Source organism: Anser cygnoides, chromosome 29 (assembly GCF_040182565.1).
Source record: "Anser cygnoides isolate HZ-2024a breed goose chromosome 29, Taihu_goose_T2T_genome, whole genome shotgun sequence".
NCBI lineage: Eukaryota > Metazoa > Chordata > Aves > Anseriformes > Anatidae > Anser > Anser cygnoides.
Genome location: NC_089901.1, coordinates 3,340,628 through 3,468,037, shown reverse-complemented (window position 1 = coordinate 3,468,037; position 127,410 = coordinate 3,340,628). Strand labels below are relative to the sequence as shown.

General features: G+C 57.8%; 8 protein-coding genes and 1 long non-coding RNA gene across 21 annotated transcripts; 6 read left to right on the top strand and 3 right to left on the bottom strand.

Annotated features, from left to right (window-relative positions):
- The first annotated feature begins 5,835 nt into the window (after window positions 1-5,835).
- On the top strand, window positions 5,836-15,670 carry DPF1 (double PHD fingers 1). Its single transcript, XM_066984716.1, is given in 13 exon segments — window positions 5,836-6,041; window positions 7,757-7,849; window positions 7,941-7,965; window positions 7,967-8,066; window positions 8,899-8,988; window positions 9,868-9,946; window positions 10,038-10,130; window positions 10,133-10,168; window positions 11,707-11,757; window positions 12,869-12,988; window positions 14,170-14,282; window positions 15,405-15,484; window positions 15,583-15,670. Coding segments are annotated over 13 exon segments (1,038 nt in total). The 5' UTR covers window positions 5,836-5,956; the 3' UTR covers window positions 15,656-15,670.
- Window positions 15,671-18,699: 3,029 nt separating this feature from the next.
- Window positions 18,700-41,817, bottom strand: SIPA1L3 (signal induced proliferation associated 1 like 3). Of its 4 annotated transcripts, none has more exons than XM_066984691.1 (23): window positions 41,692-41,817; window positions 39,073-39,147; window positions 34,187-35,709; window positions 33,790-33,920; window positions 32,356-32,544; window positions 31,883-32,057; window positions 31,699-31,802; window positions 31,432-31,589; window positions 30,681-31,257; window positions 30,290-30,564; window positions 29,610-29,825; window positions 29,379-29,531; window positions 29,128-29,255; window positions 28,814-28,911; window positions 27,527-27,873; window positions 27,159-27,350; window positions 26,238-26,400; window positions 25,023-25,212; window positions 24,789-24,920; window positions 23,048-23,127; window positions 20,738-20,819; window positions 20,385-20,631; window positions 18,700-20,237 (listed from the first exon to the last, which is right to left on the bottom strand). In XM_066984691.1, the coding sequence occupies exons 3-23, from the start codon at window positions 35,541-35,543 to the stop codon at window positions 20,132-20,134; spliced, it is 5,100 nt and encodes a 1,699-aa protein (XP_066840792.1). In that variant the 5' UTR covers window positions 35,544-35,709; window positions 39,073-39,147; window positions 41,692-41,817; the 3' UTR covers window positions 18,700-20,131. The 4 variants fall into 4 exon arrangements, with proteins under 4 accessions (XP_066840792.1, XP_066840791.1, XP_066840793.1 ...); XM_066984690.1 differs by lacking the exon at window positions 41,692-41,817 and adding an exon at window positions 39,259-40,329; XM_066984692.1 differs by lacking the exon at window positions 41,692-41,817 and adding an exon at window positions 39,259-40,328 and having other exon boundaries at window positions 25,023-25,209.
- Window positions 41,818-44,537: 2,720 nt separating this feature from the next.
- On the bottom strand, window positions 44,538-54,780 carry AKT2 (AKT serine/threonine kinase 2). 4 transcript variants are annotated; one of them, XM_066984705.1, is made up of 14 exons: window positions 54,551-54,780; window positions 51,522-51,629; window positions 49,981-50,109; window positions 48,796-48,907; window positions 47,709-47,862; window positions 47,387-47,518; window positions 47,036-47,101; window positions 46,567-46,635; window positions 46,108-46,230; window positions 45,648-45,776; window positions 45,334-45,548; window positions 45,134-45,221; window positions 44,946-45,048; window positions 44,538-44,817 (listed from the first exon to the last, which is right to left on the bottom strand). In XM_066984705.1, exons 2-14 carry the CDS (start codon window positions 51,565-51,567, stop codon window positions 44,738-44,740), a joined length of 1,446 nt encoding a protein of 481 aa, XP_066840806.1. In that variant the 5' UTR covers window positions 51,568-51,629; window positions 54,551-54,780; the 3' UTR covers window positions 44,538-44,737. The 4 variants fall into 4 exon arrangements, with proteins under 4 accessions (XP_066840806.1, XP_066840809.1, XP_066840807.1 ...); XM_066984708.1 differs by lacking the exon at window positions 54,551-54,780 and adding an exon at window positions 53,475-53,596; XM_066984706.1 differs by lacking the exon at window positions 54,551-54,780 and adding an exon at window positions 52,231-52,418.
- On the top strand, window positions 54,332-59,418 carry LOC136787473 (uncharacterized). The gene is made up of 2 exons (XR_010826913.1): window positions 54,332-54,452; window positions 57,454-59,418. It is a non-coding gene; the product is annotated as an uncharacterized lncRNA (long non-coding RNA).
- On the bottom strand, window positions 55,085-61,060 carry C29H19orf47 (chromosome 29 C19orf47 homolog). 2 transcript variants are annotated; one of them, XM_066984714.1, is made up of 10 exons: window positions 60,930-61,060; window positions 60,026-60,105; window positions 59,761-59,848; window positions 58,983-59,097; window positions 58,759-58,834; window positions 58,537-58,659; window positions 58,138-58,287; window positions 57,701-57,771; window positions 56,958-57,263; window positions 55,085-55,872 (listed from the first exon to the last, which is right to left on the bottom strand). In XM_066984714.1, the coding sequence occupies exons 2-10, from the start codon at window positions 60,042-60,044 to the stop codon at window positions 55,855-55,857; spliced, it is 966 nt and encodes a 321-aa protein (XP_066840815.1). In that variant the 5' UTR covers window positions 60,045-60,105; window positions 60,930-61,060; the 3' UTR covers window positions 55,085-55,854. The 2 variants fall into 2 exon arrangements, with proteins under 2 accessions (XP_066840815.1, XP_066840814.1); XM_066984713.1 differs by having other exon boundaries at window positions 55,085-57,263.
- A 16-nt stretch (window positions 61,061-61,076) lies between these two features.
- Window positions 61,077-66,650, top strand: PLD3 (phospholipase D family member 3). 2 transcript variants are annotated; one of them, XM_048055571.2, is made up of 12 exons: window positions 61,077-61,165; window positions 62,569-62,620; window positions 63,499-63,555; window positions 63,654-63,790; window positions 63,886-64,063; window positions 64,786-64,906; window positions 65,001-65,128; window positions 65,363-65,563; window positions 65,654-65,793; window positions 65,884-66,049; window positions 66,143-66,242; window positions 66,349-66,650. In XM_048055571.2, the coding sequence occupies exons 2-12, from the start codon at window positions 62,594-62,596 to the stop codon at window positions 66,540-66,542; spliced, it is 1,449 nt and encodes a 482-aa protein (XP_047911528.2). In that variant the 5' UTR covers window positions 61,077-61,165; window positions 62,569-62,593; the 3' UTR covers window positions 66,543-66,650. The 2 variants fall into 2 exon arrangements, with proteins under 2 accessions (XP_047911528.2, XP_047911529.2); XM_048055572.2 differs by lacking the exon at window positions 61,077-61,165 and having other exon boundaries at window positions 62,468-62,620.
- Window positions 66,651-71,071: 4,421 nt separating this feature from the next.
- Window positions 71,072-77,580, top strand: LOC106049633 (C5a anaphylatoxin chemotactic receptor 1-like). 3 transcript variants are annotated; one of them, XM_066984702.1, is made up of 6 exons: window positions 71,072-71,171; window positions 71,305-71,383; window positions 72,260-72,447; window positions 72,541-72,648; window positions 73,034-73,098; window positions 76,033-77,580. In XM_066984702.1, the coding sequence occupies exons 2-6, from the start codon at window positions 71,364-71,366 to the stop codon at window positions 77,104-77,106; spliced, it is 1,455 nt and encodes a 484-aa protein (XP_066840803.1). In that variant the 5' UTR covers window positions 71,072-71,171; window positions 71,305-71,363; the 3' UTR covers window positions 77,107-77,580. The 3 variants fall into 3 exon arrangements, with proteins under 3 accessions (XP_066840803.1, XP_066840804.1, XP_066840805.1); XM_066984703.1 differs by lacking the exon at window positions 72,541-72,648; XM_066984704.1 differs by lacking the exons at window positions 71,072-71,171; window positions 71,305-71,383; window positions 72,260-72,447; window positions 72,541-72,648 and adding an exon at window positions 72,865-72,914.
- A 147-nt stretch (window positions 77,581-77,727) lies between these two features.
- Window positions 77,728-79,498, top strand: LOC125181249 (C5a anaphylatoxin chemotactic receptor 2-like). The gene has a single exon (XM_048055570.2). It carries the CDS (start codon window positions 78,498-78,500, stop codon window positions 79,473-79,475), a length of 978 nt encoding a protein of 325 aa, XP_047911527.2. The 5' UTR covers window positions 77,728-78,497; the 3' UTR covers window positions 79,476-79,498.
- A 1,017-nt stretch (window positions 79,499-80,515) lies between these two features.
- DHX34 (DExH-box helicase 34) lies at window positions 80,516-94,156 on the top strand. Of its 3 annotated transcripts, none has more exons than XM_066984695.1 (18): window positions 80,516-81,753; window positions 82,996-83,307; window positions 85,560-85,826; window positions 85,928-86,030; window positions 86,105-86,322; window positions 86,447-86,621; window positions 86,707-86,900; window positions 86,988-87,089; window positions 87,217-87,456; window positions 87,539-87,706; window positions 87,812-87,923; window positions 88,062-88,162; window positions 88,249-88,494; window positions 89,923-90,099; window positions 90,180-90,303; window positions 90,524-90,829; window positions 91,060-92,730; window positions 93,995-94,156. In XM_066984695.1, exons 1-16 carry the CDS (start codon window positions 81,103-81,105, stop codon window positions 90,655-90,657), a joined length of 3,324 nt encoding a protein of 1,107 aa, XP_066840796.1. In that variant the 5' UTR covers window positions 80,516-81,102; the 3' UTR covers window positions 90,658-90,829; window positions 91,060-92,730; window positions 93,995-94,156. The 3 variants fall into 3 exon arrangements, with proteins under 3 accessions (XP_066840796.1, XP_066840795.1, XP_066840797.1); XM_066984694.1 differs by having other exon boundaries at window positions 91,060-93,675; XM_066984696.1 differs by lacking the exon at window positions 91,060-92,730.
- Window positions 94,157-127,410: the final 33,254 nt, after the last annotated feature.

Genomic DNA, 127,410 nt, shown 5'->3' with positions numbered 1-127,410 from the left:
CCGTTTCTCGTCTGCTTCATGGGGTTTTGGGGGGGGGGGTTATAGGGGGATGTGGGGGGGTTATAGGGGATGGGGGGATATGGGGGGTCTATGGGGGGGTTATAGGGGACGGGGGGGGTTATGGGGGGGGTCTATGGGGGGATATGGGGGGGTTTATGGGGGGGGTTATAGGGGACGGGGGGGTTATGGGGGGGTCTATGGGGGTATAGGGGGGCTCTATGGGGGGTTATAAGGGACGGGGAGTTATGGGGGGGCTGGGAGAGGTTATAGGGGATGGGGGGCTATGGGGGGGTTATAGTGGGGTCTATGGGGGGTTATGGGGGGCCTATGGGGGATATAGGGGAGGTCTATGGGGGGGGGGGTTATAGGGGATGGGGGGGTTATGGGGGGGCTGGGAGGGGTTGTAAGGGGGGATATAGGGGGTTATAGGGGTGGGGGGTCATAGGAGGGTGTATGGGGGGGTTCTAGAGGGATCTATGGGATTTGGGGGAGTCTATGGGGTCTGGGGGGATTTATGGGGTCGGGGGTGATTTATGGGGTCTGGGGGGGTCTGGGGGGTCTGGAAGGAGTCTATGGTGTCGGGGGGGATTTATGGGGTCGGGGAGGAGATTTATGGGGTCAGGGGAAAATTTATGGGGTCGGGGGGGGGTCTATGGGGTCGGGGGGGGGTCTGTGGGGTCTGGAAGGGGGTCTATGGGGTCGGGGGGGGATTTATGGAGTCGGGGGGGGATTTATGGGGTCGGGGGAGAGATTTATGGGGTCAGGGGAAAATTTATGGGGTCGGGGGGGGGGTCGGGGGGGTCTGGAAGGGGGTCTATGGGGTCGGGGGGGATTTATGGAGTCGGGGGGGTCTATGGGGTCGGGGGGATTTATGGGGTTGGGGGGATCTATGGGGTCTGGAAGGGGTCTATGGGGTCGGGGGGATTTATGGGGTCGGGGGGGGGGGGAAATCCCGCCCGGGAGGGGTCCCACGGGGGGGGGGGAGCTCCGTGGGCTTCCCACGCGTGGCCGCGGGGGGCCGGGACTACATTTCCCAGGATCCGGGGCGTGGGGAGGGCTGAGCCGCCCGCCCCGGCCCCGGCCCCGGCCCCGGCCCCGGCCCCGGTCCCGGCTCCGGTCCCGGCCCCGGCCCCGGCGGAGCCCCGGAGGATGAGCGAGGCACCGGGGGCATGGCCGCGGCCGTGCACAACCCGCTGAAGGCGTGAGTGGGGGCGGCACCGGCACCGGCACCGGGAACCGGCACCGGGAACCGGGGAATGGGACCGGGAATGGGAACGGGAACGGCACCGGGACCGGGAACCGGGGACCGGGGAATGGGACCGGGAATGGGAACGGCACCGGGAGAGGCACCGGCACCGGGACCGGGAACCGGAGAATGGGAACGGCACCGGGAGCGGGACCGGGACCGGGAACCGGGGACCGGGGAATGGGACCGGGAATGGGAACGGAACCGGGAGTGGCACCGGGAGAGGCACCGGGAACCGGGAACCGGGGAAAGGGGAACGGAACCGGGAACGGCAGCGGGAGAGGCACCGGGATCGGGAACCGGGGAATGGGAACCGGGGAATGGTGAACGGGAACAGAACCGGGAACGGCACCAGGAGAGGCACCGGGAACCGGGGAATGGGGAACGGGAACTGGCACCGGGAACGGCACCGGCACCGAGAATGGCACCGGGCACCGGGACCAGGCACCGGGCACAGCGCCGGGACCGGGAACCGGGAACAGGGAACCGGGGAATGGGAACCGGAGAATGGGGAACGGGAACTGGCACCGGGAATGGGAACGGCACCGGGCACCGGTACCGGGGAATGGGGAATGGCAGCGGGGAACGGGAATAGAAGGGTACCGGGCACCGGGAGTGGCACCGGGACCGGGCACCGGGAGTGGCAGTGGGGAACCGGGACCAGGCACCGGGCACCGGGACCGGGCACCGCGGATGGCACTGGGGAACCGGGAGCAGCACCGGGGACCGGGAGCGGTACCGGGGGATGGCACCGGGACCGGGCACCGGGACCGGGACCAGGCACCGGGATTGGCACCGGGGAACCGGTACCGGGCACCGGGACCAGGACCGGGGACCGGGAATGGCACCGGGGGATGGCACCGGGAGTGGGACCGGTTACTGGGAGTGGCACCGGGAACTGGGAGTGGTCCTGGGGACCGGGACCGGGCACCGGGAGCGGGACCGGGGACCGGGAATGGAACCGGGACCGGCACCGGGGGTCCCCAAGGAATTGGGGAGCCGGGAGGGGGTCCGGGGAGGGGGGGGGGGCGTGAGCTGGGGGTGCCCCCGGTGTCTGGGGTGCCCGGGGGGGGGTCCCCAAGGAATTGGGGTGCTGGGGGGCCGGGGGGACACGGCGGTGTCACCGTCTGGTGCTGTGTCCCCGGGGGGTGGGGGGGGGGGGCCGGGGGTGTCACCGCCTGGTCCCCAAGTGTCCCCACGTCTGGGTGCTGGTGGCCCGGGGGGGTTGGGGGGGTCACTGCCCTGTCCCCAAGTGTCCCCATGTCCAGGTCCTGGTGGCCTGGGGGTGTCACCACTGGTGTCCCCAAATGTCCCCAAGTCCAGGTCCTGGCGGCCCGGGGGTGTCACCGCTGTGGTCCCCCCATCTGGGTGCTGGTGGCCTGGGGGGGGGGGGGGGGTGTCACCGTCCGGCCCCCCGTGTCCAGGTCCAGGTGGCCCTGGGGGTGTCACCACCTGGTCACCAAGTGTCCCCACGTCCGGGTGTTGGTGTCCCGGGGGTGTCACCGCTGGTGTCCCCAAGTGTCCCCACGTCTGGGTGCTGGTGGCCCGGGGGGGGTCACCACCCAGTCCCTGTGTCCCCAAGTGTCCAGGTCCTGGTGGCCCTGGGGGGGGGGTCACCACCTGGTCCCCACGTGTCCCCACGCCCGGGTGGCAGCACCCACCGATGCCCCCCCCCCATTGTCACCCATCACCGGGGGGGGGTCCCCACGTCCCCACCCTTGGTGTGTGTGGGGGAGCCCCCTTAACGCCCCCCCCCCCAGCTTATCGCCGGGGGGGGGGGCAGGCAGCAGAGCCCCCCTCCCCTCTTTGACTGACACCCCCGCCACCCAATCAGAGCGGAGGGGGCGGGCCTTAGCCCGGGGCATGCTGGGAAATGTAGTCCTCCAGCATCCCCCCCTCCCCTTTGCCCTCCCCTCCCGGTACCGGTGAGGAGCGGGGGGGGGGGGCGGGGGGGGGGGACAAGGTGGGGGGGGCACCGGGATCGGGGGGGGTGGGGGGCGAGGGGGGAGGGGGCTCCCCAGGACCCTCCCCGGGGGGGGGGGGGGAGGGAAAAAAAAAGGGGGGGGACCCAGGGCCTTGGGGGTGGGGGGGTGGGGGGGAGCGGGGAGGTGCGGGGGGGGAGCGGGGCTGAACCCCGCCGCCCCCTCCCCGTGCCGGAGCGGCCCCGGCGGCGCAAAATGGCCACGGCGCTGCACAAACCCCTCAAATGGTGAGTGCGGGCTCGGGGCGGGACCCCCCCCTCCCCGGGACCCCCCCCCACCTCGATAATATCCCCCCCCACACCCTCCCCCTCCATCCCGGTAAGGGCGGCTCCCCCCCCCCCCCCCCGCCTCCCCCGGTACCGGCGGCAGGGTCCCGGTGGCAGCGATGGGGATGGAGGCTCCGGTATGGGGTGATGGAGGGGGGGGGGGCACCGGTATCCGCCCCCCCACAACCCCCCACCCCCTCCCTCCGGTCCCCCACCCCCCTCTCCGGTGTCCCCCCTCCCTCCGGTCCCCCCCCACCCCCGCCGGTTCCACCCCCCCCACCCCCGGTCCCCCACCCCCTCCCTCCGGTGCCCCCCCCCCCTCCCCCCAAACGGTTCCCGGCGCCCCCCGCCGGCACCGGGATCCCCCCCCCCGCCGGGGACAGTGGGGACCATTTGGGGACCGTGCCCCCCCCCCCCCCCCGATACTGCAGGGTTTTTTTTTGGGGGGGGGGGGGGGACACACAATGGGGGCGGTGGGGACCTTGTGGGGAGGGGGGGGGGATTTGGGGGGGCTGGGGGGTTGGGGGGGGGCGGGGAGAGGAGATGGGGGGGCTGAGATGGGGGGGGGGCGTGGGGGGGTTGGGGACAGGAGGGTGGGGACCCCGGGTTGGGGACCACCTCCCCATCCCCATTATGGGGACGTGGGGGGGGGGGAATAGGGGGGGGGTCTGGGGGCTTTTGGGGTGCGAGGTTGGGGACAGTGACAATGGGGACCCTGTCCCCATCCCCATTATGGGGAAATAGGGGGGGGGGTCTGGGGGTTTTTGGGGTGCGAGGTTGGGGACAGGAGCGTGGGGACCACCTCCCCATCCCCATTATGGGGACATGAGATGGGACATGGGGGGGGGGTCTGGGGGCTTTTGGGGTGCAAGGTTGGGGACAGTGACGTGGGGACCAGCTTAAGGACCACCCCCCAACCCCATTATGGGGACATTGTGGGTGTCTGGGGGCTTTTGGGGTGCAAGGTTGCGGACAGTGACAATGGGGACCACCTCCCCATCCCCACTATAGGGACATGGGGGGTCTGGGGGCTTTTAGGGCACAAGGTTGGGGACAGGGACATGGGGACCCCAGGTTGGGGACCATGGGGACCGCCTCCCCTTCCCTCTATGGGGACATGGGGGGATCATGGGGGGGGTGTCTGGAGGCTTTTGGGGTGCAAGGTTGGGGCTAGGGACAATGGGGACCACCTCCCCATCCCCACTATGGGGACACGGGGGGGGGGGGTCATGAGGGGGGTCTGGGGGCTTTTGGGGTGCACGTTTGGGGACAGGGACATGCGGACCAGCTTAGGGAACACCTCCCCATCCCCACTATGGGGACATGGGGGGGACATTGGGGGGTCTGGGGGCTTTTGGGGTGCGAGGTTGGGGACAGGAGCGTGGGGACCATGGGGACCATTTCCCCATCCCCATTATGGGGACATGGGGGGGATCTGGGGGGGTCTGGGGGCTTTTGGGGCGCAAGGTTGGGGACAGTGACAATGGGGACCCCCTCCCCATCCCCATTATGGGGACATGGGGGATCTGGGGGTCTGGGGGCTTTTGGGGTGTGAGGTTGGGGACAGGAGCATGGGGACCATGGGGACCATTTCCCCATCCCCACTATGGGGACATGGGGGGGACCTGGGGGGGGGCTGGGGGCTTTTGGGGTGCAAGGTTGGGGACAGGGACATGGGGACCAGCTTGGGGACCACCTCCCCATCCCCATTATGGGGACATAGGGGGATCTTGGGGGGGGTCTGGGGGCTTTTGGGGTGCGAGGTTGGGGACAGGACCATGGGGACCACCTCCCCATCCCCATTATGGGGACATGGGAGGGGTCTGGGGGCTTTTGGGGCGCAAGGCTGGGGACAGTGACAATGGGGACCCTCTCCCCATCCCCACTATGGGGACATGGGGGGATCTGGGGGGGGGGGTCTGGGGGCTTTTGGGGTGCAAGGTTGGGGACAGGACCATGGGGACCACCTCCCCATCCCCACTATGGGGACATGGGGGGGACCTGGGGGGGTCTGGGGGCTTTTGGGGTGTGAGGTTGGGGACAGGACCATGGGGACCACCTCCCCATCCCCACTATGGGGACTTGGGAAGGGGATGTGGGGGTCTGGGGGCTTTTGGGGTTGCAAGGTTGGGGACAGTGACAATGGGGACCACCTCCCATTATGGGGACATGGGGGGGGGGGGGTCTGGGGGCTTTTGGGGCACAACTTTTGGGCCAACACCCATTCGGGGCGCACACCCTGGTGCCCTCCTCCAACCCCGCTACGGGGTGTGTGGGGGGGTCCGGTGGCTCCTGCTCTGTTCGGGCTGGGATTTGGGGTGGGGTGGGTGGGGGTGGGGGTCCCCACCCACCCCACACCCCCGGCCCTGACACCCGGCCGCCGGCAGCCTGGGGAGGAATTTTACCGCGAGGCCATCGAGCACTGCCGCAGCTACAATGCCCGGCTGTGCGCCGAGCGCAGCATGCGCCTGCCCTTCCTCGACTCGCAGACCGGCGTGGCGCAGAACAACTGCTACATCTGGATGGAGAAGACCCACCGGGGGCCCGGTGAGCCCCCCCCCCCCCCCCGGGATGGTCCCTGTCACCTCCCCACCCCCCCCGGGTCACCTCTAGGGACCCCCAGCCAGCCGGGGGAATCCCGTCCCGGGTGTCCCGCTGTGGTCCCGTGCGCCCATGGGTGGCCCACGGTGACCGCGAGCACGCCGTGGCCACCGCTGTGGGCACCCCACCGCGTCCCCAAGCACCCCATGGTGTCCCCAGGCACCCCATGGCCACCACCATGGGCACCTTATGGTGTCCCCAGGCACCCCACGGTGTCCCCAGGCACCCCACCGTGTCCCCAGGCACCCCGTTGCCACCACCATGGGCACCCTATGGTGTCCCCAGGCACCCCACCATGTCCCCAGGCACCGCATGGTGTCCCCAGGCACCCCATGGCCACCACCATGGGCACCCTATGGTGTCCCCAGGCACCCCACCATGTCCCCAGGCACCGCATGGTGTCCCCAGGCACCCCATGGCCACCACCATGGGCGCCCTATGGTGTCCCCAGGCACCCCACCATGTCCCCAGGCACCTCACCGTGTCCCCAGGCACCCCATGGCCACCACCGTGGGCACCCTGACGTGTCCCCAGGCACCCCGCCATGTCCCCAGGCACCCCGTGGTGTCCCCAGGCACCCCATGGCCACCACCATGGGCACCCCATGGTGTCCCCAGGCACCCCACCATGTCCCCAGGCACCCCATGGCCACCACCATGGGCACCCCACGGTGTCCCCAGGCACCCTATGGCCACCACCATGGATGTCCCAACATGTCCCCGGGTGTCCCAACACGTCCCCAGGCACCTTGCCCTATCCTCAGGCACCCCATGACCACCACCATGGGTGGCCCACGGTGTCCCCAGGCTCACCATGGGTGTCCCAACATGTCCCCAAGCACCCCACGGTGTCCCCAGGCACCCCGCCATGTCCCCAGGCACCCCATGGCTACCCCCACAGGTGTCCCAACATGTCCCCAAGCACCCCACCATGTCCCCTGGCATCCCATGGTGTCCCCAGACACCCCATGGCTACCACCATGGGTGTCCCAACACATCCCCAGGCACCCCACCATGTCCCTAAGTACCCCACCATGTCCCCCGGCACCCCACGGCCACCCCACCGAGACCCCAAGCACCCCGGGGGATGCTCCATGAGGCTGGGTCCAGGGTTGCGGGGCTGGCTTTGGGGTTGGGGCTGGTGTCGGGGCTGGGGGCAGGGTCCGGGTTTAGGGGCAAGGTCCGGGTTTGGGGTCGGGGGCCAGGTTTGGGGGCAGGGTATTGGATTTAGGGTCAAGACTTTGGGTTTAGGGGGGTCAAGACTTTGGGTTTGGGGGTCAAGACTGGGTTTAGGGTCAAGACTTTGGGTTTGGGGTCACGACTTTGGGATTAGGGTCAAGACTTTGGGTTTAGGGTCAAGACTTTGGGTTTAGGGGTCAAGACTTTGGGTTTGGGGTCAAGACTTTGGGTTTGGGGGTCAAGACTTTGGGTTTAGCATCAAGACTTCGGGCTTGGGGTCAAGACTTTGGGCTTGGGGTCAAGACTTTGGGTTTGGGGTCAAGGCTCTTGGACGGGCTCAAGGCCCCCCAGTTGCCTCCCATCGCCTGGGGCTCAGTGTGGGTGGGCAGTGGGGGTCCAGGGCAATATCAGGGTGGGGGTCCGGGTCTCGGGGGGGGGGGGTCTGGGCCCAGTGGGGGCCGTGGCGAGCGCGGGGCTCCCCAGGCCTGGCCCCGGGGCAGATCTACACCTACCCCGCGCGCTGCTGGCGCAAGAAGCGGCGGCTCAACATCCTGGAGGACCCGCGGCTGCGACCCTGTGAGTTCGGGGTCTTGAGGAGGGGGTCCTGGGGGTTGGGGGTCCCTTCCCCCTTTCCCATCCCGTTCACCCCTCCCCGTGTCCCCCCCAGACTGCGAGGCGCCCCTGAAGAAGGAGGGGGCTCCCCGAGGGGCCGGTGCTGGAGGCGCTGCTCTGCGCCGAGCCCGGCGACAAGAAGACGGAGCTCAAGGAGGAGGAGGCGGCGCTCGACTGCCAGGTCCGTCCGTCTGTCCGTCCGTCCGTCTGTCCGTCCATCCCCCTGCCCGCTTCCCCAGCCGTCCTTCCGTCCGTCCATCCCGTCCGTCCCTCTGCCTGCCCATCCGCTTGGCCTAACCCCGCCCACCCGTCCGTCCGTCTGTCCGTCCATACGACCGTTCGTCCGTCTGTCCATCTGTCTGTCCCTCTGTCCGTCCATCCGCCCGTACCCCCTGCCCGCTTCCCCAGCCGTCCGTCCGTCTGTCCCATCTGTCCCTCTGCCTGCCCATCCTCTTGGCCTAACCCTGTCCATCTGTCCGTCTGTCTGTCCGCCCATCCATATGACCATCCGTCCGTCTGTCCGTCCATCCATCCGTCCCCCTGCCCGCTTCCCCAGTCGTCCGTCCTTCCGTCCGTCTGTCCCGTCCATCCCTTTGCCTGCCCACCCGCTCGGCCTAACCCCGTCCGTCTGTCCGTCCATCCATCCATACGACCCTCCGTCCGTCTGCCCATCCGTCCGTCCGTCCATCCAGCCGGGCTACCCCGGCCGTCCCCTTTGTCCGTCCGTCCGTCTGTCCGCCCCGTCCTTTTCTCCGGTCTGGACGTCTGTCCATCCACGTGTCCGTCCGTCCCTGGGTCCATCTGTCCGTCCGTCCGTCCGTCCGGGCTCCCATGGCCGTCCTCTCGTCCGTCTGTCCGTCTTCTGCCCGTCCTTCTCTCCGGTCTGGATGCCCGCCCGTCCGCGCGTCCATCCGTCCCATCTGTCTGTCCGTCCCCGTGTCCGTGTGTCCGTCCCCGTGTCCGTGTGTCCGTCCCCGTGTCCGTCCGTCCGTCCGTGACCCGGCTCCTTGCAGAAGCCGCCGGCCGGGGACTTCCCCCACGAGCTGGAGGGGGACGAGCTGGAGGACGACACCCCCCGGCGGAAGAACAAGGCCAAGGGCAAGGTGGGGGCTGGGGGGGGGGGGGGGGACGACCCCATAGGGACAAGGGGACCCCTGGGGACAAGGGGGACCCCACGGGGACGGGGGGAGGCCGTGGGGATGGGGGGAGGACCCCGTAGGGACAAGGGGGGAATGGGGATGGGGGGGACACCTATGGGGATGGGGGTGGGCATGGGGACGGGGGGGCATGGGGGGGACCCCATAGGGACAAAGGAGGGGGGACCCTATAGGGACAATGGGGGGCCCTACAGGGACAAGGGGGACCCCAGAGGGAAAAGGGGGGGCATAGGGACAAGGGGGGACCCTATAGGGACAAGGGGGGGCCCATAGGGATGGGGAGGGGGGGCAAGGGGACAAGGCGGGGCCCTATAGGAACAAGGGGACCCCATAGGGATGGGAGGGGCCCTACAGGTGCAGGGGGGGACCCCATGGGGACAAGGGGGGCCCCATAGGGACAAAGGGACCCCATAGGGACAAGGGGGGCCCCAAGGGGACGGGGGGGGGTCCATAGGGTCAAGGGGGAGCCCTATAGGGACAAAGGGACCCCATAGGGACAAAGGGACCCCATAGGGACAAGGGGTGGGGCCCATAGGGACAAGGGGGGCCCTACAGGGACAAGGGGGGGCCCATAGGGACAAGGGGAGACACTAAAGGGACAAGGGGGGCCTTATAGGGCCAAGAGGACCCCATAGAGACAAGGGGACCCCATAGGAACGGGGTAGGCCCTACAGGTGCAGGGGGACCCCATAGAGACAAGGCCGGGGGCCCATAGGGATGGGGGGGACCCTGTAGGGACAAGGGGAGGCCCCATAGGGACAAGGGGAGGCCCCAGAGGGACAAGGGGACCCCATGGGGGGGTCTCATCCCTTATTGCCCCCCCAGGCTTACGGCATCGGGGCCATGCGCAAGCGGCAGGATGCGGCCACGCTGGAGGACCGGGACAAGCCTTACGTGTGTGACAGTGAGTGGGACGGCGGGGGGGGGGGGGTCAGGGAGGTGGGGGGGCACCCCTGAGGACCCCCCTCATATTTTTGTGCAAACCCCACCCCCAGTCTGCGGGAAGCGCTACAAGAACCGCCCGGGGCTGAGCTACCACTACACCCACACCCACCTGGCCGAGGAGGAGGGGGAGGACGGCGCCGAGCGGCCCCCCTGCCCTTCCACCGCAAGAACAACCACAAGCGTGAGCGCCCCGGGGGGGGGGGCACCCCCATCCTGGGGGTCTTGGGGGGGGGGGGTCCTGAGTCAGCTCGGGGTGTCCAGGCCCTGTCCTGGGGGTCCTGATCCCATCCTGGGGGGTCCTGACCCAGCCCGGGGGTCCCTGCCCCATTTCTGGGGGTCCTGGGGGGCCCTGACCCAGCCCAGGGGGTCCTGACCCTGTCCTGGGGGTCCTGGGGGGCCCTGACCCAGCCCAGAGGGTCCTGGGGGGTCCTGAGCCAGCCCGGGGGGTCCGGGCCCTGTCTTGGGGGGCCCTGACCCTGTCCTGGGGGTCCTGGGGGGGCCTGACCCAGCCCAGGGGGTCCTGGCCCCATCCTGGGGGGTCCTGGGGGGTCCTGAGCCAGCCCAGGGGGGTCCCTGTCCCATTTCTGGGTGTCCTGGGGGGCCCTGACCCAGCCCAGGGGTCCTGACCCTGTCCTGGGGGTCCTGATCCCATCCGGGGGGGTCCTGACCCAGCCCGGGGGTCCCTGCCCCATTTCTGGGGGTCCTGGGGGGCCCTGACCGAGCCCAGGGGGTCCTGGGGGGTCCTGAGTCAGTCCTGGGGGTCCTGACCCCCTCCTGGGGGGTCCTGAGTCAGCCCAGGGAGTCCAGGCCCTGTCCTTGGGGGGCCCTGACCCTGTCCTGGGGGTTCTTGGGGGGTCCTGAGCCAGCCCAGGGGGTCCTGGCCCCATCTTGGGGGGTTCTTGGGGGGCACTGAACCCGTTCTAGGGGTCCGGGGGGGCCTGGGGGTCCCCGTCCCATTCCTGGGGGCCCTGACCCAGCCCAGGGGGTCCTGGCCCCATCGTGGGGGGCCTGGGGGGTCCTGAGCCAGCCCAGGGGGTTCTGGGGGGTCCTGACCCAGCCCAGGGGTCCTGGCCTCATCTTGGGGGGTTCTTGGGGGGCACTGAACCCGTTCTAGGGGTCTGGGGGGGCCTGGGGGTCCCCGTCCCATTCCTGGGGGCCCTGACCCAGCCCAGGGGGTCCTGGCCCCATCGTGGGGGTCCTGGGGGGCCCTGACCCAGCCCAGGGGGTCCTGGCCCCATCGTGGGGGGCCTGGGGGTCCTGACCCAGCCCAGGGGGTCCTGGGGGGGGCCCTGACCCAGCCCAGGGGTTCCCTCCCCCATTCCTGGGGGGGGGGGGTCATTTTTAAGGGGAGGGGCTCAATTTTAAGGAGGGGGCTCAATTTTAGGTGGGGGGCTCAATTTTAAGGTGGGGGCTCAACACCCAGCCCCCCCCCCATCCCCCAATCTCCCCATCACCAGCCAGTTTTGGGGGGGGGCTCGATTTTAAGGAGGAGGGGCTCAATTTCGGGGGGGAACGGGGGGGGGGGCTCGTTCCCAGCCCCCCCCCCCATCTCCCCATCACCAGCCGGTTTCCATGGCAACCTGTGCGAGAGGCACACAAAGAGATGGGTGCGCCGAGGGGGGGGGGGGGGGGCTCCCCACCCCCACCCAGGCAGTGGGGGGGGGGACAACGAGGGGGGGGGGCTTAATTTTATTTTTTTTCTTCCCCCCCCCCCCCCAGAGTTTTACAAAGAATTGAATTGGGTCCCCGAAAACCAGCGCCGGCACACAGGTACCCCCCCCGTTTTTTTTTTTTTTTTTGGGGGGGGGGGTGTTAATAAAGAGGTGGGGGGCTCATTAGGGTTGGGGGGTCATTAGTGTGGGGGGGTAATTAGTAACGGGGGTGGGGGCTCGTTAATAAGGGGGCGTTAGCTAGGGGGGTCACAGCGAGGGGGGGCTCGTTAGCGATGGGGGGTCATTAGCGATTGGGGGGCTGTTGAACAAGGGGGGCTAATTAGCAATAGGGGGGCATTAATAATTAGGGGTCATTAATAATTAGGGGTCATTAATAATTAGGAGTTATTAGCACTGGGGGGGCTTGTTAGCAGGAGGGATTTATTGGGGGTGTCGTTAGAAAAGGGGGGCTCATTAGCGAGGGGGGGCTCATTAGCGAGGGGGGCTCATTAGGAAGGGGGGCTCATTAAATAGGAAAGGGGGGCTCATTAAATAGGAGGCTCATTAGAAAGGGGGGACTCCTTAGCAAGGGGGGGCTAATTAGCAAGGGGGGGCTCATTAGAAAAGGGGGAGGTCATTAGAAAAGGGGGAGGTCATTAGAAAAGGGGGGGCCTCATTAAATGGGGGGATCATTAAATGGGGGGGCTCATTAAATAGGAGGTTCATTAGAAAGGGGGGGCTCATTAGGAAGGGGGGCTCATTATAAAAGAGGGGGGCTCCTTAGCAAGGTGGGGGGCTAATTATAAAGGGGGGGGTCATTATAAAAAGGGGGGCTCATTAGATGGGGGGCTCATTAAATAGGAGGCTTATTAGAAAGGGGGGGCTCATTATAAAAGAGGGGGCTCCTTATCAAGGTGGGGGGGCTAATTATAAAAGGGGGGGCTAATTATAAAAGGGGGGGCTCATTAGGAAAGGGGGGCTAATTATAAAAGGGGGGGCTCATTAGGAAGGGGGGCTAATTATAAAAGGGGGGGGGCTCATTAAATAGGACGCCCGTTAAACAGCAAGCTCGCTAGCAGCAGGATTTGCACGGGGGGTCCCCACTTGCTGCTGGGGGGGGGAGGGCGCTGCATGGGGGGGGTTAATTTTTTTCGGGGGGGGGTGGGGGTGTCTCGGTGCCCCCCCCCAAAAAAAAGCGCTGACCCCGGCCTCTCTCTGCTGCCTTCCAGCCCGGAAAGCGCCGGACGGCTCGGTGATACCGACCGGGTATTGTGATTTCTGTCTAGGCGGCGCCAAGAAAACCGGCTGCCCCGAGGACCTCATCTCCTGCGCCGACTGCGGACGCTCCGGTGAGGCCTCTTGCACGCCCGCCTCTTGCACACTCACCTCTTGCACACTCGCTTTTGCACACCCGCCTCTTCCACACCCCTTGCTCACACCCCTCCCCTCCTCGCATCCCCTCCTCGCATCCCCTCCTCCCATCCCCTCCTTCCAACCCCTCCTTGCACACAATTACCCCCCCGTGCACACTCCTTGCACGCGCGCCTTGCTCACGCGCGTGCCCTCGGGCGCCGCCGTGCTTGCGCGCGCCCGCGCGGGCTTTTCCGTGCATGTCCCGCGGCGCTTGCACGCGCACGCGCGGTTCTGCAGCTTTCTCCGTGGTTAGTGTGAGTGTGCACGCGTGCGCACGCTCCTGAGCGCGTGCACACGTCTGAGTGTGCCTTTCCAGGCGTGCTTGTGCACACCTACATATCCTGCAGTGCTTGCACGGGGCTTGTGCACGCTCACGTACGGTCGTGCACACTCACATATGATGGTGCACGCTCCTGGGGGCTTGTGCACGCTCACAAGCGCTCTTGCACACTCCTGTGGGCTTGTGCACACTCACATGTGATCGTGCATGCTCCTGTGGGCTTGTGCACACTCACATATGATCACACGTGCTCCTGGGGGCTTGTGCACACTCGTATATGCTCTTGCACGCTCCTTTGGTCTCGTGCACGCTCACATATGATTGTGCACACTCTTGTGGGCTTGTGCACACTCACATGTGCTCTTGCACACTCCTGTGGGCTTGTGCACACTCACATACGATCGTGCATGCTCCTGTGGTCTCATGCACACTCACATATGCTCACATGTGCTTCTGGGGGCTTGTGCATGCTCGTATATGCTCTTGCACGCTCCTGTGGTCTCGTGCACGCTCACATATGAGTGTGCACAGTCACATATGATTGTGCATGCTCTCGTGGGCTTGTGCACACTCACATATGATCACACGTGCTCCTGGGGGCTTGTGCACGCTCGTATATGCTCTTGCACGCTCCTATGGTCTCGTGCACACTCACATATGATCGTGCACACTCACATAAGATCGTGCACGCTCCTATATGCTCGTGCACGCTCTCGTGGGCTTGTGCACACTCACATACGCTCGTGCGTGCTCCTATGCGCTCTCGCACGCTCCCGCGGGCTTTTGCACACTCATACGTGACCGCTGACCCCCCCCCCCCCGCCCCCCCCCCCCCAGGCCACCCCTCGTGCCTGCAGTTCACGGTGAACATGACGGCGGCCGTGCGCACCTACCGGTGGCAGTGCATCGAGTGCAAGTCCTGCAGCCTCTGCGGCACCTCCGAGAACGACGTGGGTAACCCCCCCCCCCCCCCAAAAAAAAAACACCCCAGACCCCCCCCCCAAAAAAAAACCACCCAGACCCCCCCCCCAAAAAAAACCCCAGACCCCCTCCCCCCAAAAAACCCCAGACCCCCTCCCCCCCCCCAAAAAAAACAGACCCCCCCCCAAAGAAACTCCAGACCCCCCCAAAAAAAAACAGACCCCCTGCCCCCAAAAAAAAGCCCCAGACCCACCCCCCCCAAAAAAACCCAGAACCCCACCCCCCCAAAAAAACCCAGACCCCCCCCCCAAAAAACCCCAGACCCCCTCCCCCCCAAAAAAAAACCAGACCCCCCCAAAAAAACTCCAGACCCCCCCAAAAAAACCCAACCGCCCCCCCAAAAAAATCCCAGACCCCCCCAAAAAAACCCCAGACCCCCCCAAAAAAAACCTTCAGAGCCCCCCCAAAAAAAAACCCAGACCCCCCCGCCCCAAAAAAAAAACCCAGACCCCCCCAAAAAAAACCCAGACCCCCCGCCCCCAAAACAAAACCCAGACCCCCCGCCCCCCAAAAAAAAACCAGACCCCCTGCCGCAAAAAAACCGCCCCCCCCCCAAAAAAAAAAAAACCCAGACCCCCCTCCCCAAAAAAGACCCAGACCCCCTCCCCCAAAAAAATCCCAGACCCCCCTCCCCCAAAACAAAACCCAGACCCCCCCCAAAAAAAACCCCAGACCCCCCCCCAAAAAAAACCCAGACCCCCCCCAAAAAGCCCAGACCCCCCCCCCAAAAAAATCCAGACCCCCCCCCAAAAAAAAAACAGACCCCCCCAAAAAAAACCCAGACCCCCCGCCCCAAAAAAAACCCCAGACCCCCCCAAAAAAACTCAGAACCCCCCCCCAAAAAAAACCCAGACCCCCCCCCAAAAAAAAAACAGACCCCCTCCCCCCCCCAAAAAAGCCCCCCAGACCCCCCCAAAAAACCCCAGACCCCCCCCCAAAAAACCCCAGACCCCCCCCCCCCCAAAAAAACCCAGACCCCCTGCCCCAAAAAATAAAAAATCAGACCCCCCGCCCCCAAAAAAACCCCAACCCCCCCCCCAAAAAACCAGACCCCCCCCTTAAAAAAAACCCCTCCCCGCCCCCCCCCCCAGGACCAGCTGCTCTTCTGCGACGACTGCGACCGGGGGTACCACATGTACTGCCTGAGCCCCCCCATGGCAGAGCCCCCGAAGGTGAGCGGGGTTTTTTTCTTTGGGGGGGGGGTCCCCAAAGGTTGGGGGGGGGTCCCTGTTTAATTCCCCCCCCCCCCCAAAAAAACCGTGTCCCCGCAGGCAGCTGGAGCTGTCACCTCTGCCTGCGGCAGCTGAAGGAGAAGGCGTCAGCCTACATCACCCTCACCTAGGGGGGTCCCGGGGAGGGGGGGGTCCCGGGGGGGGGGGCAGCGGCTGACCCCCCTCCCCCCCCCCCCCCCCCACCAGGCCCGGCCCCCCCCCCCCCCCCAAAAAAAAAAAAAAAAAAAACCCTGCCGAAAGCCATAAAGGAGCCCCCGGGGGGGGGGGGAATGGGAAGGGGGGGGGGAATGGGGGGCGTTGCATGATGTGAAATTGGGGGGGGCACCCCTGCTGCGCCCCCCCCGTGGTGGTGGTGGTGGTGGGGTATTTATTTTAATATGGGGGGGGTGTGGGGATGCCCCCCCGAAATTGAGCTGCTCCATGTGGTGGGTTTCTGTTGTTCCTGGTGCAAAGGGGGGGGGGGGGGGGGGGGTGGAAGGGGGTGGGGGGGGGGGGCAGCTGCCCCCCCCCCCCCCCCCCCAAAAAAAATCTGTGCCCCCCCCCCCCCCCCCCCCCCCCCGTCGTGTTGTTGTGGCGCCGTGTGCTTTGAGTGTCTGTGCATTAAACCATGGGCAGAGCCCCCCGCCTCCGCCTGCTTTCCGGGACCCCCCCCCCCCCAAAAAATTTTCAGACCCCCCCCACCCCCAATTTCCCACCCCCCCCCCAAAAAATTTTATTTTTTTTTTCCGTTTCTGACGCACCCCCGAGCCTCCGACCCCCCCCCCCCCAAATTTCCCAGCTCCCCCAAATTTCCAAGCCCCCCATAATCTAAGACCCCCCCAATCTCCCAGCGCTCCCCATCATCTAAGACCCCCCCCCCAATTTCTCAGCCCCCCCCAAATCCCTCAACCCCCCCAAATCTCCACGCCCCCCCCAGTTCTCCAAATTCCCCCAAAATCCCCCCAAAATCCCCAATCCCCCCCCCCCCAAATCTCCAACCCCCCTCCCCAAATTTCTCAGCTCCCCCCCCCAAAAAGTACTGGGGGGGGTCCTGCCCCCCCTCCAAAATCCCCAAGCCCCCCAAATTTCTCAACCCCCCAAAATCCCCCCCAAATTCCCCAAATTCCCCCAAAATCCCCAATCCCCCCCAAATCTCCAACCCCCACCCCCCCAAATTTCTCAGCCCCCCCAAATCCCTCGCCCCCCCCCAAATTTCTCAGCCCCCCCAAATCCCTCGACCCCCCCAAATTCCCAAAACTCCCCCAAAATCTCCACGCCCCCCATTTCTCCAAATCCCCCCAAATCCCCCCCCCAATTCCCCAAAATCCCCAACCCCCCCTCCCCAAATTTCTCACCCCCCCCCCAAAATGCCCCTGGGGGGGTCCTGCCCCCACCCCCCAAAATCCCCAACCCCCCCAAATTTCTCAGCCCCCCCCCAAATCCCTCGACCCCCCCAAATTCCCAAAACTCCCCCAAAATCTCCACGCCCCCCCAATTCTCCAAATTCCCCAAATCCCCCCCAAAATCCCCAATCGCGCCCCCCCCAAATCTCCAACCCCCCCCCCCCCCCAAATTTCTCTGCCCCCCCCCCACAAAAGGTACCTGGGGGGGGTCCTGCCCCCCCCCCAAAATCCCCAATGCCACCCAAATTCCCCAAATTCCCCCAAAATCTCCAATCCTCCCCCAACGTCTCCAACCCCCCCCCAAATTTCTCAGCCCCCCCCCAATCCCTCGACCCCCCCAAATTTCTCAGCCCCCCCAAAATCCCCAACCCCCCCCCCAAATTTCTCAGCCCCCCCCCCAAAATCCCCCAAACTCCCCCAAATTCCCCACGCCCCCCCAATTCTCCAAATTCCCCCCAAATCCCCCCAAAATCCCCAATCCCCCCCCCAAATCTCCAACCCCCCCCCCCCCCAAATTTCTCACCCCCTCCCCAAAAATGCCCCTGGGGGGGGTCCTGCCCCCCAAACTCCCCCAAAATCTCCACGCCCCCCCAAATTCTCCAAATTCCCCCAAATCCCCCCAAAATCCCCAACCCCCCTCCCCAAATTTCTCAGCCCCCCCCCCCCCAAAAATGTGCCTGGGGGGGTCCTGCCCCCCCAAATCCCTCAACCCCCCCCAAATTCCCCCAAAGTCTCCAAGCCCCCCCAATTCTCCAAATCCCCCAAATCCCCCCAAATCCCCAATCCCCCCCCCAAATCTCCAACCCCCCTCCCCAAATTTCTCAGCCCCCCCCCCCAAAAATGTGCCTGGGGGGGGGTCCTGCCCCCCCAATCCCTCAACCCCCCCAAATTCCCCAAACTCCCCCAAAATCTCCACGCCCCCCCAATTTTCCAAATCCCCCCCAAATCTCCAACCCCCCCTCCCCAAATTTCTCACCCCCCCCCCCAAAATGCCCCCGGGGGGGGGGTCCTGCCCCCCCCCGCGCCCCCCCCCCAGGACCCAGGAGCCGGGGTTCCTACAAACCTTTTATTTCCTTTCCAGCCTTTTTTTTACACAAAAAAAACCCACACCGGGGGGGGGGGGGGGGGGCACAGCGTTTTGGGTCCGATTAGCAAAAATCGCGGGGTTTTAGGGTGGGTTTTTTTTTGGGGGGGGGGGAAATTAAATAAGATTTTTTTGGGGGGGGGGGCGTATAAAATAAAATGTACAGGTTCCCATATACACAACGAGGTTTTTTGGGGGGGGGATTCGGCACCCCCCTAATGAGGGGGGGGGGGTCAAAATTGGGGGTGGGGGGGTCCCGGTGTGTCCCCCCCCCCCAAAAAAAAATAGGAAATTAAGGGAAAAAACCACAAAAAAAGGATTACAAACGGTCCCATTTATACAAATATAGCGTTTTTTTTTTTCTTTTTTTTTTTTATAAACATTTACATTTAAACAATTGGGGGGGGATTTTGGGGGGGGGGGGGGGATTTTTTTGGGTGGGGGGGATTTTTTGGGGTGGGGGGGCGGTTTTTTTGGGGGGGGGGGGGGGGTTTACGCTTCCTGAGCCGCTCTCAGCGCCGCTTCCTCGCGGAAATAATTTAGCTTTTTGAGGAGGAAAACAGAAAAAGTGCTTGGGAGAATTAATTAATTATTATTATTATTTCGGTTCGCACCCCACAAAAATATTAAAAAAATAATAAAAAAGCCCCAAAACAACCCAAAAAAAAGGGGCCTGGGGGAAAGAGGAGGAGGAGGGAGGGGGCGCGGGGGGGGTGCGAGCCCCTCGCCCCCCTTTTATTGCCTTGGAAGCCCCCGGAGGAAATGGGGCTGGAAGACCTGGGGGGGCGGTCCCGGCCCTATAGGGATGGGGTCGGGCACCCATGGGTGCTCCCGGTCCTATACGGGGGCTCCCGGCCCTATAGGGACGGGGTCGGGCACCCATGGGTGCTCCCGGTCCTATACGGGGGCTCCCAGCCCTATAGGGATGGGCTCGGGCACCCATGGGTGCTCCCGGTCCTATACGGGGGCTCCCGGCCCTATAGGGAGGGGGTCGGGCACCCATGGGTGCTGCCGGTCCTATACGGGGGCTCCCGGCCCTATAGGGAGGGGGTCGGGCACCCATGGGTGCTGCCGGTCCTATACGGGGGCTCCCGGCCCTATAGGTGCCCCTGGGGCTCTACGGATGCTACTGGGCACGTATGGAAGCTCCTGGTCCTATATGGATGCTACTGGCCCTATAGGGATGCTCCCGGCCCTATAGGGACGCTACCAGGCACATACAGGTGCTCCTGGCCCTATACGGAAGGTGCTGGTCCCATACGGCTGCTCGCAGCCCCGTAGGGACGCTGCTAGTCCTATATGGATGTTCCCGGTCCCATACAGCTGCTCCTGGCCCTATAGAGCTGCTCCCAGTCCCATACAGCAGTCCATATAGAAGCTCCTGGTCCCCTACAGAAGCTCCCGGCCCTACAAGGCAGTTCATACAGAGGCTCCTGGTCCCATACAGCTGCTCCCGGTCCCATATGGACACTCCCGGCCCCACGGGGCTGCTCTCGGTCCCATACAGATGCTCCTGGTCCCATATAGAAGCTCCCAGCCCCATAAAAGTGTTCTTGGCTCCAGGGGGGGGTGTGTGCTCCTGGTCCCATACAGCTGCTCCTGGTCCTGTGGGGCTGCTCCAGGCTGTATATAGGACTGGTCCTTATATAGGGCCATACAGCAGCTCCTGGTCCCATATGGACACTCCTGGTCCTATAAAGGTGCTCCTGGCCCTATAAACCCGCTCCTGCCCTATAAGAGCACTCCTGGTCCTGGGGGGCTGCTCTTTGCCCCATAAGGCTGCTCTGGCCCCTATATAGGGCCGGTGCCTATATAGGGCCATACAGCAGCTCCTGGTCCCATATGGACACTCCTGGTCCTATAAAGGTGCTCCTGGCCCTATAAAGCCGCCCCGGCCCTACAAGAGCACTCCTGTCCCTGTACAGCTGCTCCCAGCCCCGTGAGGCTGCTCTGGCCCCTATATAGGACCGGTCCCTATATAGGGCCATACAGCAGCTCCTGATCCCATACAGCAGCTCCTGGCCCTATAAAGCTGCCCTGGCCCTACAAGAGCACTCCTGTCCCCGTACGGCTGCTCCCAGCCCCGCGAGGCTCCTCGGGGCCGTGTATAGGACCGGTCCCTATATAGGACCATACAGCAGCTCCTGATCCCATATGGACACTCCTGGTCCTATAAAGGTTCTCCTGGCCCTATAAACCCGCTCCCGCCCTATAAGAGCACTCCTGGCCCCGTACGGCTGCTCTTTGCCCCGTAAGGCTGCTCTTTGCCCCTATATAGGACCGGTCCCTATATAGGGCCATACAGCAGCTCCTGATCCCATACAGCAGCTCCTGGCCCTATAAAACTGCCCTGGCCCTACAAGAGCACTCCTGTCCCCGTACGGCTGCTCCCAGCCCCGCGAGGCTCCTCGGGGCCGTATATAGGACCGGTCCCTATATAGGACCGTAGGGGGGGGGCGGGACGTCCCCCCCCTCAGAGCTCCTTCTTGTCGACGGCCCCGAAGAAGCGGGCGAAGCGCCGCAGCTGCTCGCTGGCCGTCTGCGACTCCTCCTGCAGCCGCTGGTTGTTCTGCCGCAGCGTGGCCACCTCCGCCTGCAGCACCACCTTGTCCTGCTTCTCCTGGGGGGGGGGGGGGGGGAAGAAATTTGGGGGGGGGGTCGGGGTCATTTTTAAGACCCCCCCCAGTCAGGGGGAGCACCCAAGGGTGCCCCCCCCCCCCATTTACCTTCTGCAGGTCGCTGTGGAGCTGCTTGAGCATCGCCTCCAGCTGGAAAACCTTCCCGGGGAGGTCCAGGGGGGGCTCCTCGCTGCGTTGGAGGGACCCCAAAACGGGGGGGGGGGGGGGATTTAGGGTTTTGGGACACCCCCCCGGGGGTTTTGGGACCCCCCCCTGGGGTTTTGGGACACCCCCTGGGGTTTTGGGACCCCCCCCTGGGGTTTTGGGACACCCCCTGGGGTTTTGGGACCCCCCCTGGGGTTTTGGGACCCCTCCCCCTGTTTTAGGACCTGTTCCTGGGGTCTTGGGACGCCCCCCCCCCCGGGGTTTTGGGGCACCCGCCGCCCCCGCGGTTTTGGGACCCCCCCAGGGGTTTGGGGACCCCCCGCTCAGGATTTTAGGACCCCCTCCGGGGTTTTGGGACCCCTCCCTGGGGGCTTGGGGACCCCCCCCGCTTGGGGTTTGGGGACCCCTCCCTGGGGTTTTGGGACCCCCCGCTCAGGGTTAGGGGACCCCCCCCTGGGGTCTTGGGACCCCCCCCCCCGGGGTTTTGGGACCCCCCGCTCAGGATTTTAGGACCCCCCCCTGGGGTTTGGGGACCCCTCGGGGGTTTTGGGACCCCCTGGGGTTTGGGGACCCCCACGCTCGGGGTTTGGGGACCCCTCCCTGGGGTTTTGGGACCCCCCCGGGGTTTGGGGACCACCCCCCCTGGGGTTTTAGGACCCCTCCCTGGGGTCTTGGGACCCCCCCACTCAGGATTTTGGGACCCCCTCCGGGGTTTTGGGACCCCTCCCTGGGGCTTTGAGACCCCCCCTGGGGTTAGGGGACCCCTCCCGCTCAGGATTTTAGGACCCCCCCCCCGGGGTTTGGGGACCCCTCCCTAGGATTTTGGGACCCCCCGCTCAGGCTTTTAGGACCCCCCCGGGGTTTTGGGACCCCCCCGCTCAGGATTTTAGGACCCCCCCGGGGTTTGGGGACCCCCCACTCAGGGTTTTAAGACCCCCCTGGGGTTTTAGGACCCCCACTTGGGGTTTTGGGACCCCCCACCTGGGGTTCTGGGACACCCCCCCCGGGGTCTTGGGACCCCCCGCTCAGGATTTTGGGACCCCCCTGGGGTTTTAGGACCCCCCCCCGGGGTTTGGGGACCCCCCCGCGGGGTTTGGGGACCCCCCACTCAGGGTTAGAGGACCCCTCCCTGGGGTTTTGGGACACCCCCCGCTCAGGGTTTTAGGACCCCCCCGGGGTTTGGGGACCCCCCCTGGGGTTTTGGGACCCCCCCTGGGGTTAGGGGAACCCTCCCGCTCAGGATTTTAGGACCCCCCTGGGGTTTGGGGACCCCCCCCCGGAGTCTTGGGACCCCCCGCTCAGGCTTTTAGGACCCCCCCGGGGTTTTGGGACCCCCCCGCTCAGGATTTTAGGACCCCCCCCGGGGTTTGGGGACCCCCCACTCAGGGTTTTAAGACCCCCCTGGGGTTTTAGGACCCCCCCCGGGGTTTGGGGACCCCCCACCTGGGGTTCTGGGACCCCCCCCCCGGGGGTCTTGGGACCCCCCGCTCAGGATTTTAGGACCCCCCTGGGGTTTTAGGACCCCCCCCCGGGGTTTGGGGACCCCCCCGCGGGGTTTGGGGACCCCCCACTCAGGGTTAGAGGACCCCTCCCTGGGGTTTTGGGACACCCCCCGCTCAGGATTTTAGGACCCCCCCCGGGGTTTGGGGACCCCCCACCTGGGGTTCTGGGACACCCCCCCGCTCAGGATTTTGGGACCCCCCCGGGGTTTGGGGACCCCCCCTGGGGTTTGGGGACCCCCCGCTCAGGGTTAGGGGACCCACCCCCCCCGGGGGTTTGGGGAACCCCCCCGCTCAGGATTTTAGGACCCCCCCCCCGGGGTTTGGGGACCCCTCCCTGGGGTTTTGGGACCCCCCGATCAGGATTTTAGGACCCCCCCGGGGTTTGGGGACCCCCCCCCCGGGGTTTGGGGACCCCCCCCACTCGGGGTTTTGGGACACCCCCTCCCGGGGATTGGGGACCCCTCCCTGGGGTCTTGGGACCCCCCGCTCAGGGTTAGGGGACCCCTCCCTGGGGTTTGGGGACCCCCCCTCCGGGGTTTTAGGACCCCCCCGGGGTTTGGGGACCCCCCGCTCGGGGTTTTAGGACCCCCTCCGGGGTTTTGGGACTCCACGGGGTTTGGGGACCCCTCCCTGGGGGTTTGGGGACCCCCCCCCCGGGGTCTTGGGACCCCCCCGCTCAGGATTTTAGGACCCCCCTGGGGTTTGGGGACCCCCCCCCGGGGTTTGGGGACCCCCCCCCCGGGGCCGTTACCTGCAGCGCGGTGCCGGGGGGCGCTCCGGGGCGGCGTCTGGGGGCTCGGGGTCGGCGAGGGAGAAGAGGGAGACGGCTCGCTGCACTGCGGAGGGACGGGGAGTGGGGGCGGGACCCCCCCGCGGGTCCCGAAATCTATAGGGGGGGGCTCGGAGGCGGCCATATAGGGGTGGGGGGGGGTCCTTGGGGGCTGGGAGATCCCATATAGGAGTGGGAGCATCGTTATGGGGCTGAGAGATCCCCTATAGGGGCGGGAGAATCCTTGTGGGGCTGGGAGATCCCCTATAGGGGAAGGAGCATTGTTATGGGGCTGAGAGGTTCCCTATAGGAGTAGGAGCAACATTATGGGGCTGGGAGATCCCCTATAGGGGTGGGAGCATCGTTATGGGGCTGAGAGGTCCCCTATAGGGGTGGGAGCAACATTATGGGGCTGGGAGATCCCCTATAGGGGTGGGAGCAACATTATGGGGCTGGGAGATCCCCTATAGGGGTGGGAGCAACATTATGGGGCTGGGAGATCCCCTATAGGGGTGGGAGCAACATTATGGGGCTGGGAGATCCCCTATAGGGGTGGGAGCAACATTATGGAGCTGGAAGATCCCCTATAGGGGCGGGAGAATCCTTGTGGGGCTGGGAGATCCCCTATAGGGGCAGGAGTGTTGTTATGGGGCTGAGAGCTCCCTTATAGGGGTAGGAGCTTCCCTATAGGAGTAGGAGCTCCCTTATAGGGGTGGGAGAGTTGTTATAGGGCTGAGCGCTCCCCTATAGGGTCAGAAGTGCCCCTATGGGGTCAGGAGCATCCTTGTGGAGCTGAGAGCTCCTTATAGGGGTAGCAGCGTCGTTATGGGGCTGGGAGCATGCCTATAGGGGTAGGAGTGTCCCCGTGGGTCTGAGAGCATCATTATGGGGCTGAGAACTCCCATATAGGGTCACCAGCTCCCCTATAGGGTCAGGAGCATCCTTGTGGGGCCGAGAGCTCCTTTTATAGGGTCAGGAGCCTTCCTATAGGGTCAGCAGCCTCCCTATAGGGTCAGGAGCCTCCCTATAGGCTCAGGAGCTCCTTTTATAGGGTCAGGAGCCTCCCTATAGGGTCAGGAGCTCCTTTTATAGGGTCAGGAGCCTCCCTATAGGGTCAGGAGCTCCTTCTATAGGGTCAGGAGCTCCTTTTATAGGGTCAGCAGCCTTCCTATAGGGTCAGCAGCCTCCCTATAGGGTCAGCAGCCTCCCTATAGGGTCAGGAGCTCCTTTTATAGGGTCAGGAGCCTCCCTATAGGGTCGGGAGCTCCTTTTATAGGGTCAGGAGCTCCTTTTATAGGGTCAGGAGCTCCTTTTATAGGGTCAGGAGCTCCTTTTATAGGGTCAGGAGCCTCCCTATAGGGTCAGGAGCTCCTTCTATAGGGTCAGCAGCCTCCCTATAGGGTCAGGAGCTCCTTTTATAGGGTCAGGAGCCTCCCTATAGGGTCAGGAGCCTCCCTATAGGGTCAGGAGCCTCCCTATAGGGTCAGGAGCTCCTTTTATAGGGTCAGGAGCCTCCCCTATAGGGTCAGCAGCCTCCCTATGGGGCTGAGAGCTCCTTTTATAGGGTCAGGAGCCTCCCTATAGGGCCAGGAGCTCCTTCTATAGGGTCAGCAGCCTCCCTATAGGGTCAGCAGCCCGCGGGGGGCCTTTAGGGCTTCCCTACCCGTCCCCGTCCCCCCCCGACCCCAAAACCCGCCCCCCCGACCCCAAAAAGCCCCCGTACCTTCGTAGGCCTTGGCGGCGCTCACCAGGCTGGCCCACTCCAACCCCGCCGCCGCGTCCGGCAGCGGCATCAGCCCCGGCTCCACCCTGCGCAGCGGCGCCGCCAGCGCCAGCTCCGAGGCCGAGATGGCGGCTGCGGGGGGGGGGGGACCGGACCCCGGTCAGGCGGCCCCAAAACCCCCCCCGAAAAACTGGGGGGGGGGGAAATAAAAGGGGGGGAACCCCCAGAGCTCACATTTCTTCTCCGGGAGGCTGCCGGCGCCCGCCGGGTGCTGCCGGCGCCCGGGGAGGGTGCTGGACGGGAAGGTGCCGGCGAAGAGGCCGGCGGCGGCCGAGGGCGGGGTGGGGGCGGCGGCGGCGGCGCGGCGCCCCCCGCAGAGGCTCTCGTCCGACAGCGTCCGCTGCAGCCCCGGCGGGGGCGACTGCTTGGGGCACAAAACAGGGGCTTAGGGTTTTTTTTTTTTATTATATTTTCATTTTTAATAATTTTTAGTTTCATTTTAAAATATTTTTTCAATTTATTTTTTTAATATTTTTAATTTTTTAATTTTTAATTTATTTTTAAAATAATTGTTTTATACATTTTTAAATTTTTATTTTTAATAATTTTTATTTTTAAATATTTTTATTTTTTATTTTTTAATTTATTTTTTAAATAATTGTTTTTAATTTTTTTTAATTTTTTATTTTAATAATTTTTTATTTTTTAAGTTAATTTTTTTATTTTTTAATATCTTTATTTAATTTTTTAAATACTCTTTATTTTTTATTTTCTAACTTAATTTTAAATAATTTTTTATTTTTTAAATTTTATTTTTAAAACATTTTTATTTAATTTTTAAATATTTTTTTAAATTTTTCAATTTAATTCTTAATATTTTTTTATTATTTATTTTTTAAATATTTTTATTTTTAATTTTTAAATATTTTTTTAAAAAATTTCAATTTAATTTTTAATTTTTTAAATTTTATTTTTAAAAATATTTTTATTTTTAACTTTTAAATATATTTAAAAAAAATTTCGATTTAATTTTTAATTTTTTTATTTAAATTTTATTTTTTAAAATATTTTTAAGTATTTTTTAAATTTTCAATTTAATTTTTAATATTTTAAATTTTATTTTTTATTTTTAATTTTATTTTTAATTTTAAATAATTTTTTTAATTTATTTATTAAATATTATTAATTTTAAAATATTTTTTAAATTTTTAATTTTTAATATTTTTTATTTTTTATAGTTTATTTATTTTTAAATTTTTATTTTATTTTTATTTTTAAATTTTTTTTAATTTTTAATTTTTAAAATAATTTTTAATTTTTTATTTATGGTTAAATTTTATTTTTTAATAATTTTTTATTTTTAATTTTAATTTTTTATTTTTATTTTTACTATTTTCATGGGTTTTTTTTAGGGTATTTTTAGGATTTTTAGGTCCCGCCATCACTCACCGCAGCTCGCTCGGGCTCCGGCGCGGCGCTGTCCATGATGATGAGTTTTTTGAGGTCGTCCTCGATGGTGGACTTGTAGGGTTTGCGGGGCGAGCGCAGGTCCCGCAGCGACGCCCGCAGCCGCGGCTGCCCGAAAACGTTCTTGGTGCTCGCGTCCACCTGCCTGCGACGGGGTTTTGGGGGTCGGGGTGTGCTGAGACCCCAAAAACGGCCCCCGGGGGGAATTTATGGGGTGCACAAAGCTCTTGGGAAGACTTATGGGGTAGGATTTTTGGGGTGCACAAAGCTCTTGGGGGGCTTATGGGGTGCACAAAGCTCGGGGGATTTATGGGGTGGGATTTATGGGGTGCACAAAGCTCTTGGGAGACTTATAGGGGAGATTTATGGGGTGCACAAAGCCCTTGGGGGATCTATGGGGGGATTTTTGGGGTGCACAAAGCTCTCGGGAGATTTACAGGGTGGAATTTATGGGGTGCACAAAGCTCTTGGGGGGCTTATGGGGTGAACAAAGCTCTTGGGAGATTTATGGGGTGGGATTTAGGGTGGTGCACAAAGCTCTTGGGAAGCTTACAGGGGATTTACGGGGTGCACAAAGCTCTTGGGGGATTTACGGGGTGGGATTTTTGGGGTGCACAAAGCTCTTGGGAGACTTATAGGAGAGATTTATGGGGTGCACAAAGCCCTTGGGGGATCTATGGGGGGATTTAAGGGGTGCACAAAGCTCTCGGGAGATTTATGGGGTGGAATTTTTGGGGCGCACAAAGCTCTTGGGAGATTTTTGCGGGATTTTTGGGGCGCACAAAGCTCTTTCACCACTTTGAGCCCCAAAACCAAGGCACCAAAGCCCCCGCAACCCCCCCCAACTCCTCCTACGACCCTGTGGGGTCCCAGCTCAGCCCCCCCCCCGCGGGCTCCCCTTACTTTTTGGGGTCCGAGAAGGCGGCAGGGCGCGGGGGGGGCTCCTCGCCTCGCTTCCAGCCCGCGCCGTGCTTGCTCCTGCTCGGCTGCTTGGAGAAAAAGGATTTGGGGACCGAGGCGGAGAGCTGGAAGGAGCCGGGTTGGGCGCCGGGGGGCCGGGGGGGCTCCGCGGCCGCTTTGTAGCCCCCCCGGGAGCTGCAAAAATTTGGGAATTCGGGGCTGAGCGTCGGGGGGAACGTCCCCAACGCCCCCCCAAAAAATTTAAACGTTTATTTTTTGGGGGATGCGGTGCTGTAGGGTGAAGGGGGGGGGGTCGTGGTGCTGTAGGGTGAAGGGGGGGGTTAAGGGGGGGTCGGGGGGGGGCTCGTTACCTGGGTTGTTTGAAGGGGTCGGGGCCAGAGGCGGGGGGCAAACAGCCCTTGGGCCGCTGGTAGCCTTTGGGGACGGTGGGCGACGGCTCCCTCGGCTTCTCCTCGGCGTAAGGTTTCGGGGTTTTGTCCCGCTGCGGGGCCGGCCGCGTGGATTTGGGGCCGGGGGCGTAGAGGGGGGCGTCGATGCCGCTGTCGCTGGAGCCCCCCCCGCCTTTGGAGATCTGGGGGTCCGGGTCGGGTTCGGGGGGGTCGGGGCCGTCGAACCAGCGCTCGTCGCTGTGGCTGCTGCTGGAGGCGTTGCTGGACAGGGTGTTGCTGCTCGAGTGGCTCGAGTACGGCGCGTCGGGCTGCGGGGGGGGGGGACGGGGTGAGGGGGGGGCTTCGAGACCCCCCCCAACCCCTAAAAAAGGGCTCGGGGGGGTCTAGAAGGAAGCTGGGGGTGTCTTAGAGAGCACGGAAAGGGCTTGGGGGGCTCTAAAATGAAGCCAGGGGGGGTCTTAGAGACCTTAGAAAGGGTTTGGGGGGGTCTTAGAGCCCCCCCCAAGGGGTTTGGGGGGTCTAAAATGAAGCTGGGGGGCTTTAAAACCCCCCCAAGGGGCTTGGGGGGCTCTAAAAGGAACCTGGGGGGGTCTTAGAGAGCACGGAAAGGGCTTGGGGGGCTCTGAAATGAAGCTGGGGGGGTCTTAGAGACCTCAGAAAGGGTTTGGGGGGGTCTTAGAGCCCCCCCCAAGGGGTTTGGGGGGTCTAAAATGAAGCTGGGGGGGCTTTAAAACCCCCACAGAGAGCTTGGGGGGTCTAAAATGAAGATGGGGGGTCCCAGAGCCCCCCCCAGGGGGCTGGAGGTGCCCCAAAATGAAGCTGGGGGGTTCCAGAGCCCCCCCAAAGGCCTGAGGGTGCCCCAAAATGAAGCTGTGGGGTCCCAGAGCCCCCCACAAAGGGCTGGGGGTGCCCCAAAATGATGCTGGGGGGTTCCAGAGCCCCCCACAAAGGGCTGGGGGTGCCCCAAAATGAAGCTGTGGGGTCCCAGAACCCCCAAAAAAGGGCTGAGGGTGCCCCAAAATGAAGCTGGGGGGTCCCAGAGCCCCCAACAAAGGGCGGGGGTGCTCCAAAATGAAGCTGTGGGGTCCCAGAGCCCCCCCAAAGGGCTGAGGGTACCCCAAAATGAAGCTTTGGGGTCCCAGAGCCCCCCACAAAGGGCTGGGGGTAACCCAAAATGAAGCTGTGGGGTCCCAGAGCCCCCCCCAAGGGGCTGGGGGTACCCCAGCACCCCACGGCGTCGGCCCTCACCTTCGGGTGCCGGCTGGGCGAGTCCTTGCCCGCCGCCTCCTGCCTGCCGGCCCGCTTGCCCCCGAGCCTGGACGGCGCCGGCACGTGCCACAGCGGCTCTGCAACGAGTCCCAAAACCACCGGGGTCACCGGCGGGGTCCAGGGCCACCCGCCCGGCCCGGGTCCCTCATCCCCGAAGCATTTGGGGTGGGCTCCGGTGCCAGCCCAGCCGGGTTTTGCACCCCCAAGCCGGGTTTTGCCCCCCACAAGCCAGGTTTTGCCCCCCACAAGCCAGGTTTTGCCTGGCTTTGCCCCCCCAAAAAAGGGTTTCTCACCAGGTTTGTGCCTCTCCATGGTGCTCTCGTGGCTGCTGAGCCCACCCGAGGACGAGTCGCCGCTGGAGGCGACGTCGTGGCCGCCATGGGGCTCGAAGGGCAGCAGCGCCCGCTGCGGGGCCGCGTACCTGCCGGGGACGCCGGGCGGCGTTTGGGGTTTTGCTCCTCATTTCGGAGCTGCCCCAAAAGGGACCTGGGTGCTGCCACCCCCAAAAAGGTGGATTTTTTTGGGGGGTGCGGCGCCCACCCACCTTTCCGGAGAGGGTTTATAGCGAGCGTAGGTGGCGGCGGTGGTGGTGCCAGGCGTCGAGAAGCTTCCCGAGGGCTGCCGGTATGGCTGCGGCCGCTCGGCTCCGGCGGGCGCCGGCGCGGCGGGGTGCGGGCTTTCGGGGAAGCTGACGGGTCTGGGGCACCGTGGAGAGACGAAAAACGGGGTCACGGCGGCTCCCGGCCCCCCAAAATCCCCCGTTCCTCGTCCTTACCTCTTGCCGTGCAGGGGCTGCACCTCGCGGTAGGACACCGGCGGCTGCTTGGCGGCCCTGCCGAGCGCTTGCCCGTGGCCACCGGTGGCCGGGGCGGCGTTGTGGGACGCGGGGCCGCTCCACTGCCAGCCGGCACTGCTGCGGTAGGGCGGCCGCCCGCTCTCCGCTTCGCCCTTGGGCTCGGTGCTGCTCAGCTCCACCGATTCGGCCCAGCCCCTGCAGGGACACAACGAGGGGACGGGGATGGGGACACCCCCCGTGACCATCCCGGCTCCCTCGGCTGTTTAATTACACCGCCGGCGTCGCCGCGGCGAGGGGGAGAAGCGAGCGGTGGCGACCCAAAAACAGCCCCCCTCGCCAAAGTTCTGCAGGGATGGGGGACCGAGGAAGGGGGATATCCTCCAAATCCCATCGTTAAACCGCCCTCGTCAGCTCTAATTAGGCTTCGCAAGGCTGCAGGGGATGGGAACGAGGTCCCTGATGGTGATACCGTCTCCGTGTCCACCTCGGAGACCCCGATTTGCTCCGGGAGCCCAGCCCCAAAACGCACACCGGGGAGCCTGGCCCCCAAAACGCGCCCCGGGGGGCCCGGCCCTCAATTTGCTCCAGGAGCAAAGCCCCGAAAAGATGTGATGAGGGGGAGGTGGCAGCCCCCTGAGCCCCCACGCCGTCGGGGTTACCTGCGCGGGGCCCCGTCCTCGTGGGGCGGGATGATGACCACCTTGACGGTGACGGAGGTGCGCAGCAGGTCGATCATCTGGTCGTGGCTGAGCGTCACCACGGCCACCTTGCAGATCTCCACCAGGCGGCTGCCCTGCCGCAGGCCGGCCTGCCAGGCGAAGCCGTAGTCCTCCACCTCGGCCACCGTGCCGTCGTACTTGACGTGGAAGCCCAGCTGGCCCAGCCCGTTGCGCCGTAGGGTCATGTCCACCGTCTCGCAGCCCGCCGTCGTCACCTGGCGAGAGGGCACGGCCACCCTTCTCCGGTGACGCACGCCAAGAGGAACGGCCCGCCGACCCCTATCTCCTCCTCCACATGGAGGAGGACGCTCTATAGGCTCAAGAAGCTCACCTTCAGCCTCTGCACGATCTCCTTGACGTCCTCGGGGCCGCCCTCGGCCGCCCGGATGAAGATGTGGTCGCCGCGGCCGTAGAAGATCTTGAGGGTGGAGGCGTCGGCGGTCCAGCCGATGACGTCCCCGCAGAAGCAGTTGAAGACCACCTCCTTGGCGGCCAGGTCGAGCAGCACCACGAACTCGTTGGAGATGCCCAAGACGCAAGCAATCTCGGCTCCACGGGCGAAGTCTTGAGCGGAGACGCGCCAGGCGATGGCCCCGGCGCTGTGCTGCTCAGCACCCGCCCGGGCTTTCGTCTTCTCCTTCTTCTTGGAGGCCAGGGAGATGAGGTTGAACTTCCCGGCCGAGTCGATGGGCGTGTTGGTGACGCAGTTCTCAGCCAGGTCCTTGAGGTACTCCTGCCGCGTGCGCGTGGCCATGGTGTGGAACTTGTCCGACTTGTGGGCGGCGTTCTCCGCGTTGATCACCTTGGCCAGCAAGAAGTCTCGGAAGACGTCGGACTTGCGGAAGGTGACGCCGGTGGGGATGGGGGGCCCGAAGGGGGGCACGTCTTTGGACCTGGTCACGGCCACGCTTGGGGGGGAAGTGAAGCGGGGAACGGGTTAGGGTGCTCAGAGCACTCTGAGGAAGCAGAAGCGGGGGAGAAATCTCCCCAGGTGGAGAAAACGCCCCAAAATTTGGGCCCAAACTGTGGTGGGCACAATTTGGAGGGCCGGATGGGGACATCCTGGGGGGGGGGGGTCTCACCTATAGCAGACGTTATCGGTGCAAGGGCTGTGGGCTCGGACGATGATGAAGACGTGCTGGAAGTGCGATCGGACGTTCTGGGGGGTGAAGGGCAAGGCTCCGGGCTCTTGGAAGATGATGGTCACGATGTCGTTCCCGATGTGCCTCTTCCTCAGCAGCTGGCGAGGTGGGGGGGAGAAGCAAAAAAAAAAAAAAGGGGGGGCTGTGACGGACGGACGGATGGATGGACGGACAGCCGGACGAGCCGCGGAGGTGGCGCGGCAGTACCTGCTGCCGGTTGTTGGGGGTGTAGGGCAGCATGGTGGAGACGTGGAACATGATCTCGTAGTCCTGGTAGGTGGTGTAGAGCGAGTGGGTGCCCGTCGAGTCGGCTGCGGGGAAGGCGGGCGGTCAAGGAGGCGGGCGCCCCCGGGGGAGTGGGGGGGCCCCCCCCGAAATCCCCATCACTCACTCTTGGTGTCCAGCTGCGCGGCGTACTTGCTGAAGGCCTTGAGGCAAACCTTCTCCCCCAGCAGCGAGAGGAACTCCTCGAAGGCCGGCCCCGCGTCCTCGTTGTTGTACATCTCCTCCTCCGAGCTCTGCCCGGCTTTGCAGTACAGGATGCCCACCTTGTGCCGCCGGCAGAGCTACGGGCGGCGGGGCGGGCGTCAGCACCCCAAAAACGAGCCGTGCAGCCCCCCCTGCCCCAGCCCCACGGCTCTGCACCCCAAGCCAAGAAAATAACGAAGAGGTTTTGAGGCAAAAAGGCATCGCTGGCGCACTCTCAGGGGGTGAAAATTGCAACCGGTCGCTGCAAAAAGAGCCCACCAGCGCGATGCCACCACCCCCAGGGATGTGCGGTGGGACCGGGACCCCCGCTGCCTTCCCGTGGGTGCCACATTTGTCACCGGGACCCCTCGCCCACATCCCCCTGGCCCCGCTCACCCCCTGCTCGTCGAGCTTGAGGAGCTGCTCGGTGACCTTCGGGGTGCTCATGGCCAGGCGCAGGCAGTGGATGTTGAGCTCGGGGACGACGTACTCCAGCGCGTCCTTCAGCGGGAGGCCCCGCACCGTGCCGTGCTTGGTGGCGGTGGGGGTGGCGTCCTCCAGGATGGAGCCGCGCAGCGTGATGAGCTGGGGGGGGCGAGGATGGGGCTGGACGAGCTGGGGGGGGTCTCACGGGGAGGCGAGGGGCACGGGGTGGGGATGGATGCGAGGTGGGGACAAGAGGATGAGAAGGATGGGATGGAGACGGATCCGAGGTGAGGATGAGGATGGGGATGATGGGATGGGGATGGATCCGAGGTGAGGATGATGATGGATCCGAGGTGAGGATGAGGATGGGGACGATGGGATGGGTCTAAGGTGGGGACGGACCCGAGGTGGGGACTATGATGGGGACGGATCCAACGTGAGGACAATGACGGGGACGATGGGATGGGGACAGATCTGAGGTGAAGACGATGATGGGGACGGGTCTGAGGAGAGGATGATGATGGCAATGATAGGATCGGAACGGATCTGAGGTGAGGACAAAAGGATGGGGATGGACCCGAGGTAGGGACAATGATAAGGACGATTGGATGCGGACAGATCCAAGGTGAAGACGATGATGGGGATGGGTCCAAGGGGAGGATGATGATGGGGACAATGGGATGGGGATGGACCCGAGGTGCAGATGATGACGGGGATGATGGGATTGGTACGGATCTGAGGTGGGGACTATAGGATGGGGATGGACCTGAGGTGTGGACAAGGATTAGGACAATGGGATGGGGACGGATCCAAGGTGGGGACAACAGGATGGGGATGGACCAGAGGTGGGGACGATGATGAGGACGATGGGATGGGGACAGATGCAAGGTGGGGACAATGACGAGGATGATGGCAATAGGATGGATCCAAGGTGGGGACAATGGGATGGGTCCGAGGTGGGGACAATGATGAGGATGATGGGATAAGGAAGGGCTCAAGATAGGAACAATGGGGACAGACCCAAGAGGGGAATGACGGGGACGATGATGGCGATGGACCTGAGATGGGGACAACGGTGAACAGGATGGAGACGGACCCAAGATGGGGTCAGTGATGGTGGGATAGGGATGGACCCGGGGTAGGAACAACGGGGACAACGATGGTGATGGTGGGATGGGGAAGGACCTGAGAAGGGGATGATGATGGCGGCGATGAACAGGATGGGGACAGAGCCGGGATGGGACGGCCCCAGGATGGGGATGGTGGGGACAACGATGACGACAGGATGGGGACGGCCCCGCAGACGTTTCCCACTCCCAGCCCCTTTATGAACTGGTTTTAAAACCACACGCAAGCAGGAAGAGCCTGAAGGCACCCAACGGGGCAAAGAGCGCGCCAACGCACCTCGCTGGTCCGGAAGATGATCCTGTACTGGTACTGGGGGCCGTGCTCCTTGTGGTCCTCCAGCTTCTCCCGCTTGATGCTGACGGCCACGGGGCCCAGCTTCTCGTCCACCCCGAAGTAGTTGGAGTGCTCTGCAAGCAAACGGGGATGAAGGAGGTGTAGGGACAGAGGAGCCTGCCCGTCCCCACGAGCTGTGGGACTTTCCACCCCACCCAATCCCACCACCAGGACCTCCCAGTTCCACGTTGTCCCCATTCCCGTTCCCACAAATGGGATGGACTGAGCCTTCCTCTGAAGGGTTTGGGGCGGTCTTTAAGCCCCCCGAGCACCTCCACGTCAACACCCCGCAGCTTCTGGCAATGCCGAGGTGCCCCCACACCCCCCCACACCCCCCCACCTTTGCCGTGGAAATGGTCCCGGTAGTAGCGGGCGCCAAGGTCCACGTGCTCGACGCTGTAGTGCTTGAGCCGGTTGGGGTTCCTCTGCAGCTCCTTGGGCACCTCCAGCACTGAGATGCCAGCGTTGGTGGGCCGGGCGTCGAGGCCGGGCTCCGGGAAGCCGCCGTCGCCCACCGGGCCGCCGCCGGCCGAGCCTCCCGAAGCCCTGGAGAAGCTGACGTTGCGCTCGCCCCCGCCGCCGATCTCGTTGCGGAAATGGGGGCAGCTCAGCAGGAGCTCGTTGCTGGTGTTGTCCCCCACGTCGTGCTCCAGGTTCTCCTTGCCGTTGAGGTCCTCGGTGCTGGCGAAGGCCGGATCCGGCCCGCCGGGCCGCGCGGTGGCGGCCGAAGCCGCCGAAGCTCCCGTGGTGGTGTTCCGGCGCTGGGCCACCACGGCGCGGTTGGCGGCCACGGCGTTGAGGTCGAAGAGCATGCTCTGCACGTCGTAGTGGGCGAAGCTCCGCCGGCACACCCACGCCTTGCCCGGCTCGGCCGCCCTCGCCTCCTCACCGCCGCCTCCTCCTTCCCCTTCGTTTCGGCCGCTCCGCAGCTTCCTGAAGATGGATTCGCCCCCAGCGTCGCCCTTGGGACCCTTCCTGCGCGCCTTCTCCTTGGGCTGCGCCGCCGGCTCGTCCCGCGGCGTCCCCGTCCTGCCGTCCACCACCGCCACCGGGGAGGGTCCCGGGGGGGTCTCCGCGGAGGCCACGGCGCTGGCCGAGGTCTTGCCGCCGCTGCGGAACTCGTTGAGCATGGCGAAGAAGCTCTGCTCCGAGATCCCCTGCACGTCGATGGACGAGGTGCTGCCGTACTCGCGGAAGAGCCCCCCGGCCCCCGCCAGCTTGGCCCCCCGCGCCTCCGCCGCCTCCTCGGGGTCGCACTCGCTCAGCGTCACCTCGCTGCTGCTGCGGTGCCGCAGGGGGACCAGAGCGCGGCCCGGCGAGCGCGGCCACCCCTCCTGGAACTCCACGTCCTTGGAGCGCCGCCGCGCCAGGCGGTGCAGGGCTTTGAGCCCCGAAACGCCGCCGCCACCGCCGCCGACGAGGGGCGGCTGCTGCCCGCCGGGGACGCCCCGCGGGGACGCCGCATCCCGGCCCCCTTCTCGGCTCGGGCTGGCGGCGGCGGGTTCTCTTTTGGGGGGCCAGTCGGCGATGCGGGCGCGCACCCCCATTTTGGGCACCGGCGGCGCGGCGGTGGCCGGCCGGGGGGCGACGACGGCCTCGGCACCGGTGGGGACGCTTCCATTCTGCGCCCAAAACGCCGCGGGGCAGCTGTCGGCGGCGTCGGCGCCGTCGTGCCGCGGCGGGCGGTGGGCGCTCATCGTCCGGCGATGGGTGGCGTGGCCGCGGGGGGGCTCATGGTTGCCACGCCGGGGGCCGGTGACCGGCCGGTGAAGCCCGGCGGTGGCCGTCCCCGGCGCGCCGCTGCCCTGTGGCTCCGCCCGCCGCGCTCACGCCGGCGCGCGCCGGCGCTTCTGCCCGGCCATCCTGCGAAGGAGAGGGAGAAAGCACGTTAGAGGGATTTTTTTTGGGGGGGGTCACCCATTTACCTGCATTTTGGGGCCCCCCAAAGCCACCAAGCGGCCCCACAAAGCCACCAAGCGGCCCCCGCAAAGCCATCCCCCCACCGCACCAGGGCGGTTTTGGCTTCGAGGGGGTTTTGGCTGCCAAAAGTCGCCCCCCACCCAAACAAAATCCCTTTGGCATCGCCAAGTGGGGGCTCTGGGGGCCCCCAAACCCCAAGCAAAGCAGCCCCAGGGGGACGGGGACGGACAGACGGATGGACAGGCGAGCCCTAATCCGTCTGCGCTCGGCATTAGCCCACCCCAGCGGCCGAGCGTCCCCTCCAGGCTGCCCCGTCCGGCGCGCAGCTCGTTAATCCCCGCTAATTACCCCGCGAGCCGGCATCTGGCGAGCAGGGGGACGTTAAATCAATACCTGAGAGCATTAATTAAACGCAGACAGGGGAGGCTAACGAGAGGGCAGGGCGCCCGGCGCGGGCAGAGCCTCTCCGAGGCGCAGCCCCGGGCCAGAGCGAGGGTTTACCAAAAATCCCTCGTCGGCACGGAGAAACGAAGCTGTTGGTGCCGCCCTCTTTTACCAAAACCCACGGATTTGCCCCCAAAAATTAAAAGACGACGTGAAACACCGGTGCCGGGGGGGAGAAAACACCGATTTGGGTACCCGGCTCTTTTGCAACGCCTCGTTTCTTTCTCAGCCTCCTGCGAGCTCTCCCCCAGGCCGAGCGCGTCCTAGAAGATTTTTTAGGTGATGAATTTGGGGAGGAATGACTCAGAATTAGCCAAAAGCACCCCCGGGGCATCACGTGAAGCTCTGCTGACCCCGGGGGAGGACGAAACCCCGGGGATTTCGGCCCCCCCAAGTCGCATCCCTGAACCTCGGTGGCCCATCGCCACGCGGGTGGTGATGGATTCCCAAATACCCTGGATTTTTTTGGGGGGAAAAAATCCCAACGCAGCCACTCCGAGGATGCGTTCGGAGCCTCCTGCCCTTAAATTAGCTATTAATGAAGGGTGCTGAGGGATTAACGAGGCGGTGTCTCGCCTTTCCTGCCGCCCTTCGGAGCTTTAAGGCTCGAATTTCCCAACGCCGGCGTTAATCCGGGGGAGGCGCGGCAGCCGAGCGCGCCCCGGGGGCAAAACCCCAAAATTAGCCCCAAAATCACTCAGATTCCCCCCAAACCGCTCCGCCTCGCAGCTCCCGCGTCATCCCCTTCCAAGCGATCCCCGGCGGGGATTAAACCCCGCGGAGAACGACCGGATTTAGGGATTTCAACCCAAACGGCCCCTTACCTCGGTGGGTTCAGGACCACTTCCCGCCGATTTTCGCAGCCCAAATCCCCGTTCTTCTCCTCAAAACGGGCAGCGGAGGGGCAGGAAAACACCGAGCACCCGCCCCGCTGGGCTGCTCTAATCTCCCTCTCGAAATAATCTGCTCTAATCCCCCGAAGACGAGCAGGGAAGGCACCGCGCTCACGGATAGCTGCTTTAACCAAAACGGCGAGATCCGCACCCAAAATCCCCCCGGCGGGCAACGCCGAATCCCTCAGCTCGCGAGCCGCAAACGCTGAGCTCAGCCCCCAAAAAATAACACGTAAACACAACCAGCGCTGTTATTGTAGGTCCTACTCTATTCTCTCCGTCTCCAGATGGAAAAAACGGGGGAATTAACTCATTCCCGACGCGGCCGGGCGGAAAAATTGATTTTTTTTTTTCCGCTCCGTGCCCTCGGATCCGCCGCGGATTTGGGGCCGGGCGCTCCCCGGGGGCGAAGGGCAGAGGAACGCCCGCGGCCGTCACCGCGCGGGTTCAGGGTCCGGCACCGCGTCGTCCCCGAGGGATTTCCCCGTGTGCCGGCGAGAATTTGATCACCCAGAGCAAAAAAAAAAATAGTAATTTTAACCATTTTAGCCATAATTTTTAATTTTAACCATTTTAGCTGGCTCCCGAAGCCAAAAATATAATATTTTTTTAAAAAATTTTAGCCATAATTTTTCATTTTAGCCGGAACCTCACGGCGCCGAGGAACGGGACGAACCCGATGTCCCGAGTGATTTTTGGGATAAAAACGCCAGGAAAAGGGCTCAAACGCCCCGCTGCGGTCCCGTATTTAGGGTCGCTGCCACGCATGGGTGAAAACTGCCCCAAAATTTTTGGGGGAAGCGGGCGGTTCCCGGCACCACGTCCCCAGGGGATTTCCTCGCGTGCCGGCGAGAATTTGATCACCCAGAACAAAAAAAAAAAAATAATTTTAACCATTTTAGCCATAATTTTTAATTTTAACCATTTTAGCTGGCTCCCGAAGCAAAAAAAAAATAGCATTTTTTAAATTTTAGCCATAATTTTTAATTTTAGCCATTTTAGCCGGCTCTTCCCGGCTCTCCTCGCGGGGAACGGGACGAGCCCGATGCCCCAGGTGATTTTTGGGGGTAAAAACGCCAGGAAAAGGGCTTTGAACGGCCCGCTGTGGTCCCGTATTTAGGGTCGCCGCCACACGGGGGTGCGAAACGCCCCAAAATTTGGGGGGAAATGGGGCGGTTTCTGCCTTATCTGGGAGCCTATTTACCGAGCTGGGTTTTCCCAGCCGCACGCCCCAAAGCGCCCGGGAGCCGCCGCGAGGGGGGGAAGGGCGAGGTTTTTTAATAATTAACCACGGCTTTTGATAAATTGCGCTACAATTTCTGGCGTTCTTCCCCCCCGCGGCCACGGCTTTAACCCTGCCTTAGCCTCGAAGCGGAGGAAAAAGCCGGGCATCGGGGAAAATTTCCCGTCAAAAAATCAAGATTTAAGGCACCGCTCCTGGTTTTGCCGTCCTTCAGGTCACGCACGCTCCCGTCCAGCGCTCATTTTGGGTGAAAACAGCCCAAAAAACGGATCGGGAGCGCCCTCGACGCACCGCAGAGGCCACGCACCCTATTTCACGCTTTTTTCCCCCCCCAAAAAAGCGCCCCAAAATTGGGGAACGCCAGGCAAAACACCTGCTTCAACCGACGGCCAAGTTCTGCGTTTCCTGAAAACTGGCCCTAAATGTGTAAAAGGCAGGAAACGAACCCAAAATGTCCCCGGCCGGCTGCGGGAGGAACCGGGGAGGGGAAATTAGTGGAGCAATTAGCTAAGAGGTTCACAACTTTGTGCCTAATTAGGGGCGGTTAACGCCAAATAATCCCCATTACCGGGCGATGAGAATGTCATTAATTGGTTTTAGTGTAAAAGGAGGGGGAAAAAAGGAAAAAAAGGGGGGAAAAAAGGAAAAAAGAGGGGAAAAATTACAATAGCGGATGGTCACAATTCACAAAATACTGGGATATTCCCCCAAAATCACCATCCTTACCGTGGGGATGTGCTGGGGGGGGTCCGACAGCAGCCCCCGTTCGGGATCAGCAGGGTCCGGGATCGCGGGGCGGCTCTGGATTTGGGGCAAAAAGCAGAGAAATCCATTAAATGTGTATAGAGGGGGGAAGCGGGCTCGGAGCGACGCAATTAACCTGCTTTAGTCAATTAAAAGCGGGGCCTTTACCTCGGCGGCCTTAATTACGGCCTCGGGGCGGTGTTGGGGAGACTTGGGGGGCACTGAAAAAAAAAAAAAACAATCCAAAATCGGATCCAAAATGGGTGAGAATTCAAAGTTTTGAATGATAATGAAGCTGCTAAGGAAGGGAACGCGGCAGGCGGAGCGGGCTGAGCCCGGCAAGCCCCGACCTGCAGAGCGGGCGCTGCCACGGCCCCAGAAAAAAAAAAAAAAAAAAACAACAAAAAACACAAAAACAACCCCCAAAAAATAATAAAAGGGACAAAACGGAGGTTTTTCTCCCCAAAAAAATCAGCGGGAGAAGAAGCAGCAGCCTCGTTATTGGGTAAAATAAAGGGAAATTGGGGTTTTCGCTGGCAAAAACCAAGAGCTCGAGGGGTGCTGCCCCCCTCGAGATCCCGAATTTGAGGGTCCCAAAATCGAGGGTCCCAAAATTGAGGGTTTTCCCCCCAAAAAAAAGCCCCTTCGGTTGCACCGCGGGGGGAGCGGAGCCCGGCAGCGTATCCTAATTAACAGCGGCTCGTTAGCGAACGGCTCTTTGGTGCCTGCACAAATAGGTCAGGACAAGTTTGGCGACGGGATTTAATTAAGAGAAGGAAAAAAAAAATAAAAAATGGGGGGGGGGGAATGAAAATACGCCCTCGACCGAGCCCCCGGGGGGAGCTGGGAAGGGCCGAAAATAAAATCCCATTTTTTTCGCATTAAATGGGGAAAAATAAACAAAAATAAATAAAACCTGGGTGGTTTGGGGGGGTGTAGGAGTCGTGTCCCCCCCCACCCCAAAATCCTGGCTCTAAAAAGGGAACAAATCCCGGGGGGGGGTTCGCTTCCGCACGTACACCCCCCAGCCAGATTTTGGGGGGAGTTTGGTTGTTTTGGGGTCATTTCCGCCCCCCCCCCCCTTTTCCCACTTAATTCTTTAAGGGAAATGTTTCAGCATCGCTCCGGCTGATGGCAAGCTTCTAAAATTGGGAGTTTTTTGGGGAAAAAACAGGTTAAGTTTGGGAAAACGACCCCTCGGGGGGGGCCAAGCCCCCACCCATGCCCCACAAACCCCAAACCCCCAGCCCCATTCATTCACCAGCACCCCAATTTGACCCAATTCCGCCCCAATTCCACCCCAATTCCGGCTGCCGCACCCCAAAAACTGCCTTGGACCCCCCCCCCTTCTAAAATTCGCACAAAAAAGCGGGGCTTTTTACCCCAAAAGACACCAAAACCCCCAAGTCCTGCTTCCTACGGGGTTGTTATTATGGGTTACCTCCCAGCAGGGAGTTCTGGCGCCCCGAAAAATTAAAGAAATGGTTAAAAATGGGGTCGGGGGGGGGGCTCGTTAGGGTAACAAGGGGGGGGGGGGGCAGCTCCGGCTCGGGGCCTCACATCAGCCCTGGGTGGGTTTTTATTCATAAAAAGGGAAAAAGAAGCAAAAAATAAAAAATAAAAAATAAGAGTTGGATGAATGAGCGCTCATCTGCCTGGCCTGAATTTTTGGGGGGGGGGTTAAGGGGGTGCCCCCACCCCCAAAATATCCCAGGGAAGCGGTGGGGGGACCCCATTATAAAGGGGGGATTCCCCTCTTTTATTTATTTTTTTTTGGGGGGGGGTGGAGAACAGGAGCTGTACCCCAAAACTGAGGGGGGGGCAGCCCCCTTCCCCCTTGGTGCCCCCCCCAAAAAATGAGGGGGGGGAGCACAGGGCAGCAAGGCCTCGCTTTGCCCCCCCCCAACAACACAAAAGGAGGGGGGGGGGGGGGGCTGTGGGGCAGGGGGCCCCCCCCAAAAACACTTCAGAGCCCCCCCCCAAACACCTCAGGGCCCCAAAATCACGTCAGGGCCCCCCTAAAATCCCTCAGAGCCCCCCCCCAAAGCACCTCAGGACCCCAAAACCCCTCAGGCCTCCCCCGAAACCCCCCCAGATTCCCCCAAAACCCCTCAGAGCCCCCCCAACCCCCCCCCAGATCCCCCCTAAAACACGCAATTCCCCCCCAAAAACCCACAATTTCCCCCCAAAATCTCCCCCCCCCCCCCCCAAACCACGTCATTCCCCCCGCGGCCCGGGCCCCAACTCCTGCGGGGCACCAGCGCCGCCCCCTCCCCACCCCGCGCGGGGGCCGCTGGGAGTTGTAGTCCTCTCCCCCCTCCCACCCCCGTCCGCCGCTAGGCCCTCGCCGCCGCCCGCGGACTACAAATCCCAGCAGCGCCTCCCGTAGCCCGCCGGGAGGAGGAAGCGGGGAGCCGGAGCTACCGGGGACCCCCCCCGCCGTGCCCTCCAACCCTCCCCGGTCCCCAAAGGCGGCCCGCGGTCGCTGGGGAAGAGCGGCGGAGGCGCGAGCGGCGGCGGCGCCCCGCTCCCCGCCCGTCTCCCCCGAGCCCCTCGGGGGAGACTGAGGCGGCGCGGGGAGGGGCCGGGGGGGTCTCTCACCAGGCGGCGGCGGCGCGAGCGCACGGGCCAATGGGGGGCGGCGGCGCGAGGACGCCGCGGAGCCGGCGCGCGGAGACTGAAGGGAGGGGAGCGCACGCCGAGGGGGCGGGGCTAAGGGGAGGGGCGGGGCTAAAGGGGGCGGGGCCAACGCGGCGCGCCACCAGGGAGCGTGGGGGGGCGGTCTTAAAGGGGCAGGCGCCCCGCGTGGGTCTGTCGCGTGTCGCTGTCCCCACGGGCGCGTCCGCGGTCCCGTGTCCCGGTGTCCCTGTGTCCCCTGCCCGCGTCCCCGTCCTGGGCTCCGCACCCGTGGCGTGTCCCAAAGGCTGTCCCCATCCCACATCCCCTCCACGTCCCTGTCCCTGGTCCCAGCCCTCTGTCCCCATCCCACGTCCCTGTCCCCATCCCACGTCCCCGTCCCCATCTTGTCCCTGTCCCCATCCCACGTCCCGTCCCCATCCCATTGTCCCTGTCCCTTGTCCCAGCCTCCTGTCCCCCCCCCACAACCTCATCCCCATCCCATCCCCATCCCACGTCCCTGTCCCCATCCCTTGACCCTGTCCCCATCCTTTGTCCCCTACCCCACTCTCCGGTCCCCGTCCCACATCCCTGTCCCTTGTCGCCATCCCTTGTCCCCAACCCATGTCCCTGTCCTTATCCTGTCCCTTATCCCAATCTCCGGTCCCCATTCCAGTCCCTTGTCCCAGTCTCCTCTCCCCATCCCACGTCCCTGTCCCCATCCCGTCCCTTGTCCCCATCCCTTGTCCCTGTCCCCATCCCACATCCCTGTCCCTTGTCCCCATCCCACATCCTTGTCCTTATCCTGTCCCTTGTCCCCATCCCTTGTCCCTTATCCCCGTCTCCTGTCCCCATTCCAGTCCCTTGTCCCAGTCTCATCCCCATCCCACGTCCCTGTCCCCACCCCACGTCCCCATCCCTTGTCCCTGTCCCCATCCTTTGTCCCCCATCCCAGTCCCCTATCCCCATTCCACATCCCTGTCCCCATCCTGTCCCTTGTCCCACTCTCCTGTCCCCATCCTGTCCCTTATCCCAGTCCCAGTCTCTTGTCCCCATCCCACATCCCTGTCCTTATCCTGTCCCTTGTCCCCACCCCTTGTCCCACGTCCCCTATCCCCGTCCCATGTCCCTTGTCCCAGTCTCCTGGCCCCATCCCACATCCCTGTCCCCATCCTGTCCCTGTCCCCATCCCACATCCTTGTCCTTATCCTGTCCCTTATCCCCATCTCCTGTTCCCATTCCAGTCCCTTGTCCCAGTCTCATCCCCATCCCACGTCCCTGTCCCCATCGCTGTCCCTATTCCTCATCCCCACCCCACGTCCCCATCCCTTGTCCCTGTCCCCATCCCTGTCCCTTGTCCCACTCTCCTGTCCCCATCCTGTCCCTTATCCCAGTCCCAGTCTCGTCCCCATCCCACATCCCTGTCCTTATCCTGTCCCTGTCCCTTGTCCCCATGCCTTGTCCCATGTCCCCTATCCCCATCCCATGTCCCTTGTCCCAGTCTCCTGGCCCCATCCCACCTCCCTGTCCCCATCCCTGTCCCCATTCCTCATGCCCACCCCACGTCCCCATCCCTTGTCCCTGTCCCCGTCCCTTGTCCCAGTCTCCTCTCCCCATCCCATGTCCCTGTCCCCATCCCGTCCCTTGTCCCCATCCCACATCCTTGTCCTTATCCTGTCCCTTGTCCCCATGCCTTGTCCCTTATCCCCGTCTCCTGTCCCCATTCCAGTCCCTTGTCCCAGTCTCATCCCCATCCCTGTCCCTATTCCTCATCCCCATCCCCACGTCCCCATCCCTTGTCCCTGTCCCCATCCTTTGTCCCCCATCCCAGTCCCCTATCCCCATTCCACATCCCCGTCCCCATCACTGTCCCATGTCCCACTCTCCTGTCCCCATCCTGTCCCTTATCCCAGTCCCAGTCTCTTGTCCCCACCCCACATCCCTGTCCCCGTCCCTGTCCCCATTCCTCATCCCCCCCCCCCCCACGTCCCCATCCCCGTCCCTGTCCCCATCCCTGTCCCTTGTCCCAGTCTCCCGGCCCTGTCCCTTGTCCCCACCCCAGCCCCCCCCGCCCCACGTCCCAACACCGCACCAGACCCCGTGGGGGGGCGGCCCCAAGGGCGCAGGAAGGACCCAACCCCCCCCCGGAAAAAAACCAACAAAAAAACCAACGTTTTATTGCTTGTACCGTACAAATCCGAGGGCGGGCGAAAGCAGCCGCCGGCCGCCGCGACACCAGGACCCCCCCCCCCCGGCCCCCGTGTCCCCCCCCCGGGGGTCCTGTACCCCCCCCGGGGGGTCCTATGCCCCCCCCGGGGGTCCTGTGCCGCTATTTCTCTTTATTTGCTGCGTTTTAAGTTAATTCGACTCCAAATTTTGGGCAGGAAGAGGGGGGGGGGGACAAAAGGGGGGGGGGACGCGCCCCCACCTCGTCACCGGCCCGGCGGTGACGGTGGCGCGGCCCCGAGGACCCCCCCCCCCCGTGTCCCCCCCCTCCGGGGCGCGCGGTGCCACCGGCTCCATCGCCGGCAACGGAGCCCACCGGGAGGGGGGGGGGGGGACACGGAGGTGACAAGGGCCCCGGCCCCCCCCCGCCCCAGCGGGGTGACAGCATCCCGGCTTTAAGGCATCGAAGAAAAAGGAAAAAAATATATATATATATATTTATATTGCTTTTGGGGCGGAATCCCCCGCCCCGGCCATTTTGGGAGCTGGAGCCCCCGCACCTCCTTACTGGGAACACTGGGGCATACTGGGGGGGGGGAGAAGAGGGGAGAAAGGCCCTGAAGGGCCCTGGGGGGGGTGGGGGCATTTAAAAAAGCTGCGAGCACTTCTAGGAGTTTTAAAAAATATATATATAATAAAACAATAAAATAAAAATAAAAAGCAGTCCTACGCTCGGGGGAGGGGGGAGCAGCTCGGTGGTGGCTGCCGCCCTCCCCGCGGCCCCCCCAAACGTGGGGCAGAGCCCCCCAAGCGTGGGGCAGGGCCCCCCCGGGTCCCCTGGTGGGGAGGAATCGCCCGGCGCTCGTCACTCCCGGATGCTGGCGGAGTAGGAGAACTGGGGGAAGTGCGTGCGCTGGTCGCTCTCCAGGGAGCCCATGTTGTCGTCTGCCGAGAAAAAAATAAAGGGGGGGGGGACACAGGGGCTGGGGGGGGCGTAAAGGGGCCCCCCCAGGCCCTCGGGGGATTTTTTGGAGGGGTGGCGGGGAGGGGGAAAGGGAGCGGGGAGCGCTCACAGCGGTCCGGCGGCGTGATGGTGATGGACTGGGCGGTGAACTCGTCGTCGAAGTAGCGCGTGTCGATCTCGGACGTCACTTGGGGCTTGAAGGGGGGCACGAGCTGGAGGAGAAAAAGGTTGGGGGGGGGAACGGGGACCCCGGGGTGCTGCCCCCAAGCCCCCCGGCGTCCCCCGAAGCCCCGTTACCTTCTTCTGGACCACGTCCTGCCAGTTGATGGCGGCGAAGAAGCGATGCTCCATCACCTCCTTGGCGTCGCTGGGGCCTCCCCCGAGCCTGCGGGGGGTGGGGGGGGGGGCGCAGCCGTGTCCCAGGGGGGGCAGGGCGGCGGCGGCGGCGCGGGGGGTGCCGAGCGCCCCCTAAAAACGCGCGGCCCCGCTCTCCTCACCTCTGTTTGGGGTCCTTTTTGAGCAGGCCGGCCAGCAGGGCTTTGGCCTCGGGGCTGAGGGTGCGGGGGAAGCGGATCTCCTCCATCAGGATGAGCTCGAAGAGGCGCTCGTGGTCCTGGTTGTAGAAGGGCAGGCGGCCGCACATCATCTCGTACATCACCACCCCCAGGCCCCACCAGTCCACGGCGCGCCCGTAGTCGTTGTCCTCCAAAACCTGCGCCGAAAATAAAGAAAATAAAGAAAAAAAATAAAAGGTTCGGGCGATTCCGGGCGCGATCCCCACGATTTAGGGGTGGGGGGAAAGAAGAAATACCTCCGGGGCCAGGTACTCCGGCGTGCCGCAGAAGGTTTTCATGGTGGCTCCGTCGCTGATGCCCTCCTTGCAGAGCCCGAAGTCGGTGATTTTGATGTGGCCGTCTTTGTCCAGCATGAGGTTTTCCAGCTGGAGAGCGAGGCAAGAAGGTTGGGGAAGGGTTTGCTCCCCCCCCCTCAAGGCTCGAGGGGTTTGAGGGCGCTCGGTCCGCCCCACGGGGATGGGGACGGGGTGGCTGCGGCTCCCCCCGGCACGTCTGAGCCCTCCCCTCCTGCACCGACGCGCGCGATCGCACCCCCAGCCCGCTTCGGAGGATAAAAATCTCCGTCCTCTGCGATGAACAAGGCAGAAAAAAAGCAGCCCGTGGGAACGGAGCGGGGTTTTCACCACCGAGGACTGGGAGGACGGTGCTGGGAACCCCAAAAGCGGTCCCAGGACGATTAAAGCCGGGCGCCGGTACCTTGATATCCCTGTAGACCACGTCCCTGGAGTGCAGGTACTCCAGGGCAGAGACGATTTCCGCGCCGTAGAAGCGAGCCCGGTCCTCCGTGAAGACGCGCTCCCTCGAGAGGTGGAAAAACAGCTTTGGGGGGAGAAGAAGAGGAAGAAAAAAACAAAACAAAACACAAAGCGGGGGCCCGTCAGCAAAATACGAGAGCTGCAAATCCCGGGCTAATCGCTCCCGGCAGCTCCGCGCAGGCAGCTGACGCGGTCACGCGTGCCCTGAGCTCCTCGGTTCCCACCACCCGAAATATTCCCAGCTCCTCGCCGCCGGGGGAGAGCGAAACGCCCGGCTTTAGACACGAGAGGTGGAGGAATAACCCTGGGAGCGACAGCGGGGCGCGAAGCGGCGCTGGAAGGAGCCGAGAGGACTGATTTGGGGGAGAATTGCCCCAAAAATCCCGGCGCTCGCCCGCACCTCGCCGCCGTTGGCGTACTCCATGACGAAGCAGAGCCGGTCGTTGGTCTGGAAGGCGTACTTCAGCGCCTGCGAGAGGGGAAAAAAGAGTAAAAAAAGGGTCTGAGGAGAAAAAAGGGCTGCGTGGAGGAGGAGGAGGAGGCCAAAGGGAGGCGTCGGCGGCTCTGGATTTGCCCCGAGGATGCGGTTTTGGGCCCGGGACCTGGCTCAAGGAGCTTTGGTTGGATAAATATCCGCATGGCCTCGGTCGCAGCGGCACCACGGCGAAGCCAGCGCGGGATCCGCGCCCCTGCTGCTCCCTCGAGGGCTTTGGGACAGCGGGTTTGGCAGAAAAGAGGGGCTCCCCCCAAAAATTAACGCGTTCTGGGAACGCTTCCTGCGCCCCGGAGGGATCCCAGCCCCAAAAACCGTTCGGGCCGGGAGCCGAGCCGCGGTTAAGGGGTGTGAGGCGGCCGAGGGAGGTACTCACGGTCAGGAAGGGGTGCCTGGTGTTCTGCAGCACCCGGCTCTCCGTTACGGTGTGCGCCACCTCGTCCTGCGTGGGGGGAGAGGGGGAGGAGGAAGGGGAGCGTCGCGCAGCGCCGGGCCGAGCCCTGCGAGCCCCTCAGTTTTGGGAAAAAGGGGGGATTCCGCGCTGCTCAACCCAAAAACCAGCGCTGGGGGGCACCCGAAGAGCTTTGTTTTTCGCCCCGGGGGCTGGAAACGCCACCGCACATATCCGGCAGGCGACGTCCCCGCGGGAGCGTGCCACCCCGCGCCCCGTCTGCATCCCCGAAGCGTTTCCGGGCGCTCCCCGAGGCTGTGGGATCAGCCTCGATACCTTGGCGATGATGACCTCCTTCCGCAGGATCTTCATGGCGTAGTAGCGGCCGGTGGCCTTCTCCCGCACCAGGATGACTTTGCCGAAGGTGCCTTTGCCCAGGAGCTTCAGGTAATCGAAATCGTTCATGGTCTGGGGGGGTTGGAAAGAGAAACACGAGGCGGGGCTGCGGCGAGGGCGAGCGGGATCCGGAACGCGCTCATTAATCCGAGTTTTTCCCCCCCCAGTCCCGTTATCCCTGTAGGGAGCAACGCTCTGGGAGCTGCGGCAGCGGGCTCGGAGCCGCGGCGCGGTGCTGAGCCGCGGTGCTGAGCCGCCTTACCGCCTTGGCACGGGTTTTGCTGACGGCCACCTCCATCTCCTCAGCCCCGGTGCCGTCGTTGGGGGAGCCGCACTTGTAGTCCATGGCGTCCACCTCCGGCTCCTGGTTCTTCAGGCTGTTGGCCACCGTCTGGATGGCTCGCATCCACTCCTCGCTGCGGGGAGGAGGGGATTAGGGATTAGGATCTGGATGGGCCGGGCCGATGGGCTGAGGGCAACTGCGTGAAGTTCAACAAGGCCAAGTGCCGGGGCCTGCATATGGGGCGCAACAACCCCAAGCAGAGCTACAGGCTGGGAGATGGGTGGTTGGAAAGCTGCCTGGCGGAGAAGGACCTGGGAGTATTGGTTGATAGGCGGCTGAATATGAGCCAGCAGTGTGCTCAGGTGGCCAAGAAGGCCAACAGCATCCTGGCTTGCATAAGAAGCAGTGTGGCCAGCAGGGCTAGGGAGGTGATTGTCCCCCTGTACTCGGCTCCGGTGAGGCCGCCCCTCGAGCGCTGCGTTCAGTTTTGGGCCCCTCGCTACAAGAAGGACGTGGAGGTGCTCGAGAGAGCCCAGAGAAGGGCGACGAAGCTGGTGAGGGGTCTGGGGAACGAGGCTTAGGAGGAGCGGCTGAGGGAGCTGGGGGTGTTCAGCCTGGAGAAGAGGAGGCTCAGGGGAGACCTCATCGCTCTCTACAGGTACCTTAAAGGAGGCTGTAGCGAGGCGGGGGTCGGTCTGTTCTCCCCCGTGCCTGGGGACAGGACGAGGGGGAACGGGCGAAAGTTGCGCCGGGGGAGGTTTGGGTTGGATGTTAGGAAGAACTTCTTTACCGAAAGGGTTGTTGGGCACTGGGATGGGCTGCCCAGGGAGGGGGTTGAGTCGCCATCCCTGGAGGGCTTTAAAAGACGTTCAGATGTAGCCCTGAGTGATAGGGTTTAGCGTAGGGCTTGTTAGTGTTAGGGCAGAGGTTGGACTGGGTCATCTTGGAGGTCTCTTCCAACCTAGACGATTCTGTGGATTCGGTGAGGGGGGGGGGGGGTTCGCTTCGCTCGGGGTCGGCGAGGTTTTGGGGTCAGCGAGGTGTCGGGGGGGGGCCCCGCGCCTACCGCTCCTCGGGGGAATCCACGTGGAAGGTCCTCTCGATGACCGTGGTCCACTGCAGGCAGCGGATGACGAAGGTGTTGGGTCGGGGCCGCTCGGTTTTCATCAGCTGGCACTCTGGGGGGAAGGGGGGAGAAAGGGAGGAAAGGGGGGGGGGGGGAAGGGAAGGGGGGAAAGGGGCCAAAAAAAGGAAGGGGGGGGGAAGGGGCCGAAAAGGAAAGGAAGGGGGAGAGGGGCCAAAAAGGAAAGGAAGGGGGAGAGGGGCCAAAAAGGAAAGGAAGGGGGAGAGGGGCCAAAAAGGAAAGGAAGGGGGAGAGGGGCCAAAAAGGAAAGGAAGGGGGAGAGGGGCCAAAAAGGAAAGGAAGGGGGAGAGGGGCCAAAAAGGAAAGGAAGGGGGAGAGGGGCCAAAAAGGAAAGGAAGGGGGAGAGGGGCCAAAAAGGAAAGGAAGGGGGAGAGGGGCCAAAAAGGAAAGGAAGGGGGAGAGGGGCCAAAAAGGAAAGGAAGGGGGAGAGGGGCCAAAAAGGAAAGGAAGGGGGGGGAAAGGGGCCAAAAAGGAAAGGAAGGGGGGGGAAAGGGGCCAAAAAAGGAAGGGAAGGGGGGGGAAAGGGGCCAAAAAAAGGAAGGGAAGGGGGGGGAAAGGGGCCAAAAAGGAAAGGAGAAAGGGGCCAAAAAGGAAAGGAGAAAGGGGCCAAAAAAGGAAATGGGAAAGGGGCCAAAAAAGGAAAGGAAAGGGGAAAGGGGCCAAAAAAGGAAAGGGAAAGGGGCCAAAAAGGAAGGAGGAGAGGGGCCAAAAAGGAAAGGAGGGGGGAAAGGGGCCAAAAAGGAAAGGAGGGGGGAAAGGGGCCAAAAAAGGAAGGGAAGGGGGAAAGGGGCCAAAAAAGGAAGGGAAGGGGGAAAGGGGCCAAAAAAGGAAGGGAAGGGGGAAAGGGGCCAAAAAAGGAAGGGAAGGGGGAAAGGGGCCAAAAAAGGAAGGGAAGGGGGAAAGGGGCCAAAAAGGAAATGGGGGGGGGAAAGGGGCCAAAAAGGAAATGGGGGGGGGAAAGGGGCCAAAAAGGAAAGGGGAAAGGGGCCAAAAAGGAAAGGAGGGGGGAAAGGGGAGGAAAAGGAAGGGGAAAGGGGATGAAAAGGCAGGGGGAGGTTTGGGATCCGGCACCCCGCCGCCTTCCCCGCGCCGCCCGCGCCCACCTACCCGCCACCGAGAAGTTGTTGAGGGGCGGCAAGCTGTGGTCGGAGGTCTCGGGGCGCTCCTTGTAGCCGATGAAGGAGCCATCGCTCTTCAGCAGGAAATACCGGGGGCGCCACGTTTTGATGTACTCCCCTGCAATAAAAAGGAGAGAATCACCCGGGGAGCGAGAGAAGGAAGCAAAAAGGGGGGCTCGTTTCACCCAAAGCCGGGCTCCGGGCCCCTTCCGTATCCTTGCCCGGCGCTGCGCCGCCTCCTTCTTCCCCAAAAGCTCCCAAATTACCCCAAAAACCCGCAGCAAAAGGAATTATAAAAAAAAAAAAAAAGAAAGGGAGATCCACCTCCGGCACCGCTAAAAATAAATAATAATAAAAAAAAAAAACCCGCGCAGCTGCTCCAGCGCCGAGGCTAAAAATACGCGCTCGGGGCCGCGGGGCAGCAACGGGGGGTAAAGGGAGCAGCTCGGCGCTGCGCCGGGACGCTGCTCGTTAGGGGGGGGGGATTTGTCTTAATTAAACTGAGGGGGGGCCCAAATTTGTCAGGGTTAAAGAGGGGAGCCCCAAATTTGTCCTGGTTAAGAAAGGAGCCCCGAATTTATCTGGGTTAAAGAGAGGAGCCCCAAATTTGTCTGGGTTTGAGAGAGGAGCCCCAAATTTGCCTTGGTTAAAGAGAGGAGCCCCAAATTTGTCCTGGTTAAAAAAGGGAGCCCCAAATTTGTCTGGGTTAAAGAGGGGAGCCCCAAATCTGCCTTGGTTAAAGAGGGGAGCCCCAAATTTGTCCTGGATAAAAAAGGGAGCCCCAAATTTGTCGGGGTTAAAGAGAGGAGCCCCGAATTTGCCTTGGTTAAAAAGAGGAGCCCCAGATTTGTCTGGGTCAAAGAGAGGAGCCCCAGATTTGCCTTGGTTAAAGAGGGGAGCCCCAAATTTGTCTGGGTTAAAGAGAGGAGCCCCAAATTCGCCTTGTTTAAAGAGGAGAGCCCCAGATTTGTCCTGGTTAAGAACGGGAGCCCCAAATTTGTCTGGGTTAAAGAGGGGAGCCCCAGATTTGTCTGGGTTAAAGAGGGGAGCCCCAAACTTGTCGGGGTTAAAGAGGGGAGCCCCAAATTTGTCCTGGATAAAAAAGGGAGCCCCAAATTTGTCGGGGTTAAAGAGAGGAGCCCCAGATTTGCCTTGGTTAAAGAGGGGAGCCCCTAATTTGTATGGGTTAAAGAGGAGAGCCCCCAATTTGCCTTGTTTAAATAGGAGTGCCCCAGATTTGTCTTGGTTAAAAAGAGGAGCCCCAAATTTGTCCTGGTTAAAAAAGGGAGCCCCAAATTTGTATGGGTTAAAAAGAGGAGCCCCAAATTTGCCTTGGCTAAAAAGGGGAGCCCCAAATTTGTCTTGGCTAAAAAGGGGAGCCCCAAATTTGTCCTGGTTAAAAAAGGGAGCCCCAGATTTGCCTTGGCTAAAAAGGGGAGCCCCAAATTTGGGGAAAGGTTTAAAAATAAATAAAAATTAATCGACGGCAACCCGAAACCTGCTTGGGACGGCAGCGGCCCCGCTGCTCACCTCTCTTGTGCAGCCAGCCCTCCTTCACCACCGCCACCTCGCTCATGGCGCTGCCGCCGCTGGCTCTCGCCTCCTCGCTGCGGCAGGACCGGGGACGCGGCTAGCGACCTGGGGGAGAAGGAGAGCGTCAGCAGGGCTTGCTTCGAGGAGAAAAATCTCTTTTTTCCGCTCTTTTCAGCCAAAAAGAGGAGCCGGAGGCCGCGCGTAAGCGGCGGTCGGCGACCCCTACCTGCCGGCGGGGCTGCCATCGCGGACGGCCGAGAGCTTTGGGGGTAAAGGAGCGGGGATTTGCGCGGAACAAACGGCTCGAGCAAAATTTAATCGGAGTCACCCGCCGGGATTAACCCCGGCCCCGAAAAAAAGGAAAAAAAAAAACAAAAACGGCGCAATGGGACGACGCCGCGGCGGTTTGGAGACCTCGGAGCTCCTTTTCCTTGGTGCCGTGGTTTCCCCTGCTTCAGATCGGCCCCGAAATCCCAGTTTTATCCCCCAAAAAAACACCTCTGGCAGGAGGGGGAGGTTCGGAAAGCGTCGCGCGACCCCGTGAGAGAGGGACGCGCCGAGAAATCGGCGCCGGGTTTGGGGTAAAACCACCCAGAAATATTTAAAGGCAGAAAACGTTTCTTTGCGGGAGTAAAACCCAAGCGCCGCGAGGAGTCGGCGGAGCCGTCCGCACCGAAATCCTGCAGCCGGCTCCCCGAGCGCTGACCTGAAGCCGTTTCAGGCTCATTTAACCCCAAAACGATCGCCGTTTTTCCTCCGGCAGCTGAGGATGAAGCTCCGAAAACTCCAAGCCCAGAGCTCGCAGCGGTGCCCGGCGACTTCGCCGCGGGTTTCGCGCGTCCGACGGCAAAGGGAGGGGAAGGAAAATCGGCCGGCTGAGCGCTGCGAAGAGATCGGGAGCTGCTCTCACCCCCCAAAAAAAAGGGCTAAAGTCTGCCTGGCAGGGCCCCCGCTATTGATTTTCGGGTTGCGGCACAGCGGTGTTTCTTCATCCAGGTCGGACCTGGCTCGCCTCCGTCGCGGGAGAGGGCAGGAACGAAAAGCGGCGCCGCCGAAGCGAACCGCAGCACGGCTCCCCCCCCCCCAAAAAAAAAAACGCCCCGGGTTCGGGCTCAGCACCAAGCCCGAGCTCCTGGGGAGCGCAGAAATCTGTCGGGGTGTTTGAATTGGGGAGGAAAGAGGCGATTTTGTTCCTCCTCCTGGTCGTTCGGTGTTCGGCTCGGGGCGCCTTCAGCTCCTCCTCGCCGCCTCGGCTTGACGGAGCAGGAGCGATGCCAAGGGGTCGCCTGGTGTCCAGCCCCCTCCTCCTGCTGCTGAAATCCGTTTCTCCTCCACAAATTCACCCAAATCGCCAGTTTTTTGGCCCACCGGGCCGCTGGAGCCTGTAATAAGAGGCTTTTCCCAACAAACGCCACCGTTTCGTGCTTCAGTTCACCGCAGATTTCCCCCGCGCCTCGCTGGGAAGGGCAGGGATCCGTCCCGGGACGCGTTCCCCGGTTCGAAAGCCCGAAGGAGCCGCTTTATTTCTGGTTTTTGGTTAAAATCCTGCTCCGAGTTTCCCTGCGCCGTCCAAGCGCTGGTTTATCGACCGTGGTTCATTCACCGCAACGAGTGCCGCCGGCCCAGACCCGCTCCCGAAGGAGGCGACGGGGACGCTCGGCGCGGGGTCGAGCAGAAATTCGGCGGCGGGGCGAGCCGTTAGGGTCTCGTTTCGGCACCGCTCTGATGAGGAAAAGCCTTTAATTACCGAGGAAAAGCCGTTAATTGCTCGTGAGCGGCGCTCGAGGGGAGTCGCGGCGCAGGCGAGGCTCTGACAGGGCACGGAGCCCACGTGAGGCAGAGCCCCCGAGCGAGGTGTTGTCCCCTGACAGCGCTAAGGGGACACCAAAGCCACATCGTTGGCCCAAAACGTCGCTTTTTTCACCCGTTTCAAGCCCTCAGCATCCCAACCTGCTCCTGCAGCAGCGTCTAAGCGCCTCCTCGAGCCCTGAGCACCACTTTTAGCTTCAGGACTCGGCTTTCCTCCACCGTTCGCCTGCGGGATCCCGACCCCTGCACGGCAAAGGGAGTTAGCGACAAACCCGACCCCCAAAAAAACCCCAAATCGGGTTTTTCGCCGCTCGAAAACCAAACCCCGAGCGGTGGCACCTCACCGGGGGGGGGGCTGGTAGGGAGGCTCCCGGCCTCCGCCGCGGGCTCGGCCTCGGGGCAAGCAGAGGGAGCACTGTGGGGGTCGGGCGACATTTTGGGGTACAAAAGGGGGTTTTTGGGGTTCAGCACTTCGGGGTGGGGGATTGTTTGGGGGTTGGGTCCCCAAACAGCCCCCAAAAGCCCCTCCCCCAGCGCAAAGCCCCCCCCAAAACCCCTCAGCACCACAGCAGGGCCCCCCCCAACCCCTGCCCCCCCATAAAAAACCCATAACCCCCCAAAATCCCCCCAAAAAGCTCCCCCCAACTCCATGCCTCTCTAATTCCACACACACACGCCACAACCCCCCCACCCAACACCACAACCCACCAAAACAACCCCCCCTCACTGCTACCCCCCCCAGCCCTCAGGCGCACCCCAAAATTCAAGAAACCCCCCCAAAACCACCTCCCACCCCCAGCCCCCCCCCGCAGAGGCGAGTGGTTCGCTCCGCGCCTCGTCCCCCCCCGCTCTGAGGCGGGCGGGCGCAAAATGGAGGCGGGGGTAGGACGCGCTCCTCTCCTCCCCCCCCCCATCCCTGCTGCGAATGGTACGGTCCGCAAGGCAACCAAATCAGAAAGCAGACGGGTCCAAGACGCGAGGCGGGGGACGCCGCCGCACCACCCGCTGGGGGAGCCGCGAATGGTACGGTCCGCAGGGCTGCCCCCTCAGTGAGCGGACGGCTCCACTACGCGGGGCGGGGGACGCCGCCGCGCCCCCCCTCTGGGAGCGCCGCGGATGGTACGGTCCTCACAGCGCCCAGCGGGGGGCAGGCGAGTCCATTACGCCGCGCGGGGGGGGCCGCGGAGAGCCCGGGTAACGCGGGGCCGGCTCCTCACCTGTCATGGACGCCGTAAAACCGGCCGTCGGCCGCCGCTCATCCCGGTGGCGGCGGCGGGGAGCCTCCTGTGGCGCTTTATCCGCGCGGACGGCGGCGGCGCTCCCGGAAACCCCGCCCGCCGCGGGCCCACGCACGCAGGAAGCGGAGACGGCCGGGGAGGGGAGGGGGCGAGGGGGACGGTGAGGGAAGGACCCCGCGAGCCTCCCCGCGGCGCGCACTGCGCATGCGCCGCGCCGCCGCCCCGCCCGCGCATGCGCGCGACCAGAGTGCACAGGGGAGGGGCTGCGCGGCGGGCAGTGCGCATGCGCAGTTCCCTCCCCGGGCCACCACGTCCCCCGGCAAGGCCACGCCCGCTTCCGGGGCGCTTCATTTGCATATATTTGCATATCCCCCAACCTCACGGAGCTGTACAGGGGAAGGAAGAGGGGAGAAGGGGCAAATTTGGGGCAAAAAGCCGCCCCCCCGGCTGCCCTGAGGCACCCCGTGATGCACCTTAATTTTTAACATAAAAAACACTAAAAACGGTCAAAAATCCAAAAAACGCCTTTATTTGCACAGCTCGGGGCTGCTCCCCTCCAGAAACGCAAGGAAACCCCCAAATCTGCTGCATCCCCCACCCCCGCTGGGGGGCAGATGATGGAAAAGGGCCAAAATCCCTTTTTCCGCCTGTTTTTTAGGTGCCCCCCCCCCCCCCAGCGTTAAAACCGCTGCGAGCTTCCCCTCGTGAGGGGCTGGGCATGCTGCACACCAAAAAAAATGCCAAAAACGGGTGTTGTGAGACCACATCGTAACTCACTCCCCCCCAAAAAAAACACAAACAAACAAAAAAGCCCCCCAAAAACACAAAAAATACCTCAAAAACCACCAAAGCCCAAACTTAGAGGTGATGCAAGAAACCCACAGCAAACGCAACCAAACCGGTAAAAAAAAAAAAAGAGCTTCTCCCCGGGCGTGAAACGGGAAAAATAAGGAAATGTGGGAAGCAGAGCAGGAGGGATGCTTGGCGAGACCCTAAATCTCATGATTTCAACCCAAAGTCAACGCCCACAGAGCCACAGCTTGGGGGTTGATTTGGGGACAAATCTGGCATTCGGGCTAAGTCCCTGGTGCCCGTTTGGGGGAAAATGCGCCCATTTTGGCGACGGGCTGGCAGCAAACATGATTTTAGGTGTGAAAATCGGCGATTTTAGGGGCCTGCAAGCAGCGCGCGTGGCAACCGTGAGCCGTTTTGGGGAGATTTTGCCTTTTTTTTTTGGGCTGCTCCAAACAAGCATCCCGGCTCTGCGAAATCTGCTCCGGGTCTTAGATATAAGAAAGAACCTGCAGGGGAGAAAAAATAAATAGGAAAAAAAAAAAAAGGAAAAAAGGAAAAAAAATAGAAAGGAAAAACGTTAAGTGCAGCAACTGCAGGAAATTCATTTTTTTTAAAAATAATTCCCCCCCCATCAATGTGGTGAGTGGGGAAGAAAGGGGGAAGCCAGGAGAAACATGGATTTTGAACAAAATTGGGAAGATAAGTCCAGATTTTGAACAAAATCGGGAAGGTAAGCCTGGATTTTGAACAAAATTCATGAAGATAAGCCCAGGATTTGAATATAACCAGGAGGAGAAGCCCAGAATTTGAAGAAAATCATGAAGATAAGCCCAAAATATGAAGAAAACTGTGAAGATAACCCTGGATTTCAAACAAAACCATTAAAATAAACCCGGATTTCAAAAAAAACTGGGATGGAAAGCCTAGAATTTGAACAAAACCATGAAAATAAACCCGGATTTCAAATAAAATTGGGATGGAAAGCCCAGATTTTGAACAAAACCGTGAAAACAAATCCAGGTTTCAAACAAAACCGTGAAAATAAGCCCAGAACTTGAAAAAAACTGTAAAATAAACCTGGATTTCGCACAAAACTGGGATGGAAAGCCTAGAATTTAAACAAAACCATGAAAATAAACCCGGATTTCAAACAAAACTATGAAGATAAGCCCAGAATGTGAACAAAAGCATGAAAATAAAGCTGGATTTCGAACAAAACTGGGATGGAAAGCCAAGAATTTGAACAAAACCATGAAAATAAACCCAGATTTCAAACAAAACCATGAAGATATGCCCAGAATTTGATCAAAACTGTAAAATAAACCTGGATTTTGCACAAAACCGTGATAAGCCCAGAATTTGAACGAAACCATGAAAATAAGCCCAGATTTCGACCAAAACTATGAAGTTAAGCCCAGAACTTGATCAAAACTGTAGGACAAAGCCGGATTTTTGAACAAAACCGGGACGGAACGCCCAGGTTTCGGACGCGCGGCGGGCGTCAGTCCGCTTTCTTCCCCAGTCTCTGGAAGACGCTGACGGCGCCGGCGTCGTCCATGCGCGCGCTCAGGGCGTCGCTGCTGCTGCTCACCTTGGCGCTGCCCCAAGTCCTCTTGATCGTCACCCGAAATTCGGGCTGCTTTTTGCTCCGGCTGCTGCTGACGCTGCTGTCCTGAGCTTCCAGGCTGGTTTTGGGGGGCTGCGCCTTGCCCCCGGCGCGGCGCCGGGGGGGCTCCGAGGTTTGGGCTTTGGCTTTGATGATTTTCCCCGCCTCGGGGGCGTCCTTGAGGGGTTTCTTGAGGACGCCGGCGTAGGGCAGGACGGAGCCCTCGTCGTCGCTCTCCGCGTTCTTGTTGCCGGCCGGCGTGTCGCCCAGCCTGCTGAACACCCCTGTGGGCTGGAGGGGGGGGGACAGGGGGGGCGTCAGAGCAAAGGTTTGGGTCCCCCGCGCCCCCATTTTGGGTGCAGGGTTTGCCCTCGCCCTGCTCGTGCAATAAGGAAGGAACCCAACCACGCGTTTTGGGGCCCGAACGGTGAAAAACGCCAAGGAACGGCTAATAAAATATAATTCTCCATTTTTTTTCCAGCTTCCTGACCACCAAAAAACCCTACCGCGTCCCAGATTTAAGGGTGAAAATCAAGGCATGGAAAGGGAATCGTCGTTTTGGTGGTCGGGCTCAACGATCCTGAAGATTTTTCCAACCTAAATTTTACGACTAAAGCCACCTGGGGTCACCGAAGAATCCCCCCAGATTTCCTCCAGCGCGTTTCCGTGTTTTCAGTTTGGGTTTTTCCTCGGGGTTTTTCCCCAAAACGCGTCCCCGCTGCGCTCACCTTGCCAGCCGCCGCCGCGTCCGCCTTCGTCTCGGCTCCCAGGCGGTCGAAAACCGACGTCCTCTGCAGACCTGGCGGGGTTTTTTAAGGGAGAAAACGCAGTTTTGAGAATTTTGGGGGAAGAGGCTGGGAAGGCATCGCCAGCAGACCCGAAAACACCCCAGAAATACCGTTAAATAAGCGCTCCGAGAGCGCTCGCTGTTTCTCCTGGTGCCTACCTCCCCTTTTTTAATTTATAAACATGATTTTTAGAGAGAAAAAACGCCAACTTTACGGGTCGCAGCAACTCGACGTGTGTTTATAACATCACGTCATCGAGACGAGATTTATAACGGCTTGGGATCGCCGCGAAGCAGAGGACGCGGGGCTCATCCCTTGGGGTTTTGGGGCCCCAAAACGTCCCCCGTGGTGGTACCGAGAGGCCGTGGGGCCGCTACCTTTGGCCGCCTGCTGCTCCAGGATCTTCTTGGTGCGCGGCGTGGTGCCCTTGGGCATGGTGATCACGTACTTGCCCTCCATCTCCGCCGTCACGCGGCGCCGCTTGGCCGGCGTTGGCGCGGGGCTCCCGGCTTCCTCCTCGTGCAGACCTTTGGGGGGGGGGGACGATACAGAGAAGCTCAGAGCAGGCTCAGGGCTAAAATGGCGAGAATTGGCCCCAAAAGAACACCCGGAGGGGTAAAAACACCTCCTAAAAACCCCACAGATTTTGGGAGGGCGAAAAGCCCCCCGGGGCGGCCGTGAGCGCGCTCCTTCCCTACTCAACGCTCTTCCTCCCTAACCAAGCTCTTCCTCCCCACCTGTGCTCTTCCTCCCCTCTCGCGCTTCTACCTCCCTACCCGCGCTCTTCACCGCCAGCTTGTTGGAGACGGTGACGGAGATTTTGGAGGCGTCAGGCCTGCGGGCGGGGGTGGCGGGCGGCGAGTCCCTGCTCAGGCTGTTGGCGATCATGCGGGAGGCGGCTGGAAGCAGAGCCCGGGGGGGCCGCCGTGAATTAATGCCCCACAAAGGGATTTTTCCTTAAAAATCAGGGGGTTTAGGGGTTGTTGGCCCGCACTCACCGCTGCTGGCGTTGCGGCGCAGCTCCGCCGGCGCGCTCGGGGGGCTCAGTGCCTCGGTGGCCGCCTTGCACATCTCCTGTGGGGGGCGCGAGCTCTCCGTCAGCACCCCTAAAATCCCCCCCAACCCACCCCGGGGCTGGGGGGGGGTTCCCCTGCTTATTTCCACCCTTCCCAGTCCAAAAACGGGCTCGTCCCAGTCCAGGACTGGTCGGGGAGGCTCGTACCTGCCTGTAAACGACTTTGGCGTGCTTGAGGATGGCGATGATGTCCCCCACGATCGTGATGCCCAGCTCGTTCATGATCTCCTTGTTGAGGTCCAGCAGCATGTTCTTCTGGATCCTGCGGGGAAATTGGGAAGCCGGCGGTTTGGGATAATCCCCCCCGGCTCCATCCTCTCATTACCAGCTTAATTAAACCCCAGCGAGGCTAATTAACCCCGGGGTTAATCCAGCAGGAGCTACGACAGAACGCGGCGGGGCCGAAAAAGAAGCTCGGCCCAGATTAATTAACAAAAATAGCGAAACAAGAGGAAAATCAGACGGGCCGTTGTGTTTTGCTCTTCCTCGCGCAGTTTGGGGTCAAAAAGAGGTATTTGGAGGCCGGTGCCAATAATGAAAATGAAGTTTGTCCCAGATTAATTAATAAAAACAATGAAACGAGGAAAATCGGACGGACCGTTGGGCTTTGCTCTTCCTCGCGCGGTTTTGGGTCAAAAAGAGGAATTCGGAGGCCGGTGCCAATAACAAAAATGAAGTTTGTCCCAGATTAATTAACAAAAGCAATGAAACAAGAGAAAAAACTCGGACGGGCCGTTGGGTTTTGCTCTTCCTCGCACAGTATGGGGTCAAAAAGAGGAGTTTGGAGACCGGTGCTGATAATGAAGTTTGTCCCAGATTAATTAATAAAAACAATGAAATAAGAGAAAAATTGGACAGGCCGTTGGGTTTTGCTCTTCCTCGTGCATCTTTGGGTGAAAACGAGGGGTTTGGGGGCTCCCCTCACCTGTTGTCGACGAACATCACGGCGTAGTTGACGGCGGGGCCGGGGGGGATCCCCGCTTCCTTGAAGAACTGGATCCACTCCGACGTCGCTGCGAGAAGAAGCGTGCCAAAAAGGAGTCAAAATGAGTAAAATAAGTAAAATTCAACATTTATTCTCGGCGCCAACCCCCTGAGGATCCCGTAGGGTTTTGGGTTTTTTTTGGGGGGGGTGTTTCACGGGGTTTTGGAGCTCTCCAGCCCCGTTTTTTAGGGTTTAAGGCACTCACCCATCGTCACCGACACCATCACTGGGCCCCCCCCCGCCCTGGGGGGGCACTGCGCGTGGGGCTCAGCCCTCGCCGCCTGCCTGGAACAGGGCAAGGGGGGGGGGGTGAAACACCCCCCAGCACCCTTCTGCGACCCCAATAACCCCCCCCCAAGACCCCTTCTGCCTCTTATACCCCCCTCAACCCCCCCCATGTCCCCTTCTGCCCTCCCCCAGCCCCTCCTGCCCCACAGCTACTACCCCCAGGCCCCCTTCTGCCCCCCCCAGCCCCCCAATACCCCACTCCAACCCCCCTTGCCCCACAACTCCTACCCCCCAGACCCTCTTCTGACCCCCAATGCCCCCCCAAGCCCCCAATGCCCCCCCCAGCCCCCCAAATACCCCCCTCCAGCCCCCCCCGGCCCCCTTCTGCCCCCAGCCCCCCAAATACCCCCATCCAAACCCCCGCAGCCCTCCAAATACCCCCCACCAAACCCCCTTCTTCCCCCTAAAACCTCCCCAGGCCCCCAATGTCCCCCCTAGCCCTCCAAACACCCCCCCCAGCCCTCCAAACACCCCCCCCAGACCCCCTTCTGCCCCCCCCGGCCCCAATGCCCCCCCCAGACCCCCTTCTGCCCCCCCAGACCCCCAAATACCCACTCTAAGCCCCCTTCTGCCACCCCCAGGCCCTCTTCTGCCCCCCAAAGCCCCCCCAGCCCCAAACACCCCCTCAGGCCCCCTTCTGCCCCCGCCAGCCCCCCAAATGCCCCCCCAGTCCCCCAAATAGCCCCCCAAGGCCCCCTTCCGCCCCCCCCCCGGCCCCCAATACCCTCCCCAATCCCCCAAATACCCCCCTCCAACCCCCCCCCAGACCCTTTTCTGCCCCCCCAGACCCCCAAATACCCCCCTCCAAGCCCCCCCCTCACCTCCCGGCCCCCGCCGCGCCCCATCCCGGCGCCTCCGCCCGGCGGCTCCAGGCCCCACCGGAAGTAGCCACCACCGAGACGCCGGAAGCTGGCCAGCGCGCCGCTCTAACCCGACGCGGGCGCCGCGGCCGCTCTAGGCAGCGGCGGCCCCGTAGGGAGCAAAGGGCGCGGCGACCATAGAGACGGCGCCTGGCGGACCCGGGGCCTCCCGCCCCCCCCCCCACCCGGGACCTCCGGTACGAGGGGGGGGGGGGAACCGGGGCCCGAAGGGGGTCCCGACCCTAAATAAGGCCCTAAATAAGGCCCTAAATAGGGCCCTGGCCCTAAAGCCGTGCCTGATCCTAAAGCTGCCCCCCAGGCGCGCCCTAAATCGCGTCCCCACCCCAAATCTGCCCCAAATGTTGTCCTGGATTTAGGGGGTTTTAGTCCCGGCCCCAAATGTGGCCCTGGTCCTAAATACCATCGTGGTGCCGGCCCTAAACGCAGTTCTGGCCCTAAATCCACTTTGGACCCTAAACCCAGTTCCTAAACCCTTAAAACCAATTCCTAAACCCCTAAACCCAGTTCCTAAACCCTTAAAACCAATTCCTAAACCCCTAAACCCAGTTCCTAAACCCTTAAAACCAATTCCTAAACCCCTAAACCGAGTTCCTAAACCAAGTTCCTAAACCCCTAAACCCTGGCCCTAAACCCAATTCCTAAACTTCTAAACCCAGTTCTGACCCTAAACCTGGTCCCTAAACCCCTAAACCCAGTTCTGGCCCTAAACCCAGTTCATAAACCCCTAAACCTAATTCCTAAACCCCTAAACCCAGTTCCTAAACCCCTAAACCCAGTTCCTAAACCCCTAAACCCAGTTCCTAAACCCCTAAACCCGGCCCTAAATGTGGCTCCGGCCCTAAATGTGCCCCAAACATCGTCCTAATCCTAGCCCTAAACGTTCCCTCGATGCCAGCCCGGTCCTGGCCCTAAACTGGGCTCTGACCCCAAATGGGGCCCCACAGCTGGCCCTAAATGTGTTCCTAACCCCTAACGTGCCTGAAATTGGGTCCTAATCCCAGACGTGGCCCTAAATAGGTCCCTGGTCCTGAATGTACCCGAAACCTTGTCTTAATCCTGGCTCTAAGCATGTCCCTGAACCTGTTCCCAATCCTAAATACTCCCCATGTCTCGCTAGAAGCCTGGTGCTGGCTTTAATGCCTGCCCTAAATACGTTCCTGGCCTAAACACTGCCCTAATTTTTGCTCTGCCCCTAACTCTGTCCCTAGCCCTAAACAGCCCCAAAACGTTGTCCTAATCCTGTCCCTAAACACGTCCCTAAACACGTCGCTGGTCCCAAACCCCTCTCCGACCCTAAATTGCGTCTGGGAAAGGGCCAAACCCCGAACAAACCCAACTCACCCCTCAGCCCTACCCGCGGCCCCATCCCAACCCCGCTGCCGTCCCCGGGTAGGGTTTTGGGAAACCCTAAAAACCCTTTTTTAGGGCGGGAGAGAAATAGGGGCATGGCCAGGCTCGGCCGAGTTCCCCTCCCCGTCCCCGGGGCACGTGAGCGCGTCAGCCCCGTGAGTCAGCGTGGGGCTCGCTGTGGGGTGGCCCCAAAACCACCGAAATCCCGATTCGTTGTTGTTTCCCACAGCCTCGGCCCCCGGCGACCGGCGACGATGAAGCCTTACGGGGTCTACGAGCAGGTACGGCGCTGGCGGCACCCCAAAATCCCAAATTGGGGTGTCCTTGAGCTCCCTGCCCCGTGCTAGCACCCCAAAATCCCAAATCGGGGTGTCCTTGAGCTCCCTGCCCCGTGCTAGCACCCCAAAATCCCAAACTGGGACATCCTGAAGCTTACTACCCCCTGCTTGCACCCCAAAATCCCAAATTGGGGTGTTCCGAAGCTCCCTGCCCCCTGCTAGCACCCCAAAATCCCAAATTGGGGTGTCCCTGAGCTCCCTGCCCCCTGCTAGCACCCCAAAGTCCCAAATTGGGGTGTCCTGAACCTCCCTGCCCCCTGCTAGCACCCCAAAATCCCAATTCATGGTGACCTTAAGGTCCCAGCCCCCAGTTAGCACCCCAAAATCCCAAACTGGGGTGTCCCAAAGCTCCCTGTCCCCTGCTAGCACCCCAAAATCCCAAATTAGGGTGTCCCAAAGCTCCCTGCGCCATGCTAGCACCCCAAAATCCCAATGCATGGTGACTTTAAGGTCCCAGCCCCCTGCTAGCACTCCAAAATCCCAAACTGGGGTGTCCCAAAGCTCCCTGTCCCCTGCTAGCACCCCAAAATCCCAAATTGGGGTGTCCTGAACCTTCCTGCCCCCTGCTAGCACCCCAAAATCCCAAATTGGGGTGTCCTGAACCTTCCTGCCCCCTGCTAGCACCCCAAAATCCCAAATTGGGGCATCCCAAAGCTCTCTGCCCCGTGCTAGCACCCCAAAATCCCAAACTGGGGTGTCCCGAAGCTCCCTGCCCCGTGCCAGCACCCCAAAATCAGCTTCGTGGCCATTTTTGGGGGGGATTCACCCCAAACACCGCCTGCTTTGGGGTCTCCCCCCATCCTCTCCGTCCCCCCTCGCAGCTGGAGCCGCCCGAGGAGCCGCCGGCGCCCGCGCCGCCCGGCCGATTCGCGCCCAAGGTAAATCCCCCCGCCGAAAAATGGGCTCAAAATCCCCTTTTTTGGGGGGGCAGGGGTTCGTTTCCGCTTTTTGACCCCCCCTCTCGTCCTCTCCGCAGCCCTCCCGCGGCGCCCTGCTCTCCGCCGTCCTCGTCACCCTCATCTTCCTCTTCTTCATCCACTTCTTCCACCTCTGCTCGAGCTCGGCGCTTCGGCGAGGCGGCGGCAGCGACGGGCCCTGCGCCGACCCGTGCCGGTGCGCGTGGCCTCTCCGAGCTTCCCTCGGCTTGGGTTTGTTTTTTTTTTTTCCCCGAACCTCCTTTTTTTTTCCCCCCCCTCCCGTTTTTTTAGGATCGTTCTGGTCGAGAGCATCCCGGAGGGGATGAGCTACGAGGGAGCCGGCAACCCTTCCACTTTTGACGCGTGGCTCAACCTCGTCGGCAGCGCCCGGCGCAGCCTCGACGTCGCCGCCTTCTACTGGACCATGACCAACGAGGACACGCAGACCCAGGAGCCTTCGGCCTCGCAGGTCCGCCGTCCTCCCGGCCCGGATCCGGCCCCCTCGGGGCGAGGATGAGGAGGCTGAGCTCACGCTTGGCGAGGCGAGCAGGGCCGGATCCCCTGCTGCCGTGAATTATCATGATAAACCACCGACGGGGACTCAGATCCCCCACTGCCGTGAATTATCGCGATAAACCACCGCCGGGGAGCCAGATCCCCCGCTGCCGTGAATTATCGCGATAAACCACCGATGGGGACTCAGATCCCCCGCTGCCGTGAATTATCGCGGATAAACCACCAGCAGGGAGCCAGATCCCCCACTGCCATGAATTATCGTGGATAAACCACCGGCGGGGACTCAGATCCCCCCGCTGCCGTGAATTATCACGATAAACCACCGGCAGGGAGCCAGATCCCCCCGCTGCCGTGAATTATCGCGGATAAACCACCGACAGGGAGCCAGATCCCCCGCTGCCGTGAATTATCACGATAAACCACCGACGGGGACTCAGATCCCCCACTGCCATGAATTATCACGATAAACCACCAGCAGGGAGGGACTCAGATCCCCCGCTGCCGTGAATTATCGCGATAAACCACCGGCGAGGAGCCGGCTTGCGCCCGTCGCAGCTCGCCGCGCGCGCCCGCTCAAGCGTTGGGTGGTTGGTTTTTTTTTGGTGTGTTGTTTTTTTTTCGCTTTTCTGTGGCTTTTGACCACTTCTCTCTTTTTTCTCTCTGCTTTCCAACCAGGGCGAGCGGATCCTGGAGGAGCTCCTCAAGCTGCCGGCCCGCGGCGTCTCCGTCCGGGTGGCCGTCAACAGCCCGTCCTCCAAATTCCCCCTGAGCGATCTGCAGGCGCTCGAGCGCAGCGGTGAGCGGCCGGCGGCGAACCCCAAAACCGGGACGGCCTCGGGGGGGGGGGTGACCCCGATGGAGGACTCCCCCCCGGCCTCCTGTCCCCGCAGGCGCCGCGGTGCGGACGGTCGACATGCCCCGGCTCACCCGCGGGGTGCTGCACACCAAGTTTTGGATCGTGGACGGCGCCCACCTCTACATCGGCAGCGCCAACATGGACTGGCGCTCCCTCACCCAGGTGAGCCCCCACTTGGAGTGAAAATTGTTGAATTTTGAATTTGTTGAATTTTGAATTCAACTCAACGCGCCCAGCCGCGCTCCTCGCCCCCAAAAACCTCGCCGTGGGGCCGGGACCCTCTGCTCGCCGCCCATCGCGTCGCACGGTGGGGGGCGGACGCCCCCCAAACCCTCCCCTCGCTGCTCAGGGGACGGCGTCGGTGGCTCGAAGCCCACGCCGTCCCCGTTGGCGCAGGTGAAGGAGCTGGGCACGGCCGTCTACAACTGCAGCTGCTTGGCGCGGGACCTGGCCAAGGTCTTTGAAGCCTACTGGGTGCTGGGCTTGCCCAACGCCTCCATCCCCACGCCGTGGCCGGCGAGTTTCTCCACCTCCTTCAACATGGAGACGCCGCTGGAGCTGAACCTCAACGACACGCCGGCCGCCGTCTACTTCTCGGTGCGTGATGGGTTATTTTTTTCGGGGGGGGAGGTGGGGGACGGGGCTTGGCGTGCCGGCGGCGCCCGAAGCCTCCCCGTTGCTCTGCAGAGCGCCCCGCCGCCCCTCTGCGCCCCGGGGCGCACCGAGGACCTCCGCGCCCTGCTCAGCGTCATCGACGCCGCCGAGGAGTTCGTGCACGTGGCGGTGATGAGCTACCTGCCCACCATGGAGTTCTCCTACCCCAAGAGGCGCGTGAAGCCCCGAAACGCCGCTCGCCGCGCCCCGGCGTGCCGGTGAGGCTCACAAATCGCCGTTTCCCCCCCCCCGCCACCCCCCAGATTTTGGCCGGCCATCGATAACCGCCTCCGGAAGGCGATCTTCGAACGCCGGGTGAAGGTTCGCCTCCTGGTGGGCTGCTGGCCGCACTCCAAGGCCGAGATGTTCCCCTTCCTCAAGTCCCTGGCCGCCGTCGGCGACAACCGGACGCGCTACAGCGTGGAGGTGGTGGGTACCGCGCGCCGCGGGGGGCGACGCCGCGACCGCCTCGCGTCCCCCGTCCCCCCGATGACGTTCTCCTCCCGCGCCCCGCTCCCGCAGAGGCTCTTCATGGTGCCGTCGAGCGCGGCGCAAGCCAGGATCCCCTACGCCCGGGTCAACCACAACAAATACATGGTGACGGAGAAGGCGGCGTACATCGGTGAGCCCCTCGGAGGTGCCGCCGCTCCGGCCGGTGCCAAAAAAAAACGAACTTGGTGCTCTTGGGGTCCCCCGGTCCCTTTCCTCTTCCCCGTTTCTCCCCGCAGGGACGTCCAACTGGTCCGGAGACTACTTCGTGCAGACGGCGGGCTCGGCGCTGGTGGTGAACCAGACGCAGAGCGGCGCCGGGGCCACCGTGCCGGGCCAGCTGCGGGCGGTGTTCGAGAGGGACTGGAGCTCCCCGTACAGCGCGGACATTGGCGACGCGGGGCGCTGGGAGCGGCTCTGCGGCTCCCGCTAGGCGAGGAGGGGCAGAGCCCGGCCCCAAAGCTACACTTTGGGTGTTTTTTTGGGGAAAAAAAACCTTTTTTATGTAGACTTTGTGTTGGAATTAAAGGTGGGCGCCGTACCGCCGGGTGGCATCTGCGTCCTTCGTGCCGCCAGTCCTGGGACACCCGGCGGTCCTGGGACACCCTGCGATCCCAAATCCGTCTTGCCCCCGTCTTGTGGGGAGCACATGGGGACGTGGAATGGCAGGGACCCCAAAAGCTGTGATGGGGGCTGATGGGGACGTGGGGCTGATGGGGACACAGAATGGCGGGGACCCCAAAACCCATGACGTGGGGTTGATGGGGACATGGGGCTGACGGGGACACGGAATGGCAGGGACCCCAAAACCCGTGACGTGGGGTAGATGGGGACGTGGGGCTGACGGGGACGTGGGGCTGATGGGGACACGGAATGGCAGGGACCCCAAAACCAATGATGTGGGGTTGGTGGGACATGGGGCCGATGGGGACAAGGGGCTGATGGGGATTTGGGGACAGGGGCATATGGGGGCATATGGGGACATTGGGGGACATGGGAATATTTGGGGACATGAAGGGGCCAGTCTGGGTACAGTGCCTGGCCAGACGAGGGGACAGACAGCTCCCTTGTCCCCTTGTCCCCCCTCCCCTTGTCCCCCCTCCCCCGTCCCCTTGTCCCCCTCTAACCCCGCCAGTGGGCCCCACCATTCCCCTCCCTCGCCCTTTTAACGCCCCCCCCACGCACTTATACCCGCCCCAACCACGTGACCGGAAGCGGAAGCCGCTCCGAAGGCGGGACGAGGCGGGGCCTTGAGCGGCGCCCGGCGGCTGCGCGCGGGGGGGGCGCCCAGGGCCGGGGGCTGGGCCTGGGGCGGCCCCGCCATGGTGAGGGGGGGGGGCCCGGGGGGTCTGGGGGGAGTTGGGGTCGGGGGGGGTCTAGGGGGAGCCTGGGGGGTCCGGAAGGGTCCTGGGGGGCTCTGGTTGGGCCGGGGGGGGTCCGGGAGAGGCCTGGGGGGGCTTTGGGGCCTGGGGGGGGTCCAGAAGGGGCCTGAGGGGGTTCAGTTGGGCCTGGGGGGCTCCAGGGCTGGGCTTTGGGGCCTGGGGGGTCCAGAGGGGTCTGGGGGGTCCAAGGCAGGCCTGGGGGGGCTTTGGGGTCTGGGGGGGTCCAGAAGGGTCCTGGGGGGACTTTGGGGTCTGGGGGGGTCCGGGAGAGGCCTTGGGGGGGCTTTGGGGTCTGGGGGGTCCAGAAGGGGCCTGAGGGGGGTTCAGTTGGGCCTGGGGGCTCCAGGGCTGGGCTTTGGGGCCTGGGGGGTCCAGAGGGGTCTGGGGGGCTCCGGGGCTGGGCTTTGGGGCCTGGGGGGTCCAAAAGGTGTCTGGGGGGTGCCGGGGGCTCCATTTGGGTCTGGGGGGCTCCGGGGCTCAGTTTTAGGGTCTGGGGGAGGCCCCAGTTGGGTCTGGAGAAGTCCAGTTGTGTCGGGGGGGGGGGGGCTCTGGGTCAAGCCCTGTGCCCTGGGGGCGGGTCTTTGCTAGGCCCGGGGGGGGGCTCCGTCCCCATTTATTCCCTTTTATTTAATTTTGGGGGGGATTTTTCGCACCCCCCCCCCCCCCCCCCCCCCCCCCCAGGCGGCGGCGCTGGACCTGAGGTCGAAGGAGGAGAAGGACGCGGAGCTGGACAAGCGCATCGAGGCGCTGCGCAAGAAGAACGAGGCCCTCATCCGGCGCTACCAGGTCCAGACCCCCCCCGATACCTCCGAGACCCCCCCCCCAAATCCGAGAACCTCCCCCCGTGCCCCCCCTTCCCCTTTAATCCCACCAGATTAGCACCACGAGGCCGCTTAATCTGGGATTAAGCCATGGGGACGCGTCCTTGGCGCCCCTATAAAACCCTTTAGGGTTTCGAGGCGGGGGGGGGGTGCTTTATTTTGGGGTGGGGGCTGCTGATGGCCCCCCCATTCTTTTTTTGACCCCCCCCAGGAGATTGAGGAGGACCGGAGGCGAGCGGAGCAGGAGGGGGTGGCGGTGACGGCGCCGCGGCACCGGCGGCCCCCGAGCCCGAGCGGCGCCAGGGGCATAAGGAGGGGGGCTCGGGGTAAGGGGGGGTCCTGAGGGGGTTTGGGGGGGGATTATGGAAGATTTGGGGGGGGGGTCCGAGGGAGTTTGGGGGGAATATGGAAGATTTGGGGGGGGGCTGGGGGGTTTGGGGGGATTTGGGGGTTCCTGAGGGGTTTGGGGGGTCCTGAGGGGTTTTGGGGGGAGAATATGGAAGATTTGGGGGGGTCTGAGGGAGTTCGGGGGGTTTTGAGGGGTTTGGGGGGATTTGGGGGGTCCTGAGGGGTCTAGGGAGGGATATGGAAGATTTGGGGGGGGTCTGAGGGAGTCTGGGGGGGAATATGGAGGGTGGGGGGGCTTTGGGGGGTCCTGAGGGGTTTGGAGAGGGTCCTGGGGGGTCTTGGGGTGAGTGGGGGTCCTGAGGGGTTTGGGGTGGGATCTGAGTGGGTTTGGGGGGTCTCAGGGTGAGTGGGGGGATTTGGGGATGGTCTTGGGGGGTTTGGAGGGGGTCTTGGGGGCATTTGGGGGGGGGTCTTGGGGTGAGTGGGGGTTTGGGGGGGGGTCCTGTTTTTTTGGGGGGAGAATTCTGGGGGTTTGGGGGGGGGTTGGAAGTTTTGGGGGGCTTTTTAGGGTCACTTTTGGGGCCAGGCGATGGGGAAGGCTCTTTTTTTTTGGGGGGGGGATGCTTTTGGGGTACGGGGCATTTTGGGGCACCGTCCCCCCTCACCCCCTCTCCCCCCCCCCCCCAGGAGAAGCCCGGCCGGACCGAGCGGAAGACCCCCGCCGCCCCCAGACCCCCCCGCGGCGCCGCCGCCGCCCCCGCCCCTCCGGCCGCCCCCCCGGGGGAGCCCCCCCGGCCCCGAGGGAGCGCGGTGCCCGAGGGCGGCGCTCGGGGGCCGGGGGGGCGCTTGGGGGGGGGCCAGGAGGCGACGCTGGCCCCGACCGGAAATCCCAGGTGGGTTTTAGGGTTTTGGGGGGGGGCTTAAAGGGTTCGGCCCCCCCCCCCCCAAAAAAAAAAATCCCCCCCCTAGGAATGGGAGGAGCGGCGGCGGCAAAACATCGAGAGGATGAACGAGGAGATGGAGAAAATCGCCGAGTACGAGCGCAACCAGCGGGTGAGCGGGGGTCCCCGTCGCGATAGGGCCCCCTCCTGTCGCGACAGGGCTCCTCCGGTCACAACGGGGGCCCCCCGTGGTCACGATAAGGCCCCTTGGGTCACGACAGGACCCCTCCAAGGCCCCTCCTGTCGTGACAGGACCCCCACAGTTGCGACAAGGCCCCTGCTGTCACGACACAGCCCCTTCCTGTCGCGATAAGGCCCTTCCTATCCTGATTGACCCTCTCTTGTCGTGATATGGACACCTGCCTTTATGATAAGGCTTCTCTGGTCACGATACGGCCCCCTCTTGTCGTGACAAGGCCCCTCATGTCGCGACAGGACCCTCCTGTAGTCGGGACACAGCCCCCTCCTGTCATGATAAGGCTCCTCCTGTCGTGACAGGGCCCCCTGTGGTCGCGACACGGCCCCCTCCTGTCGTGACAAGGCTCCTCCTGTTGCGACGGGATCCCCTGTGGTCACAATACCCTCCTCCCGTCATGATAAGGTCGCGATGGGGCCCCCTTGTTTGTGATACGGCCCCCTCCCATCACAATATGGCCCTCTCCCTTTGCGATAAGTCCCCTCCTGTCGCGATATGGCCCCCTCTGTCACGACATGGCCCCCTCCCGTTGCGATATGGCCCCCTCTGTCACGACACGGCCCCCTCCCGTCACAATATGGCCCCCTCCCTTTGCGATAAGTCCCCCCCCGTCGCGATATGGCCCCCTCCCGTCGCGACAGTCCCCCCCCCCCCAGGACGGCCTGCGGGACCGCAACCCCGTGCGCAGCTTCCTGGACGACCCCCGGCGCCGTGGCCCCGCGCAGGACGAGCGGCACGGGGGCAGCCGCCGGCACGGCCGCAACTGGGGGCGCCGACTTCGAGGGCGTCCGGGCCGGCCTGGAGCAGCGCGTGAGTACCCCCCCCCCCGAGGCTTTACGGGGCCAAAAAAAGGAGGATTTGGGGTTTTTTAAGGTATTTTAACCCCCCCCCATCGTAGGGCCGCCGCCGCGCCGCCCCCACCATGACGGGCCGCGAGCGCGCCGAGTACGCGCGCTGGAAGCAGGAGCGCGAGGAGATCGACCGCCAGCGCCTCGCCCGCCACCGGCAGCCCACCGGGCAGTGGCGCCGCGAGTGGGACGCCGACAAGACCGACGGCATGTGGGTGACCCCCCCCGAACCCCAAAACCCCCCCAATTTACCCCAATTTATTTACCCCCGCCCGCCCCAACTCATCCCCCCTCCCGCAGGTTCAACGACGCGCCCGACGCCGAGCACGGTGCGATATCACCTTGATTTATTTTTTTGGGGGGGGCACCCCCTTTTTCTTTAAGGGGGGGCTCTGAGCGGGGCTCGCCCCCCCCCCCCAGAGCCCCCCAAGCGCCCCCCCAAGCCCCCCACCTTCGGCGAGTTCCTGCCCGTGCCGCGCAGGAAGCGGCAGGGTCACGGGCGCAGCCCGGGCACCAAACCCTACAGGTGAGTGCGGGGAGGTTATTCCCCCCTTTTTTATTGCTCCCCTCCCTTTTTCCTGCCCCCCCCCCCCCCCCCAAATTTCTGTCCTCGAGGGGCTCTGATATCGCCCCCCCCCACACATTTTGCCCCCCCCCAGCATGCACGACGACCGCTGGGAGGAGGAGAAGGAGCCGGCGGCGCAGCCCGGCGGCACCGATGGGAAGGGGGCGCAGGAGGTGAGGCTGAGCCCCCCCCCCCCCCAAAAAAAGCCCCCCCCCCCGTTTTTGGGGGGTCTCCCCCCTGTAAAAAAGTGCCCCCAGTTTGCGTACTCCCCCTCCCCCCCCGATAAATCTCCCCCTGGCTTTGGGGGGGACCAGCCATCCACCCCAAAAGCTGCCCCTTTTCTGGGGGGGGTCCCCTTTTTGAGAACCCCCCCCAAAAGCTGGCTCCTTTGGGGAACCCCCCCCCCCAAAGCTGCCCCCTTTTAGGGACCCCCCCCCCAAAAGCTGCCCCCTTTTGGGGACGCCCCCCCCAAACCTGCCCCCTTTTGGGGACACCCCCCCCAAAAGCTGCCCCCTTTTGGGGACACCCCCCCCCAAAAGCTGCCCCCTTTTGGGGACACCCCCCCCCCCCCCCCAAAAGCTGCCCCCTTTTGGGGATGGGACCCCCCCCCAAAGCTGCCCCCTTTTAGGGACCCCCCCCAAAGCTGCCCCCTTTTGGGGACGCCCCCCCAAAAGCTGCCCCCTTTTAGTGACCCCCCCCAAAAAGCTTCCCCCATTTTTTGCCCCCCCCCAAAGCTACCCCGTTTTTTTGAGACTCCCCCCCAAAAGCTGCCCCATTTTGGGGACGCCCCCCCCCAAAAGCTGCCCCATTTTGGGGACGCCCCCCCCCCAAAACTGCTCCCTTTTAGGGACCCCCCCCCAAAAGCTGCCCCCTTTTGGTGACCCCCCCAAAAAGCTTCCCCCATTTTTTGGCCCCCCCCAAGCCGCCCCCTTTTTTCAGCCCCCTTTTATCACCTCCCCCCAAAGCTGCCCCCTTTTTTTTTGGGACCTCAATTTTTTGGGACCCCCTCCCCCCTTCATCTGTGTCCCCCGCCCCCGTCCCCCCCCCAGCTTGAAGCAGCCCCCAGCGGGACCCCCCTGCAGCCCCCCCCCAGCCCCGAGGAGGACGAGGACGAGGACGAGTGGGAGGACGTCAGCGAGGAGGATGACGACGAGGAGGATGAGGAGGACGAGGAAGATGAGGAAGACGACGAAGGCAGCGCCCCCCCCCTCACCCGGCAAGGCCGAAGCCCCCCTCAGTGCGTCCCCCCCGTCTCCCCCCGCCGCTCTGCCGCCCCCTGGCACGGCGGGGGGGGGCTGCCCCCCCCTCAGCCCCCTCTTCCCCCCGCAAGGCCACCGGCCCGTCCGCGACTGGGGCGAGGAGATGGACCTGGCCCCCGCCCCCCCCAGCAGCCTGAGGGGTGCCCCCCCCGCGGCCCCCACCCCGGCAGAACCTGCAGGTAAAATTTAAGGCGGGGGGGGGGGGGGGGGTGTCACAAATTAGGTGTCCCCCCCCCCCTTCTTCAGCACATGCTGAGCTGCGGGATATTTTTTGGGGGGGGGGGGGTGAGGAACCCCCTGATTTGTGCCCCCCCCCCCCCCCACCACCACATTTAGGGTTGAGCCTCACGGAGCAGCTGGGCCCCCCCGGGGGGCTGCAGGCCCCCCCCCCAGCCCCCCCCGGACGCGGGGCGCCCCGCGCCCACCCCCCAGCACCCGACACAAGGTGGGGACAGCGACGACGAGGGGGGGGGGGTGTAACACCACCACGCCGCCTCCCCCAATTTAAGGGGGGGGCTCTAACGACCCCCCCCCCATTTTATTCCTCTCCCCCGCCCCCCCCAGAAGCTGCGCTGCAGGACCCCGAGGGCCCCCCCCCCGGCACGGTGGAGATCACCGACTTCCAGCGGGTGCGTTTCCGTAAGCGCTCGCCCCCCCCGGCCACCAGCTGACTGTCCCGTCCGTCTGTCCGTCCGTCCTCCTGCATGCCTCGGACACGGACCCTCTCTCGCTCTGGGGGGGGGGCTTCTGGCTTTATTTTTCGCGGGGGGGGGGGGGGGCTTGCTTGCTGTATGGCTGTCTGTCCGTCCGTCTGTCCCGCATTAAACTTTTGCCTCCCCCCACGCAGCCCTGAGGTCGCCGCCGCAGCTCCTGTTTCCTGTCGTGTGTCCCCCCCTCCCCCTACAAAAATTGGGGGGGTGGGGGGGCTCCCCCAAATGTCGTGCCTGGTTTTAGGGTCCTCGTGTTCATTTTGAGGTCCCTGTCCCCCCCTCCTTCAAGGCCCTGGAGCTGGGGGGGGAGCAGTTGATTGCCCCCCCCCCCCCGAGATGTTGCCCTGTTTTTTTTTTTTGTTTTTTTTTTTGGGGGGGGGGATTTGTAAAATAAATCTCAAAAAAGCCGCTGCGCCTGGTCCCTGGTGCTGGGTCCCCCCCTGCCCCGCAATGAAGGTGGGCCTCGTGGGGGGGTCCGTGTCCACTGAGGAGGAGGAGTGGGGTGAAATGAGAAGATTTGGGGTGAAAAGAGAAGATTTTGGGGCCCTGGGGAGATCTGGGGGTGAAATGAGAAGATTTGGAGTCCTGAGAAGGGATTTGGGGTGAAATGAGAAGATTTCTGGGGCTCCGGGGGGGGGGGGGATTTGGGGGTGAACTGAGAAGATTTTGGGGTTCTAAGAGGGGGAGATTTGGGGATGAAATGAGGAAATTTGGGGTCCCGGGTGGAGATTCGGGGGTGAAATCAGAAGATTTGGGGGCCCCATGGGGAGTTTGGGGGGGGGGTGAAATGAGATTTTGGAGCCCTCGAGAGAATTTGAGGGTGAAACAAGGAGATTTGGGGCTTGGGATGGGGTGAGAGGAGGAGAACTAGGGCTCTGGGGGAGGTTTTGGGGTGAAAGGAGGAGAATTGGGGCCCGGGGGGTGCTTGGGGGGCAGCGGCTGGGTGCAGCGCCCCCAGCGATGGGACACGGACGGGACCAGGATGCTCAGGGCACCACCTCGGAATTCCTCCAAAAAAAATAAATTAAAAAAAAACAGGATTTGGGGTTTCACCACCCCGTTTCCTCCCGTTTCGGGTCGCCACCCCACCCAGCACCGGTGGCCCCGCTCCTTTCCCACTGCCGCCACCGCTTCCTCTTCACTGCCGGTATAAAACCGCGCCGCCCCACGGCCCCGTCCTTTGCCGTCAGCACCGGGAGAGCGGCCGCAGCCCGCGGGGACCAGGTGAGCCCCCAAAATCCAGACCCCGACCCCGGTGGGTTCCCAGATTTTCCCCAGGGTGGGCTCCGTCCCTCTCCGCGCACGCCGGGTGCTCCCGGTGGAGCCTCTTGGCTGCGTCGCGGTGCTTGCAGGCACCGAATCCCCTCCCTATAGGCACCGAATCCCCTATAGGCACCAAATCTCCTGTCCATGGTTGCGTGGTGGTCAACCCAGCTCTTCCCTGGGGTCTCCAGCTCCACATCGCGCCCTCCTCCTCGCCCTGGGGTCCCATCCCCGGCTCCAAGAGCCCGAACCCCCCCAGTAGCCCCCCGGGGAAGATGCCCCGGTGTTTCCTCACCCGGCCGCTTGCATAAGGCAGGAGGAAGGAGAAGGGCTCGCCAAGGAAATGGGGAAATCGTGGGTTCCTTGGTGACGGCGAGGGCGGCGAGCGGCTGGAGGCTCTTGTGCAACGCTGGCTCCTTGGGGTGCCGCTGGCCCCGTGGAAGAGCGGCTCTGTAGGGTCAGACAGAGAAAGGCGGCTCCGTAGGGTTGGAAGAGGAATGGCATTGCCGTAGGGTTGGATTGAGGAGGACATCTCTGTAGGGTTAGAAGGGGAAGGGCATCTTTGTAGGGTTGGAAGGGCATCTTTGTAGGGTTGGAAGGGCATCTTTGTAGGGTTGGAAGGGCATCTTTGTAGGGTTGGAAGGGCATCTTTGTAGGGTTGGAAGGGCATCTTTGTAGGGTTGGAAGGGCATCTTTGTAGGGTTGGAAGGGCATCTTTGTAGGGTTGGAAGGGCATCTTTGTAGGGTTGGGCGGAGAAGGGAGGCTCCGTAGGGTTGGAAGGGGAAGGGCAGCCCCATAGGGTTTGAAGGGCATCTCCATAGGGTTGGAAGGGGAAGGGCGGCTCCGTAGGGTTGGATGGGAAAGGGCATCTCCGTAGGGTTGGAAGAGGCATGGCATCGCCGTAGGGTTGGATGGGGAAGGGCATCTCCATAGGGTTGGAAGAGGCATGGCATCACTGTAGGGTTGGATTGAGGAAGACATCTCCGTAGGGTTGGATGGGGAAGGGCAGCTCCATGGGATTGGAAGGGGAAGGGCATCTTTGTAGGGTTGGGCAGGGAAGGGCGGCTCCGTAGGGTTGGAAGAGCATCTCTGTAGGGATGGATGGAGAAGGGAGGCTCCGTAGGGTTGGAAGGGGAAGGGCATCTCCATAGGGTTGGGAGGGGAAGGGCAGCTCCTGGGTCCTCCCCGCATGGGTGGAGAGGTCCCTCGGTTGGAGGAGGGCGTGAAGATGAGGGGTGGGGTGGGGTGGGGTTGGGTTGGGTTGGGTTGGGTTGGGTTGGACGCGACCCTTGGAGATCGCCCAGCCCCTGCCGCGATCCTCCACCAGATCGCACTGCCCGACGCCCAGTCCGACCCAAACCTCTCCTTTTTCAGCCTAAAACCTTACCCCTTGACCGGTGCAGCCTTCTCCACCTGGAGAAGCGTTTCTTCCAAGGTTTCCTGGAAGCCCTTTCGATATTAAGGGCCACCATGAGATGTCCCTGCACCCTGCTCGTGGTGGGGACGTGTCCTACGGGGGGACCCCGAGGTAGAAGTCCTCGTCCCACCACCACGTCGCTTCTCACCCGCCTAACGGGGTTTGCTCCTAGGTTGCAACCGGGTGCACGATGGACTTCCAGAGCTACAACTACTCCAATTACTCCGACCTGGAGGACTACAACTTCCAAGACTTTGGCGACTATGAGGTCCCCACCAGCCACCGCGCCATCCTGGCGCTCTACACCGTCATCTTCCTCCTGGGCGTGCTGGGCAACGCCGCCGTCATCTGGGTGAGCGGCTTCGAGCTGCGGCGCACGGTCAACGGCGTCTGGTTCCTCAACCTGGCGGTGGCCGACCTCCTCTGCTGCCTGGCCTTGCCCTTCCTGGCCCTCCCGCTGACCCAGGACCACCACTGGCCCTTGGGGAGCTTCGCCTGCAAGCTCGTGCCCTCCCTCACCATCCTCAACATGTTCGCCAGCGTCTTGCTCCTGACGGCCATCAGCGCCGACCGCTGCGCCCTGGTGATGCGGCCGGTGTGGTGCCAGAACCACCGGACCCTGGCGATGGCCCGGGGGGCTTGCGCGGCCGCGTGGGTGCTGGCCGTCCTCTTCACCCTCCCCTCCTTCATTTTCCGCACCCTGCGCCGCGAATCCTTCTCCGAGAAGACGACGTGCGTCTTGAGCTACACAATGGTCGAGCAGCACCAGCGCCTCACCGAGCTCCTCAACGCCGTCTTCCGCTTCGTCTTCGGCTTCCTCGTGCCCTTCGTGGTCATCACCAGCTGCTACGGGCTGCTGCTGGCCCGCGTCCACAGCAAGCGCTTCGCCCGCTCGAAGAAGGCCACCAGGCTCGTCCTGGTGGTCATCGTCAGCTTCTTCGCCTGCTGGCTGCCCTTCCACGTGGTGGGGCTCATCCTGGCCTCCACCCCGTCTCAGAGCACCTCGTTCAAGGGCATGGCGGTGGTGGTGGACCCCGTGGCCACCGGCGTGGCGTACATCAACAGCTGCATCAACCCCATCATCTACATGGTGATGGGCCAGGACTTCAAGGGCAAGTGCCAGCGCTCCTGGCGCGCCGTGCTGCGCGGCGTGATGAGCGAGGACCTCTCCGGCAGCACCCTGGGCGACAGCCACATGAAGACCAAGTCCACCGTGGATGACCACAGCGTCAGCACCACCGTGTGACCTCCTGCATAAGGCCACCGCCTTCTCCTCCTCTCCTGGGGGTTCTGGGTGGGACTCGAATCTACAAGGGGAAGCGTCCATCATCCCCTATCCTTTTTTCCAGAGTGGGGAAGCTGGAGGGTCAAAGCAGCCCACGTCTTGACCTTGTGGACCTTCTGGAGGCTCTCCCAGAGGCCATCACACTCCAGATTCCTGGAGCTGCCGCCTTCTCCTCCAATCCTGGACCCTGCGCCCCACTCTCAGCCCCATAAAAACCACCTGAAGCCCTCCCCGCCCCCCGTCCCCGTGGGTCAGCGAGCTCTGAGGTGAGGCTGAGCCTCCCTGAGCCTCCTCCCGTTGGGCTAAATCCACCCCAAAGCGCTGGGGCGCGGCGTGCCCCACCAAAAAGGGGTCACCTCCTTTGCCCCAGCCACCTCAGCCCCGTGCCTTTGCCGTAGCCGCGTCCAACATCGCCAATAAATCGCCAAGCCGCTGCGGGTTGTGTCCCCTCGAGGTGTTTGTTGGGTTGCTCTCCTTGGGGTCTCCACAGGTTGCTTTTTGGGGTTCTTCTTGGAGTTCTTCTCCAAGGGGTTGTCCATGGGTTGCTCCTCAGGGTTGCTCCTTAAGTGGCTTTTTGGGGTTCTTGGGATTCTTCAAGGGTTGCCCCTTGGGGTTGCTCCTTGAGCTGGTTCTTGGCGTTCTCCATGGGTTGCTCCTCAGGGTTACTCCTTAAGCTGCTCTTTGGGGTTCACCTTGGGTTTCTCTCTGGGGTTCTCCAGGGGTTACCCCTTGGGGTTGCTCCTTGAACTGCTTTTTGGGGTTCTCCTTGGGGTTGCTCCTTGAGCTGCTCTTTGGGGTTTACCTTGGGATTCTCCATGGGTTTCTCCTTGAGCTGCTCGTTGGGGTTTCTCCCCGGGGAGGGTGATGCAGCCCCGGGGCTCCTCCACCCCATCAGGGCTCCTCCACCCCTGGATGACTCAGGGCACGCGTGGGTGTGGCGGGGAGGGACGCAGCTCGTGGGATCCTGCCGGGAACGGCGGTGGTGTTGTGAGCTCCGGGAGCGTTCTTGGGGGGTAAGTTGGCACCCAAAATCTTAAAAATTCAAAAAAACGAACGACCAAAAAAAAAAAAAACATGGCCGGGGGTGTTCTGGCTCCTATAAAGCATTGAGCAAGACCTGCTCCCGCAGTTCTCCTTTTTGGGAGGATTTTTGCTGCCAGGGCAACTTTTTGGGGCCAGATGACGCAAAGGTCCCATCCCACTGCCCGGAGGTTGCTCAAGCTCCTCGTTCCGGAGGGGACAGATCCTGACCTCTGGTCAGAAAGGTCCTCGTCGTGGTGGCAGCGGTGGAGACGTCTCCGAGGCGCCCCTCACTCCACCTGGGGTGACTCCGGTGGGGACACGAGCGGAGGATGACGTCTTCGTGGGACCTCGGCACCGACTACGCCGACCTCGAGCTCAACTTCACCGCCCCAGCTTTCGAGGAGGCCCCGGGGCTGCCCCCCGGCACCGGGGCAGCTTTGGGGCTGGACGCCCTGGCTTTTCTCCTGGGGGTCCCAGGGAACATCGCCGTCATCTGGGTGAGCAGTGTCGCCCTCCGGCGCACGGTCAATGGCATCTGGTTCCTCAACCTGGCGGTGGCCGACCTCCTCTGCTGCCTGGCCTTGCCCTTCCTGGCCCTCCCGCTGACCCAGGACCACCACTGGCCCTTGGGGAGCTTCGCCTGCAAGCTCGTGCCCTCCCTCACCATCCTCAACATGTTCACCAGCGTCTTGCTCCTGACGGCCATCAGCGCCGACCGCTGCGCCGTGGCGACGCGCTGGTGGCACCGGACTCCCCGGACGGCGCGGCGGATCAGCGGGGCCGTGTGGGTGCTGGCCTCCCTCCTCAGCCTCCCCTCCTTCGTCCTCCGCACCCTGCGCCGCGACCCCTTCTCTGAGAAGGCGACGTGCGTTTTGGACTACGCGGCGGTTGGCCGCGGTGCCGAGCTCGCCCTCGCCGCCCTCCGCCTCTTCGCCGGCTTCATCGGCCCCGTGGTGGCCATGGCGGGCTGCTACGGGTGGCTGCTGGCCCGCGGCCACCCCACCACGCGGCCGGTGACCACCGTGGTGGCCTTGGTGGGCTGCTTCTTCGCCTGCTGGTTGCCCTACCACGCCGTCCTGGTGGCCTTGGCGCTCCATGCGCCCGGCGTGGCGCCCTACAAGCGGGCCTTGGGCGCCCAACCGTTGGCCATCGCCTTCGCCCACCTCAACGGCGCCCTCAACCCCCTCCTCTACGTGCTGCTGGGCCGGGGGCGTGCCCGCTCCCTGGGGGGGCGCCTGGCGTGGGTGCTGCGGGATGGGGACCCCCCCAGTGACCCCAGCCCTTGTACCACCGAGGACATGGTGTAGCGGTCAATAAAGGGTGGTTGTGAGCTGGGGGGATTGTCCCTGGGGGGGGGGGGGGGGGGTTGGGGACAGGGGGGTGGGGGTAGGTGGGGGGAAGGAAAGGGTGATGGGGGGGTTGTCCCTGAGGGGACAGGGGTTGGGGACAGTGGGGGACAATGGGGATGGATGAGGACGGTGGGGTTGGTTGGGGACAATGGGGATGGTTGGAGATGGTTGGGGACAGAGGGGGTGGACAAGGACAATGGGGGGCACTGGAGATGGGTGGGGACAATAGGGATGGTTGGGGACAGTGGGGAACAATGGGGGTGGATGGGGGAAATGGGGGACAATGGGGATGGTTGGAGATGGTTGGGGACGCTGAGGGACAACGGGGATGGATGGGGACAGTGGGGGATAGAGAGGGACAAGGGGGACAGTGGGGGGCAGTGGGGATGGTTGGGGACAATGAGGACAGTTGGGAAAATTTGGGGGACAATGGGGACAGTCAGGGACAGTGGGGACCGGGGGGGGTTGGGGACAATGGGGACAACGAGGACACGTGGGGTCAACGGGGACAGTGGGGGGAAAACGGGTGGTTGGGGACACCGGGGTCGACTGGGGACAATGGGGGTGGTTGAGGACATATGGGGACAGTGGGGGACAATGGGGGTGGCTGGGGACAATGGGGGTGGCTGGGGACAATGGGGACATTTGGGGACATCTGGGGACATTTTAGGACAACGTCGCTGTCGGTGCCACCAGCGGCGGAGGCCTGGAGGAACCGCGGGGCCGCGCCGGGCACGCCCCGCCCCCTCCCCGCCTCGCCCCGCCCCCTCCCCGCCTCGCCCCGCCCCCTCCCCGCCTCGCCCCGCCCCCTCCCCGCCTCGCCCCGCCCCCTCCCCGCCTCGCCCCGCCCCCTCCCCGCTTAGCCCCGCCCCCTCCCCGCCTCGCCCCGCCCCCAGCCGCCATCGCCCCGCCCCCATTGGTGGCCACGCCCCCCTGGCCACGCCCCTTCCCCCGCCGCGGCGGGGCTCGGGCGCCCACGTGCGGCCTGGCGGGGCCGGGACCGGGGCCTGGGGCCTGGGGCCTGGGGAACCGGGGCTGGGAGCGGGGCCGGGACCGGGGCTTGGGGGAGCCGGGACCGGGACCGGGACCGGGATCGGGGCCGGGACCGGGGCCGTGATCGGGGCCTGGGGGAGCCGGTACCGGGGCGTGGGGCCTAGGGAAGCCGGTACCGGGGACCACAGAGGCAGTGACCGGGGCCTGAGGCTTGGGGGTGCCGGTACCGGGTCCTGGAGGGGCAGGGACGGGGGCTTGGGGGAGCTGGTACCGGGGTGTGGGGCCTGGTGGTGCCGGTACCGGGGCCTGGAGGGACTGGGACCAGGGTCTGGGGGAGCTGGGACCGGCACCGGGGCCTGGGGGTGCCGGTACCGGGTCCTGGAGGGGCAGGGACCGGGGCCTGGGGGAGCCAGGACAGGGGCCTGGGGCATAGGGAAGCCGGTACCAGGGCCTGGAGGGACTGGGACCAGGGCCTGGGGGTGCCGGTACCGGGTCCTGGAGGGGCTGAGGCCTCGGAGAACCGGGCCCGGGCCCTGAAGGAGCCCAGGACCAGGCCCCGAGGCGTGTAGGGTTCGGTCCCGGCGGAGCCGTGATGGAGCCGGAGCCGGACCCCGCTCCCGGTGGGGCCCCGCGGCCGTACCGGTGGGACTGGGACTGCCCGGCGGCTCGGCGCAGGCTGGAGGAGCTCTACTTCCCCCGGCGGGCCTGCCCCGAGGAGAGCTGCGGCTTCTGGGCCTTCTTCGAGCGCCTGCGCCGCTTCCAGAGCCGCCGGCCGGAGCGGGAGCCGGCGCGGGACGGCGACGAGGACCAGCCACCCGCCCGCCGCCTCGGCCTGCCGCGCCGCTACCACCCCCAGCACCGCGTCAACCTGGCGGTGCCGAGCCCCGAGCCGTCCCCGGGCCACCCGCGGGTGCCCCGGGAAGCCCTGAAGGAATTCCTCGACGCCCTCCTGCTCTACTTAGACTTCGGCCAGAAGCGGAGCTTCGCCAAGCTGGCCAAGCTGCAGCGGGAGCGCGAGGCGCTGCCCATCGCCCGGGCTCGCCGGCGGCTCCTGCGGGCCGTGGCCGAGAACCAGGTGGTGGTGGTGGCCGGCGACACCGGCTGCGGCAAGTCCACGCAGGTGCCGCAGTTCCTGCTGGCCGCCGGCTACCGCCGCGTGGCCTGCACCCAGCCGCGCCGCATCGCCTGCGTCTCGCTGGCCAAGCGGGTGGCCTTCGAGAGCCTGCAGCAGTACGGCGACCAGGTGAGCTGGGAGCGGCTGGAGAGACGTTTTGTTAAAAAAAAAAAAAAAAAAGGAGAAAGAAAAAGGTAAAAAAATAAAAAAAAAGGTAAAAGTGAGCGGTTCCGGCACAGCAGAGCGCTTAGAAGGCGACGTGCGGCGCTGCAGCGTTAATATTTACCTAAACCGCTCCGCCTGGGGGCATCATTGGAGGCGATTTGTAGAAAAAGTAGAAAAAAAAAAAAGGTAAAAAAGAAAGAATTTGTAAAAAAAAAAAAAATGTTAAAAAGAATAGAAAGTAAAAGGTAAAAAAGACACAATTTGGAAAAAAAAAAAAAGGAAGAATGTTAAAAAGAAAGGTAAAAGGTAAAAAAAAAAGGTAAAAGTGAGCGGTTCCGGCACAGCAGAGCGCTTAGAAGGCGACGCGCGGCGCTGCAGCATTAATATTTGCCTAAAACACTCCGCTTTGGAGCATTATTGGAGACAATTTTTAGAAAAAAGAAAAAAAAAAGGAAGGAAAAAGGTTAAAAAAAGGTATAAGTAGAAAGTAAAAGGTAAAAAAAAAAAGTAAAAGTGAGCGGTTCCGGCACAGCAGAGCGCTTAGAAGGCGACGTGCGGCGCTGCAGCGTTAATATTTGGCTAAAACGCTCCGCCTGGGAGCATTATCGGAGACAGTTTATTAAAAAAAAAAAATGAAAAAGGTTAAAAAAAAAAAGGTAAAAGGTAAGAAAAAACGATATGTAAAAAAAAACAAGGAAAAAGGTTTAAAAAAAGGTAAAAGTGAGCAGTTCTGGCACAGCAGAGCACTTTGAAGGTGACGTGTGGTGATGCAGCGTTAATATTTACCTAAAACACTCAGCCTGGGAGCATCATCGGAGACGATTTGTAGAAAAAATAGAAAGTAAAAGGTAAAAAAGAAACAATTCGTAAAAAAAAAAAAAGAAAAATTGTTGAAAAGGTGAAAGTAGAAAGTAGAAGGTTAAAAACAAGGTAAAAGTGAGCAGTTCTGGCACAGCAGAGAATTAAAATTCCTTTTCGTGTCTTAAAATTGCTTTTAGCATCTTAACCCTGCCTTTTTTTAGTGTCTTAAAGCTCCTTTTGGGACGAATAATTAAGGAATAATTAAAGAACCCTCTGCTTGGACGCGGGACGGTCGATCATCGGCCGTTCCCACCGCCCTACCGCCGGACCGCGACGCCCGGCGAGCGCCGTAAATCCCTTTTTTTCTCTCTTTCTGACCCAATTCTCCTCTCCCTCCCCCCCCAGGTGGGCTACCAGATCCGCTTCGAGAGCAGCCGCTCGCCCGCCACCAGCGTCGTCTTCCTGACCGAGGGGCTGCTGCTGCGGCAGGCGCAGCGGGAGCCGGCGCTGCCCGCCTACGAGGTGATCGTCGCCGACGAGGTCCACGAGCGGCACCTGCACGGAGATTTCCTCCTGGGGGTCCTGCGGCGCCTGCTCCCCGCCCGGCCCGACCTGAAGCTGGTGCTGATGTCGGCCACCATCAACATCCGCCTCTTCTCCGACTATTTCGGGGGCGCCCCCGTGCTGCAGGTGCCCGGGAGGATCTTCCCCATCTCGGTGAGCGGGGTTTCGGGGGTGGAGAGCGCGGGTTTGGGGCTGGATCGGGTGCCTGGGAGGATCTTCCCCATCTCAGTGAGCCCCGAGTGCAATTTTGGGGCTGGAGAGTGTGATTTTGGGGCTGGATCAGGTGCCCGGGAGGATCTTCCCCATCTTTATGGGTGCTGAACGCAATTTTGGGGCTGGATCAGGTGCCGGGGAGGATCCTCTCCATCTCGGTGAGCCCCAAGTGCAATTTTGGGGCTGGAGAGCGTGATTTTGAGGCTGGATCAGGTGCTGTGGAGGATCTTCCTCATCTTGGTGAGCCCCGAGCATGATTTTGGGGCTGGATCAGGTGCTGGGGAGGATCCTCTCCATCTCGGTGAGCCCCAAGTGCAATTTTGGGTCTGGAGAGCGTGATTTTGGGGCTGGATCAGGTGCTGGGGAGGATCTTCCTCATCTTGGTGAGCCCTGAGCATGATTTTGGGGCTGGATCAGGTGCCGGGGAGGATCTTCTCCCTCTCGGGGAGCACAATTTTGGGGCTGGAGAGCGTGATTTTGGGGCTGGATCAGGTGCTGGGGAGGATCTTCCCCATCTCAGTGAGCCCCGAGTGCAATTTTGGGTCTGGAGAGTGTGATTCTGGGGCTGGATCAGGTGCCCGGCAGGATCTTCGCCATCTTTATGGGTGCTGAGCGCGATTTTGGGGCTGGATCAGGTGCCGGGGAGGACCATCCCCATCTCAGGGAGCACCAAGCATGATTGTGGGGCTGGAGAGTGTGATTTTGGGGCTGGATCATGTGCCCAGGAGGATCTTCCCCATCTTGGTGGGTGCTGAGCGCAATTTTGGGGCTGGATCATGTGCCCAGGAGGATCTTCCCCGTGTCGGTGAGCGTGATTTTGGGGCTGGAGAGCGCAGTTTTGGGGCTGGATCAGGTGCTGGGGAGGATCCTCTCCATCTCGGTGAGCCCCAAGTGCAATTTTGGGGCTGGAGAGTGTGATTTTGAGGCTGGATCAGGTGCTGGGGAGGATCTTCCCCATCTTGGTGAGCCCCGAGCATGATTTTGGGGCTGGATCAGGTGCCGGGGAGGATCTTCTCCCTCTCGGGGAGCACAATTTTGGGGCTGGAGAGCGTGATTTTGGGGCTGGATCAGGTGCTGGGGAGGATCTTCCCCATTTCGGGGAGTGCCAAGCGTGATTTTAGGGCTGGAGAGCGCAATTTTGGGGCTGGATCAGGTGCCGGGGAGGATCCTCTCCATCTCGGGGAGCGCCAAGTGCAATTTTGGGGCTGGAGAGTGTGATTTTGGGGCTGGATCAGGTGCTGGGGAGGATCCTCTCCATCTCAGTGAGCCCCAAGTGCAATTTTGAGGCTGGAGAGCGTGATTTTGGGGCTGGATCAGGTGCTGGGGAGGATCTTCCCAATCTCGGGGAGCGCCAAGCGTGATTTTGGGGCTGGACAGCGCGATTTTGGGGCTGGATCAGGTGCTGGGGAGGATCCTCTCCATCTAGGTGAGCCCCAAGTGCAATTTTGGGGCTGGAGAGTGTGATTTTGAGGCTGGATCAGGTGCTGGGGAGGATCTTCCCCATCTTGGTGAGCCCCGAGCATGATTTTGGGGCTGGATCAGGTGCCGGGGAGGATCTTCTCCCTCTCGGGGAGCACAATTTTGGGGCTGGAGAGCGTGATTTTGGGGCTGGATCAGGTGCTGGGGAGGATCTTCCCCATCTCAGTGAGCCCCGAGTGCAATTTTGGGTCTGGAGAGTGTGATTCTGGGGCTGGATCAGGTGCCCGGCAGGATCTTCGCCATCTTTATGGGTGCTGAGCGCGATTTTGGGGCTGGATCAGGTGCCGGGGAGGACCATCCCCATCTCAGGGAGCACCAAGCATGATTGTGGGGCTGGAGAGTGTGATTTTGGGGCTGGATCATGTGCCCAGGAGGATCTTCCCCATCTTGGTGGGTGCTGAGCGCGATTTTGGGGCTGGATCAGGTGCCCGGGAAGATCTTCCCTGTGTCGGTGAGCGTGATTTTGGGGCTGGAGAGCGCAATTTTGGGGCTGGATCAGGTGCTGGGGAGGATCCTCTCCATCTCGGTGAGCCCCAAGTGCAATTTTGGGGCTGGAGAGTGTGATTTTGAGGCTGGATCAGGTGCTGGGGAGGATCTTCCCCATCTCGGTGAGCACCAAGCCTGATTTTAGGGCTGGATCCCGGCTCAGGACCAGCACCACACTCCTCACGTCCCCGTTTTTTGATTTATTTTTTTTTTATTGCCTCCCCCAGGTTATCTACGAGCCCATCCCCAAGGAGGAGGCAGCGGCGGCGGCGGCGGGGAAACCGGAGCGCCTGGACCCCCGGCCCTACCTGCGGGTGCTGCAGGCCATCGACCACAAGTACCCCCCGGAGGAGCGCGGCGACCTCCTGGTTTTCCTCAGCGGGGTGGCCGAGATCGGCGCCGTGCAGGAGGCGGCGCAGGTCTACGCCGCGCACACGCAGCGCTGGATCGTGCTGCCCCTGCACAGCACCCTCTCCGTCGGCGAGCAGGATAAGGTTGGGCGCCGCGGGGACGCGAGGAGCTTGCGTTTAGACCTGCCCTGACGGAGTGTTGCTGAGCTCCTGGTCCCCCTGCCCTCCTTTTTTTCATCCCTCAGGTGTTCGACGTGCCCCCTCCCGGCGTCCGAAAGTGCATCCTCGCCACCAACATCGCCGAGACCTCGGTGACCATCGACGGCGTGCGCTTCGTGCTGGATTCGGGTGAAGCCTCGCCGGCCTCGGGGGGGAGCCTCCTGCTTCCCCCTGCCCTCCCCTGACCTTCTCCGTCCCTCCAGGGAAGGTGAAGGAGATGAGCTACGACCCCCAGGGCAAGCTCCAGCGCCTGCAGGAGTTCTGGATCAGCCGGGCGAGCGCCGAGCAGCGGAAGGGACGCGCGGGCAGGACGGGGCCCGGTGTCTGCTACCGGCTCTACTCCGAATCCGACTACGACGCCTTTTCCCCCTACCCCGTGCCGGAGATCCAGCGGGTCGCGCTCGATGCTCTGGTCCTCCAGGTAACGGGGTTCCCCCCTTTTTAGGGGGCAGTCGGAGCCCCCAAAACGAGGTGCTTGGGATCTTCGCAGCGTAACCCCTCCCCGGCTGTTCCCTTCCACGAAGCTCTGCGTGCTTCTCCCCCAGGTAAAAAGCATGGGGCTGGGCGACCCCCGGACCTTCCCCTTCCTGGAGCCCCCTCCCGCGGCCAGCCTGGAGACGGCCGTGCGCTACCTGCGGGAGCAGGGGGCCCTGGACGAAGCCGAGGAGCTGACGCCCATCGGGACGCTGCTGGCCCAGCTGCCTGTGGACGTGGTGGTGGGTGAGTGACGGTCAGGGGGTGCACAAAACCCCCCCCAAAACCTCCCTTTTAAGCCCTCGCTGCATCCCTTTCCTCCGTCCCGCAGGCAAAATGCTGGTGCTGGGCGCGCTTTTCGGGCTGGCCGAGCCCACGCTGACGGTGGCGGCGGCGCTGAGCGTGCAGTCGCCCTTCCTGCGCCTCTCCAACGCCAACCCCGACTGCGCCACCGCCCGGCGGCCCCTCGAGAGCCCCCACGGGGACCCCCTGACGCTGCTCAACGCCTTCAACGAGTGGGTGCAGGTGAGGGGGGCGAGGAGACGGTGGGACGGGGCCGGGAAACGGCTCCGTTTTGGGGCCGGTACCGGAACCCGCGGCGTCCCCGTGCAGGTGAAGTCGGAGCGCGGCGGCAGCTCGCGCAAGTGGTGCCGGCGGCGGGGCTTGGAGGAGCATCGGCTCTACGAGGCTGCCAACCTGCGGCGGCAGTTCCAGGTGAGGGCAGGATCCGGCCCCATCGTGAGCTTCGCGTTCTGCGCGACGGAGCCAAATTCACCCTAAACCTTCCCCATTTTTTTTTTAACCTGCGGGTTCTCAGCGACGCTTCCTCCCCCCAAAACAGGAGCTGCTCCGAGACCACCGGCTGCTGGAGGCGGCCCCCAGCCGGCCCAGCGACAGCTACAGCCGGCAGAGCCGGCACCGGGAGCGCCGCGAGCTGCACCGGCTCTACCGCCGCCACGCCGAGACGCAGGGACGGAAGCGCAAGGTGCTGCGGCTCCAGGACGGCACCGCCGGCTCCTCCGGCGAGGAAGAGGAAGGAGCGGGCGCCGGCGAGCCCGGTGAGCGCAGTGTCGACATCCAGGTGAGCCTCGGCTCCTGTTCCCTCACTCAGGAGGCAGAATCAGGCCCTGACCGAGCTCTCAGCACCTTCTCTGTCCCCGCAGGACGTCAAGTTCAAGCTCCGCCACGACGTGGACGAGCTGCAGGCCGTGTCCGGCTCGGTCCTGTCGCCCTCGCAGCTCGCCCTGCTCAAGCTGGTGCTGTGCAGGGGGCTCTACCCGCAGCTGGCCGTGCCCGACGCGCTCAACAACAGCCGCAAGGACTCGGATCAGGTGCGTGTCCCCGTCCGCGATCCACCCCTCGGATTTGAGGGGCTCTGCCCACGCTCCAGCCCCTTTTTTGGGGGCTCTGCAGCGCTCATCCTGCTCTCGCCGCAGATTTTCCACACCAAGAGCAAGCAGGGCGTCGTGCTTCACCCGTCCTGCGTCTTCGCCACCAGCCCGGAGCTGCTGCATGCCAAGGAGGGGAAGGAGCGCGGCGGGACCAAAGGTGGGCGACCCCGATCAGCTTTTTCTGCATCCGTTTCGGGATGGAGAGCCCCTCTGGCATCGGGGTCCAGCAACCCCCTGTTGGTGGGGACGGGGAGAGGCTCAGGACCCCCCTGAGATGCCCCTCGTGTCCTTGCAGAGGACGGGCTGAGCCGCCACCACCAGCTCCTCGCCTTCGTCTCGCTGCTGGAGACCACCAAGCCCTACCTGGTCAACTGCATCCGCGTGCCGGCGCTGCAGGTGGGCTCTCGGTGCTTCCTCCTCCTCCTCCTCTTCCTCTCTACCCCCTCGCAGCTCCTCAAGCCGTCCCCGCCTCGCTCCTCCAGGCTCTGCTGCTCTTCTCCCGCTCGCTGGACACCAACGCGGACTGCACGCGCCTGGTGGCGGACGGCTGGCTGGAGCTCACCCTGCCCGACGCCGCCGCCGCCCTGCGCTTCCTCTCCGCCGCCCTGCAGCTCCGAGCCTCCTGGGAGAAGCTCCTGGACCAGCAGCTGGACCCCGGGGGCGACGAGCCCAGCTCCAGGGACCTCTCCGCGCTCAAACGGGGGCTGCTGGAGTTCCTGGGGATGGAGGTGGGGGGCTAGAGGGGGGGGCGGTCGCGACGCGCGTGGTGCTTCTCGTGGTTTATCGGGGTAAAAGTGAAGGGGAGACGCCACGGGGAGGTGCTGGCGTCGGGGAGCACTGGGGTGGTCCCCGTATAGTATACAGGATACGTATATCCCTAGTAGATATACTATATATACAGCTATATCTTGCTGTATACATATATGCCTAGTATATATACTATATATATGATTATATCTTACAGTATACGCAGTATACGTATATCCCTAGTATATATACTGCATATACAATGATATCTTACTGTATATGCTGTATACATACATCCCTAGTATATATACTATATATATGATTATCTTACTGTATATACAGTATACATATATCCCTAGTATATATACTATATATACGATTATATCTTACTGTATATACAGTATACATATATCCTTAGTATATATACTATATATACAATTCTATCTTACTGTATACACACTATATGTATATCCCTAGTATATATATACTACGTATACAATGATATCTTACTGTATATGCTGTATATATATATATCCCTAGTGTATATATACTATATATATGATTATATCTTACTGTCTATACAGTATACATTTATATATAGTATATCTACTATGCATATATGATATCTTACTGTTTACACAGTATATGTATATTCCTAGTATATATACTACATACACAATGATATCTTACTGTATATACAGTATATATATATCCCTAGTATATATACTACATATATACAATTTTATCTTACTGTATGCGCTGTATACATACATTCCTAGTATGCATGTATTCCATATATACATATATTCCTAGTATATATACTATATATATCTTACTGTCTATACAGTATACATATATCCCTAGTAGATATACTATATATAAGTGATATCTTACTGTATAATACAGTATACATATATCTCTAGTATATATACTATATATACAATTCTATCTTACTGTCTATACAGTATACATATATCCCTAGTAGATATACATACGATTCTACCTTACTGTATATACTGTATACGTATATCCCTAGTAGATATACTATATGTAGGATTCTATCTTACTGTCTATACAGTATACGTATATCCCTAGTCTATATTCTATATATACGATTGTACCTTACTGCATGTACTGTATACATATATCCCTAGTATATATACTATACATACAGTGATATCTTACCGAGGAGGATCCATCCGAACACCACGACCACTTTTTAATTTGGGGGGGCTCACGGAGCGCCCGCACGGGCTCTGGCCTCTCCCCTGGGGTGCCTCCAGCCTCGACCCCGCGGCGGTGCTCGGCCACGCACCCCCGGGGCTTCGCGTCGGGTTTAAGGCTGGCCCCAGGAGGTTTTCGGGGAGCTCCTCGGCGTGTCCCCCAGCATCTCCTCGTGTCCCCCCCAGGCGCCGTACCGCCTGCGCCAGCTGACGGGGCTGGAGAAGCAAACTCTCTACGTCGGCCCCCAGACCGTGCCCGCGGCCCCCCAGCTCCCGGGGCTCTTCCAGGGCACCGAGCTGAAACCCGACGAGGTGAAAGGTGGCCACAGGGTGACCGAATTCCTCACCTACAACTGCCTGGCCGTGAGTACCCCCTTCTCCCACCCTCTTTTACATCCTCCTGGGGGTGCGTGTCCCATTTCTGTCCTTGTGCCCCCCCCTAGACGGACACGGACCTCTACAGCGAGTGCCTGCGGAGCTTCTGGACGTGTCCCCACTGCGGTCTCCACATGCCCTTCACCCCCCTGGAGCGAATGTGCCACGAGAGCGCCTGCCAGCCCTCCGAGGGTGAGCCCCCGGGGCTGGGACTGGGGACATTTGGGGACAAATTTCCCTGGGGGGGGACGCGGGGGAGGGTTGGTAAAGGGAGAGGGATGGCGGCGATCGTCACCGCGCCCTGAAAATGTGGCACAAAATTAGAGTTTTTGGGGTGGGGATGGAATAAAAGGATTTGGGGGATGATCCTTAAGGGGTTTTGGGGCTGATCCTGCACTGTCTGCCCCCGCAGCCCCCCCGGAGGAAGAGGCTGGGAGCTCTTCGAAAACCTCCGCCCTGCACCGGCTCTACCACTGCGACATCTGCCAGCAGGACTTCACCCTCACGCCCACCGAAATCCTCCGGCACAAGAAGCAGCACCGGTGACCCCTGCTCGCTGGGACGCCTGCCCCGAGGGCTTCGGAGCCTCCTGGGGAGGGTGGAGACCCCCAAAATTGGGGGAAACCCCTGCTCCGCTGCCCTTGGTGCCCTTAGAGACATCAGCTGCATCCTCAGGGACATCGTGCGGCTCATCGCTGACACTGTCACATGTCCTCAGGTTGGGAAAACTTGATTTAATTTTTTTTTTGGGGGTGTTAAATATAAATAAATGTGTTTTTTTGAGAAGCTGGGTGCTGTCCTGGAGGTCGGGGGCAGCCAGGGCAGGGTTTTGGGGAAGTTTCCCCTGCCCCGTACTGCTGCACGGCGCGGCGCATCCAGCGTGTGGCACTCCCACACCGCATTTTGTCCCCTGCCTCATCTCCTCCTCTCGCTGCATCGCTGCAAAAGGCACCGACAGGGCCCGTGCCACCACGTCGCGACGTCCCCAAGGCCTCGAGGAGCCTCAAGACGCAAAAACCAACCCCAAAACCCCGCGACACCGCTGATGGGTGACCCGAGCGCCCCTGCCGCGTTACCCTGCGAGGTCTGCTTTCAAGCCGTGGCTGCAAAAATGCCCTTTTTTGGGGGCCGAAAATGGCAATTAATTAAAAATTAAAAGCAATCTGGTGGTATTTTTAGCTCCGTGGCGTGCTGCGTTTTATTTACCAGGAATTAAAAAAAATAACAATCATCGCAGCTTGAGCGACATCGTGACACTTCGGTGTAATGAACTGCTCCCAGAGCAAAGTTTCTTGGGATTTTAATTGGTTTTTTAAGACCCGCAGCTTTTTGTGCAGATTTAACTCTTTCAAGGGCTCCATGGCCATAAAATGGGTGATAGAGGGGAAAAGGAAAAGCCTGGAATTTTTCTTTTTTTTCTGGCAAAGCAGCTCAAGCGGCCAGGCGTGGCGAGGGAGGATGCTGAGTGCTTCCTCATCCCCTTTTTTCTTTGTAAATTGAAATTTCTTCCCTTGTTTTCACCCCTCGGCTCGCACCCTTTGCCACTTGCCGTTCGCCTTGCCTCCTTGCTCGGGCTTATCCGCAGTTAATTACCGCTCTCATCCAGGTAATTCCTGGCAGGAATTAATTAAGCGGGTGCTTCGCTAAGCAGCTTATTGGGGTTTAGAGGCAGGGGGATGCTAATTTGGGTGGTGGCAGTGGCCTCCCCCCACCGTAAGCATCCTTCCTCCCCTCCCCGCCACCGGTTGCTCGGCTTCCTTGCTTTGCTCGGCTCCGACTTTGCTTCATTTATTTGATTTTTGGTTCTTTTTTCGCCTTCGAGCGGGGAGGGGGAGTCCCCGTTGCCGTGGCAGCGGGGCGGGATGGGAGATGTTCCTGCCATGGCGACGGGAGATGCTCCTGCCATGGCAACGAGCATCACGGGGGAGCTTGCAGATGGGTTTTGCTTTATTTTTCGCTTTTTTTCGGGGAAAAATAAGCCCCACTGCTTTCCTTAACCACCCCTCCTCGTCAGCTGCACGGCAGAGGGCGACACGAGTTGGGCACCGAAAATATTCACTGGTTTGGGCTTGGAAAGAGCTCCACGTCTTTGCTCGGGTCGTAGAAAAGCTGAATGGGGACCCAAATTTGCCCAAACTTGCCCAAACTTGGGCCCCCAAGCCAACTGCACGTCCTCGCCTTGACGGAGAAAACCCAACAGCCCTCCCCAGGATTTGTCAGGGCTCCCATAAAGGTCATGGCATGGAGGAAAAAGGAGCCGAGGGGATAAAGCAAATTGCCTTATTTCCTTTAAAATAGGCTAAAATAAAACAAAAACTAATTTACACAACCAAAAATTAAACAAGGCGGCCGTAACGAGGGGAGATTCATTTGCTCGGAGCCCTGCTAATGAAAGCCACAAATTCAAACCGCACATGCTAAAATCTCTCATTTTTTTTAACAAATCGCTAAATCCTCCGGATTTCCAGCCCTGTTGCACGGGTCCTCCGATGGGAAACATCCACCGGCACCAAATCCTGCGTGAAAACACCCTGCCGTTTACCAAACCTCGTTAAAACGCTTCCCCCAGGGACGATTTCCCACGTCCTTAGGCCACGTTTTCCAACGGAATGGGAAATGGTGATTTTTATTTTTTTTGGGGGGTTGATTTCACGAAAAATTTATAAGAGCTCGCACCAAGCTCTTCCGCCCTGCTAACGACCTCGTTTTGTTCTTTGCAATCTTCTCATTATCACCCTCGTCAGTGTCCTGTAGGTCAAGGCAATCGCATTAACCTCTAATTGAACCCAAATTGCCATTGTTTGGGGATAATTAAGCCCCGTCGTTAGCGAGGTCGAAGGGGAACTGAACGTCGAGGCCAAGGCTGAGCTCTGGCTTCCTGGAAGCAGGGGTGGTGTTGGCCTTTTTTTTTTTTAAGGGATTTCTCTGAAATTTAAACACTTTAAGAGTGGCGAAGGGATGGAAATCATCTGCGGAGGGTGCGCTCAGGAGGAAACTTGTGGTCTTCGTCTGTGCCTTTGTGCGCTGCAATTACGGGGTGGGAGGTGAATTTAGGGGACGGGAGGTGAATTTAGGGGACGGGAGGTGAATTTAGGGGACGGGAAATGAATTTAGGGGTTGGGCTGGGTTGAGCTTGCCCGGAGGAGGGCAAATGGAGGTTTTTTGGGATGCTCCTTGCTCCAAAATTGATTTTTTTTTTTTGGAGATGCCACCACCGCCCCGTTCCTCTTCCCAGCACCATCCTTGTGGGATGTTCCGGCTGCTTTTGCTCTTTTTTTTTTTTTTTTTTTAAACAAACAAAACACTCGTTTTATCCCCAAACCCTCTTTTTTCCCCTGCAAACCCCTCGCCTCGTAACCCTCCCTGCAGGACCAGGGAGCCCCTGCTGGCAGCGTTGCTGCTCGTTAGCCCGAGCCCCAAAATGATGGGAGCTCTGCGAAATCCCTGCTCGAACACCGCGGCTCGGCCCCTTGCTGCCAAAACCATTTTCTTTTCGAGCAGCTCCGCGGCTTCGACGCCAGGCAGCTGTCATCTGAAAGGAGAAGAGATGGGGAATGGGATGAAGTGAGTTTTTTTTTTTTTTTTTTGAGGGGGGAGTGCAGGTTTTGCAGTCCCCCGTAGACTATTTAGCAAGGGAAGGATGTCAAGAGCAGGGTATTTTATTAACTTGACAATAAGAGAGTGTGAGAGTGCTTTTAGGAGCAGGGACGTCCAGCCTCATTAGCTCTGCCCAGATGTGTGAGAGCAGGGGAATGGCTTCAGCCCAGGGGCTTGTCTGCACGCACCGACTAATTCGGATTAATTCGGCATAAAGGACTAAAAATACGAGACTTTGCATTGACAAAATGCAATAAAAATACTCTTGTTTTGTTTTTGTTTTAAGGAACTCCATTTGCTCACCTATCAGAAAAAATGAAAAGAGCCAGACATCATCACCGCTGGTAGGAGAGCACTTTTAAAAATTAAGAATCAGCACAAATCTCGCTGCTCTTTCATCATTAACAACTGTTCTGAAAAATAAATAAATAAAACCCACACCACTTTATCCTGTTTCACTGCCATATTTGTCCATAAAAAGACCTTTTAAGCGTAAAGGAAGCTGCACTGTGCCATAGCAGCCCTGGATGGAGAAGCCCCATGAGGCTCCACGTCCCTTTGGGTGGAAATCCTGAGGGATGGGGATGGAGAGCATCCATCAAGCTCAATTTACCAGCGCTGATTTTGCTGTGTGTGCAAGCATCCACCTCTACCCACCAACCTTCCCAACTGCAATCAGCGGTTAATTAGCTCCACGCTCGTCTGTGCACATATGCAATAAATCGCTGTGCGTGCAAGTTGGCATCACGGGGCCAAACCAAATGGTTCTCTGCAGCATCTGCTCCGGTTTCCATTCCCAAGGAGAGCCAGGACTCCATCTTCAGAGCCCGGTGTCATGCTCCGTGATGTTGCCCATCGGTTCTGAGGGCAGTGGGAGGAGCTGGCTGGGAAAGAAGAAAATAATTTAAAAAAAAACAGAGGAAGGAAAGGTGGGAAAATGCTAGAAATAATGTCTGCTTCAAGGCCATACAACTGCAACCTCTGTGATTCTGAGAAAACCCTGGGTTTTCCCCGGCATTTCTTCACAGAAAGCCCTCTCCCAGCACAAGACTCTATTAGCAGGGTATTTTTCTCCCCAAAATGCCTTTCTGGTGGTGATGCACAAGCTCAAAGCATACAGCAGATGCGATCAGATTAAACCTGCAGCAAGCGAGCACGGGGGAAGGAGAGGCTGAAAGGAGATTACACAGATAATTCGATTAAAATTTCCCTCCTCGTGCACAGAGCGCTTGACGGACAGCTCGAAGGACGGCTTAATTACGGTTTTCAACCTGTGCGGAACCAGAGATTTACTGTGCTGCTCCAGTTATTAACTCAGATTTCAGAGGAGCAAGTGATAAAAAAGATACCGTGGGCTTGCTGGTGCATTTCTGGGGGAAAAAAAAAGGGGAATCTGAGAGACAGCGGGTTCTGACAGCAGATCTCTCTTAGTGGGGTGGATAGAAGTGGAAGAAGATCCAGCTGTTGGAAGCACAAACCGGATGCACCATGAGCAGGGTGACAAAGAGGTGATAACAATAATAATAATAATAATAATAGTAATAATAATAATAATAAAAAGATAAAGCTTGAAGAGCTGGGTAAAAGCAGAGCTGCTAGGGCATGAAGTGTCGCCATGAGACAACAAAAACTGACGTTCCTGCATCATTTTTGGTGGCTGTCCTGAGCAGGGCCACTAGAAACCTGCACAAACACTGTGCTGAAATCCATCTGTGGTCCTTCCTTGCCCCGTCCCGAGCTGTTCTGTAGCAACCCCAGCTCATGCAAGCACAACCCTCGTCCTCAAGCGCCACCAGATACCCACGGAGGAGATGAACGATTTGAGTGTCAGCTACTGAGTGTCAGCTACTGAAGACAGGAAGACAGTATTCCATTTGCTGGTGGGATGGTTCCCCAGCACCTGGAAGGGATTCAGCACCAAAAAACACCAGGAATCATTGAAATTTCTGCCAGGGCTTGGGCTAAAGGCGCGTTGCACATTGGTGTCTCCCATCGCACATCGCTAGTAACCAACGTTGGCATCTCCCATTGCTTGTGCCCAGCGTTGGCATTTCCTATCATTGCTCATCAGTTTGTACCCAACATCGGCATCTTCCATTGCTCATTGTTCATACCCAATGTTGGCATCTCCCATCGTTTATCAGTTCGTACCCAATGATGGAATCTCCCATCACTCATCGGTTTGTACCCAACATTGACATCTCCCATCACTCGTTGGCTCATACCCAACATTGACGTCTCCCATCGCTCGTACCCAACTCCAGCCCCACGTGTTGACACCATGTCTCAGGCTCCACATTTGGGTGGCATTGTGCTCATCATTTCTCCAGCCAGTGATTTTTCTCCAGCATCCCGCCAAGGTGCCGGTGCGTTCATCACCATCCCCTCATTGATTTTCCCTGGAGAAGATGCTGGCAGGCGCGAGCCCGTGATGAATCTGCCCACTTTAGCACATCGATGCTGCCAAAGCCATCACCGCTCTCTCCGCTGTTTGTTATTCTACATCTTGAATGATTTGGCCAATTCATCTGGGAGGTGAAGGGAGATAAATAGCACGGGACAGACAGTTCAATTACGCCTCTGCTGCAGACGGCAATGACCAGAAAAATGTCAAGTTTCAGTAGCGACCGTGAGGACAATGCCCTCCGGATAGCAGGGGACTTGCAAGTGAGACGTGAGCGGTGGCCCAGGACTGCAGGAGAGAGAGGATGAGATCCATCTAAAGCCATTCTTGTACCACTCAGCCTCCAGAAAAAGAACCTCTGATGATTATTTTAGGGGCAGACAGCTGCCGCTCTTGCAATGTGCAATTTAGGGCCGTCTTCCTGGGAGGTTTTTAAGGCTTGCTGTCACACGCCGTGTCCCACCACTGCTTTGCACAGTTAACAGACGAGTTAACGCAACCTCCAGCGAGCGTGGTTTGCTTGGAAGTGGCTGTGCACCGTCTCCTTTCACAGCTTTCCTCCTACCACCCCTCGAGCTGCCACACAATTAAAGATAGTTCATTTGTAAGGGACCTGCAAGCATCATCAAGTCCAACTGCTTAATTAATCCCAGCCCAACCGGAGGATCCTTCCCGACTCAGCATTGCACAGGAGCCTGTTTTGCCTTCAGATCCTTCATCGCCTGCTCTATCGGAAGCAAAGTGACCCTTTTTTCACCTGCAAAAGCCTTGAGGAGGCAGCCGTACCCTCGCCACCCTACACGATCGAGCAGGCGGGAGCGCTCCGGCGAGCAGTGATTTATTACCGGTCAGCACGGCGTGGCAGCTTGCAGCTAAATAGGAGCCCCATTAAGGCGAGACAGGACGCGGATGGAGGACCTGCCACCGACAGCTCTCAAGGCTGCAAAGCATCGCTTCACCCTTGCATTTAAAAAAAAAAAAAGTGATTTTTTTTTTGGGGAAAAAAATGTTTTCAGTGCGGCTCCAGAGTTTTTGGGGCAGGCTGCCTTATGCCATGCGTGATTAAAACTGCAGTGCGAGGACTTTTGCCCAAGTTCTTTTGCTTTTTGTGCTGCTGAAACCTTCCTGAAATCGCTCTGCTGTGGGAACGACGCAGCTCGTTAGGGGGAAAATCAGCCGCATGCAATTACGACCAACGCAAAGCTCTGAAGCCAAGTAATGCTGCGGATCACGTATCAGCAAAAGCTTCTCAGAGGGATTTGTTCCTCCCCTCTCTTACCTGAGAAAGCAGGGTCAAGGAAAAACCCTATTTACGTGCCGCTTCTGGGGGCGGGAGGTCAACGAGAGCTGCCCAAGACAAGAGAAATGTTGTTCCAGCTCGTTAAAGCACCGTGAGCAATCACTGCAGCAGCGTGCAAATCGGAGCACAATGCAATGTCCTCGGGCTTCAAATCCAGGCTTTTTGCAGCTGGTTTCGCTTGCAGGCATGAGCCGAGGCTCGAGCCAAGGGGAGAGAAGCGATCGGTTTGGGAAAACCGAGGGAATTTTGCAGAAGGGTTAAGTAGGGTTGCAACAGCAGAGAGCACGTGGAGCCTGACAGATCCTCCTTGGAGGTGCTGGAGTGGCTTCAGGAGAAACCTCCCAAGCCCTAGTCAAAAGAAAAAAAAAAGGAAAAAAAAATGCCAGAAATACATAAAACTCACAAAATTGTTCAACAATCCCAGCTGGGAGGGACGTCTGGGGGTGCCCACCTCGCAGCAAGGCCACCTCCAAAGGTTTGCTCAGTGCCCTGCTGTGTGTGGCTCTACCCCAGCCTTAAATTCAACTTCTGGCCCTAAAACCTTCTGTAGGATGGACGGGGAGGATGAATGGATGGATGAAGCACAGGGGATAATCTTGAAAACAAACAAAATTGGGAACGTGCTACAAAGACATTAATCCACTCCCTGCTCCTTCACTTGACAGCTGCGCGTAGCCCTGGGCCTACACTGAGTAAATATGTCCTTTAATAAAAACCTATAAAGGAAGAAGCTTTGTCTGGATGTTGCCCGCAGTGCTTGGATCTCGTTACCCATCACCCGCCATCCAAAGTGCCCAACTCATCCCTCCTAATCCCCGTGTTTGTAAGACCCATCTGCATCCCGCGGATTATTTTCCATTATGCATCATTAGTCCCGGTATTTACAGAAGAGCCGAAGTGACAATGAAGATCATTGTTTAAAGCACCCAAAATCCTTTACAGCGGGAGCATCGCTTGTTTGCACCTGGGATATCCGCAATAATTGAAATGTGGTCTGGAAGCAGAAAGAAACATTGGGGAACGCAGCTCGTTGGTTTCTGGAGAGGGTGAAAATGGCAGAGACACCTCTCAGCCCCAATTCTGGAGCATCCCTTTATGGGGAGCAAGCACAAGATGAAGTCCACCAGGGTCAGGTTTGGAGGGAGGAGGATGAATTCCCGTCCAGCCTCTAGGCTATATTTTAGCAGGGGGCAGAACACAGCCGTGGTTCTTTCAGTGCACAGCTGTGGAATGGTTGAGGCTGGAGGCACCCCTGGGTGCCCAGCACCACGTCCAGCACCCTCTGCAGATCTCCACGGAGGAGGCACCAGCAGCTCTCTGGGCAGCCCGTGCCAGCACTCCATCACCCTCCGAATCACAAAGTGGTTTGGAAGGAAACCTCCTGGGCTCCACTTTGTCCCCCACTGCCTCTTGTCCAAGCAAAAAGCATGGAGAGCATCAACGTGGCTGTGCAAGGAGCATCCTCTGCATGCTGCAAGAGGAAGAGCATCCCTTGGGGAAGAAGACCACCACTCCCCATCATCTTCCCCACGACACAAAGGGAGATCTGCTGAGAAAAGCAGAGCATCCTTTATAGGGCAGGAGGAACCAACCCCCCCTTGCCAGTCCCTAACACTCCCCTTTCATTTTCCCACCCCAAGGAGCTGCTTCCACGTGTGCCGCGGTCTGGCATCCACCCAGCGGCGCTCATTAAACAGGAGCTGCTGCTGCTACTGCCATAAATCAAGGAGTTGGCAGCTTGCTCGATGCGGGGAGCCGGGCTGTGTTTAGCCACCACGCTCCCGAAATAGCATCCGTGCCCAGGTTGGGACCGCACACCTGCGGGATGAGCGAGGGGTCCCTTTGGGGATGGGTCCTCAGCTCCTTGCAATCCTCAACGTGACATTTTAGTGCAGACGTGCCTGCTGCAAAATACCAATAGATGCAAGCAGCTTTCACAAAAAGCTGCCCGTGTTAAAGAATTTTTATTATTATTATTTATTTTTCAACGTCATCAAAACGCAGCTTGCCGAGAGGCTCTGTTAGCGGTGAACACAGCGGATGAGCAGAGAGGAGCAGCACTGCAAAGCCACGAGTGTTGCTATTTCTTCCCAGCTGTGCAAGCACCTTTAGAGCAAAACCATGACCCAGATTTCCACGTGCTTCCCCTGCAAGCAGGGGAGGAAACGAGGTTACACATTACAGCACGGAAATCCAGGGATTTTGTCCCGTTTCTTGCCAGAGCTTCAAGGGACATGCAGGAGCAGTTGTTACAGGTCTGAGCAGCATGCCAGCAGTCGCAAATATTGCTTTCCCTCCCCAAAACCCAGCTCTTCGGAGCAGCTTTTGGCACGGCGAGGTGTTTCGTGCTGTGTGCACACAGAGTGCTTCTGCTCGGGGCGAAGCAGCACAGCATCTGCTCAAAAAAAAAGCTGCTCAAGGGGTGCAAAAATGCAGGAGGTGGGAAGAAAAATCTCGACTGCAGAGGTTTGCAGAGCAGTGACCGTGGTCCGTGCTGAGGTTTGTGCTTGGGCATTGGGATGACGGGGCTCGAGGTCTTCTGAAGCGATGCAGAGCATCCTCCGGTCTCCAGCATGGACATGGAAAACCTCCAGGCACAGCAGGGAGAGGAGGGGATGGTGTCTCCTCCAAAAAAATACCATGCAGGTCCAGCACGGTGCAAAATGCATCTCGGGGGCTGGTGGACACCCCCTGGCCAACATCTCAGATCTCCAGGGCTGCTCCACACCAGCAACCCCTGCAGAGGCTTCAGAATGCAAAAACTAAAGCTCTTCAGCCCGAAACTTCGCCGTTTCCTTCTCCCCAGGGAGCAGTCAGGCGATGCTGCTGAATTAGCAAAGGCAGTTTTCCCCACGGATGTGGATCTTCTCACAAGTCCTGCCACCTCCTCCAGACAGGACAAAGCTGCTGAAGGATAAACCGGAGCTGAGGATTCACTGTCAAGCAAACAGAAAGGCTTCCAGCAGAGAGCAAAAATGCAAGGGATGCCAGCTCCTCGGCACTGCAGCTCCAGCCAGCATCTTCCTCTCCCTGCTGCCAGATGGTTTTGGCCACACCGGCACTGCGCCGACCCACTCCCTGCTCTCATCTGCATCCTGCTGGCAAGATGCTTGCCAGACGAAAAGAATAATTAAAAAAAAAAAGGCAATTTGTTTAAGCCAAATTTCCCGGAGAACACCTGGAAGCTGGCAGGTCCTTCTTCCCTCACGGCTGGTGGAGCTGCTGGTCCTCCAGGCATTCCTCTTCCCTCTTTGTAAGCCAAATTATTAATCCTAGAGCATCAGCTGCTGGCACGGGAACGGGACAGGAAGGTCCAGCCCTTTAACACCAAGGAATAAATAAAAGGCCAGGGCAGAGATATCGGTTGTTGCTATTAAGATGTCAAGATCCCTTGGGACTGTTTTCCACCTCCCTCCAACCACATGGAACTGCGGAATCGTGGAATTATAAAATCTGAGAGTCATGCAATAGTGGAATCTTAGAATCACTGAATGATGGAATTGTCGAATCTTAGAATCACAGAATCATGGAATGATGAAATCTTGGAATTATGGAATTGTGGAATCTTAGAATCACGGAATTGTGGTCTCAAAATCGTGGAATCAAAATCATGGAATCGTGGAATCTTAGAATCACAGAATCGTGGAATCAGAATCTTGGAATTACAGAGTCATGGAATCTTAAAACCACAGAATCACAAAATTGTGGAATTACAGAATCATGGAATCTTAAAACCACAGAATCACAGAATTGTGGAATCACAGAATCATGGAATTGTGGAATCTTAAAACCACAGAATCACAGAATTGTGGAATTAGAGAATCACAGAATTGTGGAATCATAGAATCACGGAATCTTGGGATCACCGAATTGTGGAATTACAGAATCACAGAATAATGGAACCTTGGAATCACGGAATCATGGAATAATTTAGGTTGGAAAAGCCCTCTAAGATCATCAAGTCCAGGCATGACGGATCCGACCACATGCAGAATTTTGCAAGGTGTTTTTCTCAGCCTGCCGTGGAGCGTCTCCTCCATCGACAAGGACGGTGAGGCATCCAGGCTCAGCTAGCGACGGATGAATTATCACTCGCATGCATCCTGATAAAAAAGAACACAAATAGCGCAGAAACAAACCAGATCGCTTATGGGATGGAAAATTCACAGGGCAGTGCTTCCATTTAAGTTTTCTATTTAGAATTTAATTTGCTCCTCGTACACAGGAGCAGCAAATTAGTTGCCGTGATGGAAAATTTGCTTACAGCAACAAACCGCAGTGTTATTTCCTCCTAAATATCTTGCTGAAAGGGATGATCGACTCGGACGTTTCTCTGTCTGCACCCGAGTCCCCTTCACACACCTCGGGAGGGGGGATGAATTTCGAGGAGATATATTCCATGGGGCAAGAAGTTGCAGGAGATATATTCCACGGGGCTAGAAGTTGCAAGAGATATATTCCATGCGGCAAGAAGCTTGAGGAGATACATTCCATGGGGCAAGAAGTTGGAGAAGATACATTCCAGGGGGGATGAAGTTGGAAGAGATATATTGCTTTCTATTAAACTACATTCCTCCAAAGGTCTGCTCCCCAAAATATCCGTTGCATGCTTGAAAGGACCATCCATAAAACTCTTATCACCCATGGGAAGTCTTCTGCAGCACAGCTTTTTCAAGCCAATAGCAAAAGATTCGATAAAAGCCCTCTCCATCCTCCTTTTGTGCCATGTCAAATCCTTTCAGAAGCCTTCCTGAGACAATAATGGTTAAAAATCCACCATTTTTAGCAAGAGACCCCCAAAACTTCTGAAACATCTCCCTAAGATCTTTATCAGTCCTTGGCACAGTTTTCAACATTGCCATCCCCTTCCATGCCACGGGGACAGGGAAGAAAATGCAGGAGTCCTTGCATGCTTGTGTACAGCAGCTGTTAATTGCTCAGGTGCTTCGTTAAATGCAAGCAAAACCACAATTAAAACTCCTGTTCCTCCTGCAGGCTGGCCCTTGAATCCGTAACAACCTGTCAGGTTTCAAAACGAAATCCTGCATTTTTTTTTCCTCATACCAAATAACATTTCATTATTTCTCTAAAAAGGTTTTAATTTCTTAGAATAATTGCTCCAGCAATTCAGCCAAGATTTTTTTTCCCCTTTTTCTGTAACCTGAGCTGATGGAAAATTGCTTTCATTTAATTTAATTACAGCTGTGGAATAATGCATTAAATATGCACTCCCTTTGTGTTTACTCTTATATTCGAGAGCTGGAATTAATTAGTCCTTAACTTTGAAAAATATCTGGAGCTAGCCACTATGTAAACAGCGCAAACACTTCAGCAACTGCGTGTTGAGGGCTCAACCAGCCACAATTTTTCCTCCCCCTGACTCCAAGGGAGAAAAATAATATTGTCAAAGCATTCTGCCTTATAGCAGCAACCGCATCCAACGTGGGCAGCGCAGTAGCATGGGGCCGCGGATGCTTCCCTCCAGCCCACTGCAAAAACAGATCACAAAGAAATAAGAAATCATTAGCTGGATGCAGGGAAAGGAGAATTTCTGGCTTCCTGAGCAGGTTTTTGGGTTATCAGAGAGGATGGAGGGTTTTGCCTTGAGTAATGCTGGTAAGAGGTAAGAATCCCATATGGTGCATCATGAAAAAACACCCCAGAAACATCCACCATGTGACTGGAAATCTTGCAATGGAAAGGTTGGGTCCCAGAACATGTCATAAAAAACAAACAAACAAACAAACAACCAAAGCCAAAAGTATCCTACAACGTGTCCAACGCCACACTTGGGTGCTCAGTGAGCCACAATTTGGCAACGCTGCAAGACCACCCCAAAGACAGCCTCACACCGGAACTCTCAAAGACCTCAGACCACCATCAGCACCATGGCTATTAGGCTAATTAATCCAGCCTCCCATATAAAATGAGTTTTCTTTGCTTTATCTTCCGTCCGTGCCACCCTCCGGCAGGTCAGAGAGCTTCTTACACAATATTTTCCCCTTGACTTCCAGCCATCCCATTTTTTTTCCCCATTTTGTTGATTAAACAGCTGGCATCCTCCCCGCTCCTCTCTCCAGCCGTTGCTGTGAGCTGCCCTGCCTTTTCAGTGCTTCTTCCTTGCGTCGCTTCCAATTTTTCAGAATACTTCTAAAAACACCGTTTTGGTGCCAAAAGCAGTGTTCCGTGCCGGGGCTGTGAAGCCACCTTCCCCTCCTCTATCACATCGCTCGTTTCTGAGGTTTTTGGCATCATCCTTCTCCTTTCCTCCATGCAGGAGGAGGAAGGAGGCAACGACGGTCTAGAAAAAGCTGATTTCAGTAGAAACTAGCACACAAAGGCTTCAAATACTCACTCTACCTTAGCGCACGCCAGGAACACGGAACACAGCCGTACATTATCGCTTAATTGCTGACAAATGTCTATAGACACTTTCTATTAACTCACTCTGTGCAATTTAGCTGAAGGCAATGGGGTTTACAAGGAAGGCAAGGTGCTTACCTCCTCCAATTAAAACCAAATTTCGTGCCCTCTAACAAATCCCAAATAACTTTGTAATTTGGACCTTGCTCCGCTACTGCCACGTACAACCCACAGGTCACTAGAAGAGGGAGGAAAGATAATGGTTTTTTTTGTTTGTTTTATTTTTTAAATTCAGGCTGTATTCATACAGCCCTCAGCCTCATTTCTTTTTTCTTCCCTTTACTAACAATTTGCAGATGAAACAGCAGCTAGCAGGGGGTTTATTGCATGAGAGCCGTATCGGCAGCTTCTCATTAATCTAAGTCAAAAAAAGGAAACAGCAAAATACCTACTTGAACACATCCTGCAACCTGAAATAGCCCAACGAGACAAATAGCCCCAAGAGGCCGAATGCACTGAAATAATTCCATCATGCTCAAAGTTCTGTTGCGTCCGTTGCTCCAAGTCACTGGAAGGCAACCTCTCCTCCTCCCTTTGTCCAGGTGATGTAATTATAAGTGCTTCTAATTGCTGCTCTGCAGAGGCTGATAATTTGGTTTGCTTGTGGGCCTCTGTCAGCCAGACTGGGTTTCAGCTTTAGCTCTAAAACCATATTTTTCCTTTTTCTGAACCCTTTCTACCCAAAGACCTTGTGTCTTGCCCAAAGACCGTGAGTCCTGTCCAAAGACTGTGGGTCTTCCTCAAAGACCATGGGTCCTGCTCCAAGACCATGGGACCTATCCACAGACCGTGGAACCCGACCAAAGACCATGAGTTCTACCCAAAGACCGTGGGTCCTGCCCAAAGACCATGAGTTCTACCCAAAGACTGTGGGTCCTGCTCATAGCCCATGGGTCCTGACCAAAGACTGTGGGTCCTGACCAAAGACCGTGAGTTTTGACCCAAAGACCTGACCAAAGACTGTGGGTCCTGCCTACCTGCTGGTCCCTCCTTGCCAGGGCACCCTGCAGGTTCTGTGGCTTTTCAGCCCCCGTCCTGAAGGTCCGGTGCTTCGTGTGGCTTCAGCGGCATATAATTAGCCCACTTGGAAGAAGTTCAGTGGGGATGATGAAATGCTGAAGGATGAAATTAATTGCTTCAAGATCAAAGAGAAAGGAGCCAGGATGGGAAGGCGTCAGGCGCATCCCAATGAGCTGGAGGTTAGCAGCACGCACCCCTGAGAGCTGCGCGCTTGCCGAGGGAAGCTTTGCGAGCCAAGAACAAACGCCGAGCCATCCTCCACCTCCTGCTGTCCCAGGGGACAGGAGCCTCAGCACTGCCTGCAGCTGTCATCCGCATCGGGAAAGCGGAGGAAAGAGCGTGGTGGATGCCATCTCCTGTCTCAAAGCATCCGAGTTCACGGAGAGGACGGGCCACCAGGTCACCACCATGGTGATCCTGCTCGCCACAGAGCTTTGAGCCCAAAGGGTTGGGCTTCATTCTGCTTTTTGGTTAGGGAGAAAGAACTTGGCAAAGACAAGGAGGAGAAAATCAGCACCCTGTTGCACGGATGCTCCCAGCTCCAAGTCCTCCCTCGCTTGCAGGGAGCAGGATTTGTCCCAAATCCATGTCAAAGCAGGGTACGGCTCTTGGCATCTTGTTCCCAAGGCTGGTGCACCCAAGGGACCTCAACCAAACCAAGAGGTGTCCAAAGAGAATGGGAGAAGGAAGCCCACCAAGCAGGAGATCGCTTTGTCTGCTCACAGCACCCTCAGCACCGACGCTCAGCATCATCAGCACCATTGGCTTTCCAGAGGGGATGTTGAGTTTTACATCCAAAATTCCATCACAAGTGTGAAAAAGGCTTAAAATTTAGTGTTTGTTCCTTGTGCCGCCTTTGCAAGGAAGAAGCTGCAAACATGCATCCGTGCCAGGGCTTTCCAGCCAAAGCACAGCTTAGATCTAAGGTGTCCCAGAAGAAAATCTCCCTCATGCCATCGTGTCTTTGGGCAGGAAATTCTGATTGCGCACCCGTGCTGGTGGAGATGAAGCTCGCGCCTGAGCAAGCCTGGAAATGTGGAGATGTAGGAGTGATAAATGCTGGGGCTGGAGGTAATGTTGGCTTGTGATAGGCAAGGGAGCTGCAAATACATCCAGCTTCTTGGAGACCATCTCAGTCCTTGGAGGCAGAGCATCCCTGGGCTGCAACAAGACCCAGATCAAGGCGGCGTTGTGATGATTTGGAAGAGCAATGCTGGCTTATTTTAAATGGGTCAGGCTGCAAATCCTTGCTCCGACACAGGTTTTGTTGATGTATTAATGAGCAATAAAGAGCAGGGAGAGGGGCAAGCCAGGGACAAGCCCAGCAGCCAATACCATGAGCAGTGCTCAAGCAAGGCTCGAGGCTCCACAAAGCTGATTTTCAATCTGGATTTTCCGCACAATATTTAGAATATAAATATTTAGAATATAAATATTTAGAATAAAAATAATTAGAATAAAATAGTTAAAATATAAATAGTTAAAATATAAATAGTTAAATAGTTAAAATATAAATAGTTACAATATAAATAGTTAAAATATAAATATTCAGAATACGAATAGAATATTTAGCCATTTAAAAATAATTAAGAACACTTTAATTAAGAGAAGGTACATGCCAGAGGCTCCAGCCCTTGGTGTGCCTTCATCCATGGTCCTCAAGCATCTTGAGGACAGCTGGGACCAGAACAAGAGGCTCGTCCTCCAGCCACTTCCCTGTGTGCCCAGGCACATGGACCAATTCCACCTCCAGCTGTAGCATACCTATTTCTGGCCAATTTCAGGAGGAAAGGTAACTTCTGAGAAAAAAAAAAAAAATCAGTCAATGAGGGCCAGTACAAGAAACCGCAGGAGGTGCCTGGAGCAGCGCTGCGGCTCTGGAGCAAATTAACTGAGATTGGATCTTTTCGTTACCTGATTGACACCTACTTAGTGGTGCCATAGGGCAACAAACTGATTTATTTTCAGTGGCTGGAGCAGCAAGACGGCAAAAAAGGCTTCTTTTTTCCAAGGGAAAACTGAGCACCACCCTTGTCCCTTGTCATCGCACGGCACTCTCAGCATCCACCACCGCCAACGGAGACGTGTGACATGAGCTACGCTTGTGCAAGCAGATCTAATTTTACACCTTTTCATGCAAAACGCCTTTCTGCTTGCTTCAAAAAAAAAAAAAAAATTGCAGCCTGCAGAAACGAAAGCACTGGAAAGCTGCGCACGTGAGGTCTGCTGGGAGATGGTGTCACTGGCTGGTATTGTCCTACCAGCATCAAAGCACCACCCAAAGACACAATTTGGAGAATTGGGTGAATTTGGAGAAGCAAGACTCCCAGTGCTTATCGAGCTGCCATTTCCTTTGATGCTAAGAGTTCTGCTCGCTTGATAGCACCTTGCCCCTGGCAAGAATTGCACCATCCCTCTTCAAGGCCAGGCTTGGTGGGGCTTTGGTGGTTGACCTAGTGGGAGTTTCCAACCCAAACTATTCTACAATTCTATGATTCTAAGATTCTACAGTTCTATGATTCTACGATTCTACAATACTATGATTTTACAATTCTACATTTCTATGATTCTACAGTTCTGTGATTCTACAATTGTATGATTCTACGATTCCATGATTGTACAATTCTATTATTCTAAAATTCTATGATTCTACAATTCCATGATTCTGCAATTCCATGATTCTGCAAGTCTACAATTTTAAGAATCCCCAGACTCTTGACAGTTTTGCTAAGTGTTTTGTGATATTTCCTCAGGAACAACAAGAAAAAGAAACACAACAGACAAGAAAACAAGAAAGTGTGGCATGGTACATGTCTAGAAAAATGAATACCACCTGACTAAGTTATGCAAAACATCATGTTTGGACAAAAATCCCCCCAGATTCCTCCACGAGGATGCCAGATGCGTTACTAACCTTATTTTACAGCTTAGAAAGGGAGGCAGGAGCAGAAAGCAAACCCAGGACTCTCAAATCCCCAGTGCTTGTGACGGCTTAGAGGAATTAGTTTGGAGAGGTTGGTTCTTGGACCTGCCAACTGCAGCAGACTGCCTGCCGTGCCGCATTTAGAGCCTCAAAAAGCCTCCTTCAAATGTCCGTTTGGTGCTCCTAAAAAACATCTTGAGCTCTTGGAGCCCTCCCATAGCTCCGGGAGGAAGGTGAGCGGACCTAGAGCTGCTCCTCCGTGCCTGCAAATCGTCACCCAAAACACGCTGTCAACAGCCTTGACACAACCTGCTATTAATAAGTCTCTCATTTCATACGCTACTTAAAATGCTGGCTTTTTCCTCTTTTTCTTTTTAATCTTCCCAGGAAAATGGTGTGACAAACAGGCACTGAAGACCAGAAAATTATATCAGCGTCTCCGCTGGGCCTTGTAAGAATCATTCCTCCTTTAAGTGCGCTCTTGAGGACAATATTTATTCAGATTAAAAGCCAGCGCTACGCATTTCTGAGGGATTTCTTACAGTATTGATTAAAGGCCTGTGTTTGAGCTGGAACGGGACAAGTTCTATTTTCTGTGTGCAGAAGTGCCAAATGCTGGCAGTTTTGGTAGCCATGATGCTGGAGATACATCCCCAAGCTTGGAGTTCCTCATCCCAGCCTGCCGGCGGCTCCAGCATGGGATGGTCGAGGTGGATACGGCCCCTTGGGTGCATCTGGTGGCCTTACTGGTCATACTGGGTCTGGCTGGGATGGAGCTGAGCTTCTCCGTAGCAGCTCGAGCCCCTCACTGCTCCTCACTCTGCCCCCACAGTGCAGATACAACTGAACAGCTGTTCGAACTCCACCAGAAACTGGGAGACGCGTTTAATTAATTTGCCAAGAGTTAGTGCTCCACGTGTGATTGGAGTCCTGAACAAACACGCACCAAACTTGCTGGATTTCCCCAGAGGGGGCAAAGATCTAAAACAAATACATTAACACTGAGAGCAGAAGAAATTTTTCTAAGCACCCTTCCCGAAGAAATGTATTAAAGCTGGGAGGATGGTGAGTTAGGTGAGTGAGCGAGCTATCGAAGGGTGCCGAGATCATTTTGGGTTTAAGGACTGCTTTTGCATGGGAATTATGGGATGCTGTGGCAAGAGGAGTGGGTGGGAGAGAACTCCAAAAAGGGGGAAGCCTTGGAAGAGAAAGGAACTCATGGCATTCAACAAGCAAGCAGCGAGCCACAGGTCGTGCACTGATTCTCCTGATGGAGGGACTCCAGCCCTCGGCAATAAGCAAAAGCAGAGCTGCGAGCAGCGAAAAGCCCCTTACCTGCTCCATCAGGAGCTGCTATAATAAGCAGCTCCAGAGCCATGGCAACTGAATATCCCAAAATCCTGGTGTCGTGGATGCCGCTGCTGCCAGACGGCACCCACGGCGAAGAACAAGAGGCACGTGCGGACCGACACACGTGTCAGCGTGCATCATTTTGCAAACTTACTCCACTATTTTGGGTAATTTAATATTTATTTAAAAATTTAAGTAAATAAATATATATATATTTAATTTATTTTGTCCCATGCACACCGCAGCAGGTGGCCAGCTCCACCTTTGCAAGCCCGTAAGGAGTCCTCATACAGCCATCCAAAAAAAAAAACCAAACAAAAAAATAACCCCAAAAAAACCTCTTGAGGAAGCTCTCCTTACAATTAATATTCGTAAAAATCAGTTGAGAAGCTGTCCATTGCTACAGGACCTGGTTCAATCGCTCCAGCTTGAGTTGGAGCAAGGCACAGCAGCAGGGATTTTTTTTTTTTTGATGCTTTCACAGCTCTGCCTGCACGAAGGCTTCTCCCCCATCAGATCTCAGAGCACAAAGACTTTGCCAGCCAGAGATTGCCCTGAAAGGTCAGGGCAGGCATCACAAAGAGCCACGCTGCGAGAGCTCCTGGTCCTGCTGGGCAGGGTGAGCGTCCTTCGGCGTCCGGACACTGGCAGCCAGCTCCTCGCTTAATGAAGATAAATGACAGTGTTCATTTAAAGTGCATGAATGGGTCTGCATCTGCAGTTTGGTTTGGCTGAATAGGCCTCCCGTCATAGGCGGTGCAAATTCTTCTCCAAATGATGCTGGAGTTTCACGTGCAGAATGATTCATTTTACATCTTTTTTTTTTTTTTTTTACAAGGATTGGAGATTTCGCATTGTCTCCCTGTCTGGAACACGGCTCTGCTTGGCAATGGAGGAAAGCAGACTAGAGAAACCCCAGAATGTCTTTAACTCAGGTGTTTTGGCAAAAGCGAGAGCCCAGCTAAGAGTCAGAGCACGCCAGACACTCACTTAGCAGCATCAAACCTTAAGGTCAGAAGAAAATAAAAGCCCTGCGACAGCAGAGGTTGCAGAAGGTCGTTTACTCTTTATAATTATTGCGAGCAGTATGGAAAAACTGCAGGATGCTCAGACCTGATCAATGTCTATTATGGGCATCACAACAGCTAAAGCCACCCCAAATACTGGCCAAAGACGTCCCTGCCAAGGCACTTTGTCCACTGCTGCCCTCGTGTCCCTGGGATTGTTTTTTTCCTTCTCGTTTTTCTGGATGGTGCAAGCACGTCCCAGACAAGGTGACAGCGCAAGGCTGGTGCTGCCACCGCCTCTCTTTAGCATCTGCTCTTGCTTCTTGTCCAGCACTGGAGCTTTGGGCTTTGCTTTTTGGGTGTTTAATGGGGAGGGAAATGTGCTGCTTGTCCTTCGCTGCTTGGGCTGAATTTGCTTTTGTAACTAAAAATGGTTGGAAAATGGGAGACCAGGAGAAAGTGGCTGAAAAAGAGGCTGGAGTAGAAAAACACAGCATCAGGCAGGGAGAATGCCATCGTGCTGCCACAGCCCCCCGTGCCCCCATCCCCTTTTTACATCCCCAGCCCAGAACCATCCTCCTCACCCCCCAGCAGCTCGTCGGCAGATGTGGCTTGGCGTAAGACCTGCAAAAGAGAGGAAAAGTAGGTCAGCATCGACGCTGCATCCCCAGCTGCATCCCTTGGGATGGCGGGGAGGTGGAGGCTGCTCTGAGCATCCGAAACGCGAGCGCCCGATGCTCGGCACAGCTCGCTGGGCTTCCAGCAGAGATTAACCCTGCCTAGCACCCCGAGCAATAGAAATAATGTGATAAAGTCTCCAGAAACGTCACTACGGGTGAATTTCTTGAATTTCTTCCTTATGCTCCAGGATGTCCCCGCAACGAGCAATCTGTCTCACGTGGTGCCATCATGGTGTTTAACGTAGGTCTTCCAGCCCACCAACTTCTTCAGCTCCGGTTCTGGCTCTGTCCAGGTGAAAAAGGAGCTGCTCATGCAGATTCCCCCACTCCCCAGGGCAGCCGTAGCAATTCTGCTGTTTTCTCCTCTTTTTACCATTTGCGCTCTCTCCAAGTGCTTTTTCCCTTTTCTTCTTCTGTCCCCACAAGACCCTCACGCTTGTGGCAAAAAAAAAAAAAAAAAAAAAGGCATTCTCTGCACTTTCAGGCAGAAAAAGGTTAGAGAGCACCCGAAAAGCACACACTCAGGAGATCTAATTTATAGCCCTGTTTATCAGCCTGGAAGACGCAGCCAGCTGGAACAAGGAAGAAAGGTAAAACACTTGGCGAAGCAGGTTTGAAAAATCTGAAGGGTCTCCTTCCCTTTCTGCTGCAAGGTTAAGAGAGGAAGCCCTGAATTTGCAGAGCAAACAGGAGAAAGGCAACGATTAAGATCCGCAAAGCACCTCCAGTAAACATTGGGAAATCCACAAAAAAAGAACGGATCCCAGGTATTGACCTGGCCTCTGTCACAAAAGATGCCGTCTGCACAGACCTGGCAATCAAAGTGCAAATAAAAGAAGACAAATTAATGCAATTAAAAAAAATAAAAATAAAAATCTTGAATGCCATAACCTCAGAGCTGGCAGCCACTAGGAAGAGTACCTGTACAGCTCAGCCTGTGAAAGGAAAAAAAATAAAATGAAAAAACACCAAAAAAAGGGGTAAAAAGGAGGCTGCTGGTGAACCAAGAGAAATGCGACGCTCAGAATTTATTTTCAGCCAGGTATTTTCCTGGTATATGAGATGTTTGACCTCATCCACACATAAGGAGGACAACATTGGAAAAGCATCATCGCACAAATCAACAGGCTGCTCCTAAAGGCCTTTTTTTTCCATCTGCAAAACCTCCACAGCAGGGGACAATGCTGAGCTGAAGTCCCAGCAACGGCACAAATATTGTAGGGACAAATATAAAGAGCCAACTGATCTCAATTTGAATTAAAAAGACCAGAAATGACCAGAGGTGGGTGCAGAGAGTCCAGAAGTCCTGCATGAAAATAAATAAATAAATAAATAAATAAATAGTGGTTTCTCCTAGGAGGCAATTCTGTAGCTGAAAATAGTTGGGAGAAAAAAGGAAAACAGGCATGTGCCTTCTGAGCAAAGGCGGTGGAATTTACTCGGGGAGCTGACAGATCCATCGCCCATCAACGTAAAGGTTGTTTTACTTCCCTCTGCAGGCTTTAGGAGGATTAAGAATAGAATCAAACATTTCCACGCAGCCCTGTGCTATGCCAGCATAAAGTGAGCTTGCAATTAGCCCTGACGACTTCCGCGGTGGCAGCAAACTTGCAGAAAAGTGGCTGGTCCCCAGTGACCAGCACCACGTACAAGATACTGGAGAGGTGGATTTGCCCAAGAGCAGACCAAATACGAGTCCACCTCATCTGGGCACCTGGGGTTAAGGAAATAAAGCTTTGTGCCCCGCAAAATTGGGGTGACTCACCTGGTAAGTGCTCCACTGTGTGCTTCAATCTGTCCCGTGCTGGGGGGGTCTGTCCTGGGAAAGGCATCCCAAAAAAGCAAGGCTGCATACATAGATCTCTCCTGCTGCAAGGAAATTATTATTAGTAGTAATAATAATACAAAAATAATATGTTTCAACTGAAATCAGGAGCTCTACAGGGAGACAGAACCCAGCTTCAGACACGTGTCCACTTCTTCCCCTCTCCTGAAGAACTGAGCTCTTCTGAAGCGAGCTCTCACTTCAAAGGGGATACTGAAATAGCAATGCCCGTTTGGGTTGTGTTTAAGCTTTCTTGCTCTTAGGTTGAGTTAAGCCAACGTGATGCTGAGAATTTGATTTACCCTAGCTGGAGGCTTTATCTAACGCTGTGAAGGCATTGTGTTAATTTTAGTGCAGGATCCAGCAAGAATGAAAATAAATAAATAAATAAAAAAATAAAGCATGAACTTAAGCCAAGCACGTACTTCTGGGCAAACTGCTCTGCGTAGCGAAGCCACCACTGAGCTGCAAATATCACTGCCTGGCATGGAGGTGCCACCATCTGCCACCTTGCTGGGAGGACCCTGTGCTGAATAAGCACGGGGAGGCAGCTTGGAGATTTGCTGGCTCCAGGGGACGTGCCCCAGCCGAGATCGCGCACCCGGCTTGGCACAGGCTGCTCTGCTTTTCTTGGGTGAGAATCACAGAACCATGGGATTGTGGAAGCATAGAATCATAGAACCATGGAATAATAGAATTAATCATAGAGTCATGGAACCATGGAATCATAGAACCATGGAAACGAGGAATCGTGGAATCACAGAATCAGAGAACCATGGAATAATAGAATTATAGAATCATGGAACCATAGAATTATAGAATCATAGAATCACAGAACCGTGGAATCACAGAATCATGCAATAATAGAATTTTAGAATCATACAATCACAGAACCATGGAATCACAGAATCATAGAACCGTGGAACCATGGAATAATAAAATTATAGAATCATAGAATCACGGAACCATAAAATCAGAATCATGGAATTGTGGAGTCACGGAATCATAGAATCATGGAATCACAGGATTATAGAATCATAGAATATCGGAACCATGGAATCATAGAATCATGGAATTGTGGACTCACAGAATCATAGAAATATGGAACCGTGGAATCGTGAAATCACAGAATCATAGAACCGTGGAATTGTGGAATCATAGAGCCATGGAATCACAGAATTTAGAGAATCATAGAATTTAGAGAATTGTAGAATTTAGAGAATTGTAGAATTTAGAGAATTGTAGAATCATGGAATCACAGAATCATGGAATCAGAATCACTGAATCGTGGAATAATGCAATCACAGAATCATAGAGTAATAGAACCACAGAATCACAGAATTAAAGAATCATGAAACTGTGGAATCATGGCATCACGGAATCACGGAATTGATTTTCGATGCAAAAAAAAAATCTCTATGTGCTCAGGGAGGGTGACAAAAGGAAAATCAACTCTGCCTCCATCACCACAGGAACCTGGCACGTGAGTGCCATCACCGCAAAACCCATTTCCAGCCAAGCCAAGCTGGCTCTTACACAGCTCAAAACCCTTATTTGAGCATAAAATTAAGCTGCTCAGGTGTCCACACCTATTTTGGGTAGACATCACACAGATGTCTCTCTCTGGACAGACAGCGTGCATCCCCCCGGGTGTGAATGGGAGAGGTGTGATGGAAGGGTTACATCCCATCTGCAGGAGAATTTCACAGGTATTCATGACCTGAGCAACGTTTTTCAAAGACAACGTGGTTTTTTTTTCTCTTGAAGCTTTGGATGAAAGCAGATTTTCCTTGCCTCGGGCAGCAGCCAGGCAGATAGAAAGGGACAGCAGCAGCAAGCCAACAGAGCAGAGCACAGTTTGGAGAGAAGTTCAGGATTCAGTGCAGAAAAAAAAAAAAATCAAGTTTCTTCTTGCTGAAAGCAGACAGATGCAAGCTGTTAGCCCTGCTGTGCTAGCCCAGCCCAGCCAAAAAGAAAAAAAAAATCCAACACAACAGAAAAAAAATAAAAAAAAATGATCTGATCATTTGTTCTCATGTTTATCAAAGACATCAACAGCTTTAGGAAGGCAGGGCCTGACCGTTGAGGTCACCTCTTGCCCCTCTACGATAAAACAGGCAACTTTATAAAGCAGTTTGTACCAAAAATATTTTTTCTTGAAAAAAAAAAAAACACAGAAGCTGAGAAGGCTCAACATGGTTGTTTCCTTGAAAAAAAAAAAATAGATCAGTAAATAAAATGAAGGATGCAGGAGGGGGCACACCAAGAGACATTTGTGAAAGACATATTGCTAGTTAGTAGGAGCGGCGGTAACAACTTGTCTGTGCCATCATTCATGTTTCAGATTTCTTGCCTTCTCCTGAAATCTTTAATTAAAAGTGTGACTAAGTCCCTGGCTGCTGCAGAAAAAAAAATGAAGCCTGGTGCTGACAAATAAGCTGCAGCAAGCAGAAGGGGCTGGCTTAGTCCTGCTGAGAGCGGTCCTGCGACCCCCACCAGGACCATGTGGGGCTCACAACGATGCTGCTGCCTTGAATAACCCCCCCCCAGGGCTACGAGTGATGCTCTTTTTTCCTCTCCTTACTTTTTTTCTTCCCACCTCTTGCCTCTTGGTCCGTTTTGTCCAACAGCTGAGCCCACCGCTCTCCAGCAAAGGTTCTCCCCCCCCCCAGCTCCTGCCCATCGATGCATCCTGCAAGAAGAGGGAAAATCCTTTCATCCACCAGGAAAACTGTCCCCAAAGGCAGGTGGCTCCAGGGCCACGGCCGTTTTGTGCAAAAACATCTCATGCAGGCCCCGGGCCATGTCCTATTCACAAAAAGCTATTTTTGTACACAGAATGACCCCCCTAAACAAACATCTCAATATTAAAGTTTATGATCTGTGGCTATCCAGAAAAGCCTCTCCTTACCACAGGGATGTTTTAGTGAAAGCTCTATAGCTCAATAAAACACCAAGTTATAAAAGCGCCATCTGTTTCTTTACATTTTCCTTCCATCTGGGTATTTTACAGAGATTTTACAGCCTTTTGCACTTCTATATACCTCTTTCAAAACATGCGTGCTAAATGGCAGGATACCCATTCAAGATCCAAGGAAGGTGGGGAGGTGGGAAGCAATACAGAACTTGAACGATACCCTCGAGACGTTTCAATTAACGCACGAGATCTACATCCCAGCAGGGCTGGATTCCTTCAGTCTGCTTTTTTTTTGGTGAAATAGCAGGTGAAATACAATTTGCTTTTTTTTTGGAAATGGAAGGTGACTGCAGCGAAACACAATTTGCTTCTTCTGTTTAATAAACCGTCTCCCTCGGGCTGGGAGAAAGGAGTGATAAAAGAAGAGGAGGCTGCTTGGGATTTAAAGGAGCATTTAAAAGATTTCAGTGCGGTCGGGAGCACACAGAAGGCGGAGAGGGGCTCTCATCCCTCGGCGCAGCAAGGGCTTGGTGGCGGTGATGCTCTTCCCACCAGCAGACCAGAAGATTAAACAATAACCAAGACAAAAGGACAGCAGGTCTCCTTTGTGCCAGCACCGCGTTGTGCCAACCCCAGACAAGCTTAAAGACTTGCTACACAGCTGTGTTTTTTGTTATTATTTTTTTTTTCCTTGCATTTTCTCTCTCCCTGGAGCCACAAGAGGAAAAGTGCCGCATAACACCGGTGCTTGTTGTTCAGGCTTGAGCCCTGTGCACAAAAGCCCCAGGGTAGGCATCACAACGTCATGACGAGACACAGAAGAAACCTTCCTGCTGCTGCTCCCCGCTGTGCAAAACCAAAAACTTGCATAAATGTTTGAAAATTGACCCCTTAGGTCATAGCAGCATTTCATTACGTGAACTCGATCCTCTGGTTTCGGTAGCAACTGATGCCACAACAGACCCAAGGAGGCGAAGAAGCCAGGCACCACCTTCTGAATTCTCTCATGTTCTCAAACATATATTACCAGGCATATGCATGGCCAGAAAAATAAATTTCTGCTCAAACAGTGTGGTCGTGATGTGCCTCTCCAGGTCTAGCTACAGGCGTGCTTGTGGCTTGCAGCCCTTGACAAAAGCAAGCAACCCCTGCTGCTGGAATATCGATCAATAATTCCAAGCGCTGCTCGCCTGTCTCACATTTTCTCCCCAAGTCATCTAAAACCCTTTATTCAGAGGTTTTTTTTTTTTTTTTCCTCCCATGTTTACTTACAGCAGGCTGTGGCAGCAGAGGGGGAATAGCTGATCGTGCCACGAGGTGTTGCAGCAGGAGAAATTTGGGTTGAAGCAACATGGGACTGGATCCCAAGAGACAACAGGGGCAGAATTGGACCTTGATGACTGGCAGCTGACATGATAAGCAGGATTTCCTCCAGGATGATGCTACAAGTCTTCCCAGCAGGGTCTAGGGAGCTGGAAAATTCATATTTCCCCTTCATAACCCAAGGTGACAACTGCAGAAGATGGCGAGTGGGAGAGTTTCTCGTGCTTGGTTGGGCTGTGGCCATTCGAAGAGCATCTGCAGAGCCATCCCTGCCTTGCCATCAGGAAAAGCAGGAAAATCCAATGGTGGATTCCATCCAAGCAGGAAAATCCAATGGTGATGGGACCACGTGTGCTGGCTGAAGCTCATTTTGGCAACGAAAATCTGCTTTGCCTGCTCAGCACAGGACCCCCTGTAGCTGCATTAAGCCCAAAGAAGTCATACAAGCTCTGGAGTTGCTCCCTCTTTATCCGCCTAGTTCTGAAAAGATCAGAGCTATTAGGGCTAGAAGCACACATCTCATGAAAATCTCTAAATGCATGGGCCACCCCGTTTCTCTAGGGATAAGCCTGCTGACCCTTTTTTTACTAGGGAGCTTTATGGCTTTTTGGTCTCCAGGGTTACTTTTGGGGGGGTTCTGCAACATGGCAGTGCTATTGAACACCTCGATGTAAGTGAAGCCGACGTGGAAATGGAGCCTCCAAATGAGGCAGCCACTTTTGGCATGTGGAAAAAAGGGTCAGAGAGGTGGAAAAAGGGGTCAGAAAGGCAGAAAAAAGGGGTCAGAGAGGCAGAAAAAGCCATGCATGTGTGCGACGCTTACAAAAAGCCGTTAGCATTCGGACACGAACAGTGCCACCGGCCCCAGTTATCGCACAGACAAGTGAGAGATGACTTGATTACAGCACATCATATCCTCAGAGGAGAAAATACCAGGTATTAAAGGATCTTTAGAAGCAGGGAAGGAGCCGTATTGCAAATCAATGGCTAGAAGCTCCAGTCGGCAATTCAGATTAGGAGCAAAGCTCATGCTCTTAGTGATGAGTAGGACTGGGCTTTGAAGCAAACCGCCACGGGAGGCTGAGGATTTGCTGCTCGCGTCCCAAAACAGAGACTGGGTATTTTGGGAAGGGATGCTGTGCTCCAGCATCTTTCCTTTCTGTCCTTTGACCAACCTGATTACAGATGTTATACGAGTGAGAATTCAAATGCAAAGATATATTTCATGAAACGAAGCAAAGCCCCTACTCAGAAACCTGTTTCAGGTGCAAGCTGACTCTGCATATAGAACCAATATCAAAAAATGGCTTACCTTCAAAAAATTGAGTTCCTACCGAAGCACCACGTGCGTCAATCTAGAAGACTGACCCCCAGACAGTAATGCAGTATTAACTTCTATTAAAGTCCGTAGAAGAATTTTGCTCTTGAGGCTGCTGCTAAGTAAGCAAGGAGGAAGAAAGCTTGGTCCTTGCAATTGTTAATACGGCAAATACATCCATTGGTTTTAATTATCCTTGGGAAAAGTTAAATTAGCTGATAATAAGTGGGACCATATGGTCTTTCCTTGTCCTGTAAGCATACTTAATTAAATCCCATTAAAGATATCAACAAACAGAATCGCTACCAGATACATTTTAAGACAAACTTGCAAACTGAATGGACTTGCATTTCATTTCCAACTCCGGAGCCAGCAGCTGATTTCCATTTACAGCTTGCCTATTTCCCTCTGACACAGAAAACCATGTGCAAACCCCTCTGAAACTCACAGTTTGGTCTTGATGTGCATCCTTTGGGTACTTCCCCTTATCACCCCATGGTGCCCGTTGCCTTTAATAGGCTCTTTTTGAGGCGATTTAAGCTCTAACCCACCCAAACTGAAACAAACCCAGTGCTTAGTGCAGCTTTTTGGCTTTATTTTCATTCCAGGAAAGTGAGAACTCCGTGTCAAAGCCTGGTGGAGCCACACTGCGTGTGTCCACCCATCAACTGACCCTGAGCTCATTATCTTACCCATTGCATAGACTGCATCTCCTCCACCATCCCCAGCCACTTCAAGCTCCCTTTCTCATTTCAAATTGGTTTGGAAAACATTTTTCCTTCCAGAAACGTCACCAGAGGCTTTGCCTTCTGCAGAGGTGGCCACCACCATCACCACGTAGCAGCACGGCAGGCGGCTAACCTGCAGCATCCACAATCGCTTCCTAAAGTCAATGAAAATCGACACCTGCCCCTCAATCCTCGCTGTTTCCATCCGGCATGAATATTCATGGCACAGCTGATATTGGCTTGTGGGGAATCTCAACCCTGGTAATTATTCCAGAGACTCTGCACATGATGAAAAATTAATTAGATTTTCTGCTAGTTTATTTGATGTTTTCACTTAAAAAAAAAAAAAAGTGCTTCGATAAGAAAAATATTCTTTAAACCCCTGTCACATGGGGAAAAGTCAAAATTATGCACAGCTACTGCGCATTGTTTGAGACCAAAGCCCTGGCAAAGGAGCTCTAAGCCCTTTAAATCGTTTGCAATGCACTGGGGCTTGGAGGATGCTTGGCCTCCAGCACACAAAGTGAAGCTGAGGAATAATTCCAGGGGAGGTGTTAAGAGAGTGGGACTGTCGGAAAGGTGGGAAACCTTCAGAAAGGGCCAAAGCGATGCCTTGGAAAGGAACAGATCCTGCTGGGGACCAGCTCCTAGAAAAACATCCCATGGATATGCTGGAAAACTTGGCTTCCTCTTCCTTTCCAAATTCCTCTAGGAAAAACAAGTCAGCCTCATGGATGTTGAAGAGAAACCCATCAGGTCAGGTGCCAGCATTGGGTGGACAGCAATGTAATCTTTTTATTAGCACCTGCGAGGAAAATCAAAAAAAGAAAAAAAAAAATCAGCATCTTTATTTAACGAGGAAGAGCCCTCAGCTATTAAATATTTACAATACATATCCAGAAATTAAATGAAAAATTCATTTTTCAGAAGCTGGTATGGGGGGGAACAAAGGTGAAAAGCTCAGGAGCCTCTCTGTTGACAAAGTCAACACCAGCCCAAATCACTTCCAGTGAGAATATCTATTACTCACTTTTCCACCTCTTCTGGGTTGATTATTTTGCAGGATAAGGGTGGAAGCAGAGACCGACAGAAGCTCTTGAAATACCGAGCACCACAGAGACCAGAAACTTACGATTTTAAACCCAATTCTGAAATTTACATGAATTAACCAAAGGTGTTGCTGTTGAAAGCAGGACACATCCCGACTCAGAAGCACCAGGGCTTGGTGGGAATTAGTTTTCCAAAGCAAGGGTTTATAGAGAGATACAGATATAGATATATAGACATAGAGATATAGGTATAGATGTATAGACAGAGAGATACAGGTAGAGATACAGAGTTAGAGATATATAGGTATAGATATAGATATATTTAGATATAGGTAGAGATATAGAGATATAAAGAGATATAGATATCTCCAGTTGTATTCTATTTATATATAACACACACGCAGATATATTTGTATCTATTGATAGATACAGATATATGATATCTATAGATATATAGGTATACAACATATATCAACAATATACACTTGGAAACCCTCCCAACAGACTTTTAATCCTGGTTGTCACTCTGTCTAGGCTGGGCATGCTATATTGCTACCAGAAATGAAGCAAGATGCCTTCTCAAGCCACATTTGGTTGATACAAATGTCTTAATCGATGTGATGAGCAATACCTGCGCTATTACTGTGAGATTGCCTCTTTGAAATGAATTAAGGAAGGAAGGAAGGAAGGAAGGAAGGAAGGAAGGAAGGAAAAAGAGAGAGAGAGAGAGAAAGAATGAAAGAAAGAAAAAGAAAGAAAGAAAGAAAGAAAGAAAGAAAGAAAGAAAGAAAGAAAGAAAGAAAGAAAGAAAGAAAGAAAGAAAGAAAGAAAGAAAGAAAAAGAAAGAAAGAAAAGAAAGAAAGAAAAAGAAAGAAAGAAAAAGAAGGAAACCAGGATTTATTTGGGCTTTCAGCAGCTGAATTGCTTCGAAGCTGACACGATGCAGAGGACAGCGGGTTCGCTTGCAAACACGATGCTGTCGGACACGGAGGGTCACGGGTGCTGCCCTGCACCTTGGCAGTGCCCGGCAAGCAAACAAAACCCGACAAAACACAAAGCTGCTCCAGGAAAGGGGCTGTAGCAGTTGCGGGTTTGCATGCTTGGTGGTGCTTTTGCAGAAAGCCCGTTTTCTGGAACAGAAATGGCACAAAATACACCAGAAAAAATCCCTGCTCTTCTGAGCATTGACAGCAGTTTTATATCGGTTTGGCCACTTTGGTTCTTCGGGCTATGCTGTCAAGCAGGATTAAGATCCAGGCTGCTAGTGCAGTCTCTCTCCGAACAGCAGCTGACTACAGCAAATAATCTTCATCAGCCAGGAAAAAAAAAAAAAAAAAAGAGGAAAAAAACCAGGAAAATGCCAGTTCTGTTCATGCAGGCTTGCGCCGGTGCCGCAGATCTGCCCCAAAGCCAGCTTTTGGTTGTGGGAAGGGTTTTGGTGTCCACACCTTCCCCATAAATCAGCAGAGACACCGAAAGCACGGCGGGGAATAGAGTCCGGTCTGGGATGCGCATCGCTCCCGTGCGCGGGTTTTTTAATGCCTGGCTTTTAATTGATGTTTGGAAAAAAAAAAAAAAAAAGGAGACTTGATGGAACTTACCTCTCCACCAAAAAAAGTGCGGCGGCATGATGTTAAAAATAGAATAACCTTCAGCGTCAGAGCGGGTGCCTCCTGCATACAAATCGAGCCAGAGGAGATGGATTAAGAAATGCTTTGCGCATACCTCATTTATCAGGCGTCTCCTCCTAAAGCTGTGGCCCATACAAGTCCCGTAAATTTTCTCCCAAACTCATTTCCTTTAGAGAAAAGCTCGATATTTACCACCCTAAAAAAAAAATCACACACCCCCCCCTCACATTACCCATCATTATTTTTTTTGTAACCACCCTGAGACCATAATTAACCCCAGGAAAAAAAAAAAAAAAAGGTATCATATCACTCAGCAAAGCCATTACATCTCAGAAATGGCTGCAAAAAAATATTTATTACTTCCTATGCAATGCATAACGAACACGATTCAAATCAGAGCCAAACTCAATGCTCCGGGTCACATCATAGGCTCATTTTGATTTTGTATAAATTCTATTTTAAATTTTTGATGCCACTAAGACGCTAATTTGAGCATACCCAATTTGAAGTTAGCCATAATTAAAATTTCTGCCTTGCAATTGCATGGGACGCTATGAGAAAACATGCCAGCTGTCCCCAAAACAGTGCAATTAAAAGGCAGGAAAAGAGTCGGAAATAGATTTTTTTTCCCTCCTGACCTCGCTGTTGGATTTTTTTCCCTGTTCAATGGATGTTTTTGTGTGCTCATGTGCCCGCCTTGCACCGCCTTCATATCAGGATGCCGCAGAGTGGATGCGGGTGAACTCCTGCAGGTTTCCAGGGTCTGAGCTTCAAGGACCAGCTCTGCAAGTGCTGTTCCGGTTATGTAGGTGGTTTTTTTGGCTTTTTTTTTCCTGTGATATTTTTTTTTTTGAACGTGTTTGAATAAAAGTACATTTTTTCCACATTTCGTGGTTCAAAGGTCAACACCTGACACCAAGGCTGAAGCATTCTCTCTTTTGTGTCCTCGGAGAGAGAAAGGCGTTATTTTTTCATTGCTGCCTAAGACACCTCCCCACCCCTTGGTGTTTTTCCTTCATTAACATCAAAGGAGGGACACCTTGCAGCCCGGATGCAACCCAGCCATCAGCCCAACGTCTCCATGAGACGTCCTGCAGCCTTGGAGAATTCCCACAGCACCTGATGTTGTTCTGTAATACCCAAAAGTGGGTTAAAAAAAGGGGATGTGGGGGCAGTTGGTGTGGGTGTTCACCCCCCTTCAGACAAATTTATGATGGGGTAATGTGGGAAAGCCACCCCAAAGAGCACACACCGACAAGCAAGCCTAAAATCCCCCCTATATGGTGCCAGGGGGACCCTTGAGAGCCCAATCCCCTGCCATAGAAGGTGCCACCATTGTCACTTCTCAAGATTTTCACTATACGCTCAAGGGACTCGGCTGGGTCTGTGCCATGAGTTGTTCTCACCATCAGAGGTATTCACCCTCGAGGACTTTGAGCCTCTTCCAGGATACTCCCCTTTTTTTAAAGCCACCTCTTTCAGCATGGAGCAAGTATCCCGCTTCTTCCCATGCATACAGGAATGCTGCAGGTTTGACCACCCTGCTGCCTGGCTCCCCTTCTCCTGCTCAGGTTATTTTGGAGATTTTAATTTCATTTTCGCAGAGAAGGGCAGCACTTTCTTCCTTCACGAGGTATACACTCCCTGCTTTGCATAAGCTGCTATTACCAACTATTATACAAATTACTTAAGCTGCAGCTATTAGACTAAAAATACAAGATGATCCTAGCTATAATGATAAAAGAGCAAAGAAAATATCTCTAGGGCATCAGACAGTCGCATGAAAGGAAAGCTTTGCCACTCTATTTTCCATTGCTCCTCCAACTAATGCTCATAATTAAGTAAAAAGGGGAAAGTCTTTTTGCTCTGCTGTTGTCTCTCTCTCTCTCCCTATTAAGCTATTTCCTTAATCAAGTCGCTTTCAAAGTCAAACTACAACAAACAGCCTCCCCTAGGGAATGCGTGGCCCATCACTAGTCCTTGAGTTAACTGTACTTACACACCAATCACCCGAAAAACAGCGCTGAAAGTCTCTCTGAGGTCAAGTTCTGCGTGCATTTATGTGAGCCCAGTCTCCTCTCGATTAAGGACCCTGCTGAGGAAGACTGGTGAAAAACAGAGCAGGAAAGAAGAGAAGCAAGAAGCCCAGCTTGGATTAATTGTGCCCTTTTGCATCATTCTGGCAGCATAAAAAATGAGTTAATCATTGCGTATTTCTCATTGTAAAGGTGAGAGCAGGATAAAGTTGTCTTTGCATCTTGAGAGCCAAGCAGCACCACACTCACTAAGTAGAAACTCAAGAAAAACTCACAATTTATCCCAGAAAATGTCTCCTGTTCCTCTGGGCTTCCCTTCTGCAGCTGATGCAAAGAAAAGCAGCATTTTCCAAAAGCCAACCAGTTTGTGCTGCAGAAAGAAACACCCAGAGGAGGAAACCATTGACATTTCCAACCGTGGTAGGAAGAGTTTGATCTCACACCCCAGCAGCCTTCACACTTTTAGAGCCACAGTGTTTGGGATTGGGCTTGAGAAAAACCCCAGATCTGGTCACTTTGCCTGCACTTGTCATGAAGCAGCAGCAGACATATTAATATAATAAAATACTTGTATTATATATTTGTACTTTCTCCTCTGGGGGGATTGTTGCACAGTGGGGATGAATCCTGCCCAGACCATTCTGTTTTCCAAACGCTCCATAACCACTCCCTGCATTGAGCCTCAAAAATATAGAGTCGACTTCACCCAGAAGCCAGAGCATCCCTGAAAAAGGAACCTGCAGCTTCCTCGCCATAAATCACCCCATCAGCAAGACCTGTCCCCAAAAAAATAATTTTAACAAGAAAATGGAGTGGGTCTTCTCGTTTCCAGACCGGAGGGGAATGACCGGACTGGAGAGGAGCTCATCCGTCAGTGTTTCTCTTTCCAGTGCAAGAAATGCTCTTAGAGTTCACCTTCAAGGGCATTACACCGTGTTAATGGGAATATTCCACGAATGGATTAGCAGAGGTTGCTCATCGTGTGCGACCACCAGCCTTACTCTGACCGTCCCCAGATACCCTCGAGGGACCTGAGGACTGGTGTCCCCAGCCACCCCCTGATCACTCCAGCCTTATGCTGGGAAGTTCTGGTACTATCAAACATGAGCACGGGGGACAAGGTGGAGGTGGCTTTCCTCTGTTTGCTCTTCCTCAACTTGCAAGGCTTCAGACGGCTGCGCCGGCTGCGGGACTCCATCCTCTCCCACCCTGGCAGCAGGCTCTCACTCCCACTCATTCCTCTCTATTTCTATTTGAGAAAGTCATGACTAACACCATTATGTCCATTCCCAAACAGATGGATAATAAGATCATCGACAGGGAGAAGGTTTCCGCCAAGCACAATTGGCACCGCAGCCTTTTCCCCTTATCACCAGCTGTACATGTTGTTCTTCATTTTCTACTGTTCCTCCTCAGCTGTGGCCCCAGGAAAACCATTTTATGGCCTCGACAGGACCTCCCCTAGACCAGCCTCTGCATGGCTCTGCTGCCTCCGTTGTACAAAAGCTTTGTTTGTATGTACATGAAAGCTAATGGCTTTCCTTCTCCCCCGCTGCTGGTTTTGTTGGGCAGCTTGGATGAAGTGGAGGCAGTGGTGGCGAGGAAGCCTTTACCCCCTTAAAGCCTTAAACCTCCTTTTTCAGCACAAAATCACCACCTCCTGTTTCCAAAAGAATTGAAATTCGCACAAAAATTCTCTGCCTTTTTTTTTTTTTTTGGATTAAGCTCACATAGGAAAAAAAAATTACACCTCCGAAGTAGGTTGTTTTGTATTTCCTGGGAGGAAGCTATGGGGTTTTTCCACCTCTGTACAGCAAGCTGACAGACCGTGTTATTAAATCATATTGTGTTACGGAATCCTGAAATTGAACTAGTTGAACATTATTTCCGCCCGTCCTAAGTATCCACCTGCCTGTCGGTTCCATTCGCATCGAGCTTTTGAGCTGCTTTAATAATTAAAAAAAAAAAAAAAAGATAATGAAGTCATTCTTACAGCACTTTGTTAAAACTTAATATGCGAAGGAGATGATTCAGTACTGAGGCAGCATGAAAAGTGGGTGAGAGACAACATATAACCAAGTGACAAAAAAAATAAAATACAATAAAAAATAAACAGAAAGCGGCGGCTGAACTATTCACCCGAGTCCAAAACACGCTCGTGTTCCTTGCAGGTTCAGGACCTGCAGCTTGCTTCAGACAAGACAAAAATTGCCAGCATGCCTCTCCAGAGCTTTTCAATACCATACAGAGCTTTTCACTTCAGGATTTAATTTCCTCTCTCCAGGAGCTGTTCCCCATCTCCTGATGATGGGAGGTGGCATTCAGAAACATCCAGCTGCTTGCTGGAGGATGTCTGCCCACCCTGCAGCAACCCCTTCCTAAAGCAAGTTCAAAAAAATAATAATAATAATCAGGGCCGAATTAACAAATTTCCTCCAACTATTCTGGCACGTTACTCCTGAGAACGTGAGCAGCAGCACATTGCACGCAGCAGTAATACCTTAAACGCTTGTTTGATTGGAATTGCTCTGTTTGCAATTATTTTCCCTGAGTGTTACTTAAATACTGAAGCCACAATATGCCAGCACCAGGCCCCCAACCTTGCTTCCTGAAAGAAAAATTAAAACCGCTTCCATTGAGGGGGAAGATTATCACTTCAAAATCCCATTTAAAGACAATTTTGCCTGCTCTAAGGTTGATGCATGAGCCTGTAAATCCTTCCTGACCACTTCAGGGCAGCATTAAGAAAAATTCCGGTGCAGAACTAGATTTATTTTGAGCAGCACGCCTGATCCTCAAGACAAACTTCACGAGACGGCGAATAAAACCCACGCGGGCTGGTAGAAGAGACACTGCCCATGCAGGAACCCACACAATTTCTTACACCAGCTGTAAAGCAGTGGTTAAGGTCAGCAGGTGAGTTGGGTGCTTCTGCCTTGCGTCAACGCTGCGTGCAACAGAGCACACCATAGGGTGATTGTGCATTGCCAACATCCCTCCTGGTCCTGCACACATGCGGCTTGGCCTTAAAGCAGAGAAATTTCTGCTGCTTGCATGCCCGAACTCCTGAACACCGTGCTTGCTGCTTTCTCTGCTCCCTTTGAAATAAAAATCTTGCTGCCAGAGACAATGCACTGGCTTCCACCGCAGCCAGCAAGCAGGGAGAGATGTCAGGAGTTAGCATATCTTACCACTTTGAACACCTCCACTGCAAGTTTGGGGCTGGAGAGGGACGTAGTAGGGGTAGAAACCTTTAATATTAATGTTAGGGAGACAAACTCTGCTAGCAAACATGCTGCTGCATTTCTTTGTTATACCCTGGGGGAATAAAACCTGTTACTAGTGGCACAGGTCAGGTATTCTGGAGTAGACTCACGTTTAGTCATAGTCAACAGCCTGGATGAGCGTTAAGGAACAGCTGTTAGCAAAGCCCCGCAAACAGCACAATCCTGTTCTTACTCAGTTTCTATTAAAGAGGCTCTCAAGTCACCAGGTATGATTTTATTAGGAAGGACAGGTCGTATAAAATTCAGGCAAGTAGTTCATCAAGTCAACCGGAGCAGGCAGTGTGTAAGCAGCACAAGCAGCAAATAACCCAGCTAGCTTTCCAGGGAATTAAAGGCTGAACTTGATGGAAAAAGTCCCAGAAAAAAAACTTAGCTGCTGGCTGGGGTCAACCCACAACTTGTTATTGCCTTTCGACAGCAAGGGGTCAGAACACTTAGTCCCATTGCATGGAAAAGTGTTATTTATCACGGACGGACTTGA

What these genes read in the sequence shown, in the direction of transcription:
- SIPA1L3 (XM_066984691.1), bottom strand. Translation starts at nt 35,543, where the DNA reads ATGAGCGCCCACCGCCCGCCGCGGCACGACGGCGCCGACGCCGCCGAC. An exon ending in CATGGAGAGGCACAAACCTG is followed by an intron (nt 28,912 to 29,127) that starts GTGAGAAACCCT and finishes GACTCGTTGCAG; the next exon opens with AGCCGCTGTGGCACGTGCCG. An exon ending in CGCCGCCAAGGCCTACGAAG is followed by an intron (nt 23,128 to 24,788) that starts GTACGGGGGCTT and finishes TCCGCAGTGCAG; the next exon opens with CGAGCCGTCTCCCTCTTCTC.
- AKT2 (XM_066984705.1), bottom strand. Translation starts at nt 51,567, where the DNA reads ATGAGCGAGGTGGCGGTGGTGAAGGAGGGCTGGCTGCACAAGAGAG. An exon ending in GCAAAACCCGTGCCAAGGCG is followed by an intron (nt 47,519 to 47,708) that starts GTAAGGCGGCTC and finishes CAACCCCCCCAG; the next exon opens with ACCATGAACGATTTCGATTA. An exon ending in CCAGGCACCCCTTCCTGACC is followed by an intron (nt 46,636 to 47,035) that starts GTGAGTACCTCC and finishes CCCCTCTCGCAG; the next exon opens with GCGCTGAAGTACGCCTTCCA.
- C29H19orf47 (XM_066984713.1), bottom strand. An exon ending in GTGATGTTCGTCGACAACAG is followed by an intron (nt 59,098 to 59,760) that starts GTGAGGGGAGCC and finishes ATTTCCCCGCAG; the next exon opens with GATCCAGAAGAACATGCTGC. An exon ending in GGAGCAGCAGGCGGCCAAAG is followed by an intron (nt 57,772 to 58,137) that starts GTAGCGGCCCCA and finishes AAACCCCGCCAG; the next exon opens with GTCTGCAGAGGACGTCGGTT.
- PLD3 (XM_048055571.2), top strand. Translation starts at nt 62,594, where the DNA reads ATGAAGCCTTACGGGGTCTACGAGCAG. An exon ending in CCCTGCGCCGACCCGTGCCG is followed by an intron (nt 63,791 to 63,885) that starts GTGCGCGTGGCC and finishes CCGTTTTTTTAG; the next exon opens with GATCGTTCTGGTCGAGAGCA. An exon ending in CGGCCGCCGTCTACTTCTCG is followed by an intron (nt 65,564 to 65,653) that starts GTGCGTGATGGG and finishes GTTGCTCTGCAG; the next exon opens with AGCGCCCCGCCGCCCCTCTG.
- LOC106049633 (XM_066984702.1), top strand. Translation starts at nt 71,364, where the DNA reads ATGGGAAGGGGGCGCAGGAG. An exon ending in ATGGGAAGGGGGCGCAGGAG is followed by an intron (nt 71,384 to 72,259) that starts GTGAGGCTGAGC and finishes TCCCCCCCCCAG; the next exon opens with CTTGAAGCAGCCCCCAGCGG. An exon ending in AGATCACCGACTTCCAGCGG is followed by an intron (nt 73,099 to 76,032) that starts GTGCGTTTCCGT and finishes GTTTGCTCCTAG; the next exon opens with GTTGCAACCGGGTGCACGAT.
- LOC125181249 (XM_048055570.2), top strand. Translation starts at nt 78,498, where the DNA reads ATGACGTCTTCGTGGGACCTCGGCACCGACTACGCCGACCTCGAGCTC.
- DHX34 (XM_066984696.1), top strand. Translation starts at nt 81,103, where the DNA reads ATGGAGCCGGAGCCGGACCCCGCTCCCGGTGGGGCCCCGCGGCCGTAC. An exon ending in GCCGCAAGGACTCGGATCAG is followed by an intron (nt 87,707 to 87,811) that starts GTGCGTGTCCCC and finishes CTCTCGCCGCAG; the next exon opens with ATTTTCCACACCAAGAGCAA. An exon ending in CGCCTGCCAGCCCTCCGAGG is followed by an intron (nt 90,304 to 90,523) that starts GTGAGCCCCCGG and finishes CTGCCCCCGCAG; the next exon opens with CCCCCCCGGAGGAAGAGGCT.